Genomic DNA, 144,179 nt, shown 5'->3' on the forward strand with positions numbered 1-144,179 from the left:
ACCCAGGAGGCATGAACCTCCATGTGCTCACCTGAAGGAGGATCTTGTTCCCGGAGCACTGGCAAGACTTGTTCTGCAGCATGGGGTGGCAATGCAATTGCCCTGGCAATTGAGGTGTTCGGGGGAATGATCAATGGTGGATGATGAGGCTTCGCTAAAACTGTCAACTCATCATTGCGATCTGCTGAAATGACAGAAGGGTAAATAATGTGTCCCAAAACACTGCTTCTGTCCTTACCTATAATTAGAAAGTCCTGCCTCTTCCACGAGGATCCAGTGACACCAGTGGGTATCACTGCATATTTGTCATCCAAAAAACATATCACTTTGGAAGTTGCCAAATCGCATTGCGCCCCGGGTGGTAATAACTCTGGATCACTGGGGATCCTACAAATTGTCCTGCTGAGGGCGTCAGAATGCTGTTCCCCGATGATTGTCCCCCTGGCGGAGCTTGCTCTTGAGTCATCGCCATCTCTTGTGTCGTTGCGCGTTGACAATCCGTGCTCCTCCTGGAGTTTCCCAACTGAGTTCCTCCACTTGCATTGTTTCTCGCAGGACGACGCTTCCTTCTCCCGCATGCCGAACAATAATCTGATGAGTCTGCATTGTTTGTAATTTGTGGGCAGTCCTTCTTGAAATGCCCTGGTTTGCCACACTTGTAACACTGTCTTTGTTGAAAATTTGCAAATGCTTCTTTGACAGCTTTTTCCACTTGATCTCCTAAAATTGTTGCAACGTGCTGTGGTGTCCCCACCTTGCTGCATGCCTCTAGAATTTCTGCCATGGTGGGTTGGCCTGGCATTGCACTGATGACTTGCTTGCATTCTGGATTGGCATTTGCAAATGCAAGACACTGGATCATATGTGACTTCACTCCCTCATCAATGACTTGCCTGTCCACTGCTTGAGTGAGACAATCGATGAATGAAGCGAAGGGTTCTGAAGGACCTTGCTTTACATCTGTAAAAAGACTTTCTGTGACTCCTGCTGGTGGAATCTGCACCATTGCCTTTCTGGCTGCATCTTTGATGTCTGTCAGAACATCTCGAGGAAGAAAGCTGGCTTGACGAGCTGCACTGTCAAGTGGTGGATCACCGGCCAATTGTGCCACTGTGAAGCCTGCATTTGCTCCACCTTGGTATTTGATTCTGTAATCATTTAAAATTTTTCTCCATTTTGCTTCCAAGAGAATGAATTGTGAGTCGCTTAGGATCATGGTTGCAAGAGATCGGAGGTCAAATGGTGTTAAATCATAAATATTAAATGTCCCTTTCAAAAGTTGTTTGAAGTATGGAGACCCCAATCCATTATCACGAACGGCTTTCATCAGATCCCTGACGACTTCACGATCCAATCTCTCCCATTTTGGGTTTGCATCATGTGCATCATATGTCACTGGCATAGCTATGCCTTTTGGATCCATTGAAAGTGTATCCCCTTTCAATGCAAATTTATGTCTGTCCAGTCTGTTGGACTAAATTCTGGCTTGGCAGAAGCCTGTGCGGTGCCTGCCTCTGAAATTGCTTCCTTTGTTTTTGCTTTCTCTGCTGCTTCTTCTTTCTCAGGACCCACTTGTTTTGGAGGCTTCACTTCCTTGGGTTTTGTTTCTTTTTCTGTTTCTTTTTCTTTCTCTTTTTCTGTTTCTTTTTCTTTCACTTTCTCTTTTTCTTTCACTCGCTGAACAGGAATCAGAGCTTGCTGAGCATCCTCAAATTTTTTTGAAACTTCCTTCCCTGGAAGAAAAATCTGAGAGAAGGAAGACGTGGGATCATGGCGAAATGCTGTTTCAGTGAACCTTCGAAAAAATTTGTTCATAAAGTCCTCAGATAATAAAAATGACGACGCTTGTCGTGTAAACTCAAGTGCCTTTACTCTCCTGGCAGGAATCCCTTCTGATGCTGTAATTCTGATTATATCTTCTTCTGTGATTGACATCTCGTGGTCCTCATCAATAACATCATCATCTCTCACCACTGGCAAAGGTTCTCTTGGCTTCTGTTTGAATCGCTGTTCTGAAGAAGTTGATTTTTTGTATGAAATTGGAAAAAAACGATGCAATGTGGGCACATCCTCCCATACCGATCCTTCGGTGGATGCAACTGATGATCTCCGTGCTCGCTGCCTCTCTGCCCTGTCTCTCGGTGATGACGGCACGCTGGCAGCTGTCCTCTGTGGGCTCGGAGTTCTCAAGTATCTTTTAAGTTCTGGAAAAGCCTGTAAAATCTGAGAAATTTTCGGACGCGCGCCCATCCGTAACACCTCGGCAGCTGTCCCTGAATCACGGCACGCCGGCGATTCAAGGTCATAGCTGCTTGTGGGCGGAGTCGGGCTCCGCAGCCCCTGCTGCCTGGGGGTGGTGCCTTCGAGACTCTCCCCGCCTCGGCCACGCCCCGTCACCGCCCATTCCGCCCCTGCCAATCCTGGCCCCGCGGAATCCGACAGGATACCCCGTCCTGTTTGGCGTTCAAGGTCCGCCCCGTCATTTTCGTCATTGGAATCAGACTCCCCCCGAATAGAAACGCGCCCTGGGCTTCTACCTGCCCTTGCCGCGCATGCGCCTGGACCAGCCGCTGAGCCTTCTGGGGTTTGTAGTTCTCATCTCGCCACTTCCGCTCTCAGCGCTTCCCTCCCGGCTCTCCGCAACGCGATATTTTGAGCTGTTTCGCTTCCCATAGCTTGCGTCATCAGCGCGCGCCGAGCTGCCTGCTCTGTTCTCATCCCCCCAGCTCCAAAATCTCTGCCCGCGGCCTCCTTTTCCTCGCGACCCGCGTCTATATCTCCCGACGCACCCCGCGATCGCGCCCCGTCGCGTCCCGCCACATTTCGACGCGATAGGTTAGATTTGGTCCCTCGCGCAGTCTCCGTCCCCCGCGCAGCCTTGCCCCCCCGCTGCTCCAACAGCGCCTGACCCGCCTCTTCCCCCCCCCCGTTTTCTTCCCCCGCACCCGGTTTTTCCACGGGAAGGGAAAGGAGCAACGGCGAATGAGGAGAGCATGGCCGCGGTGACCCCGGAGGAGTAAATGGGCTCCTTGGTGGACTTATTCTCCCCTCCCCCTCCCTATACAAATGAGGGGTTTGTTCTGGGACTGCTTCAAAGAAAAGCATGTCAAATTCCTCGTGTTCCCTTGGATGTATTAAAAGTTTGGGTTTTCCTGGCACTAACTTTGTGGTTTCTGACGAGGTTTTTGCTGGACCTTGAAATACCTGTGTTCTTTCCCCTCCCCCTTCCCATTCCCTTGGGGGAGGTACCGACCTTGGAGTTGGCATAGCTCTGTGTCCTGGCTGTGTGCCAAACTCCCTCTGTTTGCCTGGCTGCTGTCCAACCCTGCAGCTCTGTCTATTATATTCTGTTATAACTTCTAACATAATTCTTCCCGCTGATAAAAGCTTTGCGGGTATTTTCTGCTTTCGTGTGGCCTTATCATAAAGATTTCTGTTTACTTCTTGCCAAAAACCTGGCTCAAAAAGAGACTGGGTCTCACATTGTGAATAATTACATTTGACCCATAACATCAGGGCTTCGAGCTCTTTATCTTTCAGCGCTGCATTATATTTTGATATCAATTCTTTTAGATTTTCTAATATTATTGTTCTCTCTTGGGAACTAGTTCCCCCCATCGCGCGGTGTGTTCTGAATTTCAAAGGTCTTACCAAAGTGAAACTTTCCCCAGCTGTGGTCCGATACGTTTCAGAGGTGTCCCGATCTCCGTCCAGCAGATATCAGGGTGACGGGTTCCTGGGCCCAGTGGAAAGCCGTCGTCTGGAACGAACTGGAGTGAGCTGGTGTTGTGGCCAGACAGGTGTTTCTTCTCCGGAGTTGTTGGCTTGGCTGTTTGATGTTTTGGGAGCTTTTTGATGTTTCTGCAGAGGTTGCTGCGACCCTTTTCAGCGTTCCTTTTCAGGGGCGCCAGTCAGGAATGCCAGGTGTTTCTGCACCCTCAGGGATGGCAGATGTTTCCGTCCACTCACAGGGACGCCAGATGTTTCTGCACGGCCAGGGACGCCATTTGTCGGGGGCTTACCCCAACATTGAGGTGGTTTCAGGGTCCTTGCTCCCCTGCGCAGCTCCGAGCCGAGCCGAAGGAAGAGACGGAGTTCTCAGGTTTAGATTTCTCAAGGTTGCATACTTCGTTTATTGTTTCTTATCTTACAATTTTCTCGGAGTCCGACAAGATGTTCGCAGCTGCATGGATTCCTCACGTCTCCCCCCGAGCTGGGCTGTCCTTATCTTTTATACTAATTACTACGTATTTCTTATTTACTATTTCTTACCAATGTCTATCACTATTACTAAAAAGGTCATCTTTACTTTGACCCAATCCTCACTAACTCCTTTGTGCCACGTCAATGCAGCAATGGAGTGAGGGAAGAAGAAGGAGAAGGAGAAGGAGAAGGAGACAACGCCCCAGATTCTCCATTTTGTCCCCATTCACTTCAATGCTAGGAACCTAAAACTATTATTTTCTCATTCTGTGATAAGCTAAACTACCATTTCTCACATTCTTGTGGCATGTAAACCTTCTCTCAGTGCAGGAAGTTTTTCCCATGGACTGAAATCAAAGCCAGTGTCTCTCTGAGCTCTGGGCTGGGGTCCCAGACCCCCCTGCCCAGGTCCCTGACCCTCCAGGGCAACCAAAGGAATGCCCTGGACTCCAACAGAATCTGAAATCAGCAAGAGCTGCTAAAACAAGATATTTCACTGAAAGACTATATAGAAGATTTGCACAGGAAGTCACTCTACATGTTTACAGCTGAGACAGGTGAAGTGGCACATCACATTAAAATTATAAAATCATAGAATCATTTAGGTTGAAAAAGACCTTTAGGATTGTATGGAAAATCTCTATGAAAAGACAGTGTCCATAAGGAGTAGTCCTGCAACTTTATCTGAATAGAGTCTACTGGGGCACATACTCCTGGGGTTTTCTTTCTCGAGGTTTCAGAGGGTGCAGCCTCCTTTCATTCTAAGCTTCTGGCTGCATGTTGCCCTCTTCTTTTCCCCATTGGCTGAGGTACTAGGAAGGTACAGCATTCCTGAAGTGCCTATCACACATTCCCCCTTTGAACCTGTTCAGAAACTCAAGCTTGTGCAGACCGACCTGTCTCTTTCAGGAGCCAAGCTGTCTGGGCTCTGTAACAAACCTGCTGCCCAAAGTGACATTAAGACCCATTTCAAAGATGTTAAAACCCATACCTTCACCCATCAAAATATTTGTAAAGACATTAGTAGACATCTTCCCTCTCAGGGTAATCACGTTCAGCTGTTGACTTAGCACCTCCAAGTTCCGCCACTAAACCATATCTGTAAGTGGCAGATCTACATGGCCTTTAAATACCTCCAGGGATGGTGACTCAAATGCTTCCCTGGGCATCCTGTTCTAGTGCTTGACAATCCTTTTTTGGTGAACTAATACCTAATCTAACCATGCTGGATTTCTTTCATACTTAATACACTTTCCTGCTATAAAGCTGGAAGTGCCAGATATTGTCATGTTGATAAGCTGTGAAGATGGTTTGGCATCTTCATTTCCTCTTCAGTCTCTTTGATTTCACCTATCACCAATACTGCCTTCCATTGTTGGTGGTGAAATGATGACACTTTTAAATGCTATGAGGCTCTTTTTAAATTGCAGAGGCACTTTTTTAATGCAAAAATTCTTGGGGAACATCAACACCTTTCTGTTCACCATTCATGAAAACCAGGAAGGACATTTTATGTTGTCTCTAAGGAACAGTAAAGAAATCATGTTTATGTGCAGCTGGCTATTTCAGTTCTGCTAAATAAACACAATAACCCTGCAGGCATAATTTCATTCTTTTTTAATGTCCCCATTCAGTAATGAGGAGATTCACATCTAAAGAATTGGCTAATTTTCTGTTTTATCACCAACAAAAGAGACCAAAGTCTTTGTGACTTGGACTTTATGGCACACATATCTTAGCCCTGAGTAAGTTGAACTCACAAGACTTTTTAAATTCCAGATTTATAACCGATGTTTGCCCTTTCCCATGCATCCCCATGCATCTTCTCTGAATTCTGATGTACTCATCGCTTGAGCTATCATGAAGCAGAATCTGTAATTCCACACTCTATAATCTCCTTCTTGGCATAATCAAATTAAGTACAATTTTTTACAAAAACCTATAATTTAAATTAGTATTTCATACTCTGTTAATTTTTTTAAAAAAATTTTTTTTGAAGGAAATTGTTTCAGTAACTAGTTTTTGTACAGTGTGTTAAATCAGCTTTAAAGCATTTTCTTGTTGACAAGGAATGGGAATGTGACTTAAAGGAATACAAAATTTTCATAAATTTACTTCCCTAATTCTTCCTAGCATTCAGAGTCTGAAGCAATAAAACTTAAGATCTTTTTTAGAATAAGTGTATATTAGGGAGTTTTTCAACTGTAAAGAGCTCAAAGCTAGTGATGACAAGGCTGACTCCATATAGGTAAGAATCAGGGGAAAGGCAAACAACCTGATGGAAGTCTATTACAGACTACCCAACCAGGATGAAGAGGTAGATGAAATATTCTACAAAAAGCTTGCTGATGTTTCATGACCCCTAGACCTTGTTCTTGCCAAACTTGCCAAATAGCTGTTGGAAACTCAACAAAGCATAGAGAAGGCTTTCTAGGAGTTCCTTGGAGCATGTGGAAGAGAACTTCATGACACAACTGGTAAGCAAGCCTGTCAGGGCCAGTGCCCCTCTAGACGTGCTGTTTACAAACAGAGAAGGGCTTATGGGAAATGTGGTGGTTGTAGGCTGTCTTGGGCACAGTGACCACAAAATGAGTTGAGTTTTCAATTCTTGGTGAAGTAATGAAGGGGGTAAGCAAAACCTCTACCTTGGAATTTCACAGGGCAGACTTTGGCCTGTTCAGGATACTGGTTCAGAGCCACCTGGGAAACAATCATTAACAACAAAGGAGTCCAGGGAGGCTGGACACATTTTCAGAAGGAAATGTTAAAGGAGGAAGAGCAGGCTGTCCCAATATGCTAAAAGATGAGCTGGTGGAGGGAAAAAAAAAAAAAGGCCCAGCTGAACAATTTTCTCAGAAACTCAGGGAAAAAAAGTTTATGACATTTGGAAGAAAGGGCAGGCAACTCAGGAAGAGTACAAGGATGTCATTAGATGTAGAGAGAAAACTAGAAATGTGAAAGCTCAGCTAGAATTCAATTTGGCCACTGCTGTGAAAGATAATAAAAAGTGTTTTTTACAAATACATCAAAAACAAAAGGAAGGCCAAGGCCATTGATCATGGGGGCGAACATTGTAACCAAGGATGAGATAAAGGCTGAAGTACTTAAGGCCTTCCTTGCTTCAGTCTTTAACAGTAAGACCATTTATCCTCAAGGCAACCAGCCCCTTGAGCTGGTAGACAGGAACAGGGAGCAAAATAGCCCCCCCTGTAGTCCAGAAGGAAGCAGTTAGTGACCAGCTGAACCACTTATACACTCATAAGTCTGTGAGTTTGGACAGACTTCATGAAAGGGTACTGAGGGAGCTGGCAGAAAAGCTTGCCAAGCTGCTCTCTATCTTTTATAATCAGACCTGATCAACCAGGGAGGTCCAAGATGACTGGAGGCTGGCTAATGGCCCATCCACAGGAAGTGTTGGAAGGAGGTTCCAGGGAACTACAGGCCTGTCAGCTTGTGCTTGGTGTCCAGGGAGGTTATGAAACAGATCATCTTCAGGTGCAATGACATGGCATATACAGGACAACCAAGGGCTCAGGCCCAGCCAGGATGAGTTTAGGAAAGGCAGCTTTTGCTTGACCAAACTAATCTCCTTTTTTGACCAGATAGCCCACCTAGTGGATAGGGGAAAGGCTGTGGATGTGTCTACCTGGACTTCAGCAAAGCTTTTGATACAGTCTCCCAACAAATTCTCCTGGAGAAGCTGGCGGCCCATAACTTGGACAGGTGCACTCTTTGCTGGGTGAAGAACTGGCTGGATGGCTGGGCCAAGAGAGATGTGGTGAGTGGTGCTACATCCAGCTGGTGGCTGGTCACTAGTTGTTACAGCTTCAGCTGGGCTGTAAGCTGCACAGATAATTTGGCCTAACAGACACCAACTCGACCAGCCTAGCTCGTTAGAGGATAGACGTAAACAAGACCCCGGACACAATAATGATAGGTCAGATTCAAGTTCAAACAGGAGACCTCAGCCAATCCCTTTAAACCATGAATGCACCCATATCATTGGCCAATGAGCTGGGCAGAGTTAAGACCTTAACCAATCACATTTATAAGCATGGGAAATTTGAAGCTCCTATAAAAGGGGGTGCCCAACAATACACCTTGGCTGTTGCTGCATCAACATGGTGTGTTCTTGTCTCATTCTTGTCTCCAACATCAGCAACAACTAGTGGGGTTCCCTGAGGCTCAGTATGGGGCCCAGCCCTATTTAATATCTTTACTGATGATGTGGATGAGGGAATCAACTGCACTGTCAGTTGTCCACTCATGGACAACACTAAGTTGTTGGGCAGGAGTGTATGATCTGCTGGAGAGTGAAAAAGCTCTGCAGAGGGATTTGGACAGGCTGGATTGATGGGCCAAGACCAACTGTATGAGGTTCAACAAGGCAAAATACCAGGTCCAGCATTTGGGTTACAGCAACCCCATGGAGCTCTACAAGCTGTAAGAAGAGTGGCTGGAAAGCTGCCTAGTAAAAAAGGATGTGGGGGTATAAGTCAACAGCTGGCTGTAAATGTATTTATCAATGTGACCAGATGGCCAAGAAGGCCAATGGCATCCTGTCATCTCATGCCTGGTGATAAGGCACTTTGCAGAGGCACAACACAACCCCCAGGGTCCTAGAGTCCTAAGCGGTCACCGCTGGTCAGTGTAAAAAGGAGTGAAATGGGCTTCACATGCAGTCCGAGATTCCTTTATTCACGTCACATAACTCAAATACAGTGCAGAGGTGAAGACTGGGAACAAAGGCTGGACCCTGGGTTTTAAGGGACAGAAGCAGGGTGGAGTTTGGGAGTCAAGGGGCCAATAGGGAGAAGACCAGGGAGGGACACAACGGAAAGTTTACAAAACATAAACCCAAAGGGAAGCAGGTATCAGAGAAGACAGACAATCCAGGCTAAACTACCACCCTGGGGCAGGAAAAGGAATAAACCATAGGGTATTAAAGCACAAAATTACACACAGCTACATCTCCCCCTTTCCTCTTAAGAAAAGAGGGAGGGAGAGTTCAGGGAAATACATGAGAAGAGTAATTGATGCAGGATTACATATAAAGGTTACACTAGATTACAGGAGGATTCTTAAAAATGGGATTTTAAACAGTCAATATGAGCCTGAATTTTAACTAAGCTTAGAAGAATTACCTTCTTATAACTTTGGCCAGTTCCTTTTCCTTCCTTTCTGTGATTTTTTTTTTTTTTTTTTTTTTCTTCTTCTATTTAACTGGATACTGAAGAGCACCTCATTGAGACTTCTCAATCAAAAGATGCAGCACATACAGCAATTGTCAGTTAATAATACATTGACTTAGGTTGTTGCCTCACCTATCTTTGCTGCCTTTCTTTGTAACACAAAACTCAGTTTACAGGTTAAATTACTTTGAGATTTATATGAAATATGATCTGGGTGAATACTACATACAAGAAATTTGTATTGAAATATTTAAGGGATAAAAGGCACAACCAAGCAAGCTAAAATGTAAAACAAACTTGAATTCATAACATATAAGGGATAAGGGAGAGGTATTTCCTTGTCATATCATCAATGCAAAAGCTGTTAAACTGGAGAGAAATTAGTTTCTTTTTGTTGAACACTTAAAGGAAATTTGTCACCAGCAATAGATCTTTAATCAATAGCTCTTTTCTAACTTTAACTTTTTTTTTTCTCTGAGTAGTCACAACTATCTTATTAATGACTGAACAGGAAATACCTTAATTCTAAAGCAAATGATTTCTAGAAATAGACCTTAAAGGTGTGATGCAAAATAGAATGAGAAATATGAATTAATGGAAAACTTTTAGGGGAACAAATAAAAGAGTACTAGCAAGTGATAAAAGGATCCTTAGGACTACCCTCATAAACAGCAACATGTTACCAACATTGTAACAATAATCTTAAAACCATAAACATATCTTGTAACAACAAACAGTTTTAAAAGGAAAGTCTTTCTGCAGAACTAGCTCTCCTGAATCCGGGCAACTCTGCAAATCTGGCAATCTTGTTCCACTTGGATCACTATCTTCTCTTTTTATGCTCATACACCTCTTGAAAATCTTTGCTGAAACTTTTGCACTTGGTGACTGTGACTCAAACAGCTCTGCCTCCTTGCAGTCACACTGATCTCTCCCAGTGGTAGGTTATTCTTTGTCGTTTCTTGCAGTCTCTCTGTAATACAAAGCTTATAAACTAGATTTTTTTTTTTTTTTTTGCACAAATTAAGATCCTTGGTATATGTTCCAAAATTTGCCTTAACTTAAATTAAATACAATGTCTAAATAACGTGAATAACATCCTTCTGTGGGGCCCCTTGCAAAAGGATATTAGCCAAGGCATAAAAGAACATGTTATAAAATCTATTTCTTACTAAATAAGAAAAGAGAATTTTACTCAAATTAAGATATATTAAAAGATTACCCCTTTTTTTGGCCACTATTTTTAAAAGGTCCCCTGCTATCACTGATCATTGAGGTGACAGAGAACTTCTAATGAATGTCTGCCCAGTAAAAGCTGTCCGGAGCTTGGGACACAGACTAAACAATTGCACTGATTTGGGCTAGGGGTAGCAATGTTACCTGCCGTATGTTCATTGCAAGTAATCAGGTGTCTCAAAGAATAGGTAAACAAGGATGGGGTGTGGGGTGCAGATGTCACTTTTGTGGGGGTGTCACACAAAGCAGCGGCGTCTGCAAGGAGACCTCCAATTCTGTCCCCACCCCGGGAGAGGAGAGATTTACTACTGAACAGTTCCCAAGGTGGAACTGGTGGAATCAGAGGTGGGAAAAAGGACAGGATGGAGGGAAAAGCGTGGGAAGACAAGCTCCAAAAGGCTCCGGCCATAGCCAAATTGGAGTGCCAACACACAACCGTTATCTCTCCCGGAGCCCTCACAGCTGGCCAGCGGGGTCCTGGGATGACATGGCCAATGTCTTCCCAGGCAGGAGACTTGGAAGGGTTTGGGGGAGTCTGAGGGAAGGAGGATACGGAAGGCCCCACTGGGCCTACGGGTAGGGAGACCAAACTCTGCAACTCTTGACAGGATGCAGATAGGGTTCCTGATGGAGCTATGGCAGCAGCTGAGCTGCGGCTGCAGTCTGAAAGCCATGTGAGGCAGGGCCACACCAACCGGGTGTGTTGCCTGCACCTTGGCAGCAGTGCGAGCAGAGACCCTCCTGCAGCGCTGGCACTGCTGATGGTCCCTGGGGCACCTGCCACTCCCGGTCCGACCCACGAGGCCCTGGCCCGCGCGCTGCTGCCCGCAGTGAGCTCGGCGTGACTGCATGCTGCCTGCCACTTCACTGGCCCCAGAGCTACACATACCAGCTTCTCACCGCCCATGCCGGTGGCTTTCCACCAGTGGGACAGCCCCTGCCGCCTGCCTCTCCCATATAAACTTAGAAAGAACTTTAAAAACATATAAACACTTCGCTGGCACTTGGTAGATGTTAATCCCATGCCTCTCATTCCCAAGAAGCTCCCTAACACTCACAGGGCAAGGCTTCTGCCTCTTTCTCTGCCTCCAGTTGGTCGGTTCCAAGGCGGGTTAACCCAGGCACTCAAAACCAGCGAGATGGGGCAGCCAAAAGGGAGGAAAGGTCCCCAAGTAGAAGCTGCCTTGACTTATGGGAAGGATCCTGCTCATAGCCACTTGTGCCCTCTCTACTCTGCAGCCAACTCTAGAGCTTCTTGCTTTGCCACCTCCCAGGTACCCAACAAATGGGCTAACACCCCAGGAGGGAGAAGGGCTCCCCACAGGCTGGCCTTACCTTTGGGATTTTTCGAATCCAGATCCTTTTCCTCTCACAGGGAGGGTTGACAGACTCCCTGGTCTACAGGTGGGCTCTCTAGCCCAGGGCTGCATTTATCAACTACGGGTACCTCTGACCATGAGTCAGAGTCATGAGTCATGAGTCTCCACTGCCCTGAAGTTTGACTCTTCCTCTCTGGGGGCCAAATAAAACTCAGACTTCACTTGGAGGTGGCAAGTGCTTAGGGCAACCACTGTTCCTCTCCAACTTTTTTCTCTCATTGCCCTGCTTGGAGACTTCACTCAAGCCTTCTCTAGGTGAGAAATCTCTAATTTCCACTCACAATCCAGGCAACAATGCCGAAAAGTCCACGTGGATTCCCTGTCCTTTGGGTCGACCCATGTGGCTGAGGCTCTACGACCCTGTTGTCTCTCCTCAAGCCCCACACTGGGCGCCAGACGTCGTCTCTTGCCTGGTGATAAGGCACTTTGCAGAGGCACGACACAACCCCCAGGGTCCTAGAGTCCTAAGCGGTCACCGCTGGTCAGTGTAAAAAGGAACAAAGTGGGCTTCACATGCAGTCTGAGATTCCTTTATTCACGTCACATAACTCAAATACAGTGCAGAGGTGAAGACTGGGAACAAAGGCTGGACCCTGGGTTTTAAGGGACAGAAGCAGGGTGGAGTTTGGGAGTCAAGGGGCCAATAGGGAGAAGACCAGGGAGGGACACAACGGAAAGTTTACAAAACATAAACCCAAAGGGAAGCAGGTATCAGAGAAGACAGACAATCCAGGCTAAACTACCACCCTGGGGCAGGAAAAGGAATAAACCATAGGGTATTAAAGCACAAAATTACACACAGCTACGTCATCCTGACCTGTATTAGCAATAGTGTGACCAGCAGGAGTAGGGAAGTGATCACCATCCTGTACTTGGCACTGTTGAGGCTGTATCTTGTGTACTGTGTCCAATTCTGAGCACTTCAATTCAAGAAAGGCATTGAGGTACCGGAGTGCGTCAGGGAAGAGTAACAAAGATGACTAAGAGTTTAGAGCATGAGTCCATGGAGGAGCAGCTGAGGGAGCTGGATTGTTTAGCATGAAGAAAAGGCTTGGGGATACCTTTATTGCTCTCTACAACTGCCTGAAAGGAGATTGTAGCAAGATGGGGGCCAGCCTCTTTTCTCTCAGGCAACTAGTGACAGAACAAGAGGACATAGCCTCGAGCTGTGCCAGGGGAGGATTAGATTGGACATAGGAAGAATTTATTCATGGAAAGTGTTGAAGATTGGAATGGACTGCCTGGGGAGGCAGTAGTGTCACCAATCCTTGGAGGTATTCAAGAAAAGATTGGATGTGGCACTTAATGCCATGGCCTAGTGGCAAGCTGGAGATTGGTAAAAACTGAACTTGATCATCTTGGAGGTCTTTTCTGACTTAAATGATTCTGTGATTCTGTGAAGCCTAAACAACTAGAAAATTTGGACAACTTTAATGTTAAAACAAAATTTTGGAAACATTTTCACTTTAAGCATGAATAGTTACAGGAAACATTGAATCTTTCTGAAAATATCTATTAACTTCTTTCAGATACAGCGTTGTTTCTTTCTGCAGAACCCTATCCTTAAGAAACTCACCTAATATAGTGCCTTACTACCTGACCTGATTACAGACCCAAATTCTCAAATCTAAAATGTGTAGTAGTCGGCTCCATTCCCTTAGAAGGGCACTTCACATGGGAAACTTACTCAGCCCAGAGAGTAAATTCATTCCAGTGACACTGACACTTAAACTCTACTGCTATTCTAAAGGGTATTTTATTATACTTTATATTGTAAGGTGTTGTAATGGATTAATTGTGTTATGTTTATCGGATCTGTAATCTGTATCGTGAGTTGTCCTTACTCAGCTGTAACCTAACTCTTCCCCTCCCACTTCTCCCTGATTCGGTGGTGCCTCTGGGCCCTGCCTCTGGGCCCTGCCCCCTGGGGAAAAAGTCACGACACGGGAGGGGGGAGCGCTCTCTGGCACCGGCGAGTCATCAGGACGGGCTGCAACCAAGGAGGGCACGACTCGAGAATAAAAGCTGTAAAATCCCACCCGAAGCCAGAGAGCAGACTCTTACTTTTGCCATCGGCGGTCATCTAGTCTCATGGGGAAATACTACAGAAAGGCTCTCAAAGTAGAAAGACTGAGAAAGCCTGAAACACTGTGTTTCATCAAAGCACTTATACAAGGAGTTACAAGCTTCAATGTCTTCATCAAGGTCCAGCTGACTGTGTAACTGTACACATTGCTGTTCATCAGAAGGAAGATTTTAACATGGTCTGCAGAACTAGAAATGCATATCGATTCCCCTGAGGAATATGTACAAACTACAAGGAAGATAACAGTGAAAAAGCAACTGAATAAATTGTAAGACAGAGAAAGTTGCAGGTAGACTAGCAGTGTAAGCAGCAGCATTCAGTGAATAAAGTCCAACACCATAAGCTGAATAGAAAAAAAAAATCACGAACTAGTTCACACTATGTGCAACTATCTGTCCTGACTGGTAAATACTGAATGATTGCTATGTACCTCAACCAGTAGTACAGGGTGGCTCAATACAGTAAGCAGTTACTACTTCTGTGCCTCTAAGTGGTGAAAAGCATGGCCTGAAACATAAGCAACCTGGTTTAGCAGCGTGTGTCCCTGCCTATGGCAGGGGCCTTGGTACTACATGACCTTTAAGGTCCCTTTTAAGCCAAATCATTCTGTAATTCTATAAAGTCTTTCCCTAGCTCATTCACTATAGAAAGATGTAGTGTAATGTAGGATCATATTTACAGGAAAATGGACATGTATTAAATGAACCAGCCTAATCTTCTGGAACTAAAGAACAAGGTCATCTTTGTGAATAAAAACTGATGTTACAAGAAGAAAGAAGAAGCAGAAAAGTTGCTGACAGACATAAGGGTGTCAACTTCGAGTAAAATGATGCTTAGTCAACCAATTAGATTAATAAAAAGATGCGTGCTTGGCTTGCCTCATGGACAAGATAGAGCTACCAATCAGATGCGTGGACAAAACAAACCTACCAATCAAATAATGTATGACTGTGTAAACCAAGATAAGAAGTAAATATAAACAATGTTTAGAAGCACAATAAAAGTCTTTTGCTAGATTCACATTGAATTGTGCAGAGTCTTTGTCTTCTCAGTGTAAGTGGTAAATGCAGGCAGTCATGACAAGTGGTGCTAAATGTTCAACCTTAAAAGTCCTTCCAAGTGCTTGAATGAAATAAAAAGCTTGATGTCTTGCCTTGAGTATTATGTTCCCACAAAATGCTGTCTGACTGAGCTGAACAGGTATGCTTCCGTTTAAAAAACTGGGGGCTGGGGGGGGGGGCGGGGGAGATGTTGCCACATTCTGTGAGTTTTGTGAGATATTTACAGTTCTGTAGCTGAGTTCTCACATTTGCACCATAAATAATCGTTGTTTTTACATTAATTTCTGATGAAAGTCAACTGATTGACTTCTAGCTTGGCCAGTGGGATGGAGAGGTGGTAACCTTGTTCTGAAATCCCTGGTCATTGTTCAGAATCTATATAAGCGAGGTCTTGGTAAACAATAAAGTTCTTTTCTTCAGCCTTCTTCTTGGAATCAGATTGTGTGAGTATTCTTTTTCTATTCATGTTCTCTTGTGACAGGCGGGGGGTGGTGGTGTGTCAGGGAATAGCGTCAGCTATGCATGCCCTTGTCCAGGTGGCAGCTCTAGCTTTCCAGCACGGGAGCAGAGAGAAGGTAGCAAGGGTGATTTGCCTCTGAGAGATAACACGGAGGACAGAAATTTTCAGTTCCCCTGAAGCTCCTAGATAGAGCTTAAAAACTAAATAGCAAAAAAAGCACTAACAAACAAAGATGAAAGCATGTAAAAGTATGCACAGGATGATAAATGTGACTGGAACCAGTGGATAAACAGAGAATGAGGAATATAGTGGGATTTTTTGGCAAAGTTATGTAACAAGAAGTAAGAGCACATGTCCAAAAAAATGTTCAAGGAATGGTTATCTGTAATACTGGGACACTCAGTTAGTACTGACTTATTAAGAAAATATGGGTGTTGATCTAGTATTGATACCCAGCTGTGATGGACAAAAACTCTCTAACAGTTTAGTTAGAAAGTGGAAGTTTATTACCGCCAGGCAGCACATGGGATAGCTCCCTCATACGCGCTGCAAAATTCACAAGTAATTACAAAGCCTTTTATTTACAAAAGTGTTGAATACCCAAAATACAAATGCATATTCATACCCCTGTCACCTGCCATTCCCCACTTTGTATACTAATTGGCAAAAAGGCTATTAAGCATGCATAGTTTGTTTCCTAAAATAAGTCTGGGGTCTATTCTGGGGTGGGGTCACCAAAAATGAGGAAGTAAGATGAGTCTTCCTTGTCCTGACCTTTCTACTTTTTCAATGCATTCGTGATAAATGAATCCTTGGTAGAACTCAGTAGTTTCCTGTGTTGAATGGGTTCTTTAAGCAGGACGTCTGCAGTTATCTTATATCTTATTTACCGCATTTTGTTTTTTGTTACAAGCGCAGCTACATAAACACAAAGCTGACAATCAATGAGTTACTAAATCCGGCATAGCTTATCTAAGATTTGGCTTCTGTTAACTGCAAGCAAAGTTTATCGACCTACTTCAGCTAATTCAGCAACTATTACCTTAACTTTCCTAAAATCCCTAATTCTTCAAATTTAACGTCTCAGTACGACCATCAGAGACCCCTTTAGACAACTGTCTAGGACCATAAAAGGACTTCCAACAGGAGGTAGACTAGTGATGTTTATATATTAGCTAGGAAGTAAGTTGTAATGAATATGTATAATCATGATGGAATAAATGCCCTGTTGTACTTTCATGTCACACATTTGATTAGAGGAGATATCTTCCCAAAGTGTCCAATGCTGTTATAAAGAATGCCGGTTTTGTAATACTTCAATTTGTGTTAGTTTATTTTCCGGCCGATTTCGGTATCACGTCAGGCTCGTCGCGGATCACCGAGCCCGATGTTCGGTGATTACAGCTGCACTGGAGCTCGACTATGCCGAGCCCGGCTCCGCAGCCGCAGTCACTGAGCAGCTGCTCTCGTACACGCAGGCCCCACCTTTCACCGCACGCACCGCCCCAGCGGCGGCTCCGTCCCGCCTCTCGGGCCAGGTTAAAGAAGCTCTCCTACCCTGCGCCTGAGCCAGGACCACAGTAGTTCCCGTACCAGAAGTGCCCGCAGATAAAAGAATATAAAATAATAGTACTGCTAGAAGAGCATGGCTGAGGCGGTGTCTTTCAGTGAGCTAAGTCGCTGTTCACTAGTTGCTTTCAACGCTTGGTCTCTGCAGAGAGCAGTTTTTGCTGTCTTTTTGCTGCTACTAGTCAGGCAGCAGCAGTGGACATCATTCTTGAGGAGGTGAAAGCGAACAGGGTCCTTGCTAAGGCGGTGGCGCGGTGTGTGACGCATTGGATCGGCGCACACGCCCCGCACTCGGGGCCGCCGGACGGAGGCGCAGGCACGATGATGCCCGGGGAGACGCCGCTGGCGTCGGCCGGGACTGCGGCCGCCGGCGGGGTCTGCGCCAACTGCAGTGTTCTCCAGCAGGTAGGCACGGATCGCCGTCCTGGTGGTGCTGGAATGGGGTTTTTGCTCACGGACGAGGTAGCGGGTCAGCGCCGGGTCGCAGGCGGATGGGAAGTGTCGGGTACCACAGTCACCACTCACTGTGCCGCCGGGAATGCGGAAACGTGCGTGTAATGGGCGTTGTAAAAGTAGCATCAGTGTCGAGCTTTAGCCCGGCAAATTGTGAAAAGTTCGTGTCTCTGGTGTGCCTAGTGGCATCTGTCAGGGAATTTCTAGTCGTGTCCTTTTGGCTTTGCTTCGGTGCAGTATAAGGACTTAAAATGTACTTCCTTGAAGACTCTTAAGCGGGCGTGTATTTTTATGGTATTACGCTTTGGGTAATTCTTGTTTCTCCTTTAAATGAAGAGACAGTCCTGTTGAGAGTTCACAGGGCACACTTAGAATGAGTATGAATGAGAAACTGGAGAATCTGTAGACTCGAGTGAGCTAATATTTATTGCTGATATTCTGCCAAAGATCAATTGGATTTTGAGGCAAAAAGTTGTAGGGATTTAGTATAGAATCTATTGCAAAGACAAAGATTGAAGAGTTTTTTTAGTAATGCCTCATTTAAAGATGCATAAGACAGTTTATTATATTTTCTATAACTTTAGCAATCAGAATAGAGGTTATTTACAGTACTGATTTTTGGGGTGTAAGTTCTTTACTGACTTGAGACTCTTCTTACAGAATATACATGAATATGTAGCTGCATTACTTGCACTGAAGCAAAAAATGATTGATGGAGAGTAAGTACAATTGCACACATTTTTGTTTGTTGGGATTTTATTCTTAAGTACTTACAACAATGCAGGAAATATGATTTGTGAAATATGGATATTTGTTAAGGCACTACACTAAATACTTCTCAAAATGAAAGTAAGTTCTTCACAAACACGTCCTAAATCTAGACCATAAGACTAATTTTATTCTGTAAAACATCTGTGTATAATGACAGTAAGCAGGGTTATTTTGTGTACCTGTAATATTATTACAGACAGAAGCAGCTCTTTGAAGAGACTTATTTAAGGCAGAAGCAGATCTTTGATATTTATATATCTTTCATTCAATTGTGCTCACTTATTTCATTTTTCTGTAGTGAAGAATATGAGAACTAAAAGTTGAGTACAGGTGTATATGAACTTTTTCAGCAGAATTTAGTCTGATCATTAAGTTCTGAAATTCTGTTGGGATTAAATATCAGAATATAAAAAGTGAAGCTGAACATTGTTCAGAACAGTATGATTATGAAATCTTTCTTACAGTTTGTTTTTTGTGCTTGCTTCCAGTTCTTCTCAAAACCCATCAATATATGATTGTATGGAATAATATATCAAGATACGTTATGTATACCTCCATACTATAGCCTAATACCTGTGCTAAGTCTCCTAATTGTAATGGCTTGTTTCTTATGTACCCTTTCCTGCATATGTGTCAATCTGGCTTTAGTGAATCTAAATGCCAGTCCTGCATTCTATTTCAAGAGAGTATTTCTGCTAGCACACACTGGGTTTCTTAACTAGTACTGTTTTGTCAAAGCTTTTTGGTTCTGTTGAGTTTTTTTTTTTCTGACCTCTAAACTTTGTGTCCCTCTTCTTTCTGCTAGTGGACATATTTCTTGTGGAAATTTCCTCTTCTTTAACTACTTGCAGCTCAGCCTTTCTTTTTTGCTTTACTGGATTATTCTTAACTATTGCAATAGAAGGTAATGCAGCCCTCTTTGTATTGGGGTTACTCCCATGGTATTACTTTTTCTTGTAATTTCTTCTTTCTGTTCTTAAAAAGCATAATGTTTGAGGAAAGAAAAGAGTACCTTTCCTTGGTGCTGTCCCATGGCCCTCTTGCATGAGAGTAAGTGTTACCCATTATGGCTGCTAGGAGAATAATATAAAGATTAAAGCCTTTTAGGGTCTTTCAGACTATTTCTCTGAGATGTGTGTTCTTTTTTAGGAGAACATCCTTTCAAGTTTGGAAATATGTTATATATGTGTTATATATATATATGTTCTAGTATATATATCATGTCCTTTATTTAAGCAAGTTTTTTTTAAAGCTGTAATTAGTTAATGGCTGGTTGTTTGGGGGTTTTTTCCTACTTAAAGCAGTTTGACTTGAGGTTTGAATGGCTTAATGAAATAAAATAGTTATATTGACTACTATCAGAAAATGTAAACCAATCTTAAACTTTTTCTATTTATCAGTAAAGCAAAAGGAAAGATACCCTAACACACAATTGTCAAAATCAGGAGAGAAAATGAGTAATGTCTGGAATTTTTCTTTTCTTACAGTCGTTTGCTGACAGAGTATCAACAGAAATGCACTGATATCCTTTAGTTTTCTATTTGTGTTCTTACAGGATTAGTGTACTTAAAACATTTCTTATATAAGGCCTTGAGGCTTTCTATTTATGAGATGATGTTATGAGATGATGTCTCTAATAAAGAACAAACTGGGTGGGTTTTGTAAAGAAAAGGCCTTTGGAATTAAAACTGTCCATTTAAGATCTTGTTTCCGGTCTATAATTTAAGGTGGTCTATTTGAAATCTGAGTTGCTGGGAATTACTCAATCTGTTTCATGTAACAGACAAAGCTCTTTTTATTCTTCAAATGTATTGAAATGTACATATTAAACACTTGCTTCTGAAAGTCTTCAGGAGATTTTGTGAGGAATTCTTTTCTTTGCAAGTTGCAGTTAAACTGAAATATCCTTAAGGACATTTGACAAACTGTTTTTAATTTCTACCTTAATAAAAGATTACAGCTTCAATTTGCTGAACGGTAAGTTTGATTTATATTGTTTACTAAATATATACTACTGTATCCTCTGTGTTGTAGTTACTTTTAGGAGTCTGAGAGTGTCATAGCAACAGCCATGGGTCTAAGCTGCACTTTTAGTATGGTACTTTTACCATGCTTCCTAGGCCATAGTTAGTAGAGGTATGATGAGGAGAGAAATCTGTCCTTCCTCTTCATTAAATACCTGTGTGGGATTCTTTCCTGGCCCTGGGCTAGTGATAGTCTTAAGTGACCAAGTGGAGATGTGAAGCTCATCTTTTGGTGGTGGTTAAATGTAAGCCACTTTGGGGCGTCTGTATTTGTGTGAAGCATTTTGACTTTAAGAGTTGTTTCTGTGTGCCTTTGCTTACTCCGTGATTATAGAGGAAGAGGCATCATACAATTTTTATGGACTCCAACTTGCCTGCTGAAAAATACTGCAGTTGGACCTCTGCCCTTACTTTATGGCACTGTGTATGTATGCAGAGATACTTACTACTGGCACTTCAGTGTAGACAGGATACTTCTGTGGCACATGCCATATGCTTGCATCTAGCTTTGGGTTCAGTATAATATTTTTAAATCAGATCTTGGATTTTCTTTAAATGGGTAGAAAAATGAGAACACTGAAACTCCTGAAGTTTTTTGGTATCTCTTACAGCATTTTTTTCCATAGGATAAAAGCAAAATACTCAGATGCTTGATTGAAGAATCTGAATACTGAATTTCAAAGCATCTGTGGTTTTGGCAACTTCTTTTTTAATTGCAGATCTCATTTCAGAGAGATCTCTGCTCTTCGTTACCAAGTGGAGAAGTTGTTACAGAAAATTCTGCCTCTGGAAAAGTGCCAGGAAGAGCTGGGTTCCTTGAAGGCAGAGTTGGAAGAAAAAAAGGTGTGCTTGTAAGGTTTAAATAACTCACTTTTTCTGTTGAAGGAAATGTATATATCTAATGCTGGTCTTAATGAAGCTGACGTTAATCAGCTCTGTTCTTATTTCCAGCTCACTGGGACAGGTAGCTGAGGTGAAATTAATTAAATTACTTCAGGTTTCAGAGTGGCAGTAAGTTTAGGGTGTTGTAGTTCTTACGATTTTTGATCGCATTATTTGGTTATTTCCTCATGAAGGAAGGTAGGAAGGAAGGAGAGAGAAAGAGAAACATTCAGCCTCATTTGGTTTTCTGCTCTGATCTTGTCAGATTATTGAATGTAACTTCTACTAGTGAAAAGGTGCCAAGAAAGAGGGTCTGTGCAGAATAGTGTTGTGCTTCTGTTACCTTTTTGAACATGTTTTTACATCATTAGCTTCCTAAGTTTATTCCTAATTTCTCTCCCATTGCTTAGCTGAGATTTAGTCTACAGGAAAGAAGGTTTCGATTGTTCAAGTTACCTACATGTGTGTATTTTCTAGACATTGTTATAATTTCTGAAGAAAATACCCCACCTTCTTTCTTGTAGGTTTTTCATGATGGTATAAGACAAGATACTAACATTTGTCTTGCTGCTGTACCTAGTTAGTGTTATGTGTTAGAATGGTTTATAATTCCTCTTCCCTCAGCAAGTACTAGTAGCTGATGGCCTAATGGCACTTTTTCAGAAAAAATAGGATTATATGTATGGCATATAATAGTTAAGCTCTTGACTATCAAAAGACTATATGTCTATCCAAAGATAGACATATAGAGGTTTATGTGTTGGTTTGCTATAACTTTTGCCTTTAAAGAAGGAGGATAGCTTGACTTTTAAACTTGCTTCTTTTCTTGTTGAATATACTTTTTTGGCCAGGCCCTGTTTTCAGTAGAAGAGGTAAGGTATCTGCCATCTATTTTTTTTTCCCTGCTAAATATGGACATATTTTAATTGTGCTTTCTTTCTTCAGAGTTCTCTCAAGATTTATCAGGAGAGTCAACTGGAATATATTAAAATTAAAGAAGAAATATTAAACAGTGATGCTGTGTGAGTGATGCTTCCTTTTTTTCCCAACCTTTTTTGCTTCTCTTACGTCTTCCAAACTTGATGGTGTACCTTATCTATTCATTCTTTCTGTTTTGCAAAAATTTTTGTACTTATGGGTTTTTAGAACAAGGAGTTGATAGAAGAATGATCTTAAGTTTTGTAGCAATCACTCTTGAGTGCAATGTTACGTTTATTTATTGTCTTGTCATGAAGTGGCTTTATGTGGTTGTTTAATGAAAGTTTTGAAAAACAAGATGAAATTGAAAACTGTAATTTATCCAGTTTGAAGTAGTTCTTGGTCTCAGCTTTTTTTGTTGCCATCCATTTTAGTTTTGCTGTTAAGCCTCTGAGGCCAGTGTAGGAATGATATTGCCAAAGTGGTCTGTACTAAAAACAGTCCTTAAAATAATTGTTTTAATGTAACAGCTCAGCAATTCATAGTGAACTGTCTTCCATGTTTGGAAATGAGCAGGAGGAATTTGGCACCAAAAGCGCAAAAGACATTTTTGCTGCCATAATACAGAATATTCTGAATCTGTGCCTTGATAATTCCCAAAGTTTGTTTTTCCAGTAAGCAGTCACTCAAAGGTTTCCTTGCCTGGAGCATGTGTGTGTTAACTCTTACAGCTCTTGATGGACACTCTAATGAACTTGTCTAATTGCTTTTTAATCTTTTAAATCACCTATATCAAGGAACTGTGACTTCTCAATATTGTGTGGGAAGGTACTCATGCTCTCAAAAGAGAACCAGCTTATATATAGCAAAGTGTTGGTAGTTGTGGCTATTTTTCTTCATGTGCATCACTTTGCATTTATGAAAAGCAATGATTGCTCTCTTGGAATTCTAACACCCTCCTGGTTTTGTAGTCAGCTTTTATTTCTGATGTGTTCTTGCACACATTCCAATGGGACTCCCGCTGGTGACTCCTTGCTTTCATGTAAGCTGGTTATTATTTTTAACTTTGGTGTTTCTAAGCTATTTTGGTCCTACCAGCAGGTCAAGGGAAATGATTGATTCCCTCTGTTTAGTACTAGTGAGGCCATGCCTTGAAGTACTGTGCCCAGTTCTGGGCTTCTCTGTACAGGAGATATGGATATAGTGGAGAGAGTCTAATGAAAGTCCACAGAGATGATCAAGTGACTGAAGCATTTCTCAAATACCCTAATATCTTTACATGACTTGTGAAACATACAGTATTCAGAAGCAGAGCAGCAAGCCATTATTTCCCAAAAGACTGTATGAAGAGACTAGCATTGTTATAATTTCTTCAGCCAGATTACACTTACTTCACATACAGATGTACTCAGTGTACTGTGAGCTTCATGAAATATTCAGCACATTGTCCTAAGAGCAGCAGAGAGCAGCAACCCCATTGCTAATTTGCATCTTAAGAGGGAACTGACCATTCTGATGTGCTGGCAGTTTATTTTGTCAGTATAGATATAATGTTTGTCCCTGTTTGTCACCCGTAACTTCCAAGAAGGAGGAGTCAGGGAACTACAGGCCAGGCAGCCTCACCTTGATCCCTGGGAAGGTGATGGAGCAGGTCATCCTTGAACTCATTTTCAGGTACATGAAGGACAGAAAGGTCAGGAGTAGACAGCATGGCCTCACCAAGGGGAAGTTGTGCTTCCCTGACCTTACAAATGAACATATCTGCTAGATCAGGGGAGAGCAGTGGCTAGGCTAGGGTCTGTCAGGCCTTCAATAAAATCTCTGACGCCATCTCCCATAACAGCCTCATCACAGCCCATTAGGTGCTGTAGGGGCTGGATGGGCACACGGTGGATCAAAAACTGGCTGAATGGCTGGGCTTTGAGTGTGGTGATGAACACCGTGCAAACTGTAGTCAGAGACCAGTAGGTAATACTACCCTGGGAGGGGACAGTGAGGGATGCTTAGCAGGTCTAGTCCAGTTTAACATCTTTAGTGATCTGCATGATGGGGTGGAGCCAATTTCAGCAAGCTTGCCAATGACACAAGTGTGCCTAATGGGCTATCCAGCACAAGCTTGATAGGCTGAAGAAATGAGCTGACAGAAACCTTGGGAAGTTCAGCTAGGTGAAGTGTGAAGCCCAACACCTGGTGAGGAGCAATCACATACAACAGTACACGCTGGGAGACACTTAGGTGGACAGCAGCTAGGGGTTGCTTCGATGACCTGAGCCAATGATACACACTTGTGGCAAAGAAGACTACCAGTGTCTTGGTTTTCAATAAGCAAAGTTTTGCTATCGGGCTGAGGGAGGTGCTACTTCTCTTCTGCGTAGTACTGCTGATGTCACCCCTGAAGTACTGTTTTAGTTCTGGACTCCTCAATACAAAAGATATATGGGAGTGAGTTCAGTGAAGGATCATGAAGATGGTTAAGGAATAGGAACAGCTCTCCGTTGACAGAAGGCTGAGAGAACTGGGACTTTTAAGTCTGGAGAAAAAAAAACAACTTGTGGGTGATATCAATGTCTACAAATACCTGAAGGGCGTGTGTAAAGAAGACAGAGCCAGGCTCAGTTCCTTGGACCCCAGTGACAGAACAAGAGGCAATGGACACAAGCTAAGACAAAGAAGGTCAAGTTTCCTGTGAACATCAGGAAACACTTTTTGCTGTGAAAATGACTGAGTAGTTCCATAGATTGCCCTGGGAGCTTGTGGCCTCTCCATCCTTGGAAATATTCAGAAGCTGTCTGGAAATGATCTTGGGCAGTGAGCTGTAGGTGACCCTTCTTGAGCAGTGTGGGTTGGACAAGATAACTTTCAGAGGATTCTTGCAACCTCAGCCTCAATTCTGTGATGCTGTAGCTGTTTTGTATACCTCTGATACTGAGGCCATTTTAAGCAGTAGGTCATATGAGTTCAGTAATTTGAAACCTGGATTTTTTTCAGAAGCAGAGTAATAGTGAATTGTTCAGAAAATTACTGTTAATCTACAGTTACTGTTAAAAAACTTAGGTCAGAAATTATCACTCATGTCCTTTGGTCCAACTGCCATTCAGAGCCAGTGTTAAAGTTAGCTTGCTCAGAACTATCTAGTTGAGATCTGAACATTCTACAAGGATGGCAATTCCCACAGAATACAACTTCTCTTAGCATGTGTTGTATTACTCCACAAGACTAGATGACCGCCAATGGCAAAAAGAAAGAGCCTGCTCTTTGTCCGGGGAGAAAATACTTCTTTATTCTCCAGTCCTGCCCTGCTTTGGCTGGAGATCTTCCCCGATTGCTTTCCTGTGCCAGAGTGATCAGCCCCGCCCATGCTCAGACCTTTTCCCCAGGGGGCAGGGCCCAGAGGCAGGGACAAGACACTACCCAAATAAGGGAGAGGTGGGAGTGGAGGAGTTAGGTTACAGCTGAATAAGGACAAGCCATTTGATACAGATTTCAAACCTGATAAAACACAATATAAACCCAATTAATGCATTACAACATTTCCCCTTTTCTTATTAAATTAAGAAGGAGGAAGGCTCGGTTCGTGGGAGATGCTTGGAGTTCAGACCTTGAGTACCTTTAAAGTTGCAGAAGAAAAATGACCTTTAGTGCAAACAAACTGTCCAGAAAAACACTGTTAAGGAATAATGATAAGGAGAAGGTTCAGCGCTTTCTCCTCCTCTCGGCAGCACTGGCCATTTGTGGGGCCTCTGCAGGTGGTTTTGCAGTTTTAGGGATGAAAGGTTTCACCCACTTGGCTGGCACCCACTTGGGACCTGAGGGAGTGGACATGCAGGCATACCCACGACCCCAGGTGATCAGATCATGAGGACCCTCTGTTTCCTTGGTTGCTGGATCGTTTACCATTACCGGAGGCTTTGCTTTCAGCTGCAGTTGGCTGTTCTCTCTGAAATGGCGCATAGTTGGTGGGTTAAGATTTTCAAACGTGCAATTTAAAAAGTTCAGAGTGAACAAGGCTTTGGACAACTGGATTTGGGGTGTTTCTAATTTTAGAGACTGATGTTGTTGGCTGAGGACCCTTTTGAGATTTTGGTGGGTTCTTTCTACGATGGCCTGACCTGTTGGGGAGTAGGGGATGCCTGTTTTGTGCCCTACTCCCCACTGCTGCAGGAAGCTTCTGAACTCCTTGGATGTGTAAGTGGGTCCATTATCAGTTTTTATTGATTTGGGGATGCCCACGAAGGAGAAAGCCTGTATTGGGTGTTTCATGGCATCACTAGACTTCTCCCCTGCGTGGGCAGAGGCATAGACAGCTCCAGAAAAGATGTCTACAGATACATGGACATACCTTTGCCTATCAATGGACATGATGCGTGTCACGTCTGTCTGCCGTACCTCACAGCTCTTCAATCCCCTGGGGTTTGCTCTCCTGCACTTAGGGCTGGGAGCGGGCGTTGCTGGCACGAGGGACACATTGACACAATTGCCCAAGCCTGTTCCCGAGTTAGGTGGAACTGGCGGACTAGGCCTAGTGCATTCTGGTGAAAAAGCTGATGGCTGATTTTGGCTTGTCCAAAGATGTCTGGGAGTGGAGCCATCTCCGCAGGCGCAGCAAGAGCATCAGCCCTTCTGTTGCCCTCGGCTATGAATCCTGGTAAATCGGTGTGTGATCTGATGTACGTCACATAAAATTGTTGCTCTCAGTGGGAGATCAGATTTGCTAGTTTTGAGAGCAAATTGAAAAGTGCAGAATTGGAGACCTCACTCAGTACAGCTTGTTCAGCTCTGGATACTGCAACTGCTACATAGGCCGAATCTGTGACCAAATGGAATGGTTCAGGAAACTTCAAAAGCTCTAACAACTGCAGCCAACTGCAGCTACCTGAGGTGGTCCTTCCACCTCGACAATATTTTTTTCCCACTGCTGAGTTTGAGGATTTTTCCATGTTATTACTGATTTATGAGAGGTTCCAGATGCATCTGTAAAAACGGTTAAAGCCTTTAAAGGCCTCCTGCTCTGAACACTTTTTAATGACAATTTGAACTGAATTTGTTCTCTAAATAATTTGTGAGCAGGCCGATGAATTGAAATTTGACCTGTGTAGCTATCCAGAGCAAACTGCAAAGCTTCATTTTCATGAATCAGGTGCTCCAACATTGCTTTTGTGATCTGGCCCGAGTTTATCTCAATTGGGATGTGAATACACGCCAAATCCCATCCTGCCAACTCCCTGATCCGGGTCCTGGCTTTCCAGATCAGTTCTGCTACCAATTCCTGTGGCCTGGTCATTCTTTTGGACCAGTGGTGACTGAGGAAAACCCCTCTGTGATTAAGAGGGGAGCCCTACAGTCTTTGTCCTTTTTTGATTTTTCCACTCTTTCCCACCGAAAAATCATCCCGTGTAAGTGTGGCAATTTGCCTAAAATGATGAACTTGAATGGCAAGTCTGATTTGCACCTGTTGGCCTGTCTGGTGGCCATACAGTCCTGTACCTTTTCTAGGGCTGCTCTTGCCTCTTGGGTGAGGGTCCTAGGAGAACTTAGCTCCTCTCCCCCTTTTAAAAGATTAAAGAGGGGGTCTAGATTTTCAGTGGTCAGACCTAGCCAAGTCTTGCCCAATTTAAGGACCCACACAACTGCTGGACATCTGCTAAGGTCTTGATGTTATTTTTTACAACCAATTTTTGCGGCAAAATGGTCCGCTTACCAATCTCCAGACCCAGGTACTTCCAAGGCGGCATCCTTTGAATCTTTTCCTCCTGAAGCTCGAACCCTGCAGCAACCAAAGAATCGATTGTCCGGTCAGGCATGTGGGAGAGTAAATCATCATTGGGGGCACACACAAGCACATCATCCATGTAGTGCAGGATGATGGCTTCTCCTGCAGCTGTGCGCACTGGGTACAGTAGGGAAGAGAGGTACCACTGACAAATAGATGGCGAGTTTTTAATCCCTTGGGGAAGAAATTTCCAGTGGTATCTTTTCCTCGGGGCTTCTCGGTTGAGGGTAGGGACCGAGAAGGCAAAACATGGGGCATCGTCAGGGTGCAGAGGGATCTGGAAAAAACAATCTTTGATATCAATAGTTGCCAAATTCCAGTTTTGGGGGAGCATCGCTGGGGATGGCATCCCTGGTTGGAGAGAACCTGTGTCCTCAATGACATTATTAATTTGATGGAGATTGTGGAGGAGCCGCCACTTGCCTTTGTTTGCCTTTTTTATAACAAAGACTGGTGAATTCCACAGGGACGTGGTTTCCAGAATGTGGCCTTTAGCTAGCTGTTGATCCACTAGCTCCTGAAGCGCCTTCAATTTTTCACTACTGAGCGGCCACTGGTCTACCCAGATTGGTGAATCAGTTTTCCAATTGAGTTTCTGGGTAGGGCGCTCTTCAGTGGCCACAGCCTGAAAAACTGGGAGGGCATCTGGAATGCCAAGTGTGACCCCCCCACTGAGCCATCAGGTCTCTCCCCCACAAGGGCTCTGAATAATCTAAAACAAATGGACACAGCGTAGCTACTTGTCCATTTGGCCCCTTAATTTGCACAACACTTTTTGATTGTTTTGCCCATTTCATTCCCCTTATACCTTCTACGTGCCCGGCCACGTTTTGCAGTTTGCAATGTGAGGGCCACATCCTTTCAGGTACAATTGTTATGTCCACGCCTGTGTCCAAAACTCCTTTATTACTTCCCCACTTTGACGGACCTCACACCCTATTATGAGTTTGTCCCTCCCAATAACTTGTGTGGGGCAAACATCAAGGTGTTTGTTCCTTTGTGCTGTTTTTTTCACGGAACGGGTCAGGTGCTGGAATTGCCTGAGCTATTATCTGCCCCTTAGGCAGAAACAAAGGTGGGCAGACACAGAGCAGCCAGAGAACTAGCTGTTTAGGGTTTGATGAGGCAAGACCTGGAAGGATCTCGATATCTCTCAGTGTGTACTTGGTGTCCCCAAGGATGACATACTTACTGCCAACATGTTGCCAGGAGCCTAGCACTTGTAGATCCAAGGAACCTAAATGCCAGTCTGTGTCACTTAGGTGCAAGGATTCTGTCAGTTGTAACCTAAAAGGCTTTTGGAGACATTCAGTGGTTAGACAGGGTCTGCTTACGTCATGATCTGAAAGGGTCATATCTGGTGACTTCTGCTGAAAGGTAGAACTGGATTATTTAATTTGACATTTGCATTTTCTAGTTTTCTCTCTGCCCTCCTCAGATTTGCCCTATTTATGTCGGCACGCTGGGCAAGTAAGCGCAGTCATTTTGGTTTTTTGAAAATTTGCCTTTGAACTCTTGAGACCTCCCACCCCCATTGTACCGAAAGTCCAGAAATTGCTTCTTTTAAGGGCATTGAGATGCCCAGTGTCCAGCCTGATCACACAGGAGACACGTCGTTCTTCTCTTGGGCAGTGGTTGTGGCACAGGCGCAGGAGGCATGGCTGCGGCAGCTCATTGCGGTGGTCTGAATACATCTCTGGAACTGTGATTAAGGTGTGCTGTCATGAAGGGAACTTTCTGAGTACACACCTGGATCATGTCATCTAAGGTTGGCACTGGTTCCAAGGGCAGGCTGAGGATGGCTGCTTTGCATTGTTCGTTTGCATTGGTCAGTGCCATCTCCTCCAGGACTTGTTCTTGGGCTCCTTCATTCGTAACCTGTAACTTGATAGCTCAGGCTAATCGCTCAATAAACGGTGCAAAAGGTTCTGATGGAAGCTGCTTTATTTTATTGTGAGGTTGGAAGGACTCATTGGGCTGGATTGAAAAGAATTCTTTGAAAGCAGTCTCTTTAATGCATTCTAAAACAGCTAAAGGAATTTCTTGAGCTTGCTTGAGTGCTGCGACCCATTCACCATCACCACATAGATGTTCTAATCGAGTTGGCAAATTATTATTATCAACAGCCTTTTCAGGATTTTGCCAAAGCTCCGGGAGTAAATCTCTTAATCTTTTTTCCATGTGTGGTTCCAAAGCCTAAACTGTGTGGATGAAAGGAGGGAAGAAAAAAGCTGCCGGAGGTCAAAGGGAAAAATAGGATTCCCTGCTAAATTTGCTTTTAAAAGGCTGCGAAAGTATTCACTTTCGCGTCCAAATTTGGCTTGTGCTTTGCATAACTCCTGAATCGCTTGTTGGGGGAAGGGGTCCCAATTATTGCGGACAGCACCCCCTCTTTTTTACTGTCGGTATGTGACAGGGGTGGCAGAAAAGCTGGGATCACTTCCTGCTTCCAGGTTCCCGGCTCCCCCACCCTGGGGCATGGGAACTGGGACTGTGGGTGGGGAAACCGTGGGAACCAGGGGAAGGGAGGGGCTGGAGGCTTGAGTCACATGGGGCAGAGTTGGAGGGCAGAGGTTTGAGGGTAGGGAGCGGAGTCAGAGGAGAGGGCAAGTGCCAGGGGCAGCACCGAAGAGAGGGAGGTGTCTAGGGAGAGAAAGGGATTGTGAAAGGGATTGCAGGAAGGAGGGACAAACAAAGAGATGCTCCTCGTGGCTCAAGAGAGAGGCTCCTCGTGACACATGGCTTTGGCCATTTTGGGGAACAAAGGAATCCTCTCCATCTTGTGACTCCCCTTCTGAATTAAGACTAGTTTGGGATTCACTAAGATGGGGGTTTTGTGTACTCGAACTGCCTGCAAAAGCAAACCGAACCCAGGGTTTACAAACTGGGGAAGAAGGGAGTTTTGGGGAAAGTGTAGGGGTTTCTCAAGGAAGATTTGATTTTGGGTCAGCTTGAATTCTAATTGAGCTTTGACTGCACAAGTCTTCTTACCTACAATGGTAAACAGCATCTCTGTGGTCTTCCTGTGTCAACTGATCTTGCTTCCAATGTCCATTCATTGTAGATGTAGTACTTCTGTGTATTCACTTGAAGATAATCTACAGAGAAACAGAAGTTTCTTACCTCCTGTTTAGGAAGTAAAGGGCAACACCCCCTGCCCTCCTTTTTTCTTTTCTGTAAAGATGTTTTATAAGGAATTTTGCTGAAATTCTCCCCTGTGGCTTGACTGTCAAAGCCATCATATAGAAAAGTAAGTATGAACCTCTTCAGGCTGAGAAGACACAGAATCCTTAGTCTATTACTTCATAGTAGAAATACTTTGACTAGTGAATACGCAAAAAGTGGTCAATCGTACCATTTATGAATGGGTTTTTGAATGTATTCTGGCTAATGTCTGAAGTAGTAATGAAAGCCTGAACATCCAGAAAGGCTTAGATGGTAAATCTCAATCTATTACACAGGTTTTAATATGGGTATAGATGAACTGTGTTCTGCTTCATGAAAGTGACCAGTGATCACTGGTAGAATTGTCTACTTACCACAACAGTTTAAAAACAATTTCTGAGATACTGGAATTTAACAGAAGAAAATAATAGAAATGCTTACTTTTATAATTTTTTTCCAGTTCTGTGTGTATTACATAAAAAGTAGAGTTGGAAATGCTGAAGTCAAAATTGTTCAGGATGCTTAATGTTTTTTCCTTTGGTTTGACTTAAAGTCTAAAGCATCTGGATGTTCTGAACAAAAAGCTGTGGGACATAAGACATCCTGAAGGCTATTCCTGATTATCTCATTGCTTAGATATTATTCATTGTAAGTAAAGCCTGATTGTTTTTAAGGAGTAAAACTAACCTGTCTGCATTACATCACAGAAATCAAGAAACAGAAGCCAGTTTTCTGGGGTTGTGTTTCTAATTCCAAGTTGTAGCTAAAGGTATATTTAGTGGATTGACTCTCTTAAAAGCATATTTTGCCTCTGTAACTGATACATCTGTTTGTGTGAGAATGTCAGCAACATGCCACCAATTTAATTTTTCACCTTCAGAGGCTTATTGGTCTCACAGGTCCTGGGTATGGGAGGTGTTTTCTTTGAATGGCTAGACTTATTTTTTTCTGGCTTTTCATGCAACATAATTCTGTTTTTTTTTTTAAATGATCTATTAATGTGTTCTTTTTAACAGGAGAAGGAAACTGGAAACAAAAGTGAAAAAACTTGAAGGTAACTTTCTACATTGAGTTGGACAACAGTACAGTAACATAATCTCTTTTTTCTTTTTCTGTCCAGAGGAATTGTGACTAACTTTGATGCCCAAGGAGCAAGGCAGGCCAGTACTATGTGGGGTGCTTAGTCTGATTTACATCAGCCCTCCTGCAGAATGTTTTCTGCTGAGTGTTTTAGGCACATGATATAGATGAAGTTAGAAGGGAACTTCTGGTCATGAAAACTTCAAAGGATGGAATCTTACCAGCCTCTCTAGGCAATTTGTTTCAGTAACATGTTTTTCCTTATAACTAGTTGTAAACTCCCATGTTTCAGTTTATACCTAATATCTACCATACAGCAGTGAACAGTCTCATTCCATCTTTTTGATACCTCCTTGTACAGGAAAGCTGTTCTTGGATTCTTTCTGTGATTTTCCACATGGCTAATTAAGTCTAGTTCAACATGCTTGTTTTCCCGGGCATGGTCCTCCATTGTTCTAATAATCCTGGCAGGATTCTTCATTTTTATGTTCATATTTAAGTATAAGGTGTTGCTGATGCATGTTTTCTCATTTTAAAATATTCTGGCACTTGTATTTTAGTTAGTTAGTTAGTTTGCTTTGTTTTTACATGGAGAGAAAGCATTGGCTTCATGGCATTGGTTTTTCTTGTTTTGCTGGTAGAGGATGGATATACATAAGACTTTTTGAGACTCCATTTGCTGTATCAATTTGCAGGACATATATTTGCATTTATATCACACATATTTTAGCTGTGCTTACCATAGTTTAAAGTACAGTGAACTGAGTGACATATCTAAGTGTTAGAAACCCCTTGAATCTTAGTGTAAAGTACAGGTACGAGGTGTTTATTTTGATGAGAATTTTGGAGTTTCATTGCAGGACAACCAGGTTTTTTACACACTTGCCTCCAAAATCTCAAATTCTGGCAGAACTAGAACAAAATATTGAGAGAGAGTATGTGTCAGGTCCAATTTCGGTGACTATTTTCTCTGTTTTGTTTTTTTCTGTGTTCATTAAATATCTCAAACCTTGTGTCTTTTGTCAGTATGAAATTTTGCCATGTTTGGGGGTTTTTTGTTAACCTACCACTCAAGGTTCTTTTTTAACACCTTTTATTTTAATAGGCTTTCTTCTGATTTGATCAGCCAGAAGATTCCATTTCTTTTCTTCCCTATCCATGTATAAGTCATCAAGCTGAACTCTCAGGAAGTTCTCTCAGCTGACTCTGTCACCTGAGAGTTTTCCTAGGCACCTCACATTTAGTTCTCACCTATCCTGTATCCTCTATTTCCACTCATCTGCACTCTTCCCTGGTGTTTGTTAAACATTAGGAGATAAGGTCCTCTTCTCTATTAATCTTGAGTGCTGTCTGTATCTTTCTAATGCAGCTGGCTGTTTTAATCTTTGAACCAGAGCTCTTATTCAAATAAGAGAAGAAAATGTGTAAAAATACCCTTGCACCTCAATTTTATGTCCTTTTTTCACTTGGTGTATATTGTTCTACAGTACAGTATCATTGCACGATGACCCACTCTTCATTCTTGCATATAATTGAGAAAACTAATAAATATTGCCGTGGTTCAAAACAGTAATTATGCAGTAGAAGGCAACATATTTGTATGGATGAGTTGCTTGAATGAAATATAACTTCAATAGATTTGTATTTCACACTGTCTGTTTCTTTTTTCTGGTAATTTGATTTGCAAACTAGTGACCAGCACCGCTTAAATTAGTGGCCTCTTACAGTGTAGTTTCTAAACTGAATTTGGTTCTTTTTGAAGAGGCTGCAACAAAACATACACAGGACTTCAGACAACTGAAAACTGAAAAGAAAAGGCTTGAAAAGGAGTTAAAAAAAGCACAAGTAAGGCTTTCCTTGTTTTTAGGTGAAACTTCTTTTAGTATTTTTTGGGGAAAGAAAGAAGCTATTAGTGTCATAGATGCTGAAACAGTAAAATTACATTTTTGTGGGGATATTGATTAAGTAAACATAGCAATTCACTGTAAGAGAAATTTTTCAGCTGAAGAATGACCTTTGAAATGTTGATATAGATTTCATGGTCTTTAAGAGTTGATGCTCTAAAAAATATGGATGGCATAAAAATTGTACTTCTTAATTTTAACAGGGAAAACTTGATGGTGTAATTAAAGAGAAGTACAGAAAATGTAAGTGTTTACCTTTGAATGCTTTCAAATTTGTACGTGGTATTGCTCCATTTGAACATTTTCTTCCCACTTCTCTTTTTAATAGTTAAACATGCAGAAACTCAGAGTTCAAGTGAAAATCTTGCAACATATATAGACAAAGGTAAGACTTTTTGCAAGTCCATTCTCTGTGTGGAACCAATTGTTATCAATTGTTATGAATTTATTGCAGCTCAACTGGAGTTGCATTTTTGGAAACCCAAGATACTGCCAAAGTGCTGTAAGAGCAGATTGGTTGATACAAGTAGGTTACACGGATGAATGACCAATGTAATAGATTACTGTTTTCAATTTTTCAGTAAGGTAAACTCTTGACTCATAAAAATGACTAGTCTACCCTGTGCATGGATGAAATCAGGTGATATGCAATTATAAAACAATGCAAACACTGAAAAAAATAAATCCCTCTGAAGCTCACTGAAATCATAAAGCACCAAATAGGAGAGTAATCTGCTAAAATTTCTATGTGAGACTTGGAAAATCAAGTGGAAATACAGAAAGTATAGCTGTATTTTATCTTACTGACTTTTTTCCCTCTAATGACCTAAAATATATGCTACAAATTACCTGAATCTAATTGTAATGGAGCAAACTCCTTCAAAAGTTCCTCTAATGTACCAAGGCCAAGCTTTAGGCACATTTTTTTTTTTTTTTTTTTGTATTTTTTGCAGTCTTATAAAGTGCTGGTATTGCTTTTGAGCTGTTCAGATATTCTGGAGGCTGTTTTGAGGCAAAAGAATTTCACTGTTCTATTTCTTGCTTTGCAATAAGTTTGTTTGCCAGAAATTAATATTTTGAAAAAAACCACAACTTGTCAATTTCTATGTGTCTTGGCATATTTTTACTTTTGGAATTGTACTGATTTGGTACCCAATTTAATCCTTTGATTTTTAATTAATGGCAAAATAGGAAAATTAATACCTGAACATTAATTTGAGCTTCAAATAGCAGCAAGGATTTAGTAGCAGTGAGTAAATGTTAGTGGTTTTACTAGCTGTTTAGCAAAATTTGTCAGGTTTTCCTCTTGCATGCTGATTTTTTTTAATATGCCTCTTCATAAAATAATAGCAGTTTGCTATGGCCTTTGACTTACGGAATTTGCACAAAAACAGTCTCAGTTCCTGATTGTTGGATCTGATAATAGTTTTGGCATAAGCAGATGAAGTGCTTCTGCATTTTACTGAGTTTTTGGGTTGTTCTTCCCTTTCCACCTGCCCTTCTGTCTCTGAAATTAGGTTGTTTGACATCACCTAGCAATGTTGCTGTTAGGACTGTAGACAGAGTCTCCTAGTGTTGTGGCCTGGTAATTAATTTTGATAGATGGTGCTATTGCATGATAAAACCAGATGAATTATTACTGAGTGAGCATAAATGGGATACATCTCTTTCTAGAAGATTTTCTCCTAAGTTCATGTAACTTGATTTGTTTTACAGAGCAGTTTAATTTCACTAATGCTACATTTGAATCTGCTTTACATTTTATTCTGGGGGCTCCTATAAATTTTTGCAGTACTCCCTATGGAAAGGAAAAGCTAAAGCATTCTTCAGCTGTTCCTTTAGTCTGCTATGTAGACATGGCCAGTACAGGATCCATTCTTTAAATAGCATCTAGGATTTCTCTTTCATTGAAGCTTGTGCCTTGTCTTAATGTTTTTGTGGGTGTCTTGTATTTAGTTGTAGGCATGTCTGTGTTCTGGGTAAAATAAACTTAATTTTTTAGTTCAATTTTATCAATTTATTTTAAAAAATAAATATTTATATTTGTTTATATTACCAGGAAGAGTGAAGCTCTTATTAGAAGAACTTTGGATGTGCATTGACGGTGCAACAGGAAAAAGAGAGAATGAGAAAAATGATCCTGTCTTAGGTACAGTGGCATGCAAAGTCTTGAAATATTCTTGATGCTCTCTCCTTTTCCAACCAAAAGGCAATATTGGTATTTTCTTTCAGCTTCTATTTGGGGTAAGGAATGCTCTGACAAAAGAAGACTAACTGTTACAGAAGGTAGGTTCCAGTTGAGTAGTGACTGCATAGCACTCTTTTGAAAGACTTAAATACTTGCCTTTGTGTTTGTCTGGTCAAGTACATGTATGATTAGAATATCTGAAAATAATTCAGATATTAATTTGCATGGGTAAGTAAACTTGAACCATCTTCTGATAAAAAGCTGTTGTAATTTGCTGTTGCAGTCGAGAAATCAAATTCTTTTACTGCTTGCAAGTAGTCAAAACTCATCTCATGTTTAAAATTATTATATCATTATAAACTCTGTAATATATAATGTGAATGATGCATATGGGCTCTTTTTAGTCTGAAACAAATATGCGGTAACATAGTTGAATTATAAAGTTTAAGATGCTGTTACTTCCATTTTCTTTATTGTAATATGATATTCAGATAATAATAGAAAATAATCTGAGTAGTTATCCACTTGTATATTCACAACAAATTTGAACTGCTTTAACTTTACACAGCAGATATTTTCTTTCTGCACTCAAGAGTAATAGGTGTCTTGAAACTGCATTAATTTCTGTGTTGTGTCTCTGGAATGTTTTTATTAAGCTTTATTGTTTTTTTCAGTTTCTCTACTACTTTGATTTTTCTGTAATAAAGGTGTAGAGATATTGCCTGTGATAGATACCCAGCTGCATTAAGAGCTTTGAAGATTAACTTTTCAAAGACCCTGTTAAGTCTGAAAATTTGCTTCTAGTGTAGATCCCAATGAGCCTGGCTCCAGATGTGTTCCAATGGAATCCACTTAAGAGGGGCCAGAATATGAGGACCAGCTCATAAACCTGTTAGTCAGCTTTACTTCCATGAGTTTAATGCAGCATATACATGGCTTCAGGTCCAAAACTGAGCTAGACACTTGTCCCCTGCAATTCTGATTGTAATGTCTTGATCAAGGGTCAATCAAATGACAAGAACAAGCACGAGAAACTGAAGAGTTTGAAATATAGTTATTTTAGGGGTATCAGGTTCCAGAGTAATCCCTTTGCCATCCACCAAAAGAGGAACTTTAGATTCCTGAAGTCCTGTCCCATCTTTCCTATTCATATCTTCTCAAGGAAACCACAGTACTTTCATAAAAGGAAGCAATTATCTGTAACAGTCTCTTCTAGCTAGAGTGGGCTCTTTCTGCCCACTTCAATGTGGAGAAAATTTTAACCTTAAAACATGCTTTTGTTGGAATGAAGAAATACATATTTTGTTCTGTTATTGGTTTGGGTTTTTTTCCCCCTCTTCAAGCCTAGAACAGTCATCTTGTTATTCAGCGTCTTATGAAACTGGCTGTTACCTTGAATTCATAATAACAAAGTGCTTATGTTTACAGGTGCAATCTTCTAGGAAGAAAAGGATCTTAATGAGTTTGCTCTGTCTTCTTGTCCTGTATTATAATAGTTTCAAATTAGAGAGCAGATGAGCTTGATGGTAGTATCTTTTCCAGAGAATGTCAGTTCATCTGCTGCCTGGATCTAGCCTTTCAGCCTTATGACAGTTATCCAGCCTTATGACAGATTTCTTACTATATTCAAATGTGCTGTAAAATACCCAAAGCTTTGCATTATGATCAGTGTCTTCTCTGTTCTGCTAAGGTTGATACTACTTTGAATGGCTTTCTTGAAGAATATGTTCATATATGAAAATTGGAAGACTCAGGAGGCTTTCCAAATGTGCTGTTGTGAAAGCCTTGTAGGATAATGGAGGTTCGCCAACTTAATTTAAAAGCATTTGGTAATATTGGTACAAATCTGCCAGTAATAAAGTTGACGATATACATGTGTCTGATCATCAGACCAGTAATCTTAGTCCATAATCTAAGGTTAATAAGACATTGATGGTTTTTAAGTCTTTGGAAAACTTTATCTCATAGAGTTGGGGCATAAAATCGCCTACATTGTGAATAAACATTTAATGAAGCATTTGAAGAATCTTGCAGCTGAGTGCTGAATATTTTTGTAATTTAGGTTTTCTAGCATGCTCTGTTTATATGTTATGGTGAGATGAACTGAAGGAATATGCTACAACCCTGCCTGTGAGAAGCCAAGCCTCTTTAAGAGGTATTCTGTAACTGGGTTCTGAACTAAAGATGGCTTATTACTGAGCTATACCCATCTTATCTGCTCATCTTTTTTCTTTGGGGATACAGGATAAGGGGACAAGCTGCATGTACATCTTAAATGTGGAGATGGAAAGGAGTACACTCTAGTTGTCTGCTTTAATATCAGATAAAAGGAGATAAACACAGTGGTATCATATGTAAAACACAAAGATGAGACTGAATCCCCAGGGATATGTGTATTTTATGGTCCTGAGATTAAAGTCCATAGCACATGAGTGCTTTCAGAAGCAGACCTCTTTTCTGTTTTGAAAAACATAAAAATCTCTCAAGATAACACCTTGAGATGTAACATAATGTAGCATTGCATATTTCGTTTTGGGTATGCAGTGTTCACCATAGTTCTTTGTTTCATTTCATGGAATATGTGGATTTACTGTCTCAGAAAACAGAATACTGTCTGTAGCTTCAAAGAATACTTAGTGTATGAAGCATCCTGAAATTAACATAATTGGAAACAGGTTGAAAAATTCCGCCTCATTGTCAGGGCATTAAAAAAATTTCTGTGGAGGAATTTTTTTCTCAGAGAAGCACCACTGTTTGTTCTTGACAAGTGTGCAGTTGCTACTGCCAGGCATCTGCAATCACTGTGCTAATGAGGTTTTGCTGTAAATCAGATGAGATTCTATGACTAGGTATTTATTTTTATAAAAAATCACATCTTAATCTGGTCCTTCTTGAGAGGAAAAAACCACAAGACTTGTTTCAAAAAGTTGCTTTATTGCTTGGAGTGAGGAGAGGACAACTTGCAACAGTGAATTGCCTTGCAATGTGCCCAATCAAGAGTAAGGTTTTAAGTGTGTGAAGTTGTTTAAGTTTAGTACCAAACAACCAATGTTAGCATGGGTCACTTATTTCATCTCTCCTTCTTTTTCTACTCGGCATCAAGAAGGCATTTCAAGTACTACATGATAGATTTTGATGGTGTTTCCAGATCAGTGTAATCTTAATCTTCTCTCAGAAATGAGAGAAGGAGAAGGCAGCAGTGTAAGAGTTTGAAGCTACATGAATTAGATTCCAGGTTGTAGATTTCAGGAGAAAACGTAATCATTTCACTGAGTCACATGAAGACCAAGAGTGCAATTCCCTGGAAAAAGTAAAATTTGTTTGTGAAATGCAATCTTTGAGAGGATCCTTCCAATGAGATGGGTTCAATATTAGTGAGGCTTTTCTGGGACCTCAGGTTCAGGCCGAGGTGCCAGAGAGTTGACCCTTCGAATGAGGAAACTTACTTATGCTGAATCTTTAAAAGTTGCTATAACAACACTTACAGATAAATGTGTTAACTCTTAGAAAAGTATCTCATTCCTAAAGAAATGTGGTTATCAGAGACTGGGTTGGAAAGGGATGAGTAGAGAAGTTTGGAGAATCTCTTAGTTATTCAGAAATTATATCTTTGATCCATTTTACAGGGGAAACTTTTAAATGGATGATATGTATCAATATTCTTGGAGATGAAGTAGATGCATAACTGATTTTGAGAGTATAGATAGGATGTAAAGTTCCTAATAACTCACTACTATTGTGTAGTTCACTGTGAAAAGTAAGCTTACTAATTGACTATGTGGAGTTCTTATAGGGGCAAAATATGTAACTGTGTTGCTGCCCACTTCAGTGCAGGGAAAATGTTGACCTTTGAAATGGCTGGCACAAAACAGCGTGAAAAAAAATGTAAGAGACAACCAACTTCTGGATTTTCCTTATTTTCTTTGTTTCTGCTTGTCAAAGATCTCTTTTTCCCTTGAATCATCTAATGGAACTCAAATTGTAAAAAGAACGTAGGTTTAACCTGAGAAAATTTAGAACATCCTGGAAGCTCTATGTGACTGTGGCTTGTAAATGGTTTTATAAAACAATGTATTATCATTATACTTTTAAAATGGAAAAGGAGATGGCAGAGCTTACTTGTCTTTGGTGAAAATTATGTGTTAGGGCCCATCAGACTGATCAGTTTCTCCCTCCTGGTGTCCAGTGCAGCAATTGAGATTTTTACACGGAGTTGCTACATAAGGTGACTGAGAAACAGGGTTGTTAATCTTTGAAACAGGGTTATTGATCAATTTTTCTAATTTACTCCTTTAGTGGTGCTGACGTATCAAGTTTTACAGGGTATGTGCTTAAAAGTTTTTGAAAGCTGAGGAGGTTATGTTGACCTATCAAGTTAAATTAATATTTTTTAATATGATACTACCATTGATGTTGCTTTGGGAATACCTGTGCAAATTCTAGTAGTGGATTAACACAGAGAGCAGTAATGAAACACACGATTTCTTTTCCCCCAACAGAATGCCAATTAAATCAGTACGTCTCTACTCAAACCCATTTTATGCATGTACTGTTCTTTCTACTGTAGGATGATGTTGTGAGTTGTCTCTGAGGCAGGGCAACCAGGTTTGTTGCTAAAGGATCCCTTGGGGTGGATTAAAATAGAAAAATGCTAAATAATTGATACAAAACCAAATTTTATTAGAACTGCCTTGAAACCATAAGTGGAAAACACTGTAATGGATTGGAAATGGGTGTATAGCTGTTCTGGTGGTGAGAGTGTTTCAGGGGCTGGACAAGTTTCTGAACATAGGTTCTGCTAAACTTTCAGAGTTTTGCAGCTTACGGTGCGGTGAGAGAAATTGGCATTTAAAAAACCTTACCCTACCTCTGCAGTTAGATTCTTAGCAGTGGTTTCTCTTTTAAATCTAAACTAGCTTGTTCAAAGCAAAATTTAGTCCCCAAAATCCAAATGGTTCATTACAGACAGTACTCGTGTACACAAAATAGGCTTGATATCTTGCTTGAATATTGCTGATTTTGTGTTCAGTAGTGTTTGTGAACACTATAACAAGATCACACATACAATATCATATAAGAATTGCAAATATTAAAGGAGTAGATTTTAGTTCTGTATGACACAATGGGGTCTGGGAGTTGTTGATTTTCTATTGTCTTATTGGAGGTAGTGTTTTCATTTTATAAAATTGTAGAATTTAAACTTCAGGAAACATCTTTTCCCTTTTTTGAAGTATTTAGCACAATTATAATAAATTTAAATTATTTGTCTTTAGACTTTCCTGGATGAATGTGTCTTATCTGCATAAAAATGACTTACTGTGTAATAGCTAAAACTGTGATTTGAAAACTAACAGAAGTACAGTGCAAAGAATCACTCAGAGCATTTGGACACACTTTCTTGTTGTTAGAATAACTGTAAAACTGTATAGTTGACATATTGGAAGGGTTGTCAACTGCTCTCTATGTTTATCTTAGTTGTTCCGACTTCTTTGTGCATAGGATACATTGTAGTGCTTTTTTATTAAGGGTTCAGCTCTGACTAAATAATATTAAAGACAAAATCTTGTGTAATTAGACTCAATATTTAAGTTTAAAGAACAAACAATTTAAAAGCATATGCATATGAAATCATAAACTAGAAATGTAGCTAAGAGCTCCCTTGTTGTATTTATGGCAGGGTGTAATTGTAATTTCCTTGGAAGTACAGGTGCTGGCTCAAACCTGCAAGTTGCTTTAAGCTGAGAATTACAGCCTGAATGGGGAATGTCTGTGCATGGTTGTCCTGCTTTTACTGACTGTGAGTTACTAGACATACTCTGAAATAAAACATATGGATCTTCAATCCTACCAAGAATGACCCTTCTTGATAGGAAAAATTTGGAATACTTTAATGATCCAAGTCAGAAAGTGTTTGGGGAGAAGCTCTTTGCACACACATACGCCTTTTTCAGGAAAAAATAATTCTGAATAACAGCATCACATCTCTATACAGAAAGCATTTCTGAAAGTGACTAAGATCTTCTTTGGAAACATTACTTGAAAATATGGTATTACATTTTTATTACTATCATATATTATCTCTGTAAACAAAAATGGGAGGGGAAGAACTCTTAACAATATTTTTCTGTCTTAGACACTGTACAAATCCACCAAAAGATCAGGAAGTGTGATGGCAAAACACTACCTTGGTGTTCTTCAGTGGAAAGTGCTGTAAAGCAAAATTCTGTAACAGCAATGATTATTCAAACAAATACTGAGCCTTTTGGAGATTGTGCTGAGAACAGGACTACTGAAGAACATCTGCACAGTGGTGAGGATAAAACTGATGTGATAATACAGACAGGCAGGGAGCACAGCACTTCAGGCTTCGCCAGTCAGCAGCAGAGAGACCCTGGTGGAAATGTGATGGATATACTGAACTGGGCCAAACCTCTCCCTGCTCTACTTTCTCCAGTACAGCTTTCACCACTGACTACACAGGTGAGTTTCAGGATGTGTCTGACTTGGCACTTAACTTGGTTTTAAAATTACTGAAGAAATTGCATAACGGTGATTTGGGAAGATTAATGTCATCACTCCAAATGTCCCACCCTTCCTTCTTTCCCTTTCTTTATATGCTTAGCATGATGCCATAACAGTGTGGGATGTCTCTTTGTCCATTGGAGTCAGCTGTCCCAACTGTGTCTCCTCCCAACTTCCTATGCACCCCCAGCACCCTCAACAGTGTGGCAGTAGGAGAAGCAGAAAAGCTCTTAATGCTGTGCAAGCACCACTCAGCAGTAATGAAAATATCTCTATATTATTAACACCGTTTTCAGCACAAATCCAAAATATTCCCCCACAGTAGCTACTGTGAAGAAAATTAACTATCCTAGCCAAAACCAGTACACCGTCACTTATGTCTCAACTTGCTGTTAAAATTTCCCAGTGGTGCAGTGGTCTCGCAATTTGTGTTCAATATAAGCATGGCTTTCATAGCAAAATTCCAGAGCTTGAAAGTTAAATGCTACTCAAATACTCTTTCCCAATCATTTTAGAATGCAAGTAGGTAGATAAAGAAGTCTCCTACTTTTTACAGATGTTCTTTCTTTTACTGTGAAGAGCAATGATAGAGAAGGTTGTAATTTTGTTGACCAGACTTAATCTCTCAAAACCACTGCATGTCAGGGCCTTAAGCATACTTGTTTAGAAAAGTACGTCTTAAAACTGATACTAGGGCTTAGATTATTAACTTTGTTTTTTTAATTGAAGGATATGTTGTTGGGAGATTCCAGTGATGAAGATGATTGCAGTACTTCTGCAGTGGAGTGTATTTTACAAGACCAAGTTCAGCCTCCGAGTTATAATGAAATCAGACCTGGTGATGAGTGCAACAGAAAGTCCAAATCACATGAGCCTGGTTTTGATACAGAAATCTCACTTAATCTGAGTTGGAATGAAAAGAAGGTTCATATCAGTCCAAAGATGTCAAGCAAGGAGGGGAGAGATGCTGAAAGAAAGCAAGCTGAAGGTGCTACTCTAATTACAAACATGGAAACTTACAATGATTGTTTGGAGGAGAATTCTGAGGATATGGAAACTGAGAACAGAGAACTAACTGGACCACATGAATCAGAAGACATGGAAGAACAGAAAGGAGATGGTGAGGACATGGACATTGAAGAGGGAGATTCTTCAGCAGATTTTATGTTACAAAGTTTCAAGCCTCAGAATCAGATAGAAAAATGTAGTGTGGTAGAGCAAACAGAGGAGAATGTAACCTTAATTAGAGCTGTTGATAATGCGGGTACACATGAAAAATGTGGTGAGTTAGTGGATGCAGAGAGAGAGAAATTAGTAGCGCAGAGAGAAACTCCCAGAGAAGCATCTGTTCGGCAAAGTGTTACTCATTGCCTTTCTGAGCAATGCATTGTGCTTCAGAGAGAAGATGCTGAGGAAGAATCTGATGTGTTGATAGAAAAAGAAGTGGTTGAAAATAAATCAAAAAATGTAATCAAATTAACTAATATGGCTGGAGCTATTGAGATCTCTGCACACTCTCAGTGCTCTGAAATAAAATATGACAGTGAAGAGATTCTGGAGAAACAATATATGCAAACAAAAGACAAAGCAAACAGAGAATGTGAACCAGAGATTGTTAAAGTCTCTAGGCATTACTTACCTGTATCTGCTACTGAAGGAATCAGAACTTTATGGTCAATCTTTCCAAAAGATGAACTGCTCAAAATTGAAGACATTAATGTAACCAGAGCTCCAACTGTTGAACTAGCTATGAAATTTAACAGAGGAAGTGTTCTAGAAGTAGCTGAATTGTCAGAGCTACTTCATAGTGCAGAAAATGTAAAATTAGTAGATATAAATGAAGGGGTATATTTACAAAGCAAACCACATCACAAGGAAGATGATAGTAATTTATCTCAAAGGAAGTCAAACATGGAAAATATACTTGCCCTACCAAAGATAGCACATATTATTGGTGCAGAAAGCAGTGTAGCTAAGTGTGAATCCTCTGTGTTAGATTTTACAGAAGTGAAAGGTGAAATAAAACAGTCTGAAAACTTAGGTAATACATTGGAATGTGGGCAGTCCAAATCTCAAAATTTTAGAGTGTTTGAATCTCTAAAGACTGAAGTCAAAGTTAATCTGGAAGATTGCAGAGGGGAAAGCAGTGAGTTGCTAACAAGAGGGGGTACTATTGAATCTGTCTTAGTAGAAAATAATCCTACTTCTCTGGAACAGTTTGCAAAACCTCTGACTCAGATCTTGATAACTGAAAATGTTAAATGTGATGAAATAGAAGGGAAATTAAATAAACAAAGCAAGGAATTGGTGACTGAGACTTGTTCTAGTTCACTGAAGCAGGAAAAGAATGTTGTGAAGAAAAATAATACTTCGGAGATCATTTGCCGACCTACTTCAGAAATGGATTATGGAAATAGTTTCGCTTTTTCTACTCAAAAAGACTTAGAGAAATGCTGTATAAATAATGAGGAAACCAATTCTCCTGTACAAGTGGGAATTGGCTTGGAATCCACAAGACCTCCAGATCTAAATTTCAGTCTTCAGAAAGTTGTTGGTTTCCTTGAAACTAATTTCAGAGGAAAGACTGCTTTTTCCTGTACATGGGAAAATAAGGGACATACAAATTCTGTCATGAGTAGTACATTTAACTGTTCTTCTGAAAACTTAGAAGAGGGTGCTGAGATTCTGTCTACTGAAAAATTGAACATGGGCAAAGAACTGGGCTGCCCTGAGAGAGAATATGTACACAAAAATGAAGTGAAAACTTCAGATAAGGAACAGCCAGTAGATGAAGATCCTCAGGCATCTGTTAAATCACAGATCATGTATGCAAACTCTTACAAGAAGAATGCTTTTCTCCAAAAGTTTGATTGCCAAAAATCAGGATGCAGGACTTCTACATGGAAGATTAGAACAGATCCTTCTACAACTGATTCACTAACAGATGGGGGAGAAAGTAAAGAACTGAATAGTTTTGAGGGTTCTGGGAAGAATGCCATAATGAGGTGTAAAAGTGATTTTGATATGCCAGAGCAGAGCAATGACTGTGAAAAGAAATACTCTTCTATACAAAAAGTTAGGTATGTGAAGTGTTCTGAATGTGTTCCAATGTTCAGAAACAAACTGAGAGCTTCCAGGAGAATTGCAGTGGGTGCTCTGGAAACTGGTGCAGTTTTTGATGCTGATTACCAAGTATGTGAGCTTCATTCAGTGATGCACCCAGGAAATACTTTCACAGTTAGTCACCTAAAAGCGGGCACTGTAGTGGATATGAATACACACTGTGAACCAAACAACTCTGGAGATGCTGTAAATGAATGGTCAAGTGTGACTGGGGAGGGTTATCCTGAAGACTCAGCCTCTTGGAAAAAGGAATGTATATTAGTAACTTCTGAAAATAGTGAGAGTGCTAATGAACTCATGGTGGAGTCTAACACAGCTGGATGCATTTGTCACCATGAGAAAGGTCTATTAAAATCTGGAACGTCAAAAGAAAGCCCTGTGATGCCAAATGCTTCAAAAAATAGGCTACCACTATGCAAGATGTTAAACAGATTCTCAGAAAATTGCAGGCTCACTGTAAAAGCCAGTAAATTAAACACAAGAATGTTATCACTTGGCAGTTTCTTAGAAGAAAATGATTCTGCAAAACTTCAGTCTAATGGGGAACAAAGTCTATTACACAGCATTGATATGGGGGTCTCAGGGTTTGAAGAATATAATAGTAATAATCAAACTTACACTGCTTGCAGCACAGGAGAAAGCAGAACTGATGTTATCATAGATAATGGTAGAAAAAAAATTTTACTCAAGTATCTTCCAAATCCAACCCTCTATGACATAAGATGCAGTTGTCAAACAGTTGGGCAGCTTTCTGAACCACAAAAGACAGTATTTGAGAAGTTACATACGGCGGAAGAACCATCTGAAATCTTGACTCTTTCTACCAAGACAGCTGCTCAAGTAAGGCATACCAAGCTATCAAAGAGACTGTTTCAAGGTAAAAGAAAAACAAAGACTCTTAAAGTTACTCAGCCAGTTCTTGCAAATGCTAATACTTCTGTGGCAACAAAATGCTCATCTGAGATGATAAATAAAATCAGGGAAGAGATAGGTCCTCCTCTGCCCCCCTTGTTACTGCCTCTGATTGCTACTCCTCCAAAAACTGCCTGTACTGTGTCCCCAGTAATGTCTTCTACAAGTCAATCCTCTTTGCTTTCCCCTCTTGATGACCTGATATCTCCACTATGCAAAACTCCTATTCTTCCTCTCACATCTCCATTAACAGATATGCCAGCAGTAAAATCTGGTCTTTTATTTTCTCCTCCCTCCCCCTCAGAAATGGCAGTAGGTAGAAGGATTCGCTCCTCACCTTTGAAATTTTGTACTTCCATTCCAAAGCATGCACTTCCTGTTCCAGGAAGATTTCCTCTCTTTGCAGCAGTTAGTGCTGGTCCAGGTGCCCCTCCGGAGAACTCTGTGAAAATATTGGACACTATGTATCCAGAGCTGTCTGCAAGGGCAAGGACACTAAACATTCTGAAAGGCAATATTCAGCTTAACCGATGTGCTTTTCCAGGCAGCCAAAGTTTGCCAGGACCTGTGTCTCAAACAGGTGGATTCAAAGCAATTGCATCTACATCAACTGCTTTTGTTAAAGCTGGGAGCAATTTGAAATCTGATTGTAGCAAAGATGAAGACAAAGATGTGCAAAATCAGCAATTGTTTTCAAGATCATCAAATCATCTTGAAAAAAGGACACTATTGCAGGTATCTATGCCGAGAAGTGCCAAAAGACTGAGGCTGGACAGTGAACCACTAATGATGGAGCCCAGTGATATTACTGCTGTCAGAAATACTAAAAATACCATCTCTGAAATGCAGGAGGCCTTCCATAGTAAAAGCTATGAAATCAGTGATTCATCACAGAGTTCTAATTTAGAAGAATCACTACCAGTAAAGAAGGATCCTGACTGCCATAAAGTTTCTTTGGCATTAAAGAAAGTTGCTGAATCCTGTTTTGACTTGTTACCAGTTATTAAAGGTCATGTGTATGTTGGTAATATCTCAAAGATTCCAGTAATGAGAGATGAAGAGAGAGAAGTTGTCTATGAATTTGGTATAAAAAACAAGGTAAGTAGCATAATTTTAAATTTTATGGTTTAATAAGCACTTCTGTGCAGATGGAAGGGAGTATAAGCTTGTAGTATTTGAATTCTCAATTGTTCTGGAAATCTCCCGGGCCAAACTGTAGTCTTGAAAGGTTATGAGAAATCTGAATTTGTATAACGTAAGAAAACACAGAACTGCGCAAGAAACTACTGTTCAGTCATGTCCAAGATGCAAAACGGCATTTATAAATACATATGCTTTTCTGATGTATGCATAAACCACTTAATTTTTTCAGCACATTTTGAAGTGGATAATATTAATAGTTGTAAGAGTTCCTCCAAAATTTCTCTATTATTTTTAACTAAAAAAGATAAACTTCATTGTATATGCTGGTATATAATTTTGTTCTATGTTTACCTTTACTGTTCTACATCGGGTTATTAAATTTAACAGAAAATTCTTCCCTTATTTTATTTCTCAGAACTTCCTTAGCATCAGTGTTCAAAAATTTCACTTCAGTTGCCATCTTTCTCATAGATAATTTGTAGTCTACAGCAAAGAAATTCACCAACTGATACATGACAGCATTTTGTCCTGTTACAGTCCTTGAACGTAATTAAGTTCTCCTGAGAAGTTGCTACCAAGATCTCAGGTCATCTTTGTTAGGAGTTGTCAAATCTGGTAACTTCACAGAAGCAAAGCTTGTAGCTTCATATTTTCAGGTCCAGCCAGTAGCATGGCTAAGTATGTACTACTAGAGAGACATGCACACAGTACACACCTACTCTTATTCCCTTGTCTGGCTAATCAGATTGAAATCCTGGTAGAGGAAAATACAATCATATATGTACAGGCAATATGGATTGCCCCAGCAGCTAACTGGGCATCCAGTAGATGACTGATATTCTTCCCACCTGTCTCACATGCACTGACAAACTTACAGGCACAGAAGTGTACACACATTCCTCCAGCAGCTGGTCCAAACTTGTGTCTGGCACTCAAGTCCCATGGTGTTTCAGGAAGCTGGCTTAGACCTTCTGGTTCCTCCCAAAGCTAACACTCAAAATCCCTGTTGTCCACAGGTACCCAGTCTGAACTGTGTACTCTCCAGCACCTGGCTTCTAAACCCCTCATTCTACTCTCCACTTTTAGGTCTCCCTCTAAGCATCCCCTAGTAAGTCATGCACAATGTGTACAATCCCAGTATTCTTTTTCCTTGCATTTCATATTGAGTCCCATGTTACTATAGGCAGCAATATCTCCTTCCCTAGCTCCTGCAGTGTGCACAGTGATCTGGGGAAAGACTGCTGTTACCTTACCTAGTAAATCTCACACCTGGACAATGTTTGTCCTTCTGTGGCATCTTTGGAAGCAGCTAAGTCAGGGTGCTTACATTTGTTCTGATTAGGTTATTTGGGTTACTCTGTCATTATTTCTCTCCTCATTCCTTGTACTTGTCATTATTCTTGTTCTTTGAGAAAGGTTGTTAATAACTAACCTATTTACATTCAAACAATAGTAGCCCTATTCTTCATTTGTCTATGGCATGTTTATTCTGGGAAGTTGCCCACTCTGCCCTCTTTTTTTCTTTCACTGGTTGCCTCTGATTTACTTTCCGCATTTTTAAATGTAGGCAGACAGTATTCTGGCAAATAAGATAGTAGTTCTTTTTACTTATACTACTATAATGTTGTCAAGTATTCTGAAGTATGTAACAGTCTAACAATATATTTTGTGTCTTACAGCATTTAGCAGAGTCCTTGCTGCATGTTATTCTCAATAAGCTGAAGGCTCAGAAGAATGCCACAAATGACAATTTCAGTCAGGCTCTGTGTCGAGTCTATGTAGGAATTTGTCGACAGTTGGGAGATTTGGAACGAGCCCGCCTTTTCTGCTATAGCCTACTTAAAGAAGGTATAGTGTGGCTTAGTGGCCTTATATCTTAAATATGCTGTGTGTCTTTTTGCTGTAGTGTGTTAGAATTATTATGTTTGTAAAAACAAACAAATCCTGTTAAAGGGTTGTTTTCCTTAGAACTTTTTTCTGTAATGCAGAAGTATAGACTCTTTTAGAATAAACTCCCCTTCTCATAGTTCTGCCACATATATGCTGTAGTTTTGTGGTCACCTGGGCTCTTAGTAATCTACTTATTTTTCCAAGGAAGTATTTTATTTAGGATACTCTATACTTTCATTTCCTCACCATCTCCAAAATGGTAACATGATTTCTGGGAATTTTGTCCTTTCAGCCTATTAGTATTTTCTTATTTTAATTAAGTAGGTACTGATTCATAAAGTAAATGTGAATTAAAACCAGGTATTTAAAATAGTGTCAGGAGTTGGCCATACCTTGACCAAAACCAGTGTATTTTATATGTCCCCCCTTAAAATGTTTTTATTTCCTGTTATCTAAATTGTTGCTTGGTTGAGAAGTTTTTTTCCATTTTGGTTCCTTTCCTTTACCCCCCCTGCCTTTTGGTCACAGGAACAAAGGTAACACACACATACTATTGCTAAGTTAAGAATCTTAGTTTTAGAAGTTTAAAACTCACTAAGTTTGAAAATAATATATTGGTATCTGTGTTTCACGTTAAAGTAAAATTCAAGAGTACTGACAAGCAAAGTGCTACAGTGCTACAAGTGCTTGAAATTCTTTCAATTACTTACTAGCTTTCATATAACATTCCTGTCTTTTTTTTTTTTTTTTTTAATCTTAAAAAGTTTTGTGATTTCATTTTGTTCTTAATTATCATTTTTGAGGGGGTGTAATGGTTTTGATTCTTTTTGGAATTTCTGTTATCTCCTCTGTTTTTCTATCCTTCAGTCCATTATAACTCTACTTTTACTTCTTTCATGTTAATCGTTTTAATACTGCACCATGTTAGAAACTATTATTTGTCAGATATATTTTCTTAATCTAAAATAATAATTAAGCCTTTTGTTTTGCAGTATCTTTCTGCTTTTTCTTTTTGTGGACTCTTGTAAATATTAAACATTCCCCCTTTTTTCCTTTCTTTTTCTGTCTAATAGCCAAACTTTAATAGTTAAATGCAGACTTTTATTAGATTATTTTCTCTCCTCTACATTGAATTGCATAAGTTTCTATTGTCATTGTTCTGTGGGTTTATAGTTACTTTTCGAATGGGAACAGCTGTAAACACATCTTACATGCTGTTTAGGCTTTTTAAAATTTGTTTGGTTTTATTTGATTACTATCCATTATTTTTAGGCTTTCCTCTTTCATGTAGTTTCACATATTCCTATCAGAATTATGACAACACAAGCTACACAATTAGCAAATTCAAATTCACTATAAACAGTCAGTATTACTACTTTAGACTACCATTACCTATTGTCTTGATGACTTGTCCATTGTTTTTGTTCTGTTCTCCTTTCAAGTATTCTGCCTTAAGTGACTACAAATAAAATGGTTAAGGGTTTTTTGGGGTTTTTTTTGGTTTTTTTTTTAATTTTTGGTTAATTTTTCTTTTACCACCTCCCCTCCCCTCCCTTCCCCTCCCCCCCCCCCCCTTTTTTTTTTTTTTTTTCCCCTGCTGCCCCTTGAACTCTTACTCATCAGAGAGTAAATTTTATAAGTGTTTAAAGTTCCTGGGTAGGCAGTTCAAGTTGTCAGTAATTCTTCACATGATGAGCTGCTTCGGGTAGAAGGTCCATCCAGGACACTTCATTGCAGTCTAAATTCTTCATGCTCATTAAAGCTCTTGATTTGATGTATTTCTGGTTCTTAAGATCTTTCCAAAAATGTAGAAGTTATGCTGAAGTGAAGACGGAAGGTACATTTAGCTTTTCAGATTTCATTGGTTTTTGTAGTGTCCCAGGCATATGTATTCCAGTATAGCATTTCATGCATGAAAGTAATACCTACTTTTTTACTTCTTCCAATGCATTTGTTATTGCTTATAGTCTACAGGGCTCATGTTTGATCTTAGTATTTTCCCTTGAAGCTCTCAGCTTTAGTATTCAGAAGGGTCTTTTGGCTTCCCATTGATGGCCCGGAACTCTGTCCTCTCTAACTGATAGTTGTCAGATACTTGCTCTGAATTACTTTAGTGAATGAATATTCTTCAATTACAAATTTTTACATCTATGGAAGTACAAATAGTAGCATGCAACATTCATATATGCTCACATACAACTTGCATAATATGTAATTTCTTTGCTACAGTCTGAGAAAACTGCTGAGCAATATCGGATTTTAATTGTGTGGAGGTTCTTTGCAGGCTTTATATATATATATATATTATATATATATATATATTTCACAGGTGCAAGATATTAGCAAGTACTGTAGATTAATTTTTTCTTTGGACTAATTTTAGTTTGGTCCAGTGATCAGAGTGCTTATTTGTGACTGAAACGTATTAAGTAGGTTGTTGGAGTGCATCTTCCAGTCTAATTTAATCCTAAAAGAATCCAGTTTCCATGCTCTAAGATCACTCTCCTTAGGGAACTAAAGTGCAGTAAGAAAGATGAAGGGGGAGGAAGTGATACTACAATGGAGGAGGTGGCTTAAGGTTTGTTGGGGTTCTACTGGTGTCTCCTGTTTGGTTTTTCTTTTGGATCTTTTCTTCTCATTTAGTCTCAGGACTGAGATGTGCTAGTATCACTCCCTTTCCTTAGGCTGCAGTCGTGATGTAACTTCTGTGCCTTTTTTCCTTCTGTGCCTTTCTGAATGTACGAGCTTTTAATGCCTTAAGATATATTTTTATGTTTTAAAGTGTTAAAAATTTACTTTGTTATTTCTTTTTTTCCTTAGACTTTCCAAACTCAGAAAAGTTGATTTTATTTATCACCAGTGTATGGTCTGACGTATTTCTCTTCCAATGTGCAATTAACAAAGCTATGCAATTAGTTGTCAGGCAAAGTGCAAGCAATGAGATGCTGGCCTGTTTAAGTGCTTATCTCAACTGGGAACAGGTAATGTCTGATTTCGTTGTCAGTATCAGCTTTTGTCTGCATTGGTCGCTTGGCTGGCTGAATCAAATCAAGGAACTTACTTTTCTAATGAAGGGTGTGAATATCCCATGGAGGCTGTACAATTGTGCACTATATTGCTTCAGGCCTTTTCCCCTAGTTGATCTAGACCATAATAGAATACAAACTTTTCTTGTTTTCCCCTGTTAAATACTAATCCATCTACTGAACATTAAAAAGTAAAGGTTGTTTTAAAACTTTAACTAGAACGTTGTAGGACTAGGGAATTCTTTTCCATCTCTGGAACTGTTCTTTGATATGGTTTTTGCTTTTGCTTGTATTGTTGCTTTTAAAAATGTGTTGGGTTTATCTTTCATAGTTCTCTGTGTAACAGGTAATACATTACTAACAGTTAATTTCAAGATGAGCCTGTCTCTTTTTTACTTTGACCGTTTTGCAAGGTAGACTGTAAATACCTGTTTATCACAAAAAAACCCCTTAAGTTAATTTCATAAGCAGTTGATGTGATCAATACAAAACCAGTGATATCAGAAGAAAGATGATCAGTGACAGCTGATTTCAAGTCTTTGAGCTGTTAGGCAAATCATTTAATTTCTATCAGTTTTCAGCAGGCACATATTTCCATCCTGAAAAGAATGTTGCAAGGAGGAAAAATTGAAATCATTGGGAGCAATTTGGTATCATGCTGATGGAAAGCCAGATGTGCTTTGCTTCTAAAGGAGTTTGTGTAACAGGTTTGTGTGTCTGTTTAAAGGCTAGGACCCCAGATTTTTGAAAACTGCAAATTAATGCCGGGCTTGCTTCATGGAAATAAAATAATTTTGTAAATATCAAGTGAACAAAATCATATTGATTATTCGTTGTCCTGGTCAGGACAGAGTTAATTTTTGCAGTAGCCAAAAGCGGGCATGGCTAGGACCTGGAGTTTTATTCTGTACCACCTCACATCATTACCAGGGATGTAGGGAAAGGAGTCTCTTCCAGGGAGAATGAGTCCCTTCCAGGTCAGCATAGTGTGGTGGAGGGAGAGGTTGGGTATTGTTGTTTCAACATCATGAATTGTTGGTCTCTCTTTTGTACCCTCCATAATTTATTGCTATTACCGTTCGTTTTCTTATCTCATTGCTGTTTCCAGTAAATTGTTCTTATCTCAGCCTGTGATCTTTACATTTTGTGCCTCCAATTCTCCTTTCCATCGTGCCACAGAGAAGAGGAAGGAAGGGAAGGGAGGAAGCAAGCAGTGCTTGGTTTCAATGAGAGAGAGAATACCATTCCTAAACCATGACAATAGCTCATCTATTCCCTATTTTAACATGCTGCTCTACAACTGCCTTGAGGAATGCAGTAGTCTCACTGCTGTCATCATAGCCTTTCTGTGCTGTATTTTTTTTTCTTTAACCTCTGAAGCCAGCCCTGAATTCAATATGGAATCACTGAAATTACAGCCCCCTAAACCTCCTGCTTTTGTGCGTGAGTGAGTTAATTTGGCCTGGTTTTGTATCAAGATTTTACTGTTAAATCACAGTTGTGGTGTAGCATTAAGCTCTAGTATTCAGAGTTATGCTTTACTGCATATGCTTTACTGCAGTCTCTGTTTAGCAATGAATTTGCATTCTCCATTCTATTAGGTTACAGCTTTTAGTGTCATGCCATTTGAGATGCACATAAGAATGTCCTAGTAAATGTTCCTGGAAATAATTCTTTGCACTCACACTACCTACTTTATTAATGGATCTCTGAAATAAGAGACTGTTGCAGCTGGGGAGAGAGACCTCAGAATTTTCTGTGTTGAAGACAGGAGATGACATCATTCTGTCTGTAAGCTCTGTTTTACTTGGGTAGAAATACAGGTAAAAGTTTCACGTAGATTGTGATTAACAGTCTGTTATGCATATAATTTTAGGAGAAGATTACTTCTGAAAGTGAAACTCACATGGAATGGGTATTTATTTCTTGGTCAAAGCATGTAATTTTAGTGACTTGTACCATGGCAGAACTTGCCAATTATATGAGGGTTTGTATTGGGAAGATCTGCCAAGTACCCACTCTTTTTATGTGATAAGCCTAGACTTTTTTTCTTAATATGTTAGTTATTAAAAAAAAAAAAAAAAAAATTCCTTTCTTCCCCTAGCTACTTAATTAGTAGAATAGTTTCACATGGCATGTTTGTTTCCCTCAACTATTGAAAATATTTGCTTGCAAATTTGCCCCCAATGAAGAATAAAGAGTAACGAATTTTAAAATTATTTAGAAAGTGAACAGTATTAGACTAATCTTCTTGCACTGGAAGAACACTCCTCTTACCTTAATGCTGCATTGAGAGAACAAAAATCCCCAAATTTTAGAATGAGATGAGAGAGTGGGTGTGAGATCTGTGTTTTTTCTTGTTTGGGTATTTTTTCCCAAAACTCTCCTTTTAGTAAAGGCATCAGGAAAAATACTAGTACTTGATGGTTTTGGTTTATGTACTCTATTTGTTTGTGTTAATTCAACCCAAAAGTTGGATTTATGGTGTAAGATGCTGTACACAGTCAGTATACAATATTTGTAAAGAGTTTGATTCTGGGCTGCTAACTTTTCATCCATTAAAATAATTACCTTCTAAAATTCCAGAGTTCATCTTTAGATGCTGGTATTATGGTCTCAAACCTGCTTTTAGAAATGCAGTCATGTACAAAAGTAGAATTTCACTTGAGTGAGCAGTATGGAGAAGATCTGAGTGAAGATGCTTGGCAGTATATATTTGCTGTTGATCTACTCTGCTCTCACATGAAGTGGGATTGGACACATGATAATGTTATAAGGTATTGTGGCAATCACTTCTTTCAGATATTTTCCTTTGTGTTTTTTTGTTTTCCAAATTCATTATGACTTCACTTTTAACATAATAAAATATTGCATAGGTATTTAGAAATGAGGATGTTTCAACCTGATGAGACCTAGACTAGTATGTATGTGTGCATTTTTTTAAGATAGAAGGAATGATCAGTGAGGAAATGAAGGATTTTATGGTATTGTCCTAAGAAATTAACCCTGTTACAACTGTTCTAGTAAAGAATTGTTTTCAAAATAGCTATAAGATTTTGAGATGAATTGTCTGTCATTGAAGCAAAGTGATTATCTTCTGAACTTACTTGTTGAATTCCCCTCCCCTCACAGTAGAAAATGAGGGTGGTATTCATGATAGGAAAATAACACTGCTTCAGTGCCAAAAGTGAAATATATCCATACTTATCTTTAATGCATTAGTTATCTTTAATGGATACTTATCTTTTATGTATTATCTTTATTTCAGTCTGATTTTATATTATACTTAGATTCAATGTCTTAAATTTTCTTTGAAGCTATAATCCAGGAAATGGACTGCTACCATACTTAACCTTGTTTGAAAGACTGCATTTTGGTTACATGACACTCATCTGACAGCCTTGATTTTCTATATAGAGGTTACATGACTTAGTAGACATTTGATTATCTGTGATATAACATAATAAGTAATACTTAGAGTCATCATTGTCTTCTATACAAGTTCCATAATTTCAGAAAGTAAAGAAGTAATTTTTGGAGAAATACTTTTAAAATTAATTCATAATAGCTTCAGTGAAACATGTAGTTTTAATTAAAGCCATACCAAGGTGATTGTGAGTTGTGCTGGTAATAGGTAACTACGTCCATTAGCGTAATTTTAAGGATTATAAAAGTTATACTTTGGGTCCTTTTAGGTTTAAAAACAAGCATCACGTCCTACGTAACATACAAACTGATTTTTCAGTCATATAAGAAACTTACAGAATATATCAGCATGACATTTGAAAGCAACATGATTTCATATACATCTGTGAAGTCAGTCTACCTAAAGTTAGTAATAAACAATAGAGTCATTTGCCTTCATTATTGTATGAATACTATAATCACCACTTCATGCAGTATGAGATTTTCAAATTCATTTTTCTTTCACAGCAAAGTGCTTTGGCCTTCTATGGATAACTGGATAAAGAAGAGAAAGGGGCGTGAGACTGCTCAATCCACTCGTGATAGTGTTATTGCATTGACACTCAGACTAATTGGTAAGTAATCTAAATTCTTGGTTGAACTTCTACTTTGTATAAGTATGTCCTTATGAAAGTGTCAGGCCTGTCTGGAAAGGGAGTAGAAATATTTTTGAATTTTACTGGATCTTTATGCAGATATTTTCAGCCTGTGGAAAGCAGGTACTTCAGTTTTAAAAGATGTTATATTGATTCATGATATCAAATACCAACATGTTTTATGTATTTAAAAGGAAGTCACCTGTAGCCACATATAGAATCATAGAAATACTGAGTTGGAAGGGACCCTCTAGGATCATTGAAGTACAACTTCTACCCTGAACAGGCCTGCCCCAGGAATCACACCATGTGCCTAATGCATCTTGAACTCAGAGAGTATTGGTGCGGTGACCAGATCCCTGAGGACCCTGTTCCAGTGCCTAATCACCCTTTGCATGAAGAACCTTTTCTAATAGCTAACCTAAACCTCCTATGACACAGCTTCATGCCATATGGTTTCCAGCAGTATAAAATACGGGGTTTTATGCAACTTAATACCATAATAAATTTAAGGTAGATTAATTTTTTTTAGGACCTAGGTAGCATTTGATATAAATAGAGAATAGTTTGAGTTTCAATAAATATTTTCAGTATGTAGACTATATGATATTGTTTATTAAACAAAAATTGCATTCTTTCCGAGTTTTACACTTAAAAATTGTAAACCTATGGGAGGTTGAATCAATCTGATGAAAAATGCCTTGGGGTCTTTAGTTACACAATAAATAGGACAACTATTGTTCCCAAGACAACATGGTAACAAAAATTACTTTTTTGTAGGTAAAATTTGCATTTTATGTTGATGCTTCAACAGACAATGTTGTTGGGAAGTATAAAAGCTGGGAAATTGACTGTCTAAATAGTCAGATATATAGTAATTTTTTTTTCTTTCAGGTCGATTAGGACAAATAGGTTTGAAGGAAGGCTATCTTGCTGCAGTGAAAAATATTAGTTCAGTAATTGGACTGTTTGTACAGCATGCAAAAGAGGAAGGTAATGTTTTTTTAGAGAAACTTGAGTGTAATGTCCACAATGTGAAGTTTTGCGATGCCAGAATATAAATTAAGGCACATATGGCAAAACAGCCTGCTTTTGCAGTTTATGTTAGTGCATAACAGATCAAACAGTTTTCAGTTTGAGTCCCTTTCTCTTACAAAGTTAATGAGTTATTAACAGTATTACCTTCTGCTTGAGAGAGAAAAATTCTGAGATGGTTTAAGACATCTTGGAATTGGACTGTTTAATGTAAGAGCCTATCAATTGCATTAGAGATAATTTAAGGGTGATCAAGTTAAGGTCACTTGAAGGGTGATTGTAACTTGAGCAGTAATAGCTATTTTTTTTTACCTTAGCAACTTATGCTGAAGCTTACTACTAACAAAATTGTTGTATTGGGATAAAGTTCAAGATATTGATGAGACAAAACAAGGCAGCAGCAGAGATCTATATTGCTAAGTTACTCTGGAGGTTAAGTACTTTTTGCAGTGAAGCATTTGTTAATGTTAATTTGTTAATTCACAAATTAATGTTAATATGTTAATGTTAGGGAGCTGTTTTGAACTACCTGTATAACTTCTCTTCCTTGCAATCTCAAGTTCTTCTAACTCAGTGATGTATGGTGTACAGTGTATGTCTGTGTTTGTTTCAAACTCAGTGTAAACCTTACTGTTTTCTGAAGTCTGATTATGCTTAACTAAAGTCACTAGATTCTCATCCCTTGTATGCCCTTTGAATACTGAAAAGTTGCTAAATTGAGAAAATTGGAAAGTGCTAGTATAAAATGAGATGTTACAGAATTTGTGTGCAGATTGTCATCTTTCTATGTTACAGTGTTAGGCATCACAACTGTTGATGCATTTTATTTTCAGTTCTTGAATAATAGTTTCTATAAATTCAGCATTCCCCAAAACATTCTTGCTTATCAAAGTTTCTATAAGCTGATTTTCTTTAACTTTTTGCAGGTGTTCCCTGGGGTGTACAGCTGGCAGCTGTATATTCACTATGTGACTTGGGTTCAAGCAATCCAGAAGGTATTGCTGAGGCCATCCATGCTTGGAAAGCAAAAGTTCTTAACAACATCCCTTCTGCTATCACAGACTGCATAGCTGAAATCACTTCTCTGTGTGAAATGGAGCTAAACTAGAATGTAGGGAAGTAGACTGATCTAAAGGAAGAAGTGCCTTACCAATTAAGCAGTAGTTGGTTCCAGTTAAAAACCATACAAAGTGGTGTGTCTTCTTGTATTTCATGTTTTTAATAAGAATGTCTGATCATGCAAAGCAAGGTCAAGTATTTTATTTGGCTTTTCGGATTGAAGGAAAAGTTTAAAAAAAACCCCAAAAATACTTGCTTTTCCTAGTAGCTGATTAGTGATCTGAAAACAAGTGCATCTTGAACTCCTGAGATATTTCTGGTTTGATGACAATAAAAATCAGTAAGAGTTTTTGTTCTTTTACCTACATCAGTTTGGAGTATGGACTATTTGACAGAATACTCAGCATGACTTGAAAACCTGGCTCTATTATTTTGTACTATTTTTATAAAGTAACCATTCAGATAGTAGAACATTCCCCAGATTCTGCTTTATTTTGTTTGGATTGTCTCATAAACTTAATTTAAAATACTTGTGGAAAACAGGTAGGAATTGAGTTTTTGTGTAGCCATCATGTATGGAGTAACAGAGATACTAAATCTCTGAACTCATATATATTGTCTATTCTGATGTGTCTCACATTTGGTATTGTTCCACTTGGGGAATTTTGTGTATGTAAATAGAGAGTTGGTTCAAAAAAAGTTCATGTTTCTAATGATAGCTTCACTACACTCTGTTTTTGTATCTTTCATAATAAAAGAGACAAACACCATTGTGTTCTTGTTGACCTTTTTAAATAACACAGTTAACTGTGTTTCTACTTTTTTAAATACTATTTTGGGGGGTAGCAGGAAATTACCTGTTGAGGTAATTTCACTGAATGAATTGCCCATAACACTGCAGTTCTGGACATCTCTCCAAAAGTTTTTGGTATGCTTTGGGGGCTTGGGAAGTAGCTTCAAAAAAATATTGACATTTTCTGTTTTCATTCCGTGGTTGTGCTCATATGAAGCAGTGAGCTTTGCTAATGCAGATTCTTATTGTAACTACTGACAGAGGTTTGTGGTGCTAAAATGCATTGTGATTTTTGTGCCTCTTCCAAGTGTGACTACCAGTGCAGTTTCCTAGCCCTCTGAGAGTTTCTTTCTTCTGAGGTGAAAGTGTGTAGAGTAGAGTGGCCATTGATTTCAGCTGCAGCTTTAGCTTCTAGCACTCTGGACATTAAATTGACCTCAGTGAGTTTACCACAGATAACTCAGTCAATGAAAAACAATCTAGTAGTATTGGTGATACCTGTGCACAACAGGCACTGCTACAGGTATTTATCAGGAAGGCTTCCAGTAAGGATTAATATAAATTAATTTGCCTCGGGTTGAAGCTGTATGATGTCTGGGACTCTGAGCATTTTGGTGATTGTGAAGGCTTTGGGGATTTTATGTGTAACCTTCATTCACCCTTCTTGCACTAAAATGAGAACAAAATATCTGAAGTGAAAGAAGGACAAAAGAAAGCACAAGTTGACAATAAAAGTATTGATCATAAATCTGAAAACTAAAGGAAATGGGAAACAGAACAAATAAAAGGACAAAGTGAGTAGAGGATCATAGATGTTTCGGTGCAAAAATATTGCAACCAAAAATCTTCACAGCAAATAAAAAAACCTATTTCCTTTGGAATTTTTATAATACACTGGAATTTGTAGTAGATGAGACTCAGGGAGTGTGAGAATTTTCCGGGACAAAAAAAATCTACAGCTATAATAATTTGGAACCACATATTAAAAAAAGGAAAAAAAAAAAAATTAACATACCCTCAAACCATTTTCATGAAAAATATTCTGCTTATGTAACTGTAAGAAAATTTCACATGTGTACAAGAAACATGAAATTTATTTTAATTCTGTGTTCCTCTCTACTGCCCAATTAAACTGCATTGGAATAAGTAAAATTAGAATAATTAATACCATGAAGGTGTTTGCTTCTGTTAAATACTAATCACTCATCACTCATAAAAAAATACATGGAACTCCCACACACAGTGTCAAATTTACCATATTTTAAAAGCTGTAAAATGTTGATATCCGTAAGGGATAGTGATTCTCAGTATATGGAATGCTTTATCCATCTTGCTGTCTGTTAATACTAAAGTTCTATTTTGTGCAAAACAATGTGTTACAACAGGGATTTTCAGGTTTCTATCATCATTTGCAGATTTTTGCACTTTTTTCATTCTTACATGAATATTGAGCATGTGGCTTGTCCAAAACTACGTGTATGAGGAAATGTTCAAGTTTTCAATTTCTCCATGCCTTCTCATATTCCTGAACTAGAACATAAAAAGCTGTCTCAACTGCTAAGACATTAATGTCAACAATCTAAGGCTAGGCAAAATGCTAATAGTCAAAATTCACGTCAGAATAAAAAGCTCAGCTCTAGCAGTTCTCCTAACTCAAATACAGAAGACAGTAAACATGTATAATAGTTTATTTAGAAGGGTAATTCTGACTATAGGCTTCTGACTTCATAACCATATTATTTGATATTTGAAAAATCCCTGATATATATTTACTCCAGGAAAAGAAACTTGTCATAAATATGAGAGAGCATTGTAACTTTGTGTGTAGATAAACAGGATGCTGGAGTAAGTTGTTCGAGGGAAAATTTTATTTATCTATTTTTCTTGTTTAGTTGTTGTGCTGGCTTGAAGGCAAAACTAGCGAGAGACTCCAAGTCAGAATAAAACCATTTAATAGGAGAGAAAAAAAAAAAGGTAAAATAAAATAAAACACATGCAATACTACAAAACATCACTGACAGAGTCAGAATACAACCTGAAACCGTGGTGGTAGCAGTCCAGATGAAGTGGTCTTGTTGAAGCAGTGTTCCCGCAGAAAGGTCTGGTAGCTCTTGTCCTCTGGGAATCCAGTGGGTAAGGCTGCCTGTGCTGTCCCAAATCCCAGATTATATCCAGGTGGGAATGCTTTGCTCCTCCCCCTGGGCAGAGCATCTCACAATGGGCTGATATCATTCTATGAGTCATGCAATGGGTTCTCTATTGCCCATTAAACAGAGATAGCTTCTGAAGGGAGTTACCTATGAGTCAGGCAGCAGGGCATTGATGGGCCGTTAACAGAAGATAATCTGGAGGTAGGGGGCAAGGAGAACACTGCCCAACCTAGTTTCAACATCTCATGTAGATGGTGACAGAATACATACTTTGGGCACATCTTACATTGTAACCTAGGACAGTTGTCTTCATACTAGAAGTTATTTTTAGAGTGTCTGTATCCTAACATGTCATATTCACAGAATTATTTGATTGTTTACTCACTCATCCCTTGCTGGAATACAAATTTTGGACATACATACCTTTTATTTAACTTCGTTTCTACAAAAAGCATTTTTGAGCTAGGCTACCTGTTACACCATTAGGGTATTTTCCAGGATGATTTTGCCTCCCTAGGTACAGCAGAAAATATTTCTCAGTGTGAATTTTTTCTTTGACTTCATAGAAGAAAAAAGGTTGTACTCTAGAGTGCTTAAAATTAAGCTCCAGTTATTTTATCAAACTCTCTGAAACTGATGTATGGTCTTCCATAGCTTCTGCTTTCACCTGCCTGTTTCGAACAAAAATGATTTTTGAACTGTACACTAGAATAAGACCAAAGCAGTTGCAAGTTTTCCAGTTTGAAATGACTAATGAAATTACATCCTGTACTCTGTTTTAATTGATGAAACTGCATTTATGAGTGGAAACCAATCAAGAAAATCTGAAGATTTGTTATAAAGAAGCTGAAATTAGGTGGTTAAAACACTTTGGATTATCATTTAGCTTACATTCTTCCCATTATACCTAATTTTTCGCTTCAAGAAAAGTCAGAGACTACTCTCGAAGGACTGACAAATTAGGAAGAAGGATTTCTTCAGAGACGGACTTTGTAATGATACTGTTACTGGGCTGGATAGGCTGAAGTCTTGATTTGCAAAATTCTGAACCTTGTTTTACTGTTCTGGGGTTTATAAATCCATGAAATGTTAATGATTTTGGGTGCTCTGAGCCCATCTATTACACTCAATTTAATGCAACTCATGCTATGAAATAACTTTTTGGACCTAATTGAGTTGAAATTTTGAAAAAAACCCCTACATTCTGAAGCTTAATGAAACACATAGGTAGGCAATGGGAAGTAGAGAGAAAATAAGGGAGATATTTATGCAAATGCCCTGAGTTTTGATTATTTTGAATTTTAATCTCAGATGGCTCAAATTCCTTCAGCTGCCACATAACCCTAGAAATGTCTAAATGTTTGCTACTGAAAATGGCCTGTGTTTTCAAAATAAAATCTGCATCTTGTTGCCATGCTTTGACTAGAACAGAATGAATTCCAACATGGTTTAAACATCAAGCAGGAGAAAGCTCAGTACTTGGCGCAACCCATCTCTTTGAGCTTCACATACAGTCACAAGCCTGTCTCCAAAGAGCTTTTGGTGACCACAGCTTCACAGAATGATCTAGGTTGGAAAAGACCTTTAAAATCACCTAGTCCTACCTATGACTTAACATCTCATCAGCCACTAAGTGCCATATCCAGTCTTTTTTTAAACACATCCAAGAACAGTGATTCCACCACCTCCCTAGGAAGATGATTCCAGTGTGCAACCACTCTTTCAGTGAGGAATTTCTTTGTAATATCTAATCTAAACTTCCCTTGGGAGCTTAAGACTGTCCACTCGTTCTGTCAGTTGTCGCCTGGGAGAAGAGACTAACCCCCACCTGACTACAATCACCTTTCAGGAAGTTGTAGAGAGTGATAAGGTCACCTCTGAGTCTCCTTTTCTCAAGGCTAAACCACCCCAGCTCCCTCAGTTGTTCCTCACAAGGCTTCTGTTTGCAAGCTGTTCACCAGCCTTATTACCCTCCTCTGGCCGCATTCAAGATTCTCAACATCCTTCCTAAACTGAAGGGCCCAGAACTGGTCACAGTACTCAAAGTGTGGCCTCACCAGTGCCAAGTACAGGGGAAGAATGACCTCCCTGGTCCTGCTGGCCACACTGTTCCTGATACAGGCCAGGATGCCATTGGCCTTTTTGGCCACATGGGCACACTGCTGGCTCCTGTTCAGTCAGCTGTCGACCCGTACCCCCAGGTCCCTTTCTACCTGAGCACTGTCCAGCCACTCTGTCCCCAGCCTGTAGCACTGCAGGGGGTTGCTGTTGCTAAAGTGCAGCACTCAGCACTTGGACTTGTTAAATTTCATGTTATTGGACTCGGCCCATCTATCCAGCCTGTCCAGGTCCCTTTGCAGAGTCCTCCTATCCACCAACAGATTGACACATACTCCCAGCTTGGTGTCATCTGCAAATTTACTGATAGTGGACTCAATCCCCTCATCCAGATCATCAGTGAAGACATCAAACAGGACTGGGCCCAGCACTGACCCCACTAGTGACTGGCTGCCAGCTGGATGCAGCACTACTCACCACCACTCTCAGGGCCCAGCCATCCAGTTAGTTTATAACCCTGTGAAAGGTGCACCTGTCCAAGCCATGGGCTGCCAGCTTTTCCAGGAATATGCTGTGGGAGACAGTATCAAAGGCTTTGCTGAAGTCCAGGTAGACAATGTGCACAGCCTTACCTGCATCCACCAGCTGGGTCACCTGGTCATAAAAGGAGACCAGGCTGGTCAAGCATGACCCACCCCTCCTAAACCTATGCTGGCTGGGTCTGATTCCCCAGCCATCTTGTAGGTGCTGTGTGATGGCACTCAAGATGATCTGCTTCATAACCCTGACAGGTACTGAGGTCACGCTGTAGTTTCCTGGATCCTCCTTTCAGCGCTTCTTGTGGGTGGGCCAGCTTTCAATCATCTGGGACCTCCCCACTGAGCCAGGACTGATGGTAAATGATGGAGAGCAGCTTTCCAAGCTCATCTGCCAGCTCTCTCATCACCCAAGGATGGATCCCATCTGGTCCTATAGATTTATGAGCATCTAAGTGGCTCAGCAGGTCTCTGACTGCTTCCTGCTGAATAATGGGCTATTCAGCTCCCTGACACCATAGGAGGGCAGTTGTCCTAAGGACAACCTGTCTTTTTGTTGAAAATTGAGGCAAAGAAGGTGTTCAGTACCTCTGCCTTTTCTTCATCTTTCATTACTAAATTCCCTCCCACATCTAATAGAGAATGGAGGTTTTCCTTACCCTTCCTTTTGCCATTAATGTATTTATAAAAATATTTTTACTGCCCTTCACAGAAGTTGCCAGTTTGAGTTCTAACTGGGCTTTTGCCTCTCTAATTTGGTGGATAATGATGGATTCATTGTTGAATGCACAGGCAGTAACTTGTTTGGGTTTTGTTTGGGGTTGTTTTTTTAATCACAGTATTTTAGGGACATATTGCTCATGCCTTCTATGCTTCAGTATTAGTAGTCAGCTTCGTAACTGCTGGAATATTGGCCCAAAAGCAAGTCTCAGCTGAAAACATGATCCCTACATATGCTAAAAAATTATGAGTCCTTTTTGACCTCCATATACCTTTTTTCAATAAATATGAGAAAAAATAAAGACAGGTGCTTCACAGACAATCAGCCTGTCTGTAATTCTAGCATATTGTTTTTCTCATTTGGTATGTTTTGTCTGCAAGCTGGCAGGTTTCCCACTAGAGGTTTTATGTGATGTGCTCACTTTAACATTACACCCAAATAGCAAAACAGCATGTAGGCAGCATATAAACAAGGTCCAATAATTGAAAATGAATGTGAATTACTTTGCCATGAAGGTACAAAGAGGGGCAAGCATCTCCTCCCTAAGAACGGTGAAGGAAATTTTGTTTAAATAAAACACACACAACTTGTTTTTAGTAAAATTATTTAACTCAAAACAATTTCTCATTATTGTCCCTATAGTCAGAACAACTTCAGTTCCAGTTTTGTGTAGATGATGATAGAAAATAATTCTTGAAATTCTCATTGCAGGTCATGTTTTATTCTTAATTTCATTTTCACTTTTCATGGTTTTTCATATCTAAATTACTATATTTTTAATTTGTGATGCACCACAGTGGATCCATTAACCATATCATTACAGAAGGATGTTAAAGACTGTATTTTGAAACTGATCATTGTTTTGTGGCTTGTTGTACTATACTTTTCTTGCTCAAAGCACCATTTAACATAGGGGTTTACACTAACAACTTTGAAACAGTGTATGAGAAAGGTGTGTTTTATTAAGTGTTAATTGAAAACACTGATTAACCCTAACATCTAGATATACATTATGGTCAGAGTCAATGCATTTACGTAAAATTACAGAAATTTTCCAAAACAGCCAAAAAATCCCCTTAATGCTATTTTACTACCTCTTCAGTCCAGTGATATAGACCTCTTCAGAGCTGAGTTTCAGCATACTGGGATCAAATCACATAGACTTTTCAAGCCAAATGATCAGTTGCAATAATACCCACTCATAGATCAAATTAATGTGGAAAGGACTTAATAGTACAGTTAAAACTGTTTTACAGAGAAAGAGCCCTTTCTAGTACCTATTCATTTTCTGTGGTGATATGTTCAGTGTCCCTCTGGTTCTCAGAGTTTATATTCTCAGATTTTTATTTCACTTTCTTTGTCTCTCCATCAAGCAACCTAAGCAGTATGAATGCCTTCTTCCCTAAATAATTATAAAGTTATTTAGATGGGCTTAAAAACATAGAACTCGTGGTTTCAAATGCATGTATAATCCATTTATTATGTAAATAACTAATAGAAAATTTGAAAAAAATACATCAACCAAGCAAACACAGCAGAAGAAATCGGCTTTGATCACAACAAGTAATTGTGTGGCAGCAGTACTCACTAGGTCTGAAGGCTGACGAATTTTCACATATATTCCAGGGGATCCCAAAGCATTTTCGAGCTAAGCTTTTCAGCTCGGATTGCGACCTCTAGCGCAGCGGAAGGAAGTCTGGCCCGCCTGTGCCAGACCCTGTCCAATTCCGCCGCACATCCGGTGAGCGGCTACAATGGCTGCTGCCCGCGCAGAACTCTTCCGTGTGAGGCCTCTCTCTCCCTGACCGCCTACTGTAGCAGCGGACGAGGGGGCGGGGGGGGCTGTGCCGCCATGCGATTTCGGGCTAAGATCGTGGATCTCGCTTGCCTCAACCACTTCAGCCGTGAGTATGACGGGGCAGACTGAAAGGCAGCAATGCCTCGCTTAGTGGCTGGGACCGGCTTTCTCGGGCAAAGGAAAGAGGAAGGGAGGTGAGAATTGTAGTCCTTTCCTGGGAGGAGGTGGCATGAGGCGCTTTCCTTCGCTCGGAGGTGTTAAAGATGTTTGCGCAGCAGCACGAGCTGCGTTTGTAAAAGCAGAAGGTTTTTCTGTCCCGCAGAGACTGTTTGCGCAGCAGCACGAGCTGCGTTTGTAAAAGCAGAAGGTTTTTCTGTCCCGCAGAGACCGGGTTGCATGGAGCCATCACCGCTGTAACGTCCTCCTTCCCTCCCTCCGGCAGGTATAATTAACACAATCGCCAAGTTAGCCAAGACCTGTATCCTGCGCCTTACTGTCTGCAAGCTGTATTTCATCCTCTCCGATAAAGTAGCAAATGGAGGCGCCAGTATGTGGTGTGAGCTGAACCAGGTAAGCCCAGGGAAGTTCACTAACCACATGTTGAAAATGAGAGCGTGCAATTTGGTTTGATGTACGAGGTGTTTTTTTGTAGCCTTGACCTTCGATGTGCCACGTCTCAAGGTCTGTCTGGCTGCACAGGTGTTTCAGGTTGGATATTCCCTTTACCTTGATTGTCACTTCAGTGTAAAGCTTCATTGTATGCTGGCCCACATGGACCTGCCCAAAACTGGAAACAGGAAAGCTTAACTCACTGTCTAATGGACTGATTAGGTGTTAAGGGGGGACATTAATTGGTTTAGGCTGAAGCAACAAGTCTTCATGGTTGTGCAGCCTGTTGTGATTCCTCAGGTGATGCCAGGCAGAGGGGAGTTTCTGCTGTACACATGCAGTTCTAAGCTTAAGGTCTGATAAATAAAACTTGCCCCTCTTGTTTATTTCTCAACTTTCAAAAATTGTAGGGGAATTTCTTCGATGAATTTCAGATGGAAGGAGTAGCTGCAGAGCACAATGAAATCTATTTAGAGCTGGTGCCTGAAAACCTGTCGAGAGCATTAAAAACTTCCCAGAGTGCTAAGGCAGTGAAGATCAAGTTGACTAATAAACACTGCCCTTGTCTCAGAGTTGCTGTGGAGCTAGTAAGTGCAACCATGCTTTCACATTCGTTCTTAAGAAAAAGTTCTTTTAAAATTTAGTGCCTTTCCTAAGATCAAAGGGTAATATTGCTGTAATTTTGGAAACTAAAGAAACATTGTGCCATTTTCCATTTCACTAGCCTTTCTTGCCATCATGGTTGGTAGCATACAGAACTGGCTTTGTATTTTCCAAAAGGCAAGGAGGAGGTGGAGTAAGAAAGAAAGCTATGTTATTGAAAGAACTTTTAAAAATGTTTGCTTTTCTCCATTCCTTTATCCTCTATATCTTCTGTGGATTATTGCCTTTTCATTGAAGCCAGTAGGTGAAGGAGGTTTCAGTGTTTGGCTCCATGTTTTGCCTTTGGTTTTCCTGATATTATATGCTGACTTCTGGTTCTTTTGTTGTTGCTAACTCTGCTGATTCACCTCTTCAGCTCTAAGGATAGCTTATAGATACACTAATGACTGATACATCACAAACTCTAGTCTTTCAAAAGGGAAGCCCACTTTAAGGCATATTGATAGGAACCTAGGGAAAACTGGAACTGGGTGTCAGGGCATGTAGTTATAGCATTTTCCAGAGTGGGTCTGAAAAATTTAAATTGAGAATTCCAGTCTTGTGTTTAACTGCAAGAGCATCCTCTTTTTTCCCTCAAGCCATCCTTGTCAAGCAGCAGTAGGATTGTGACACATGACATTCCTGTGGGAGTTATTCCCAGAAGAATGTGGAACGACTTCAGAGAGCCCAGTGTGCCGGACTTTGATGTAAGCCTCTTTTTTTATATTCCCTACTGAAAGGGGAGTTTGCAAGTGGAATGGTATTGCTACAGAGTATAATACTGGTGGGGTTTGGAAAGGAGTTGAAAGGAAAGAGGGAAGACTGGAGACTACAGTTTTAGAGGGGTATGGAGCATGGCTTCTACCCTGACAAGAGAGCCCAGAACCTATGGAAAGGTGGGTGATTGCCAATTGCTCCTGTGATGTTCATGGCAAAGGAAGGGAGGAGAAAAGGACTTGCATGACTTTAGTCTGGAGCACCTCTAAACCACACAAATTTAGATTGTTTCAGCTGTTCAAGTGCCAAGTGGCCCAAATAATCGGTTCTTTCTGAAATTTATGGCCTATCTAGCAGAGTTAAAGATATGCGTTTCCTCCTGCTTTTAATATATTTTCTCAATATTCTTTTTGACTTTTAGCAGAGTTGCAAGGAAAAGTCCTTGTACAAATGTGCTCCTGTTTGAGGTTATGGATGCCTGTTACCTCTATAGCTAAGAGTATTTAGATTCTGAAGACATACAAGAAGAAACTTGAAGTATTTTGTTCTTTTATTTCAGATTTACACTGCTGCAGTTCCAGAAATTACTGCAGTGTCATGGGAATCTTGTTATTTCCTTTTTTGCTATTGTAATTGACTATTTAGTAACACAGGTGTTCATGTGAGAGTCTGATATGCAAAAAACATGCCTTTATTTTGAACACAGGCTTGGAATATTATGTCTGGAACGACTGCTAGAATGATTTCTTGTTGGAATAATGGGAAGGAGTTCCTCTGTTCCTGAGACATTTGCTGATTTCAGATATTGTGCATCCTGAAAGCCATAGATAACTCAGTCCAAACTAAAATAGAATTGAAAGTAGAAATAAATGTGTTGCAATCACATCTGAAATACTTGTGTAAATGCAGTTCTTATATATTCCTAGGTCAGTATTTACCTTCCAGTGCTTAAAACAATGAAGAGTGTTGTGGAAAGAATGAAGAATCTCAGCAATTTTATTGTAAGTTAAGGCACTTAAAGCACATATACTACAAATGTTTTTTCATGAGGGACATAACATGTTGCCTAAACTGGTGCTGCCACATTATTTTATTTTGAGATGAGTTAGACATTGAAATCAAGGCATCTGAAGCCTGTGTAAAGATTAAAAAGAATGACGGGATTTATTTTAGGATTTACATTTAAGAGCTTTTCCTGGGCTTCTCAGTAAATGATGGTCTTTGTACTAGATCCATGAAAGAACATGGCACTGTGTTGCTACTAGCCACTCTTTATAGCTGGTAAGAAATGACAGTCCTTCAGGAAGCTAGCTGGAGACTTTCTAGGTTATTTCACTAGGGAAATGCCTATTAAGTGAGTGTTGTGTTAGGTGTCTGGGAATGAACTTTAGGTAACTTTGATGTATGATTTAAAGGAAATTCTACTAATGGCCCCAGGATGTCACACTGTGCTTTAGACTGACATACTGGGTTTGCAATCTAGCCTGTATTTCTAGAGTGCTGGTGGGCTTTTTAATTGAAAGAAGCCCTCTGGAGTTGGATAGGAAAGGGCTTTGGTTTTTTATTTAGTTGTTTTTGCTCACAGTCACTATAATTGACTGCCGTGAAAGTTAGTAAGTGTAGAGCTTTGGAATAGTTTGAGTTTGATGCTGTTCATACTAATTATGATAAACAGGAAATTTTGTTAACTGAGAATCCTGAAATTGGAACAGTTTCCATTTTTCAAGACTTGGAAGAGTTGAGAGATTACCCTGGGTTACTGGCAGTTTGGCAAATGTCAGTCATCTTGCAAATACACATGAAACTCTTTTATTTTGTGAGATATTTTGGGGGCTTAGTTTTTACTTTCTTTCCAGCCCCTATGCCCTTGATGGACATTGAGCACAGTGAGCACAAAGTTGAGCACAGTGCTTTTGTTTCTAGAGCTGAGGCTCTTTTCTCACAGGATAGTTGTATGATGGGATTGAACTTATACTAAATGCCTTGCTTTTATGCTGTTGGAGAGCAAAAATATTAAGTGTGACAATTAATTATTTTTGCAAGATGCATCCTGGTGATAAAACTGCTCAAGATCAGTGCTTCAAAATGGGCTTAGAAGCAATTTCTGATAGTACTTGTCCACTGTTTGGGAGCTTGGCATCTCCATTCTGTACAAGATTCTGGTTGCAGTATGCGTCTTTTTGGTTTTTGTGTTTTTTGTGATTTTTTTTTTAATTACTGAGAATTCATCTAATCACGGAAACAAAGTGCTTAGTTGTGCTTTAGGAATCCTCTGATCTGCATGGGATTTGTGTAAGACCCAAATCTTACATAAATCTTGTATAGTCTCCTTCAAATTCTTCCTTCAGCTTTCAGGATGGAATTTGAAAGCTTTTAGCACTTTCCCAGGATTTCTGTTAGTTCAGATTTCTTCTTGGAGTTACTGATCTCATCCAGCTGTTGTCTATTTTAAATTCTTGAAAGCACTGTCAGCTCCTGGTGCATCCCATTTACTGTGTGTGTCATATAGACTGTCTTGGTGTCTTTCTATTTGTTGAATAACTGAATGGAAATTCAGGAATCTCTGCATTTCTTCAGCCTGAGTCTCTTATTTTTGAAGCCTTTTCCTCAACATGGACTTCCCAAAGCCAATGCTTGCTCTAAAAGTACTGGAGATTAATTAAATTTCCTTTTTTTTCATAACTTCTGAAAGTTTGGCCTAGAGTAATTCACATGGGAATGATGGGAAATGCATTTTATAGTTGAACATTCAAATGTTCAAACTGTTTTCAGGAATTATGCTTGACTTGCACTGAAGTACTCCTGGAAGCTTGTATTTGAACAAAACCAAACTGTATTCTTCTGTAATTCTGCAGTGTGAAAGTGGGTTGCCTAAAACTGAGATTGATTGCAGGTAATTGAAGCAAACTTGAGTGGTGAAATGAACTTGAAAATAGAAACTGACTTAGTATCTGTGACAACACATTTTAAAGACTTGGGAAATCCTCCCTGGGGTAAGTTTCCCTGTTACCTCTTGTATCTGTCTAATCTCTTAAGTGTATTGCTTATAACAGTAATTACCTTTTAGTATTTAGAAAATAGTATCAAGTACTATGAAGTCTTCAAATGAAATCTTAAAAGAAGAAGTGGTCTATTTCATGTTTGGGGTGGTGGTGGGGAATCTCTTCCATTATTCCTTACAGTTTGGTAGGAAAACTGGGATTTCTTTTCTTTGCACTGTTCTGAAAAAGAAGTCATTTGAGTTCCAGCACTTCAGCAGTTTTCAGGCGTGTCGTTATGGGTGTTGAAACTGTTTTTTATGTTTGGACTAAGTGTTGTGTCCTTTTAGCATCAGAGGATGGATGTCAAAGCTCTACTCAAGGCAGAGATCTGGAAAGTATGGCTGAAGCATGCATAGACATCAAGAAGCTGCAGCAGCTGCTTGCTGGACAGCAGGTCAATCCTACAAAAGCACTGTGCAGTAAGTTCAACATCTCTACTTGTGAGCTGCAGTTAACTTTGCCATACTTAGTTTCAGCAGAATACCATATCTTCTGTTTTATCTGTTTGAAAGCTATTTTACGGTACCAAGAACTTCTAATATTTATTTTTTTAGGCAACAAGATTCAGGTGCTAGGCATTTGGGGAAGAAAAAATAAATCAGGCCCTTTTAAAAGTCTCAAGCTGAATACTCACTTATTAATAACGTGTGTTATCTTGTTGTCTTTGTTTTGAAGTTGTTATTAATTTTTATTATTATTTTGAGATATTATTTTTGAAAGTCTTAAAGCCTCTAGTGTCTAGCAGAGAAACTGGAATTTACTGGCATGGCTTTTTGGTTGGTGGGTTTTTTTCCTTTAGGTGCTTTCTTACACCGAGTCTAATACCAAAATGCTTTTTATACAGCTAGTGTTTCTAGACGTTACTAGAAACGTTACTTCCTGCAGAAGTTATGCAGGGCTTTATATCCTATTTTTATAACTGTGTGATTTTCCTAAGAACATCTGTTTGTTGTGGTTTAGTGCAGATGCTAAGAATTTCCCAAGGTGGATTTAAATAATGGGTGTAGCATTATAGTGTATATATATACACACACTATATATTTACTTTTTGGTGCCATCTTTCATAAACTGTTAATGCTTCACAGACCCTCAGGGATTTAAATTGTTTAGTTACTTTTCTGTCAGAAGTTGTGGAAGCATTGTTCTTACGGTGGCACCTTTAAAAGATGTAATTTTTAAGTATTTTTCCTGCTTTAAGGTGGATTTTTGTTTTAATTTTTTTTCCCTTTTTACAGATATTGTACGTAAAAGAATTGTCCACTTCATCTTGCTCCATGAGGAGGTTTCACTTCAGTATTTTATTCCAGCAATTGCCTGAGTCTTTTGGAATCTTGGTCGTTTTCCAACCTGAGGCCTCTTTCATGAAGTCTAAAATCTTTAATGAGCTGCTGGAATATTTGACATGAGACACTGTTAGACATAGCCATCAGATGGACATTATTTCAATATTTATGAAAGTATTCAAAATACCTCCTCATCCAGACAGCAATTTTTGTGAAGAGTTATAGGCTGTGAAAGACAATGCTGGGGAGTGTTGGTATATCTTAGTCTTAGGAGGAGCAAAACTGAAATTTGCCTTACCGCCACCTCAAAGCATCCCAAAAGCACACTCAGTTAAATACTTAAGTCTCCTCAAAAAACTAAAGATAGAATTCACCTCTAGAGTTGCTGCTGTGTGTATTCAGTATTGAGCAATGCAATCTGAGTTGAAGGATCTCTGAGCAAGCTATAATACTTCTATGAAACAGAAGAGCCTTCTGGAGGGTTGCCAGATTGGTATTTGCCTAGACAAGTATGCACAGCCCTCCTGAAGTGGTATGGAACTGAATTCTGTTCCAGTAGAAATCTTTTGATTAGACTTGCTGCAACCTATCTCCAGTAGCTCTCTTTGTGCTTACTCTTTGTTTAACTCTTGGTCTGAGAGGATGAGCAAATCAATCTAGATTAGTTTGTTAATGTGGACAGTGAAAATCCCTACGTACAGAATGAATATCATATGAGGATATGCGTGAACACAGCAATTGGTGTGAAATAAAGAACAAGTTATCTGTGGTTCACATTCTTTCCCTTTCCAGACAGAAAACATTGTACAACCTGGGACATCATGGTGTCAGACATGGTGAGATTGCATCTAGGCTTTCATGCCAAGCAGCCAAGAGCATGACTAAATTTCTCTCATGGGAGTACTGCCCCTGCTTCTACCTCCTGATTATTTTCTGAGGTCTTTTCCTCCTTATTCCATGTGTGATTTGTTATCCTGGCATGTTCCATATAGCTTCTGTTTTAGTGATTGAGTCTATGCTGCCAAATGAGTCTGAGAGTTTCTTCTAGAAGGTAACTTGTCATGGTCAGAAGTGCTGGGTTTTTGATTGTTGTTTTTTCAAGGGGCATTGATGTTAAGGGAGCAGTGAGTGAATCTTTTGTTCATGGAGGTGCAAATGCTCAAGAGAAGGCTGAAGGAGAGGCAGTGAGAAGACAGAATAGACTTGCAGTGATGAGTGTGTTGACTGTTTATAGGCCTTTCTGCCTACTCCCTCTTTGTTCCTCCCTGCTCTCCCTTGCCCTACACATTGCCTCATCAGTTGTCACCAGATATTTTCACCTACTGCCTGGAACATGCTGAGGTTTGCATCTTTACCATTTGCAAAGTCCCAATTTTGCCTATGTTGTGAGTTGACCTTAGTAAGCAGCCAGTCACTGGAGGGATGGGGGAGAGAATTGGAAGGGTAAAAGTGAAAAAATTCATGGGTTGAGATAAGGACGGCTTAATAGGCAAAGCAAAATATAGAATTCATTCGCTACTTCCCATCATTCCCAGGAAAGCAGGGCTCCATTGTGCTTAAGACTTGGTAACAGAGACTGCATAACTCCAAATGCCCTTTTCTTCTTTCTTCTTTTCCCTGAGATGAACATGATATTTTATGATACGGATATCCCTCTGGTCAGTTGGGGTCAGCTGTCCCAGCTGTGTCCCTATCAATTTCTTGTGCAGTCCCAGCATATTTGCTAGTGGGGCAGTGTGAGAGTAATGCCTTGGCGCTGTGTAAGTGCTGCTCAGCAATAACAAAACCATTACTGTGTTATCAACACTGTTTTGGTCATAAATCCAGAACATAGCACCATATGAGCTACTATGGAGAAAACTAATTCTATCACAGTCAGAACCAACATAGCCTGCTGTTTCTTTATAGCCCAACAATTAGTGCAAACAGATTTTTTTTTTTTTTAACTGTCTTTGTTAATGCTAATCATTCAGGGTTATATCTGTGTTTGCCTCCTTAGTTTTATTTTTATCATCCAGTATAGGATGTGATCCATCAGATAACGATGGAATAAATATTCCAACACTCATACAGATGCCTCCTAAAATATTTGCATCACTTTTTTGTCCCTTGGTGTCCCTTCATGTTTTTGGTTTCTTCCTCTTAACCCTTTTTTGTCATGGTATGGAAACTTATAACTTTCTCTTGTTTTGCTTGCTTTTTGGTTACATACTACATTACTGATCCTTACATTTATGCTGTATTGGAAAAAACCTTTGCATATAGTCTGATTTTCTTAATGTCTCAGCAATTAAAAAAGAATGACAATTTGATTAGAAAAATAAAACAAGAGAGGATGATAAAGAGCTGTGGAGAAATGTATTACTCTGCATTCCTAAGAAAAAGCTGGGAACAAGTAATGGACTGCAGTTAACCCTTGTGAGAGGGTGCGGTTATTTTTCATAAATCACGATTCTCAAATGGGCAAGTTGCCAGTGACTAAATGTAAGCCTGAAATTATGTCAACACTGTATGCAATGGAAAAAATACTGTTTTCAGAGCAAGCATCATGATTGACCCAGTTCAAATCATTCAGGCATAGACTGAGGTATGTTGCACACAGATTATGTGGCTAAATAGCTTATGTGATCTGGATTTAAATACCTCTGCTTCAGTTCTTCATATGTAAAACAGGAACCTTTCATGCATTTTATGGCTGTTTGCAATATGTGGTGGATAAATGCATGAAGGGTTTCCAATGAGCTTGGCTTGTCTGATAGAAGCTTAAATTTAAAATCCAGCCTTCTTATTAATGCAGGGACATGTTTATGTCAAGGGAACAGACTACCTTAGTATGTGTGGGCTAGTACCATAAGTGTTTGTCTCTTTGTTTGGACTGGTAAGATGCATGTGTTCAACTGTTAGTTTTGTAATAATTAATCTTCCACATTGTGATGTACTATTCATGACAATCTGAAGCACAATTTATTGCAGTTCACTAAAGGAATACTGGACCTCCCCACTTTTCATACCAGATCATTGGCTAATTAGTTGGCTTTTCTTAACACTTAACAGATTTATATTTTATGAACTTTAATGGTTTACTGTCATGTCATAGCTATCAAAAGAGATTCAAATATGCAGAGTTGATTGCAAGCAAAACAATTTAGTGTCATGTCTTTGGGTGGTTCCAGAACAAATTTGGGAAAATACAAAAAAGGAATGGGCTAAGAGATTTGCTTGGAAATTAAGAATGAAAAAGAAAAACACTCAAATAAAAAATTAACCAAAGGACAAAAAACAAACAAACAAACAAATGAAGCTGTCGTGTTCATATCTTGGGGTTTTTGCCTTCACCAATGCAACCTTACCTGTCAATCAACCAGAGACCAAAGTTTGCGGATCAATAATATTGTAGAGTTCCTTAATTAGATGACAGTTTAAGGGAAATATGCAGTTCAATCAAATGCTATACTTACGCTTTTTTGTTTGCTTTCTTTTAGTAATGTGCTTGCTAGTCAAAGCAGTCTTCATGGTTAAAACAGGAGGGGGAGATGTTGGAATCCTAGAAACTTAGAATTTGGCATTTTGATGTATGGTGGTACATGTGAGTCAAGATGGAGGATTTTGGGTGTTGTCTAAGTCCTTCTTCACCACCTTCTTCCTTCTTCTTCATGGGTTTGGGTGGTTTTCTGTAACTGGGTGAAAAAGGTCCACATTGCAGGCCTTGGATGGTCATTATTGGGTCAAAAGTATAAATAATATAGGTGTCATCTCGTTATTGGGGGGTTATCGCTTAAATAACCTTGGAAAGAGTTAGAAGCGCTCCATTTTACCTTCATTTTCTAAGCGCTCACTGGGTGTGAGCCTGTAAATACTGTATATAGATAAGATATAATAAACATTCCAAGTCTGAACTCAAGCTTGGTGGTTCCTGAGTATTATTCATCCTGACCTTGGCAGAGAAGAAAAGAAGCCAAAACCTTTACAATTCAGATTTCCTGAAAACAGGAGGTAGCTGAAGGATGCATACTATGCTAATGTCTCGGTTTGAAAAGACAGGTGTCTGCTAAGGAAGGCAGGAGCCTCCCTTGAAATGGAAAATGTAAACCCCCTCCCTCTGAATTATTATCATTTTGAATTTAAGAGGCTCTCAGGCAAAGATATGGGAATAGGAGTAACAGTTCTTTACTAGGAAAATTAAAATAAAAATGCAGTAGGACAAAAAAACATTGACAGAGTCAGAATACAACCTGACACCTTGTTGGTCAGGGTGTTGGTAGCAGCCTGATTAAATCATGACTGCAGTTCTCCTGGAGTGACACATGTGGTTCTGTTGAAGCAATGATCCTGTAGAAGGGTGTAGTTTCCTTCTGAAGCAAAGTCCAGTGGTGGTGTAGATGGGTCCAGTCTTCCTCTGGGAATCCAGTGAAAACAGGCTGCTGTTTTCTTCATTACTAGAAGATACCCCCCAGGAGCTATGAGGGATGGCTTATGGAAAAGATAAAGAACACTGACCCACCTGGTTTTAATAGATGGTAATAGAATACATTTGGTTACATCTTGCATTGCAACCTAAGACAGCTAGTGTCTCCTGAGAGGGACCAATCTGATTTTTATTTATGCCTCAACATATGTTATACATGAGTTAAAGGATTCCTATAAAGGCTGTGCACATGCTGGCTGCCCTGTCCCAGGGGGGACTTCACTTGTCAGTTAATTGGGAGAGAAGCTTCCATGGCTGGGCTGCAAGCAACCCCCCACTGTCCAGTGGGGCAGATGCCTGGATGCCTGTCTTGGGTTGAAATGCAAGATGTATTCTATTCCCATCTGTTGAAACTGGTTGGGGTAGTGTTTTTCTTTATCTCTTCTATGACCCATTCCTCATAACTCCAGGGGGGGTGAGGGCGGTTGTCTTCTGTTAATGGTCCAGCTGTTGAAACCAGGTAGAGCAGTAATCTTTATGTCTTCCATGACCCATCCTCCCTCCAGGGGGATATCTGCTTATGATGGGCCATTTAGTCTCACTTCATGACTGATAAAATTACATCATCCCATTTTGAGATGTTCCACGCAGTGGGAGGAGCCAAGCATTCCTACCTGGATAAAACCTGAGATGCAAAACAGCAGGATAGCCTGTTTCCACTGGATTTCCCAGAGAAAGACCAGATCCATCTCATCACCCCTGCACCTTCAGAAGGAAACTACACCCTTCTGCAGGATCGTCTTTGCTCCAAGACAATCACATCTGTCACACCAGGAGGACTTAATTACATTGCTACCAACACCCTGACCAACAGGGCATCAGGTTGTAGTCTGACTCTTGTCAGTGGTTTTTTTTGTTTTGTTTTGTTTCATTTTCTTTTTGTACTACTGCTTTTTTATTTTTTAATATTCCTCGTAAAGAACTGTTATTCCCATATCTTTGCCTGAAAGCCCCTTAATTTCAAAATTATAATAATTTGGAGGGAGGGAGTTTACATTCTCTATTCCAAGGAAGGCTCCAGCTTTCCCTGGCAGACACCTGTCTTTCCAAACCAAGACAATGCCCAGGGTAAAATGCCTGGGAAAAAAATGCCTGAAAAAGCAGGCTGTGGGAGCATATGTTGGAACATAAAAGTTGTTAAGTACAACACAACTGTGGGCCCTTTTCTTTGGTTTTCTTGGAGGGATCAGGGGCTTGCTCAGCAGGTCAGCTTGGCCCTCCTCCCCCTCTCCCCATTTCCTACCTGTGACCCTGCCCTACTTTGCCACTTCCGTGAGGCAGCTCGTCGCCACAAAAACCAGGCACTCCACTGCTTCCCCAACAGAGCAGACGCCACCTGTACCCAGCCACATAGGCCACAGATGGCACGGTGTTTCCAGTGTTGCCCACCGCACCAGCCTGTTGCAGTACCAGCCTGTGGTGGCCAACCCAGCAGCCGCTCAAAAGAGCTATGCAGACTCATCATGGTTTGCCGCCGACACTTGAGACGCTGCTGCAGCCGCTTGGAAATTGCGCCCAACTGCTCAAGAGAGCTGCATGGGCTCACCATGGCTTACAGCGCACACACTCCATCTGCCAAGCTGACACCGACAGTGCACAGGGGGTTCTTACATCAACTCTATTCCTGTCTTCTGTTTCTCTCTCTCTCTCTTTCCCTCTCTGCTCTGTTTTCTGTCCCCCTTCGGTAAGAACACTTGACCCATCTTTATCAATAAACAGTTCTCAGATATAATTTTGTTGTATTTGCACTTCATTTGAGTTCAAGAAATCTATCAAAAAGAATCCTTCCAACTCCCCCTTTTACAGTACTTTTATCAGTACAGTCCTGAGAGCACATCCTTGTACATCGAGTCCACTCGAGATTGACCTCAAGACACTAAAGCTCAGGAAAACAGATCTAGTTAACTTCGCTGTTTATCTTTGTTTTAAATGCACTTACTTATTTTTCCTCCTTTCCCAAACCAAAGGGCATACACTTAATTGACTCTCCACAGTCCAAACCACAGTAAAGAAACACAAGCTTCAGCATCTGGAGTACAAAAGAGAAAACAGTGTTTGCCACATCTGAATTCAACATTAATTTTGTCCTTAGGCAATAAGAGGGACAGGTATCAACAAAACAGTCCTTTCTTTCACAAACCTGCCATATATTTGGCCTCTGCCTTCCTTTTATCAGCTGCCCTTTAATCACCCCATTCCTGGTGAATTCTCCCTCACTACCTCTCCCTCTTGGAGGCATGATGATAAACTGGGTGAAAACCTGGGACAGTATCTTTAGGATAGCTGAAGTCCTCTTAGTGAATCCTGCATTAGTGAAAGTTATCCCATTCTCTTTTTCTTCATATTCTAAGCAGGAGTTACTATTAAGCAACAGCTTCTGAAGGAAATCTTCACAACCTATGTTTGTCTGTTGTGTGGACCAAGGGCAGCATCAAATTACAAGCATTCTTGAGGAAAAAATAAGTTTTTCTGTCTCTCATTCATTTCATTTAGATAACAAAAATACTGTAACATTTGAGACGAGATCCTCTCTATCAGTGATGAACATGCACCTCTCTGCACATTTTCTAGTGTCAGGGGAATCAAAAACCAGTCTAACTCATTCAGATACAAAATGTAGGGATGTACAGAAACCAGCAGATAGAGACTAACTTGTTTAGGGTTAAGCAATGGCCATAGTAGCCCAAGGAGATGGATTAGAAGGAGCCCTGGGATTATTCACAGTGTGCAACTCTTCAGACCGCAGAGTCAAAGCTTAGAAATGTCACTATATATAACAAAGTCAGGTTGTCAGATTACACATTTTATGGAAGTAGCTTGCTTAAAAGTTAAAAATTAGTAGGAATATCAGTATGGAAGGAGGAATAAAGGAGGCATGTCATGCTGAATAGCTCTGTGCTTGCAAACCATTCAGACTTTCACCTATGCCATTTTAAATGGCTCCAAGTTTGAAAAAAATCAGTCAGACTCTTTGGCATGATGCATTTAATCCAGGGAGATGTCTCTGGTGCAGACAGCTTTTAGCACATGTAAAGAAAAGAACATTCAGTATAACCAAAAGTGGAGTGTATTACAAGAGTGATAATTATCACAAAAATAAGTTTTTTTCAGGTTGCGGTCTAATAGATTCCAGACTTTCTCTTCTCAGCATTTCCATTTTCACCAGAGACATCTTCAAGTTAAACAGATATTTACTTTTCAGATTACAGATTTATTTAGGCATTACAGATGCCTAACTACAGATTACAAAAGAGTTATTTGTAGGCCTAAAAAAAAATATTTGCATCTGTTCTTGGTGGTGAGTTTGGTTTGGTTTTGCTTTCCTTTGGGTTCTTCACATGGGCATTCTTACTATTGCATGTTCTTGACTTACATAAATATTATCTATAAGTTGTTTGTATAGGGTTGTGTTACGGTTTTACTCTTCTATTTTGGTTACAATAAATAAAATAATACACGGTCACCCTGAAAAATAAAGATAAAGGGGAGAGTAAAAGTATACACAGAGAAACAAGAAGCATTGATAGTTTACTAGGGGGAGTGAAAGGGATAGAGTAATAGTGAAAGATGATCAAGCAACAAACTGTTCTTGGTAACTGCTATGAAACCTTGTAAACATGTACATGCTGGAATAAAATTAAAATGAGAGGTTACTTTATTAGTTCTAAAATGAGGAGATAGCTTTTTGATGTTTAAAAAACAACAACAAAAGTAAAAATGTCAAGCTTCTTCCTGAAACTTTAAAATATTTCCCAGAAATGTCGCCCTGCCTCAGGAGTGCTGATGCAGCAAGAGAATTGCAGTTTCCTTCCATGGCGGCAAGCACCCACTCGCCGCCGCCTTGCAGCCAGGGACAACCCTTCTGCGGCGTTTCTTCCCTGCAATAGCAGATGACAGATGGTACACTAACCCTGAAAAAACCATGTGCTCTCCTCTTAACATGCATGTTAGACAGAGTTCCTAATAATTAATAACTAATTAGAATGATTAGTGTTTTATATAACTAAATATAAATGACTGATTATTAACTACTATAAATTTTTATTCCCTCCTAAATATAAATAACTGATTATTAACTACTATAAATTTTTATTCCCTCCAGGATTAGGTCAGTGCATTGGCACCTGACATATGTTCATATAAAATCTGATGCTATTCTGAGCAATAGAAAACACTGCCACAGCTTCAGTCAGCACGAGGATGCTGGCTGTGCAAGCAGGATGTACATAACAAGAGTACTGGAGCATGCTGCAGCAGTGTACAGAGAAATGGTTACATAAAGCTTCAGTTTGGAGGATGAAGCCCAAATTCACACATTGCACTTTTTACAGACTTCATAATAAAAATCTCTTAGCACAGCTGTGGAGTCATGCAGAAAACAGAAATGGCTTTTGGCTATGTGTATCAGGATTTACTGTGCTAATTTAATTTGCTCATTTCAGACTTCAGAGATGTAGGGAGGAGGACAAAACTTTTAATCCCAAGGGCATCTATTTCAGTGAGTAGTTCTTTCAATTTGAAACTTTGCTTGCCTACTTAATCCATTCATTTCCTATGGAAATATTCTACATGCTTCTTCTTTTTCATGTGTTTTAATCTTTCACATATGCAAAATAACCACATTGCTTTTTTTGCCTTCGCTCAGCTGGGGCAAACATTACCATATACTTCTGATTTTGCAAGTACGAAGATACATAACTGGACCTAAATCCTGTGATGGTCTGAAGTGCCCAAGACTATTTGCCACATTTTAGCATAATTATTTATGTTAATTTTCTAGTGGGTCTCTACTCAAGACTTTTTCAAGGATGCAAAAAGAAAAGTTCATAATACTCCACTTTGAAACAAGAGGACTGAGAAACACTTGCCCTTTGTAATAGTTTTAATTTCGAAACCGGGCGGAAACACCAATAAATGTAGTGGTTTCACGTTTACTAAATTCTGGTCTTAGTACTCACTCTTTTTCTGTGGGAGAGAGACTAGGAGAAGAACAAAGCAGGCCCAACTTTAAAAATTAACAAATAGGTTTAGTAACACACACTTAAAGAATAGAAAAAGAAAGTTGGAAAAAAAAAAACAGAATGAAACTTCAAAAACACTCTTCCCTCCCCTTACAAACTGTTCACTTTCTTACGTAAAGAGACAAACCTGTAATTTTAAGTCAGTTTCACTACCTGACAACAGTGTTTCATCAATTCTTTAGGGGAAGAGTCTCACTTAGAGTCATGGATCCCACTGACAACCTAGAACAATTCTCTTGTGCGTTTTAAACTGCCACAAAAACAACCGCCCGGAGAAACCTGCCTTTGTAACTCCTCCCATTAGCAGGTCCCCAAGCTGCTTATGGGTCATGGGTCTTAGACTTTTGCATACTGGGGTGTCACCTTTTAAAGATGAATAACTCCAAAACAAAGGATTTTTCATCTCAAGGTACAGAAATATCTTCTCACTTCTTCACTGGTGCAGAGAGCTTCTCATCTTTATCTCTGTTCAAGCATCTTATAGGATTAATATTACTTGGTCTATCACAAACACCTTTGCTCAAATCCACACACAAATCTAAACAATCATCTCCCCAAATGCTTATCTTTCCCATGATTAAAGTAATGACCTAAATATAAAGTTCATTTCCATGGCTCAAGCAAGAATGGAACAACCAACTCTTCAACCCTCTGTCCTAAAAGTCTTTTCACTTTTGCTCTACAGACTTCATGCTGTTTTTTTATTTATGTTCACTCTGTCCTTTCTTACTCTCTTAGAGAAGTGCCAAGCTCTGGAAGCTTCATGTTGCCAGGAAAGGGTTAAATCTGCCCAGAGTCTTTATCTCTCCTTCTGTAGCTCAATGTGTTAGATGTTCAAGGCCGCAATGGTGAGGGAGGAAGCAATCACACAGAAACATCAGAGATCAGAGCACCCGGGTAGTCCGGAATCACAAAAACAACCCCAGGCAGGATCATAAATGCCTTTTTGGCCCACCCCTCAGTGTAAATCGGGGCAGCCTCAGCCTAAATGGTGCTCATAGCTCTTCTCAGGGGCCCTGCAGAGATCTGTCCTTGCTCCAGGGAAGTTTGGAGAAAGTAGTTGTTGTAAAGCAGCAACCTCTCCTTCTCCCAACCCCCCCGGCAGCCGATAGAATCCAGACAGGCCTCAGGCCAGCTGCCCCCAAAAAAGGGGGGAGCAGCAGGCCCAACTCGCTGTTACCTGTCTCTCTCTGGCCAAAGGAAAGAAGGAAAAAAGGCCCACCAACAGGAAATCAAGGGGTTTTATATGGTACTTCCCAAAGTCATAGCCAACAATTATCAGTGGTCAAAACAGATGTCAATATTCCAACTAACCTTCTGATAGGTCCCTGTCCTTTCTAAAGCAATTCCCAGGTCCTGACCTGGAGAATTATTCTACATTCCTCTATAACTAAAAAACCAAACTGTACTAACCCATGATACCCTTACAGACAAACATTTAAACATGGGAAAAGCATGTGCATGTGAAAAGTTCTTCATTTCTCCTCTCAAAAACAATTAGTGGGGTTTTTTCCACAAGTATTCAGATAAAGACAACTGAATTCTCAACAATATTTCCCCCTTCTCAATGGAAAGACAAGCCCATAGCTTTCAGTGCTGCTAGATAAGAAATGAGAAGACAAAGAAACATATTTAGATCCTTTAATTCACATTGAATAAGAGTAATTCAGGTTTTTATTCTCGTTTATGGCAAGTGAAATTTTTAGGAGATCCTAATTACAAGGGTGAAGACTGGGACAATTTATTAACAGAATTAAGTTTTTTATATAGACACAAATTTTCTTTCTCCATTCCAAGGTGCTGTGCTCAGACACTTTTCCTGTACTTATATTTACACCCTCACAATTTGGCAAGATCTCTAAAATGCTAATAGAGTTCATTCGGTAGTGATACACAAAGTAAAACACAAACCAAACACTGTTATAGTCCTTACACATGGGTGAAGAAAAAAAAAAGTGTCAAATTAAATTATTTTGATGTAAACAGTTTTTCTTCCCCACCAAGTAAGTTTCCTGACTTACAGTTCCATCCTGATCCTATAAGAATACCAAGTTGTTTCTAAGAAAGCCACATCTTTTACTCTTAAAAAAAAATCCAGCTCTAATACACTAAATAGAAAAAAATTGCCAAATATGAGCCAACTAAAAGCTAGTCTTTCAGGTTTAAACTGAGCTCTGTCTGAAGTCAGCAAACAGCAGTCACCAATTATAAAATGGGTTGAATACATTATCTTCTGGAATACTTAAATAGGAAGCCTAGATGCATAGCTTCTGGATAAACATAAATTTAAGCCAATACATACATATTACAGAAATTTATGCAGCTTGTGGTAAGTTATCTTTTCTTGGGTTTTCATCTTCTGCTCAATCTCCCTCCTTCTCACCACATCTTTAATTTCCTCAGCTATTTTTATTTCACTTCTCTGACACTTTTCTTTGCAGCTCTTACCTTCATATCCAACTTTTGGTCCTTCCTGTTCAAGATCTCCATTGCTCTCTGCCTTCCTCTTTGAATCTCCACATATAAACATACCTCCTACTTCTGAGTCCTCAGTACTCTATGCTCTCTCATTACTTTCTCACAGTCACTGAAGGTTTAAAGTCAAGAGAGTAATCAAGAAGTTTCATCACACACAGGGGTAGGAAGAAAAGAGAGGGAACAGTAATATCTGCTAAAGATCAGTTCTCCTTCTGTTAAGAGCTGAAAAGAGAATCAGGACTGAGCCTGCTTGCACAGCTACCAATGAGTAATTTACTCAGTAAAATTCCCTGCTTGACAAAAGGATGATTCTTAACCAAGTCTAATAAAGGTATAATTTTAAAAGGTATGTGGCTTTGGATGTGTTCTCTAGTGCCTGACAACAAAAGACATCAGTAAACATAAAACATCTGCTTCTCTGGCATCTTTAGATATATAAAACTTGTTTATATAAATTAAGTATGGCTGGGTGGACCAGCAACCAAAATTGTGCCTCTCAGGAGGGCACCAGATTACACCAGATCTGCTTGTAGGCTGTTGAGGAAGTCAGAAATAAAATACCCTTCCTGAAGTAAATCAGAGAGTACAGTTACAAAAACTGAAAAGGAAGGAAATTAGTAAAAGGTAAGTAAAAGTTTTTACAAAAAATTCAAGTCTGCTGCAACAGGATGTAATTTTAAAGAAAGAAATAGTTATAATAAAAATTAGTTAGAAACAGAACAACTTATTTATTCCTCCTGGTTTATTAATACATGGTGGGTTTTGTTCTCCTCCCCTCTCTTAATACAGCAACAGGTAACATATTCATAAATTATCACAGTTTCAGTGAAACTTTTCTCATGATTCCAAAATCAGTTTCACAGGGATATCTTTTAACTTCCCGTAACAACTCATTTGTCCATCACAACCAGGTGTCCCATAATAAAAATGCACGCATTCCAAGGGACGGGAGAAAGGCTGAACTGTAGGAGGAAGGCACCAATGGGACTAGTTTTCCTTTGTTCTTCACTGACCAAACTGTCATGGCCATGTATTAGAGGTAATTAAAACTCTAGAAGACTTTCATATTTGTTTGTATGGTTATTTCCCTTCACCTACCATTTCCATAGGGTTTGGTTAGAGCAGATTTCATCCCCCAAAAGCTGGGGAAACGGCACAGTCTTCAGTGGACCTATATAACCATAAATCTGCTGTTCACTTTTCTTATTTTGATACTGTTCTAGGTTTGTTCACAACTGTTGGGAGCAAATCCCCAAAATAAATTGTTCCAAAAGTTACAGTTAAAATGTTACACAAATCAATGTTAAGTTAAAGTTCTAATTACCTGTTAATAATTCTATTGTTAAAATTCTAGTGTTAAAATCCCTATCTTTGTCGAGGAGTGCCTCTGCTGCTTCCTAGGAAATGGCGCCTGGAACCACAAGGAGGAGTGACATCAGAGCTTGTATGCAAATGAGAGGGCCTCTTGCCCAGCTCAACAAAGAAAACACCCTAAACATCGAGCCACCACAGAATCAAAGGATTTAAAGGACACTTATGGGTGAGGAACAAATACAGTTATCTTCCTAGACCTTTTTAACCTCTTGCCCTAAACAATATAGACACTGACTGGAAAGGGAACCCTGGACTTCGAAGTGAAGTCAGGCCTCCTGGTGCACCTGCGAGGACAGAAGCTCCGGCTCTGCCTGTATACCAGCGGACAAAGCTGCATACCTCCTCCTCTGTGTCACTCCTGGGAGCAGCAACGGCATGCGCGCAGACCGTTGGACCCCCTCCCATCTCAGAGCTGATTCTAAATAAATGCATTAAAAAGCAGTGGGTCTCCTTGCCCTGTTCATTACAGCAACCAGGCTGAAACACCAATTTATGTAGTGGTCTTAGTGTTTACTCTCTTTTTTCCTTCTGTGAGATAGGATCAGGAGAAGCAAAGCAGGCCCAAGCTTAAAGATAAATAGTTTTATTTACACACACCAAAAAGAGAAAATAAGAATCAAACGAAGCTTTCAAAGCACTCCTCCTTCCCCTGACAAACTGTTAACTGCCCCACAAACAATGCAAAGAGGCAAAACTCAGAACTCCAGATCAGTACCACCTATAAAACAGTCTTTTATTCAGTCTTTTGAGAGAGAGAAGTCTCTCCTGATTTGTTCTGGTAACTTTCCACAAGAGAAACAATCTGCTTGTGGCTTCCACTTCTCACAAAAGCAGCCTGCCCGGGAACTTCTGCAGCTGTGGACCTCCCATATCACGTAGCCTTTCCCATGACTGCATATAGGCCATGGACTCACACATATTGGGGTGTCACCTTTTAAAGATGTACAACTCCACAGGCAATGAATCCTTCATCTTAAGGAACAGAGATATTTTCTCACTTCTTCAAGGGCAGAGGGATTCTTGTCATTCCTCTCTGTTCAAACATCTCATGGGATCACTAGATCATAGTTTCTAATTCAATATTTACTCAATAAATCACAAATACCATTGCTCAAAAATCCACAAATCTAAATAATCATCTCCAATTATCATCCTCTCCCCAGTTCATATTTATCCATGATTTAAAAGAATACTCTGTCATATTCGCATTACAGTCTGTTACACAATTCATGGGAGATTTTCCAGCCTAGGACCAAGGCAACATGTCATCTCTTCTACTTAAGGGGTCACTCTCCCTTTACTGACTTTGAGATCTTCATATTGTCCCTTTACATATCTCCAATATGCCTTTTTTTTTTTCTCTCTCTGAAAAAGGTTAGAGTTTTAAAAAAGTCTCAATCTGTGTCAGGAAAAAGTTAACATTCTTGCCCAGGCTTGCAGATGGTCATGCGATCTCTGCTGGCCAGCAGCGTCTAAGATTTTCAAAAGCCACGGGGATGAGGAAGAGAACGCAGGCAGAGAGATCTCGAAGCAGCCTGGCTGATGGATGCCTCCTGCCTTCACCCCTCGGTCTCATCCAGGATGGCCCAGCTCGGAGCTGCTCTCAGAGGCTGCAGGCTCCCCTCCCCCGCTGCCAGCTAGCACCAGGCTGGGCCATGGCCTAGCCCCCTCCATTACAGCCCCAGACACACGGCCAGCACTGCCAAGCTGCAGCCTCCCCTCTCCGCTACTGTCAGCTGGGGAGAAAGGGGGCTCAGCCAGCCTGGGCCACTCCCTGAGTGGGCAGCACCTCCTGGAGGCCCAGCTGGGCCCAGCCCAGCCGCCCAGGGAGCAGTGGGGCCTGAGCCAGGCCCCCTTGCTGCCCACAATGTTACCTGGTGGCAGGCCTGGAAGGAAGAGACCCTCCCCGGGCTTCCTGGGCTGATTTTATGCTTGTGTGACCCACAGGTGTATACCTATATTTAATTGGCCAATCCAGCCATCCATCTTGGAAGTCAGTCACTAATTGCTTTTTACCATCCATGCTAAACCAACACAGATACTTTGTCTTAATTATTATGTCTTAATTGTAATCAATACGATAGACCAAATTCTATAAATCAAAATTTTAGAATTTTATTGAGAGACAAAATAACAGTCTCTGATAGCCACAATTAAAAGGACAGCGTCAAGCCCGGGATCGGCGCTGGGTGAACGCGGTAACACACTCAGTCAGTATGTCACCCCCCAAGTTCACATTTCTGGCTTGGAGCTGTCTCTTTTTATACACTGGATTGCTGAGAGAAAATCGGGACTCCAAGGTTCCCTCTTCCGAGGCAGCCTCATTAGATATTCATGTTCAGGTTCTGATGTTTTGAATGGATTCGCCCGGGAAGACAACGTCTTTGATCGTTATGTCCAGGTGCTGTGTAGAGATGTTAATGTCGGGAGGAGATGGATGAGATATCAATCTGATGTAATCATTTGGTTCTCCGGATTCTCCATCTCCCTTTTCCGTTGTCTTTGTTCTCCTTTTAATGATTCCCGACAGAGGTACCCTCGTGTCCCTTTTCATGTAATTTTTAGCATAGTTTCTCGTGTCCCTCCTGTGTAATCTCTGGCAAAAGAAATTCCTTGTACCCCTCTCCATGTAGCTTCCGTCTCAGTTAACCCGTAGTATATTTGGTTAGAAGTAAAACTTATATTTACAGGGGGTGAATTACATCTTATATCTTTTAACACGAATTAACTTTAGGACATATATCACATTAATCGTGAGCTGAAATGTTGGAAAATGTGTTCTTGTTAGGATTTACTTGCTTTCATCCACTTGTAAGGAACAGGTCTTTCTCAGAATTAATTTGCTGTTTTCACCTGGTGCTTTCTAGTACCATGTGCTTCTAGATGGATTGGTCATGGAATTGGCTTTTAACCCACCAACTCCCTGCTACATCTGTCTGGAATCTAAGGGAGAAATGAGACCAAATACATTAAAAATATAATTTCTCCATCATGTACTAAGAGGCCATAGCGAATATAAAAGTGTCCCAGATGCAAGTGTGCACGGCAATTCCAAACAACTCCATGTGGCCATATTTGGTTGTGGGGCTTCTGACTTTGGCCCTAATGCTGGACCCATGCTGGTTAGAATTGCTGGCTGCTGCAAATACCACACCTCTCTGGCTTCACAAGGAAAACAGCTTTCTCAATCCATATCCCCTTCCTAGCAATGCGAAACTTTCACTACCAACAATGCATGTTGCAAATAGAAACCACAACTGTTGAGGGATATCCAGACCAGTAACAGTGGTAGCAATCAGAAGGGAGAGGACAAATTACAGGGTTTTTTTTCCCTAATGAGAGGTCTGGGGTTGATGTTCTGGGTCTAGCAACCCAAGCAGAGATGTGCAATTCTGGGGATGAGTCGGGATTTCCTGCCCTTGATCTTTGTATTTGTCTTCTAGCTACTTTTGGCAGAGGCTAAAAAATAAAAATAAAAAATTGTCACCTCTTTGAAAATTATTTTTTGTACACCTATCCTTTCAGATGGTCGCAACACTAGGAGAATGTATGCAACATGCACTGAGGCGGGAAAAGTCAGAGGAGAAAAGCCAGAACATTTCTTTGCTGGTATTGATTATTTAGCTCCCAAGGGCAGTGTTTCAAGAATATACAATAAATACAATAAACACTAAATTGCTGCACCAAATTTTGTCTTCAGTCTGTCTGAAAGCAAGACGTGATGCTACCTTTTGCGGTTTTTGCATTTGACAGCACCATATAATCTTGAAAGCCTGAACTCTACTCCTGATTAGTACTGCAACTAGAACAGTTAGCCTCATGTTATATGCACAGAATGAAAAAATGTCCCTGTGAACTTACTTTTGGGTGCACTCTGTAATTGCACACAATTACATTTGCAGCCTATGATTTCTGCTATGTCCTGAGAGCTGTATCATCCACTGACACTGTAATCACCAACTCTTTCCTCTTCTTGTACATTATTTTGGTATCTCAGATGTTATCCATTTGGCTCAGGAGAGGCCTCTCTCTATAGCAAAGTTTCTGGTTTTCCCACACTCTGCATGGTATTCAGCTGTGAGAACTAGGTTCATATATATTCCACAGTTCATGGTGCTATGTCCCAGTTAAACATTTATGTGTGATTAAAAACAAAAGTTATAATCCCATATGTTGTTCTGTACCTTGTCCTAAAGTTATTTGTTTCTCTTGTGTAGGTCTCTGCATGACATATTTCCAGTTGATAAAAAGTCAGAATAAGTGTGCCTCAAAATATAGTCCAGCTGCTCATGAGATGGTATTATAATCAATACTAGGAGGTGAGGTGCTTTTCCAGTCATCATAATATCAGGAAGCAGTTACACTGGGTATAATATTTTTTTCTCAATCCCCCCAATCTCCGAGTGCCTTTGAAGAATATACAGCCAAAGGGAAAATTCTGTGTCTTAGGCAAAAAGTCCTGTACAAATTTCTTACCCATGTAAGCAAAAACTGTCTCCCAGAGTCGTTCCAGTAATGATATGGACAGTAGCAGATCTATTTGATCTAGCCCTGATAAGACTGGATATACTGCAAAAACTTTGAAGGAAGCACTCAGTGAGTCCAGCCCTCTTCAGCTGTAAAGTAGCCTTTTAGCACGATTTTTTGGGAACATGTATGTTGACATCCTAGCTCCTTAAGCTGTAATACCTGAAGTTTGAAAATTATTTGAAAAGTTTCTCCTAAAGAGTAGGCTGTAAGCCAAGCAAGATGGACAGAAAAGTAATAACTGTTGTGGCAACTAGCGTTTTAATCTGCAGGTCACACATATAGATAAAAGTTTTTCTTACCTGGCTGGACCAGAAGATGGATTTCAGAATTATTGGTATTATCAAGCATAGCAGCAAGAACAACTTACCAGGCAAAATATACTTAGATTTGTAAACCATTATGTCTTCAACACCAAAACACAGAGAAAGAGTCAGAGTAGCATTTTCATGTATATCTAGTTTCATTGAAGAATAAGATACAAAGTCCAACATCATGAAGATGGCTGTTGATGCTGAGGTTTTTGATTTGTAAGTCTGATATTCTGGTGTATAGATATTATACACCCTGCTATTTGTAATATACTCTAGAAAACAAAAAGCTAAACTAAAATTAGGTCATATGTAGGGAAACATATGAGCTCAATGTAAAGATCTTCCTTCAACACTGAGTGATACATCCCTTTTTTGTCACTAGCTATCACATCAAAAGCTACAATCACTATGCTGCATTAGTCAATCTCTGCCTGTTTTCATGCAAAGAACAGATAAAGCACAAAAAAGGGACCACAGTAAGGGACAAAATCAGACATCTATAAAGAGTCTGTTATCCTTGAATTGTCCTTTCCTGAAGACCATAAATATTTCTGCAGCTTGTACACTGTTAGCTCAATATATAGTCTACAAGAAAGAGCACACATGAAAAATATCTTACACAGAGCAGACAAAAGTAATGTGGAGGGTAAAAATGCAGATACTTAAAATGTATTAGAATTATTTATACTTAAAATGTATTAGAATTATTTTTATATTGAATTTTTTTGCATATTGATTTTTCAATGTTTTCTTTTTAAAATGTAGCTTACATCAAATTGTCGCCCTTCAAATAAGAAAACAGTATTACCCTTCAAGTAAGAATCACTGAATGAACTAGGAAAAGATGTTTAAGATCATCTAATCCAACCTATGACCTAACACCTCCTCATCAACTAGACACATAGACTCAGGTTAGAGCTGAGAAGGTTTGTAGATGACAATCTTCTCAGGGCAGAACATATCAAAGAGCCAAAGCCAACTAGCTGTGAGGACTGGAATTATCACTTTAATACATCACTATTAATTGTCCCACAGTCAGTCATGAACAGCCTTCATCCTGAAATCCATATGGGAACCAAAAAGATACATCTTGCTCTATATATGACAACTCCTGAAAAAATTACTGACTTCAGTCCGTATGTAAGGCAGTATATCTAACAGTATAATTGAATTCTTAAATATCATGACCTAAGGAAAAGAACAGATCTGTGGTATGCCCTAGATCCACCATTATCATGATTTAATGCTTAATGCTGCATTATTTAAAATTTTTACACCACAAGTTTAACCATGTGTTAAAATACATTCTGGGATTCAGAAGTAACTTGAGATATGAGTAACAATCACTGTAAATACATTCATACATGTACTCTCAAATATAGATTATGTGCTGCATTTTGTGAAAACATATGCATTATTTTTTTTCAAAACATAAACTCTTGCTACTGAAACTGCTTATATTCCTACCCAGGCAGTAAAGGTATAATTAAGATTACTATTATAACATAAGTGTCCAAGAAGTAACAGAGAAATCCTAGCTTTGGTGACTTTGAAAGGGATCTAGGACATAAGTACCTTTTCTTAAAGACCACAGGGTCGAAAAGTGGTTCAGAAAACAAAGTTATCTCAAGATCACTTTTATATAATCACCTCTCCAGATGGCTGCAGTTGGAATCTAGAAAAGTGTGGTCAAACAAGTGTTAGCCCTTCCTCAGGAAGGGGATCCATGACCAGCTGGATGAGGGTTAATGGAAAAATCTACAAACCAAGTACAGCAGCACAAAAAATACTTGGAATAGCAGCATTCTCAGGGAGCAAGCCAAACTCAAAGCTGGTCATCACACAGGGTTTGGCAATGAACTCTGCTTTCAAAAGCCAGCTCAGACATACCAGACAACCATGTCCTGACCATCATGATGTAAGGTGGTCATCCTTGTCATAGCAAATTCCTAAGATCTGAAGGAGTCCTGTCTTGGTTTGCAATATGTAACCAAAAATATGTATTCTATTTTCCATCTGTTGAAACTGGTTGGGTAAAGATTTTTTCTCTATCTCTTGTATAAGCCATTCCTCATAACTCTGGAGGGGAGGGTGTCTGTTTTGGTTTTGAAAGACAGTTGCCTGCCAGGGAAAGCTAGATCTTCCCTTGGAATGGAGAATGTAAACTTCCTTCCTTCTAAATTCTTATAATTTTGCAATTAGGGGCTTTCAGGCAAAAATATAGGAATAGGAGTAAGAGTTCTTTATTAGGAATGTTAAAAAACAACAACAACAACAAAAAAACACCTCACACCACCAAATGTAGTAGTACAAAAACAAACAAGCAAACAAACAAACAAACAAAAAACCAAAAACCCACCAAGCAAGCAAGCAAACAAAAATCTAGAAAAAAACCCTGACAGAGTCAGGGATATGACCTGATGTCCTGTGGTCAGGGTGTCGGAAGTAGTCCAAATAAATCTGTATCAAAGACAAACATGCTTATCTAATGCAGAAAAAGAGCCAGAAGCTTCCCCTTCTTCAACTCTCTCTGCTTTTTGTCCCTGCTTTTGTAGAAAAACTATCACTGAGTATCTTGGTTTTGAAAGACAGTTGTCTGCCAAGGAAAGCTAGAGCCTCCCTTGGAATGGAGAATGTAAACCCCCTTCCCTCCAGATTATTATAATTTTGTAATTGGTTGGTCAGAGTTTTGGAAGCAATCCAAATAAGTCCTCCTGGAGTAACAGATGTGGTTCTGTGGAGTAGAGATTGTCCTGTAAAAAGTCCAGGGGTGATGAGATAGGTCCAGTGTTCCTCTGGGAATCCAGTGGAAAAACTGGATACCTTGTTTCCTTCAGTCCCAGTTTTTATCTAGCTAGGAACAGTTGGTTCTGCCCCTACTGGGTGGAGCATCTCACAATGGGATTATGTAATGTGTTATGCCACTGGTGAGCCTTAATGGCCCATTATCAGAAGATGTCCCCCTGTAGGATGGAGGGGTGGTGAAAGAGATAAGAAACACTGCCCCACGTGGTTGTAATGGCTGGGCCATTATCAGAAGGCATCTTCTCCCCTCTCCCCTGGAGTTACAAGAGATAAGGAAGAAACATTTCCCCAACAGCTTTCAACAGATGAAATAGAATACACATCCTTTTGCTTACATAAACTAAGACAGTGTCTTCTGTTAATGGGCCAGCTGTTAAAACCAGCTGGAGCAATATTCCTTATCTCTTCCACAGCCCACCCTCCCTTTAGGGGGAGATCTTTGGTTAGTGGGCCATTAGGGCTCACCACATGACTGACACAATTTCATCATCGCATTGTGAGCTGCTCCACTCAGTGGGAGGAGACAAGCATTCCTACCTAGATAAAAACTGGGAGTCACAAACATCAAAGTAGCCTGTTTTCCACTGGATCCCAGAGGAAGACCAGACCCCTCTAACCACCACTGGACCCTTTCTACAGGATCATCTCTACTCCAACAGAACCATATCTATTGCTCCAGGTGGATTTATTTGGACTGCTTCCAACACCCTGACGAATAAGGCGTCAGGTCATATTTCTGACTCTTGTCAGGGTTTCTAGGATTTTTTGTTTGCTTGCTTGCTTGTTTTCATGGAGTGAGGGGGTTTACATTCTCCACTCCAAGGGGAACTCCAGCTTTCCCTAGCAGACACCTGGCTTTCCAAACCAAGACAAGTCCTTACAAGAAAATGTATTTGTTGGCTAAGAATAAGTAGACATCTCAAAGACTTTGAGATAAACTTCACGGTACCCTATCACCATAAAGATTTCTTTGCTTAGTTTTATGTATATGCTAGGAAATGAAACAAACCAGGAATGAAAGAGACTACCTCTTCACTTCAGTTAGCTAAATTTAGCTAGCTCTGGCATTGTCCAGCTTTTTCTCCCCAGATTTTAAACAGCTCTGAGAAAACATAGTAGCAATTACTCCCTAAAGCATTTCACTGAGGAAACACAACTGACACCAAGAGTTGTTCCAAGCATCAGCACTTTATTATTCCCCAGTAAAACCTTTTATATACTCTGTTTCTCACACACATAACACATGCGTGTCCTTTTACTCTTTTGTGATTGGTCAATACACATCAGCATTCCATGCTTCTCCTTCAATGCTGTTCACCTGTCTTATACAGTTGCAACTTATCATGGGCAAAATTGCCTGCAGCACTACCTCTGTTCTTTCACAATCCCTTCTCCCTTCTTTTAATTTCAAAGTTGCAGCATCTCCAGAAAGACATATTCAAGTAAATTGACATTATGACACATTTGAATATTTCACGTAGGACTAACAGTTATACAAATGTTGAGGCAACACGTCACAGTAAGAATATCATAGAGCTCTCTTAAATTAATTGGAGCCATGAGTTTTATTTCACTACTTACGTTTTTCCTCACATATGAAACTATTCTGTATGTTAAAACTCTCTTGTTGCCATGTACTCCTTATCTTCCTTCAGATGAGCTAACTGTGTTATTCAAAATATAGACTCAGAGGGAAAGTTTACAGTGGCATAGCAACCTTTTCCAATTCATTCTGCATTCCTTTCTCATTAATTGTTAACCCTCTCTTTTTGTTTGCTTTGGTTTAATTTTCCTTTTAACAGTATAGAACATCAACCATAGGCCTTTCATAAACCGTTCCAAATAATGTGGCTGGTATCTGTTCAGGCAAGATATCTTCTTCCCACACCTCTCTAAATGCCATGTATGCCATTCTCTGCAGGGCCCTTTGCAGAAGATAGTAAACACGGTAGAAGCATCTCTTGTGTAGCCTTGATTTACTTCCCAAATTCACACAGCACATACCATCCCAATCTTCACATTTACGCCTATGAGATATTAAACACTTATCATCAGTCTTTACACTTACGCCCATGGAATATTAACCTTTGTACCTATGGAATATTAACAAAGCTTAATAGCTGCAATTCATGAATACAATATATATCTTTCACCAGCAAATAAACACACTGTACTGAATAACAGAGCTATTCTCTCTCCAGGTCCCACTGCTGCTTTAATAAATTCTCTTGTTCCTTTTGTCTTCTGCAATTTCAGTTCTTCTGTCTGGTGAAGCAATGTCTCTGCTTGCTGCTTCTCTCCCTCTTGTCTTGTTCTTTTCAACGCTTCCCCTTGTGAAAAGTGCATATTATATGTCTCTACACAAGATATTTACTATATGTACTATGTTGTATTGATTAGTAATGCTGTACTAATATTTTGATAGTATGGTGTAGTGGTTTCATGTTTACTAAATTCTGGTCTTAGTACTTACTATTTTTCTGTGGGAGAGAGACTAGGAGAAAAATAAAGCAGGCTTAAACTTAAAAATGAACAAATAATTTAATTAACACACACTAAAATAATGGAAAAAGAAAGTTGGGAAAAAAAAACTAAAACAAAACAATGAAACTCCAAAACCACTCTTCCTTCCCTTTATAAACTGTTACCTGTCCTACAAAACAACATAAAGAGACAAAACTTGTAAATTTTAGTCAGTTTTACCATTTGAAAATAGTGTTTTATTAATTCTTTAGGAGAAGAGTCTCTCTTAGAGTCGTGGATCTCACTGACAACTTAGAACAGTTCTCTTGTGGGTTTTTTAAACTGTCACAAAAACAGCTGCCTGGGGAAACTTGCTTTTGTGACCCCTCTCATTAGCAGGTTCCCAAGCTGCTCATGGGTTATGGGTCTTAGACTTTTGCACACTGGGGTGTTACCTTTTAAAGATGAATAACTCTAAAAGCAAAGGATTCTTTATCTTAAGGTACAGAGATATCTTCTCACTTCTGTATTGGCGCAGACGGCTTCTCATTTCTATCTCTGTTTAAGCATCTTATAGGATTATGTCCTAGGGTGACTGTGTATCCCTCAATCATCTATTGGGTGCAAAGGGGAGGGGAAGCGTGGTTTGTTTTTCCCCAGGAAAACTCTGCTCCTCGGAGTGATCTTGAAGCAGGGGAGTAGGAACACTGCGAGACGAAAGAAGCTCTGTTGTTTTTTCCCCAGCAGTTAGTTAGTTTAGTTAGACGCTGTAGAATAGTTGAAGCTTTTTGCTTTTCTTTTTGCTTTTCTTTTTTCCTTTTTTTTCCTTCCTTTTTTTCTTTTTTGCCCTCTCCTCAGAACTGTTCCAACCTCTCCGAACTAAGGACCTGGGGGAAGCACCGGGGGCTTCCAGAGGGGACCCACCCCACCAAGACCAGCCCTGCACATCTCCTTTTCTCCCAACGCCAGCAGAGATGGAGCGGCGGAGCACAGTGACTATCTTCAGGAGGAGACTTCCTTTAAGTTTGTTATCCCTCCGTAAGCGGCACGAAGCTCTTGTCATCGGGTATTGTGCTGGGAGTGCTTTGCCTGTTTAATAAACAGGTTTTTTCCACTTCTTTCGGAGGAAGTCTTTTCCCGAACTGGTTGGGGGAGGGGAGGGGGGCCCCATGGGAGGGTTTCTCCCAAAATCTGCCTGAAACCACCACAGATTAATATTACTTAGTCCATTACAAACACCTTTGCTTAAATCTGCACACAAATTTAAACAATCATCTCCCTAAATGCTTATCTTTTCTATGATTTAAAGGAATGATTTAAATACAGAGTTTATTTCTATGGCTCAAATAAGAATGGAACTACTAACTTTTTAACCCTCTGTCCTAATAGTTTTAGCACTCTTGCTTTACTGACTTTATGCTGTTTCTTCTTTATGTTTATTCTGTCTTTTTCTTTCTCAGAGAAGGGCTAAGCTCTGGGAGCTTCATGTTGCTAGGAAAGGGTTAAATCTGCCTAGAGTCTTTTTCTGTCTTGTGGTAGCTCATTGTATTAGATGTTTAAGGCCGCGCTAGTGAGGGAGGAAGCAATCACACAGAAACATCAGAGATTAAAGCAGCCAGGCAGTCTGGAATCACAAAAAAACCAGGAAGGATCATAAATGCCTTTTCAGCCCACCCCTCGGTGTAAATTGGGGCAGCCTCAGCCTAAATGGTGTCCATAGCTTTTATCAGGGCCCCGGCAGAGATCTCTCCTTACTCCAGGGAAGTTTGGAGAAAGTAGTTGTTATAAAGCAGCAGCCTCTCCTTGCCTCCCCACCCGGGAGCCAATAGAATCTGCTAGGCCTCAGATCAGCTCCCCCCCAAAAAGGAGGGGAAACAGCAGGCCCAACTCGATGTTACCTGTCTCTTTCTGGCCAAAGGAAAAAGGCCCACCTACTGGAAATTAAGGGGTTTTATATGGTACTTCCCAAAGTCATAGCCAACAATTTTCAGTGGTTAAAACGGATGCCAATATTCTAACTAACCTTCTGATAGGTCCCTGTCCTTTCTAAAGCAATTCCCAGGTCTCGACCCGGAGAATCACTCTACATTCCTCTATAACTAAAAAACCAAACTATACTAACCCATGACATATGGTAAATGTAGTTTTGTAGTTAAAATGTAGGTTTTGTAGTTAAAATAGAAATTATCAATTTTTTTAAGAGAGGAAGGAGAATACTTGCAAAGAGAGAGCAGCCACAAGAAAACGTAAATCTTTCAAAGAAAAAGAATTTATTACTTCCTTATCAGAAGAGACCAACTTCTCCTGCCTCGCTCAGCCCTGAAGATGCCATAAGAAAAAATGACACTGACCAGAGAGAATTCTTTGTTTGAATGGAATTTATGCATCATGTATGAGATGTATAAATATTCAACAGGCTATTGCTTTTAAGAGACAATCCTCTGTTAACAGGGTCCTTTTTTGGAGCTTTTTGCCTGGAAAAGCACCCAGATATCTGTTACTTTGTTTTTGTTGTCTCTTATTGTCCGAACCCTAACTGTTCAATTTTTTTATTACCCTAATTCTATTTTATAACCATTTTATTATTGTTAAACCTTTAAAATTTTAAAACAGGTGATTGGCATTTTTCACACCTATTGTGTTCCTTTACAAGACCAGACGACTGCCGATTGCAAAAGGAAAGAGCCTGTTCTTTGTCCGGGAGGGAAAATATTGCTTTATTTGTCCAGGAGTTAGTTTTAGTTCCTTTCCCATCCACGCGAGAGCCAGATCTCTTGAGGCCCCACCCATGCCAGGGCTTTTTCCCCAGGGGGCAGAGCCCAGAGGCAGGGAGAAGCCGCTGTCCAATCAGGGATAAAGTGGGAATGGAACAGAATTGGGTTACATTCCAGTGTGGGGGATGGGCACGGCCAACAGTTAAAGGGGAACATTACAAATCCGATGAAACACGATATAAACCCAATTAATGCATTACAACACACCCCCTCATGCAGTTTCCTACTCATTTTCATAATGTTCCTGCTCTTCGAGTTCAGTCACCTCTTTTTTGTCTTGTTGCATTAGTTGGTCATTCCAAGCTTCTCTTACGTGCCTTTTGTGCAGCTCCAACTCTGCCTCTTGGAGCTCTGCATTGCTTTTGTTCCAGTGCTTGTGCAGCACTGACTCAGTGTGAAAAACGCCAATCACTTGTTTTAAATTTTTAAAAGTTTAATAGTAATAAAATGGTTATAAAGTAGAATTAGAGTAATAAAAAAATTGAACAGTTAGGGTTAGGACAAGACAAAACAACAAAAACAAAGTAACAGACGTCTGTGTGCTTTTCCGGGCAAAAAGCTCCAAAAAAGGACACCTGTTAATAAAGGATAATCTCTTAAAAGCAATATCTTGTTGAATACTCATACATTTTCATACATGATGCATAAATTCCATTCAAACAAAGAATTCTGATTGGTTAGAGTCACTTTTTTTCCCTTAATCTCTATGGCATCTTCAGGGCTGAGCGAGGCAGGAGAAGTTGGTCTTTTCTGATAAGGAGGTAGTAAATTCTTTTTCTCTGAAAGATTCCCATTTTCCTGTGGTTGGTATATCTTTGCGAGTATTCTCTCCCTCTCTTAAAAAAATACATAATTTCTGTTGGAGTCCAGGGCATTCCTTTGGCTGCCCTGGAGGGTTAGAGACCTGGACAGGGGGGTCTGGGACCCTGGCACAGAGCCCACAGGGACATTAGCTTTGATCCCAGTCCATGAGAAAGGCTTCCTGCACTGCGGGATGGATTGCAGTCCACAAGAGTGTGAAAGATAGTTTAGCTTATCACAGGGTGAAAAAACAGTAGGTTTGGGGTTTTCAGTATGGAAGTGGATGGGAGCAAGATGGAGGATTTTGGGCGTTGTCTCTTGCTTCTTCTTTCTTCTTCCCTCACTCCATTTTCTGCAGTGAAGGTGGCACAAAGTAGTTTAAGGAGATTGGGTCAAAGTAGGGATGGCCTGTTTAGTATAAGTGATAGGTATTGGCAAATAATGATAAATAACGAACACGTAACAATTAGTATAAAAGATAATGCCACAGCCCAGTGGGGAAGAGTCACCAGGTGTCTGAGCAGCTGCACAGACCTTAGTTGGGAACTGAGAAAATTGTACGATAAGAAACAATAAACAAAGCATGCAACCTTGAAAAATCAGAACCTGAAGGCTCCATCTCTTTGTTGCGTCTGGCTCAGAGCTTTGCAGAAGGCAAAAGACTCTAAAACCACCTGAATCTCGGAACAAAAACCGAGAAATTTCTATTTTAACTACAAGACTACATTTACCATAATATCAAAATATTAATACAACATTACTAATCAATACAACATAATACATATAGTAAATATCTTGTGTAGAGCCATATAATATGCACTTTTCACAATCCTCCCTCTTTCTTTTTATAATTAATTTGGCTCGAGTAATATTAATTGTTTTCTAGCCTTCATTATTCGCTCTTTTTTCTTTCACAAATCAATCTCGCTTCTTTGAAGTGGTCTTCTATATTATTTTGTTTCTTTAACACCATAATCCTTTGTGCTGTTTTTCTCGTAGGCAACTTTGGTCAATGTTCACTAATTGCATGTCTTGGACCACAAATTTCCTTTTTTTGCCTTTTTCTGGGTCCAATACATGGTTGGTGCTTCTGGGACCCACCATACAGAAGTTCTGTTACTAACCTTATATCTTTTACAGGGTGTTTTTCCCACTTCATGAAGGAACTTTTTCCCAGTGCGCCAGAGACATTCTTCCCCTATCACTATTGAGCTTAAAATCCACCTTTCTCATCGGTTTTCTCCACTTGTACTTGCTTGGTTCCACTGAAGGAGCTCAATTGGACCTAAGCTGCTGCCTTTCCATGGCCAATCTTCTGACATCAAAGCCCCTCCACAGACCCAACAATTGGTTAAGTCCCCTACTTATTCTTTCCCCCAGTTCTGCAAACTGATTTTTACCTATCCTTGAGATATCTATTTCTTTTTCTAATTGCTGCTCAAGTTTTGTATACAAATGGTCAATTGAAATTGGCACGGGTTTGAGTGGTTGAACTGACTTAGCCTTTTTGTTTATCAACTGCTCTTTTACTAAGTCTTGTGCTTTGTGCCCAATAATATAGGTAAAACACATCCATCTCTCCTCTTTTGGGCATTGACTTCCCATCCTGATACCACTTGTTCCTAAGTTCTCTGCAATCCAGTACTTTTTCCCATTATGCATGCAACTGCCTAATTTGGATGGGTTATAACAGTGACTGTTGACATGAGTGTGAGAAATAAAAAAGAACCTTGGTGTCTTTTCATATACAGCTTTCGGTAACATCTGTGGCATGGCCTCGTTGATATCCCAAAAGGGAAAGGACAAAAATTGAGTGACAGAAAAAGGAATAACAGAGGTCCAGTATGGCTTATACTCCCACCTCCCATGCCTATGGGATTGCAACTCACAGCAGGTGTATTTGATCTTTTTGGTGGCAAATAAAGAGGCCAATCTGGTCTTGCCCTCTATTTCCTTGTGTCCTAAGTTACAATGTAAGATGTGCCCAAAGTATGTATTCTATCACCATCTACATGAGATGTTGAAACTAAATTGGGCAGTGTTTCCCTTGCCCCCTCCCTCCAGACTATCTTCTGTTAATGGCCCATCAATGCCTTCCTGCATGACTCATAGATAACTCCCTCCAGGAGCTATCTCTGTTTAATGGACAATCGAGGACCCATTACAAGACTGATAAAATGAGATCAGCCCATTGTGAGATGCTCTGCCCAGGGGGAGGAGCAAAGCATTCCCACCTGGATATAATCTGGCATTTGGGACAGCACAGACAGCCTTACCCACTGGATTCCCAGCGGACAAGAGCTACCAGACCTTTCTGCGGGAACACTGTTTCAACAAGACCACTTCATCTGGACTGCTACCACCATGGTTTCAGGTTGTATTCTGACTCTGTCAGTGATCTTTTGTACTATTGCATGTGTTTTATTTTATTTCATTTTACCTTTTTTTCTCTCCAATTAAATTGTTTATTCTGACTTGGAGTCTCTCGCTGGTTTTGCCTTAAGGCCAGCACACCTTGTCACTTCCTCTTAGCTATTTTCCAGGCAAATAGTTTCTGACACTCCTTAACTGTCGTTTCCCACCGTTCTTCAGGTATCTCCCATTCAACAGGCACTAATAATTCCCATCCAAAAAATAAAGTTGTTACTTCAGTTTCTTTGAGTTCTGCCTGGATAGGAGATCGGTTTGGCCCTTGACACTTCCTGCAACGGGAGTTGATTGTGTGAACTACAATACTAATTCTTCCCACAATCTAAACATTTACATTTAACCCAGCTAGCATGTCTGGTATTTAGGTGGATCAAACAGGGTATTTGGTCTGGCACTGATGGAAGTTGCAACTCCTCTTCCTCTTTGTATAAATCACAGGCTAAGGTGTGAATACAAGAGTTCTCTGTCCAAAACAGTCTGGATCCTCCTGCTTGGAGTGGAAGTATTCCTCCCTAAGGAGGATATCGGAAGTGTCTCAAAACTTGTCCAGGTGGTACTTGAAACCACTGATATAAGCTTGGCCTTATCTCCCAATTAGGTGTGAACCTGTGTATGTTTCTTGGATTATTTGGGTCTTCCCAGTTCATTACCACCCGTCCTCTGTTTAAGAGTCAATTTTGTATCACCCGGTTCAGATGTTGTCGTCCACTCCTAAGGTTCTTCCATGGGTCCTTTGATTCTGTGGTGTGGATCTACCCTCATTCCTTGATCCGGATCACAGCCTCGGTCATCAGCAATACCTGAAAAGGACCTTCCCATTGTGGAGTTAAAGATTATTCTTTCTAGGTTTTTACTAGCACCCATTCTCCTGGATGAATATTATGGATTTTAAAGTCTAAAGGTGTGGTTTGAGGGATTATTCCTTTTAACCTTAAGGGGTTTTTTAAGAGTTTTTTGCAATGGTGTTAATGTATCCTTCAACACTCATTTCCCCTACCTCATAGGTAGCATTTTCATGTTGGGTGGTCAAAAAAGGTAACCCAAACACCATTTCATAGGGTGACACTCCCAGGTCTGACTTGGGTTGTGTTTGGATCGTCAATAAAGCTAAAGGTAGGCATTGTACCCATGACATTCGGGTTTCAACTATTAACTTGGTCAAAGTTCTCTTTAAAGTCTGATTCACCCTCTCTACATGACCGGAACTCTGTGGATGCCATGGGGTGTGTAACTCCCATTTTATCCCCAAAGACTGAATTATTTGTTAGAACACTTTTGATGTAAAATGCATTCCTCTGTTCGAGTCTATTCTATTAACCATTCTGTATCTGGGAATAATCTGTTCCAAAAGGGTTTTACTTACCATGTTGGCTGAGGCCTTGGTAGTGGGAACTGCTTCCACACAATGAGTTAGATGGTCTGTCATTACTAATAAATACTTCCATCTTTGTACTTGAGGAAGTTCAGTAAAATCTACTTGGATACTTTGAAATGGTCGAAGAGCTAACTTACGACTTCCTAATGTTGTTTTTCTCATAATCTTTTTATTGATCCTTTGGCAAGTTATACATTTTTCAGTTACTTGCTTTACTACTCTAAAACCCCAATGTACCCATAGTTCCTTAAAAAAATGATCACACAAAGCCTGAGTACCCCAGTGGGTTTCCTGATGCATGTCTTCTAATATTTTTCTGGTATTTTATTAAGTAATTGTCTTCCATAAGGAAGTTTCCATTTCCCTGATTCATCCTGTTCTCCTCCTATATTGTTTAATTATTTTTTCTCTGCTTCACTAAACTTTGGAATTTCCAATTTTTCCTCATTTGGAGTTAATATTAACATAACTCTTTCAGCTCCATTTTCTGCTGCATCCATAGCTTCTTGATCTGCCAAATTATTTCCTTTTATTTCTGGGGTCACTCCTTTTTGGTGTCCCTTAATGTGTACTATAGCTATTTCTTCAGGTAGTTTTAATGCCTCTAAAAATCTCTAAAATGAACCCCTCATGTACTAATCCTTTTCCTCTTGAATTGAGTAATCCTCTTTCTTCCCAAATTTTTCCAAAGGTATGTTTTACTCCAAAGGGATACCTCGAATCAGTATATATAGTTCCTTTCTAGTGTGCTAAATATTCCAGTGCCTTTTTTAGAGCATAGAATTCACAGGTTTGAGCTGACTAGTTTGAAGGTAATTTTCCTTTTTCAATAGTTGGCATGTTTTTTCTGTCATCTACTGCATACCCTGACATTCTTTTTCCTTGTAGAAGATTCAAAAGTTTTTTCGTAGCTTCTCTAATTTCAACTTCATCTTCTCCAGATAGTAAAAGATCATCTACATATTGGATAATTTGTATTCCAGGAGGAGTGGAGAAACCTTGTAGTATTGTTTCTGAAGTTTGCCTAAATAAGTTCAGAGACTCTGTGAACTCTTGTTCTAATTCCATCCATCTTAATTGCTGCTTTCTTCTAGGTTTTAGATCCTCCCATTCAAAGGCAAAGATATCTTGGCTTTCCTTGGCTAGTGGACCGGCCCAAAAAAGCACCTTTAAGATCTACTACACTAAACCACTGATGCTGGGGTGGAACTTTAGAAATGTATAGGGATTGGGTACCACTAGGTAACAAGACTGAGTTCTTTTGTTAACCTCCCTTAAATCTTGTACTAGTCTATAACTCCCATCAGGCTTCTTTACTGGGAGAATGGGGTTATTATGAGGTGACATACAAGGTTCTAATGTCCCATCCTTGATTAGTCTTTCTATTGCTGGCTTTAAGCCTTTCCATCCTTCTAAAGATATGGGGTACTGATGTACACGTATGGGACAATCTTCTCTCTCTACTGTAACACTTATAGGGTCAATATTTAGTCCTCCCCTATTTCCTTCCCCAGCCCAAACTTTCTCGTTAATTTTTTTCTTCATTCTCTTGGCCTAATTTCAAAACTCTAGCTGTCAATTTTCCATCTTCTGGTATAACCACTATTCCTAATTTCACTTAAATAAAGACTAAAGTCCCTCCCCAGTCAGTTGCTACCTGCCTTTGGGACCAATAAGATATCTTCCATCCAAATTTTAGTTTCCCCCTCAATTACTACATCTTTAATGACTGGAACTGTAAAAGTTTCTCTCTTTGCCCCTGTCCTTTTCCAGTATCCTTACTCACACTATAACCTTTTGGTATATTTAGCAGGCAGGTTCTTTCTGCCCCTGTATCTACCACAAATTCTAATTCTTCTTCTGGGGGATCCACTTTTAGAGTTATCACAGGCTCTAGATGGTATTTGTCCCCTAAAAAATAGTCTTTGACCTCCCTATTCCTCCTCTGTGCCCATCTCTTTGAAGATTTTCAGATCTACTACCTGCTTAGGACAATTTCTCCTATAATGTCCTTCACCCTCACAGTAAAAACAGGCATTCCTGGAATGCTCCTGAGATTTGGCTTGTATTGGGGTTCTATTATTTTCCTTTCCCCTGTCTCTACGACCTTCATATCTAGAAGTAGTGCCTGTGTGTTTTTGATTTTTCTGGAAATTGTTTTCTCGCATGGTGACTGCCATAAGTTTTGCTTTCAGTTTAGCTATTTCTTCACCTCTTCAGACATAAACTTTCTGAGCCTCCTTTAATAAGTCATCTAATGATTTATTATGCCAATCCTCAATTTTTTCTGATTTTTCTTTTTCCTAATCTGGCCAGGCATTAGTAACAAAGTTAATCCTTAACAAAGTTTTTCCCACATTAGTTTCTGGGTCTGTTCCAGAATATGGTTTCATATTTCTCCTAAGTCTGTCTAACCATTCAGTTGGAGATTCTTCTTTTTCTTGCTGTGCCTCAAAAGCTTTTTTAGTGTTTTGCCTTCAGGGTGCTGCCTCTTTTATTCCCTTGATTATTAAATTACGATATCCATTCATGTGTTTCCTCCCCTCCTCATTATTTTGACCCCACTCAGGAGGTGCAGTTGGCATTTTGTCTTCTCTGGGGGACCCCTGTGTGTTTTTTTTCCTTAAACTTTTATTCCAGCTGCTCTGATTAATTGCCTTTCTTCCTGAGAAAATATTATTTTCATATAGACTGCATCTCTTCCCAAGTATAAATATTCAGACCTAAAAATTGGTCTAATTGTTCAGCTGTGCCTATGGGAACATCTAAAGTTCCTTTGGTGGTTTTTTTTTGGTTTTTTTTTTTTTTTTTTTTTAAATTTCTGACCTCAGAAGTCAAAGGGGCATTTACAAACCCTGTTCCACCCCCTCCCATTGGGACTTCTCTTAATGGAAATAGACTAATTTCTTTATCCCATTTTTGGTTTTTATCCTCTATAGTCTTTTTCCCGTGTTTTGAGGAAGAATCAGGAGAGGGCTGTCTTTTAACTGAACTTCTAGCGTTTCGATAAGGTGCTTCACTAGGGAGAAATCATTTCTCTGAGCCGGAGCTGTGGTTACCGAGGGAACGGAGCTCAGGGCAGGAAGAGGGGTGAGGGCAGGGAATAGCCCCGAGACTTGGTCCTCCAAGGGCAGAGCGTAGGCGGAGTTTGCTGCCGGGACTGCCAGAGGAGGGGGCAGTTCTGGGGGATACCAGAGGGGAGTGTGGGCAGCCTGCATGGGGTTAATGGCAGCTGAGTCAGCAGTTCCCGGCAGAGACAAAGCAGCAGCGGCAGCGCCCAGCGCAGCCGGCATGGGCAGGGCAGCCGGGGATCAGGCAGTGGGGGAAGCGATTGGAGATGGGATGTCTGGGACCGACGGGACCCCCGCCACTATTGGGGCGGTGGTCTTAGACCACGCGTCAGGAGGGATCCTCAGCATGGCTGTTAGGGCGGCTGCGGACCAGGTGGCTGTTGCAGACAAATTCACCGGCGGGGCCGAGGCTGGGGTGTGTGCGGGGACAAGTGCAGCTGCCGCGGGCTGCGAGCCGGCACTCAGGACGGGAACCGGGGCAGGCGGAGCTGAAGAAGGACCCGGGACAAGGGGTTCGGCCGCGAACGGCGGGAGCGCGAGCGGGAACAGAGGGGGCAAGACCTGCAAAGGATCCCACTCTCTCTTTTTTTTTTTTTTTTTTTTTTTTTTTTTTTTTTTTTTTTCTTGTTCCCCTCCCTTTTCTTTCCCTTTTTTCTTTGCTCGTTTTATCTTGGGTGTTTCTGATACTTTATAAAGATTTTTATTCACCTAAAATCTCTTGTCTAAGGTGGCATATTCTCTTTCTTCTGGATTAAATGGTTGCTTTGAATTTACAAATACATTTAGAGCCTAACACATCCAATTTTCAAAAGAGCCATATCTGAGTCAATAAACGTGGTCAGATCTTATTTCCTTCTTTGCCCATTCTATCATGCAAAATTTTATCATCTTTACCTTCTCCCTTCTTCTTGTACAAGGGTTTTTATCCCAGTTAGCTAACCTAACTCCCAGAGGGCTGTCTTGAGGTATTTCCATTGGTAATTTTTTACTCCCTTTTTTTTCCCCTGTATCCAGTTTACTGCTTTTCTGTCCCATGTTTCAAGATCTTATCTATTCATCCCTTGCCTGTTTTTCACTTTCTCTTACAACTGAAATACCACTTACTTCTAACTATGCACTCAAAAAAATCCCCTTTTTTCTCACAAAACTGTTCCATACAGTAGTGAATTTTAAAATAAACAATCTACACTACATATACTTTCATTCATCTACTCTTACTCACTTTATTTCTCATTCACTTTCACACGTTCTTTCACACCCTTAGGACATGAAGCGGATCCCTGTCGCCAGAGATTCGCAGCTCCGTGTGGCCCCCTCCTCGCCTTGGGATTGGCCTCTGGGTTCTAGTATATCTAGGCCTCCAGGGAGGGCCCAGAATCTGGTCACCTCTGGTGCCCGTCCACCTATGATGCTGATTTGCGTGTCACACTTTTAACATGACCCCCCCCCTCCACACCCCTGGAGGGAAAATGCCCTGTTTGCAGGTCACATACAGATTTTTGCCCTGGCTCCCACCCGCCTGGGCGAACAATGGCCTGTTTGTGGGTCACTTATACCTCCTGCCACTGTCTCACCTGCCCAGGAAGCAGAGGCAGATTTTGTGTTTGACTCTGTGATATATGACCTAAAGTTAATTCGTGTTAAGAAATGCAATATGTAATTAATTCACGATGAAATGTAGTGATATGCAATATAAAATTGATCTGCGTTCAGTCTGATTTAAGAGCTGTAAACCTAAAGTGTGTTTAGGGTTAACTGAGACAAAAACTGCACAAAAGGGACATGGGGGTTGGGGAACGAAAGAATTTCTGCAGGGAAAACCTCAAGACAGCCAATACCCAGAGATGGGCGTGCTAACGATCGAACGATTTGGAAAAGATTGGTATCTTATCTGTTCTGGCCCAATTTAACATTTCCAAACCTTCTCCGGACCCAGCAATCATAGCATTGTTCCACTCCGAGAATCTATTCAACTGACCCCAGACCTGAACATGAATACTTAATGAAGCTACCACGAAGAAAGAGCTCTACGGCTGCCGTCCACTCTCAGCGAAAGGCTGTATAAAAAACCAGCAGTGCTGGACACAATTGGTGAACAGAGAGGGTGGCGGATTGACAGAGTCCGTTACCACATTCACCCAGTGCCGAAACCCCGGGGTTTGACACTGTTCCTTTTAATTGTGGCTGTAGGAGACTAAATTTAAGTCTCAAAATAAAATTCTAAATTTTGATTTACTGAATTTAGCTTGTCGATTTATTACAACTCACTCTCACATGCAAGACAACAATAAGGTACCTTTTACTTTCAAATCGCCTATTACAATTTTAGGTGTTATTGGCCAGTCCTGTAATAGACTATGAACACGAATAAAAGTTCCAATAGGAATTTATTACATTACAGCAGGCAAAGCAAAGGCAAATACAGCGCTGGATGGCAGGGGAGTCTCGCTCCACCAACTGCCGTGCCTTGGCAGGTTTTTCAGTCTTGCTTTTATCTTGCTTCTTTCCTTCGATGATGTTTGTGTGACGTGTTGCTAGGAGGGTCTCTTTCTGTCCCTCGGTGGTCGCAGAGATGAAGGCTGTAGTTGTAAGCTGGAATTCCTGAAACTTAAAGCTGATTAAGCAAGTAGAGAGAGAAAACAGAAATGGGCGAAGGTATGTTTGCCTATAAGCTTAGATAGTAACATAGTAACTTCCTGTTATCTTGAGTTATTTGATCTCCAGTGAACAAAAAATAGTTAATGTTTATCACAATTCCCCCATTTCTCTTGTTTTTACTTATTTTTGTTCACTGTATTTTTGCAGTTCTTGTCTAGCTAACTCTAAAGTTTTTAAATTTTCTTCTTTAGGTATCTGATCATACTTAGTCCTAAGAAGTATAAGATGTGCCGCTTCCAGCCGGCTTTTCACTATAGTAATCAGTTTATTAAATATACATGGTCTAAAGTCTGCTTGCAAATATTTATCATGCCCTCCCCTGAGTGTCTAGTTAGAGGCGATTGTTTCACAGCCCCAATATCCACAAAAATATTCCCCAGGATAATTACAATATCTTTTACTGTGATTTGAGCTTGGGCACATGTAAAATCCCATTAGGTTCAGTACTTTTTTACAATGATTTATGTTGGTCAGATCACACAATCCTTCTCTGAAACTGGGTGCTCTTACAGTAGTTACAGTTTGCAAAATCTCATTGTCATCTCATCGCCATAGTGACCATTTAAAGGGTTGGTGTGGTAGATTGTCTAAGGCATTAATCCCTCTTAAGTATAACATCAGCAAAAGAAAAGTAATCGGCTGGGTCACGTGGTGAGCATCATTGGGGGCATAGGAATGGGAGTATATCTGAGGATTGTTCCATTTTATAGACCACAACCTGTCTCTCTGCTCAGGGTCCTTGCTCTAATTCTTATTCTTGAGGCAATTCCTCAAATATTGTTTTGTTGTCCTACCCTGGGGTTTCTTTCCTCCACAGCTTTTTACCCCTCTGCCTTTCCCGTCGACTCGGTTGCCTCGAGCCACGGGGGGTACCATCTTCTCGGCAGCAGGGATATTCTTCAGGAGGTCCCCGGGGGCGACTCTGTTGCCTCTTGACATAGGAATCCCAGTTCCGATACTTAACCGGGGGTGTATCACACCGGATTCCCTTTAGGCGTGTGCGGCAGGTGCAGTCAACAATTTCAGCTATGAACGGGATGGGTTCATTAGGGTGATAATAATAATATTTTGGTTTAATTCCTAATGCAAAAATCCTCCACTACTCTTCTGATTCTCCTACTAATCCCTCATATTTCACTTTATATTCTAGAATCCAATCAGTTATGTTCTGCTGCAATACCTAACAGGGGCTGCAAATTCCTCTAGGAGGGGTTCCTCGCCTACAATGACTTTACCACCTGTCCCCGCAGATTTTACAAATATAACAAACAAAGGGATAACAATTGCACTCTGGGTCTCTACACTTTATCTTAACATCAGAGTTACAAATTAATCTTTCCTCTGTGTAGTGTGGTTCTGGTGCATATTTTACACGGTGTCCATTCATTGATGATCTTTCCTCTGGATCCGTAACTTCAGGTCTCCAGGATTGCTTGTTACTTGCCACTCAGGAGTCAGTTTGCTCACTGACCCTTTAATTCTGCTAGCATGGGTCCATCCTTTCTCTGCTGTTCTGACTGCAGTATCTGTAGTAAGCAATACAAGGTAAGGGCCCTCCCATTGTGGGGCCAAGGTTGCTTCTTTCCAGGACTTTATCATTACTCAATCTCCTGGTTGCACCTGGTGCAGTTTCAAATCTAGTGGGGGTCTCTGAGCTAACCTTCCTTTATTCTATAGATTTTTCCTATATTTCATTAGGCTGGTAATGTATACATTCATATTTTGATCCCTCAACTTTGGATGATCTTGCGGTTCCTCTATATTGTAGGGCATTCTATACAACATTTCAAATGGAGATATTCCCATATCTGATTTAGGTTCTGTCTGGATATTAGCAATGCTAATGGTAGGCATTTTACTCATGACAGTTTGGTCTCAATCACGAGTTTGGTCAATTGTTTTTTTTTTAATTTCTCCATTCATTCTTTTTACTCTTCCTGAACTTTGGGGGTGCCAGGGGGTGTGATAATCCCATTGTATTCCCATTATTGCCATGGTTTCCTTAATTATTTTGGATGTAAAGTGGGGGCCTCTGTCTGAGTCAATGGTTTCCGTGACCCCATATCTGGGAATAATCTGCTCTAATAGGGTCTTGATCACTGTTTGTGCCGTTGCCTTTGCCGTAGGGAATGCCTCTACATAATGGGTTAGGTGATCCACTATTACTAATAGATATTTATACTTCCCAGTCTTTGGTAACTCAGTAAAGTCTAGTTGGATGTTAGCAAATGGCCGGTATGCTGTAGGTCGTCCCCCCCCATTAAGTTTTTTCTTAAATTGGCCTTATTTACTTTTAGGCAGGTAATGCACCCCCTTACTACCTGCTTTGCCAAGTTATCTGCCCCAATACACATATGTTTGGTGGCGAATTGATCTACTAATGCTTGTGCCCCCCAATGTGTTTTGCTATGTATTCTCTTCATAATACCCATAGCTATGGATTTAGGCAGTACAGTTCTATTATCCTCTGGAAGTCACCATTCCCCTTCTGGGTCTTCTCTCAACCCCATTCTTTTCATCTTTTCTTCTTTCTGCATAGTAAAACTATATATCTTTTGCAAATTCCCTCTGCTAATCTCACGCTCTTTTCTTTTAGCCTTCGGATCTTTCTGGGGGGTAGATTGTGACGTCTGCAAAGCAGCCCTTCTTGCTTCCTGATCTGCTGCATTATTTCCCCTGCTTTTAAAATCCAATCCCTTTTGATGCCCTTTCAGGTGAACAACAGCAATTTTCCTAGGTCCCCTCAAGGCCTTCAGCAGTTTCCTGATTAGATCCTGGTGAACCAGGTTTTTTCCCTGGGAGTTTATCAACCCCCGTTCTTCCTATATTTCCCCAAAAGTGTGTATAATCCCATAGCCATATTTTGAGTCAGTATAGATGGTACTTGATTTATCCTTCAACAACTGCAATGCCCACAGTACAGCATAAAGTTCACAGGCCTGCGCCGACCAAGATCCACTTAGAGGGCCTGATTCGATAACTGCAAGTCCTTCTCCCTCAACTATTGCATAGCCAGAGACCTTTTTTCCATTAATTACTCGCGATGAGCCATCTACAAACAACCTACCCCCCTCTGGGGAGATGGGGTACTGTTTAACCCTTATCGGTGTCTCTGGATCTTTAATGATTACCGAGAAGGGGGGTATATTCAACTTTCCTACACTATCAGGAGTGTACCATACTTCTGAGTTAATTTTTTCTTCATCCTCTACCCTTAAGGGACAGAGTTTTATTTTGATTTCCTCATTTACTACTTCTATATTAATACCCATTTCTATAATTAAGTCTCTCCCTAACAAATTATAATCTGCTTCTGGTACTAGTAGAAGGTTCCTTATTCCCATTTTGGACCTTGATTCCACCAGTACATTCTTAATAACAGGGACTTTAAAGGGCTCCCCCTTCGCCCCTACCACTTGAGCAGTTTCCTTTGATATCTTACATCCCTTCGGTAGTACCTGGACTGTCGATCGCTCAGCTCCAGTATCTACTAAAAACTCAAATTCCTGCTGCTGAGGACCTATTTTTAATTTTATCAAGGGCTCCTGATGTTTCCGTGTCCCTAGCAAATGAAGCCCCTGACTCCATCAGTCCTCTTTGAAGACTCTCTCATCCCTGAGCCCCTTCCTGCAGTTTCTCCGAAAGTGTCCTTTATTTCCACAGTAGAAACATACGCCTCCATCCTTTTTCTCTACCCGGAGAACCTCTCCCCCATTTCTCTGGGCCACTTGACTTGTTTTGGGAGGGGCATCAATTCTCCTAGTCTCCCTTACTGCTGCCACCATCATTCTTACTTGTCTCTTGTGACTCTCTTCATCTCTTCTCACACATACCTTCTGTGCTTCCTTCAATAGCTCATCTAGGTCTCTATCTTGCCAATTATCTAATTTTTCTAACTTCTTTCTGATATCTTCTCACGATTTAGCCACAAATTGTGTTTTTAGTAGTGCTTGCTCTAACGGTGTCTCAGGATCTAAGCCCGAGTACATTTGCAGGTTTTTTTTCTCAAGCGTTCTAGCTAATCCGTAGGTGTCTCCACCTTTTTCTGTCTCTCATTAAATGCTTTGTTGATGTTCTGCCCCCTAGGCACCGCTTCCTGGATCTTCTGTACTATTATCCCTTTCAGATCTTGCATATTGATTCTGTGATCTTGCTGCTGATGATTCCAATTGGGATCCTGCAAAGGCCACTTGGTGTCTGCTAAGGGTCCTTGTGCATGTTGTGAATCTCATATCTGCATCCTAGCTCGTCTAATCATATTTCTTTCCTCGGCCGTGAAGAGAATATTTAATATGGCTTGCAACTCGCCCCAAGTATAAATACTGGGTCCCAAAAATTGGTCCAGTCTCTCGGCCACCCCCAAAGGATCTTCTAGGAGGCTCCCCATCTCCCTCTTAAATTCTCGAACATCCCCAGAACTCAAAGGTACTAAAACAAACCCTATCGCTGGGTGAGGTCCCTGGCCCCCCCCACAGGCATTTCTCTTAGGGGATATAGGTTATGCTGCCCAGCCCGACCTCGGGTTATGGGTCCCTGCACTTCCTCAGGGGGCTCGGGATTACTCCCTGCTTCATGAGGCTCTATTGGAGGTGCATCCGGAATCTGGGGGTTCTGAGGGGGTATGTAAGGAGGTGGGATTAGTAAGGCTTCTTCCTCTTTACTCCTATCTTTCTTTTGTCCTCCCTCTTTGAGGGGAAACAGGAGCACTTCACCCCCAGGTCTTGTAACCCATACATTAGCATATTCACTTTCTTCTTGTCTAAAAGGAATTTTAGTGTTTACTCACAAGTTGAGTTTTTGCCTCACCCAATCTTCTGATGATCCAAAAATAGGCTAAAAAATATTCCAGGAAATCTCCTTTCCACTCCATACTACTACACAATAATAGATCATTTTAGCTTTACTTTTACCCCCTGTGTTAGGGTAATGTTTCCAATTGTCTAATATGAACCCCAGTGGGCTATCTGTTTTATGGGAGTAGAGGGCCTGCTCTTCCCCTGTCCCATCTTCTGGAGTGCCCTCACACAAGCGTGGTGGGGAAATCACTCGCTTCCCCTTGTTCGTGGCTCACGCCCTCTCGGGCAATGAGAACCGCACTACTGAGGGTCCACAATCACTTGGAAAATCTGAGCTGCCGGTTCTCCTCTCACTCACACACACACTCGCAGCACTCCAGGATACCCGACCCAGACCGAACGGAATCTTCCACACAGATACTCACGCGTCTTGCGTCTTCGTCCGGACCTTTGTGCACAAAGTTTATAGGGTCTGCCGGCCTCCTTTGCCTAATGCTTTGAATTTAGGTTCGTCGGTCCAACCGAGACAGGAATCGGGTCTACCAGGGCCACCGACTGATCGGCGGGGCGCCCCCCAGGCAGAACCAAAAGTCCTATCTCACAGGTGGATCCGAGTCACGGCAACAAATTGTAATAGACTATGAACACGAATAAAAGTTCCAATAGGAATTTATTACATTACAGCAGGCAAAGCAAAGGCAAATACAGCGCTGGACGGCAGGGGAGTCTCGCTCCACCAACTGCCGTGCCTTGGCAGGTTTTTCAGTCTTGCTTTTATCTTGCTTCTTTCCTTCGATGATGTTTGTGTGACGTGTTGCTAGGAGGGTCTCTTTCTGTCCCTCGGTGGTCGCAGAGATGAAGGCTGTAGTTGTAAGCTGGATTTCCTGAAACTTAAAGCTGATTAAGCAAGTAGAGAGAGAAAACAGAAATGGGCGAAGGTATGTTTGCCTATAAGCTTAGATAGTAACATAGTAACTTCCTGTTATCTTGAGTTATTTGATCTCCAGTGAACAAAAAATAGTTAATGTTTATCACAGTCCTGTTGCTCTTAGATGTCCCCTCAATCCAGCTGTGTTGTCTAACCCTAGATGCTCTTGGGCATAACCTCAGTCCGGCAGAACCCTGGGTGCTCTTGGAACATTAATCCCTCAACCCAGCAGGTTTCAGTCCTTGATGCTCTTGGACACCCATTCCTCAACCCAGCAAAGTTTTTAGGGGGCTTTTTTTTTTTTTTTTTTCTTTTCCCAATGGATTATGCTAGGAAAACCCTTGGCTTCCTCTCTCCCAGGGTCCCACCCTTCCCTAAGACTCAGTCCCAGTTTCCCCTGGGGGGTTCTCTCACTCTTCTTATCACCTGCTTCATCTCTTTACTGGCTGTCTTTCTTGCAAAAGAATGGAAATGCAGCATAGGAGACTCCGCACTCACTTAGCAGGTCTGGGATAACCAGCTGCTTCTCATTCACACACATTCATCCCCCCCCTTATCTGCCCCGTCCAAACCAGTACTTACCTATCTTTTGTCTTTGAGTTGTCTTCATGTACACTTTAGTCTTAGGGGCTAATTACCGTGGTTTTAGGGAATCATTTCCATTTTCTTTGTTTTATTGCCTCCTTTTGTCCATCAATCTAACCTTCATCTGTTGGTCACACCAGAGGAACACAGAGTGAGGCTGCCAGCTGGGCAGGGTGCGCTGTCCTCACCCTGTCCCCTAAGGCACCGGCAGTGAGGTGTTACCTGCTACCATATTTGTGAAAAACATCAATCACTTATTTTAAAATTTTAAAATTTTAATAGTAATAAAATGGTTGTAAAAATAGAATTAGTGTAATAAAAAATTTGAACAATTAGGGTTAGGACAATACAAGACAATAAAAACAAAGTTACAGACGTCTGGGTGCCTTTCCGGGCAAAAAGCTCTGAAAAGGGACACCCGGTAACAAAGGATTATCTCTTAAAAGCAATAGCTTGTTGAATACTCATACATTTTCATACACGATGCATAAATTCCATTCAAACAAAGAATTCTCTCTGGTTAGTGTCACTTTTTTTCCCCCCTTAATCTCTATGGCGTCTTCAGGGCTGAGCAAGGCAGGAGAAGTTGGTCTCTTCTGATAAGGAAGAAATAAATTCTTTTTCTCTGAAAGATGTACATTTTCCTGTGGCTGGTATATCTTTGTGAGTATTCTCTCCCTCCCTTAAAAAAAATTCTATTTTAATTTCTATTTCTAACATAAATTCTATTTTAACTACAAGACTACATTTACCATACTATCAAAATATTAATACATTACTAATCAATACAACATAATACATATAGTAAATATCTTGCGTAGAGCCATATAATATGCACTTTTCACACTCAGCAAACTTCCTCCCGCACTCTCCGTGGGCCGTGCTGCACCATGAAGGCTCTTCCGGCCCCCTGAGCTGCTCACACAGCTCTGCTGCCAGTGTCTTGCTCCTCACCTAGCAGCCTCTCCATCTGCACTGCTGCTGCTCTGTCCACGCCAGCCGCCTCTTCCATGTCTTGCCATGCCACCGCTGCACACATTGACAGTCCAGGGGAACCTGGCACCACCCCCAGACCCCACTGGACTGTGAGTGTACCTGGGCAGGAGGTTGCATGGCTCACTCTACCGTGCCTGCAGGGAGCAGCAGGCAGCAGCATGAGTGAAAGCGCAGTCAGCACTCGCACATTAAAATAAAAAAGGCACTGACTTATTAAAGAAATATGGGTATTGATCTAGTATCGATACCCAACTGTGACAGACAAAACCTCTCTAACAGTTTAAAGTTGGAAAGTGTATGTTTATTACGGCCGGGCAGCATGCAGGATATTTCCCTAATTCACACTGCAAAATTCAAAGGTAATTACAAAGCCTTTTATTTACAGAAGTGTTGAATACCCAAAATACAAATACATATTCATACCCCTGTCACCTCCCATTTCTCGCTTCGTGTGCTAATTGGCAAAAAGGCGATTAAGCATGCGTACTTTGTCTCCTAAAATGAGTCGGGGGTCTGTTCTGGGGAGGGGTCACCCAAAATGAGGAAGTATGATGAGTCTTCCTCGTCCTGACCTTTCTACCTTTTCAATGCATTCGTGAAAAATGAATCCTTGGTAGAACTTATAGTTTCCTGTGTTGAATGGGTCCTTTAAGCAGGAAATCTGCAGCTATCTTATGTCCTATTTACCACATTTTGTTTTTCATTACAAGCACAGCTACATAAACATAAAGCTGACAAGCAATGAGTTACTAAATCCAGGATATCTTATCTAAGATCCGGCTTCTGTTAACTGTGAACAAAGCTTACCAATCTACTTCAGCTATTTCAGCAACTTAATATCTTAACTTTCCTAAAAATCCCTAATTCTTCAAATTTAATGTCTCATTCCCCACTTCTTCTTTGAAATGAGTAAATTCTTTTACTCAGTATACAGTCTTCCTCATCTATCCAAGCTGTGCAGCTAGTGTCTCTCAAGACCAAGCCATACAGCTTTGACAGTGATGTTAAAGCTGCTACTTGTCACAGCATCCTCTAAGTCTAAACAAGTATTACAACAGATAACACTAAACTTATGCTGACTAAAATAAGCGACACAACTATAGGGTGGATTAAGGCATTCAGTATACCGGTTGCAGTCAGTGACCACCCAAAAAGCACGTCCCACCAATGATGAGACAAATGTTCTTCAAGCCTTTTAAAAACCCCTTTGATGGTCTCTGTGTCATGGTGTATCATAATTAATGTCTTTTTCCCTCCATCTCTAATTTCTCCTAAGATTTCTCTCAATTTGTGATGTTTCAACAATTGAGCAACTAAAGTTAAATGCATTCCTATGGGCACAGGCAGTATCTTATTACAGGTGCCCGATAGGAAAAATCACATCCCTTAATTCTAACAAAATTGTAAACACACGAATTGAATTGAGTCTCATTCATAATTTGGTTGTCTATCTTTATGATGGGGCATGCTGTCCTAAGACAGACACAACCTTGTCCTATATACACAAGTGAAGTTGTCTGTTTGCCTGGATGGATTTACTACAATAGTTACAACTTTCCACATAATGTCCATAATAACTATTAGTCTATTTATTTGTTGTTACAGGTGAGCTTCAGCTTCAGTTCGTTATCACCTGGCGTGATATCACCTTCCAAATTCCCTCTGGGGCTTTCTTCATTCGGGAGTGATGGATCCAGACCTTCTGTTCTTTGATCTTGATTGCAGTGAAGGTAGTGAGGAACACTCGGAATGGCCCTTCCCACTGTGGTTCTAAGTTTTTTTCTGCAAAAGACTTAACATACACATAATCCCCAGGTTGTACATCATGTACTGGCCCATCTAGTTCTCTGGTTTGAGTTCTAGCCACATATTTGCAACAGTGCTTTGGCCACCTCTCGGGACTCAGCTGTCCTGGCAGGAAAGGCTTCTGACCATCCTGAAAAGGTATCAGTTAACACCAATAGGTAACGATACCCTCCCTTCCTGGGAAGTTCTGTAAAATCAATTTGCCATTGTTGCCCAGGTCCACAACCTTTCCCAATTTGTCCCACTTTAGGATTTGGGGTATTTTTAGGGTTAGTAGGGAGGCAAAGACTACACTGATGAGTTACTTGTATCACTGCGCCCTGCAATTTCCTGGCCATGATTCTTTCTTTCAAATGGTTATACAGGGCATCTATTCCCCAGTGTGTTTTCTCATGTTCCCTCTGTACTAATGACCACAACAAATAGGAGGGTACTACAAGTTTCCCTTCTTCTGTTACAGCCCATCCCTCCTGGTTATAACTTACCTTTTCTACCTTGATAAGTTTCTTATCTTTCTTATTGTACACTGGCTTACCTTCAATAGAAATTTTTCCATTTTTGAATATTATTCTTGCTTCCAGCTGCACTAGCAAATCTCTGCCCAAAAGTGCAGATGGAGCATTAGGCATGTATAAAAATCAATGGACGCGCCACTGTTTTCCCAATTTATACTTCAATGGTTTACAAAAATAAGCTCTTTCAGATTGGCCAGTTGCCCCTTTTACCGTAACATAGTAATTGGTTACAGGTATTAGGGCCTTATTCAACACTGAAAATATTGCCCCTGTATCTATCAAAAATTTCACTTCTTTTTCTTTGTTCCCCAGTTTGACTATAACCGGAGGGTCCCCTAGGGTAGGGCCCTCCGGTCCTCCTCAGTCCTCCTTTACATGAGCAACTACTTTTTTCTTTTTCTGATCACCTTTTCTTTATGTTCATCACTCTTTCTTAATTCTGGGCACTATTTTTTTTTTCTAGTGACCAAATTTCTTACAAAATGCACATTGATCTTTCCTCAGTCGGGGTGGTCCTTGTTTTGGTGGACCTTGCCCATGTTTTCTCTTTTCTCCTTTTTTTACTACTGCTACTAATTTCTTCATCCCTGTTTACGTCCCTCTTTCTGGTTACTAAAAACTTTTTATGCTTTATTTAGTAAAGTTTCTAAATTCTGGCTGTTTGGACCCCGGATCTTTTGGAGTTTCCGCCTGATGTCTCCTGTGGATTGTCCTAAAAATAAATTCATTAATTGCTGTGTTCCTTCATCAGATCCAGGATCAAGGGTGGTGTGTTGGCGCATTGCGTCTCGCAGGTGATCTAGAAATTCAGAAGGTGTTTGAGAGGGGCCCTGTTTGATAGCATATAAAGCTGACCAGTTTATGATTTTGGGGATTGCTCTTTCTAGCCCTTTTACTATCAGTTCTTAGTGTTATAAATAAGTTCTATTCGAATAATCTATGTTTTAGTTACTTAATTGTTAAGTAATTTCATTAAGATTGTTAATGCTAGTTCTGTATAAAGAATTTGCCTTATTCCTGTTTTAATATTGATTTATCACCTTATTTACTTGTTTGTTAATTAAGAATTCACCTTATTACCTGTATCTCTGCTCCCATTCGCCGGATAGTGTCTGAATATGCAAATAAAAAGAACACTGGAATTCTGGGAACAACTCAAGAACAAGAGACTCTAAAAAGCAGAAAACTAAAGTAAAATCCAGGACTGAAGTCGCACTTTAGACTAGTGCAAAAGGTACGGGGGTCCACCGAAGCAGTTTTATTTAGTCGCCGTGACCTGAGAAGGAGTCCCCCATCACTGGATGACCCCTGATCAGCAACGCGAAACGGACTCCCCGGCAAGGGGAAAAAGCCCGTGAGGGGGGGTAGGAGTCCCCAGCTTTGCTGTGAAGCGAAGCTGTGTGTACCTCCTCCTCCGCGTTGCCAAGAGAGCAAGCAAGCTCTCCCCCAAGGCCAAGCTTGATAATAAAGCAACATACAAAAAGAGCAAGTCTCTGACTCTCTCTCTTTTTTTCCAGAACAATTTTGGGGGAATCGTCCACGGGATCTGGCCACGCCTGAAGAGGGACCGAAGACGGGACGGCCGCTCGCTCTTCGGACCTCCGGGACAGCTGGCCAAGCGGGAGCAGCCTGGGACCGGCAACGAGGAGGAGCGCCGGAGGGTGAGCATTCCGGCGGCGGGTAAAGGAGACGTGCGAGTGGCAGTGTGAGAGAGTCAGCGGCCGGCAGCTCGGACCCCCGGAACTGAGTGTGGACCCCTCGGTACTGCGGTTTCGGACCCCCGCGAGGGGGCCGGCCAGGAAAAGGGGGAAGCGAAAGAAACTGGTGAGTGAGGCGTCTCCTTAGGGGCAGAAAGACCCCCCCCCGGGCGTGCAGGGGAAAACAGAGTGTGAGTGGCACGCATTAGGGGCAGGTCCCCCCATAAATGCTAGAGTAGCCTAGGAGAGTTTGGAATCCTTGGAGGGGCGGGAAAACTGTACCAGGGTTGACGGGGTGTCCCCAGACACTGCGGGTGCTGAGAGCTCATGAGAGTCCCTGCTTCCCAGGACTGAGCCAGACGCACCGGAGAGGGTGTGCTGCCGCGGTCTCAGGGAGGAGGCCGTAAACCCATAGCCCGAGGACACCGGGGTGGGGAGTCAGCTTGGAGGCAAGGCGGGCATCCTGCACACACACACTCATCCCGCTTGCCGAGGCTGCTTCGCTGGGGAGAAGTAGCCAAGCCAGTCCTGGTGGAAGGCAAAGGGGTTGGGCCCTGCTCGGGTTGATCCTTGGAAGCAAGGAAGGAATACCCCCCCAGGTAACCCGTGCGGAGTCTTGACCTCTCACCTCCGTTTTAAAAAGTGAAGAGGGGAACGGTACTAGTGACAGGGCAGTCTAGTCCGGGGTTCGGACTGAAGGTGTCCGGCCCGGCGGGGGCTAAGGCGTGGGAAGGCCCTGAGGCCCGGAAGGGGATGCTGGTACTAGGGACCCTGTCGTGCGCCGCCAAGCGTGTCCAGAGTCTCAGGGGTGAGGCAAGGTGCGGGGGTACATAGGAGGTGAGGTCATTAGGACTCACCTCAAAGGGGTCAGAAGAGAGTCTGAGCCCCTGGTGTGAGTAAAGTGTGAGCGTCCAAGAAAGTGAAGAAGGTTAGAGAAAGTGAGTAGAAAGAGAGAGTTTGTTCCCTAAATGAAAGCAAAAGTGTAGGAAAAAGTAGAAAAGCATAAAGTTTAGAAGTTTTTTTTTTGTTGAAGTGTTCAAGAATTAAGGCAGGAGATTTGAAGCAGAGTGAGAAAAGCCAAAGAATTTTTTTTGCTTAAAAACCTGTGTTGCCCATCAGTAGAGGGCACCTTTGAATATATTTTTTTTTTTTTTTTTTTTTTTCCAGTTTAAAGAAAATGGGACAGTGTACTAGTAAGAAAAAGAAATCTGAAAAGGAAAATAACAAAGTGAAGAGTATTCCACCTGGTAGTCCCTTAGAACAACTTTTAGCTAAATGGGATTCTTTAGAAGCCACAAAAGGACTAGATCAGGTTAAAATGGTGTTTTATTGCACAGAAGTCTGGCCAAAATTAAAATTACCAGGAGAGTGGCCATGGTTTGGAACACATGATGAGTGGATGTGCTATCAGTTAAATCAGTACCTAAGAACTCAGGAAGATCCAGACGTAAATCAGTTAGCCTATGCTGCTTGTTGGCAAAAGAGAGCCACAAGTAAAGAGAATATAAAAGTCTGCAAATTAAAAGAAAAAGAAAAGTGTGAAAGAAAGGAAGAGAAAGAGGAAAGGAAAACTAATCAAAAATGGGACCCTCTAGACCATTTACCCCCTCCAATTTACCCAGAAGTGCCTCAAGTCCCTCAAAATCCTGTCCCAGTTCGCCTACTAACTTCCCCGAGTCAAACTCAAACTCCTTCAGAACCCTCTCTTCCTCTTCCCCCAGTGGTTCCATCATCACCCCTCCTTAACACCCCTCCTCCTCAATCCTTAGTACCTTCTCCCCCTTCTCTCCCAACAGCCCCTTTGCCACCTCCTTCCAATAGTCAAAGTTCTTTAGCCCCAGTTATAACCCCTTCAGTTTCCCAAAACACAACCTCTTCCCTAGTCCCGCTTCCTCCCACAGTACAATCCTCTGCTTCTCCTCCTACAAATTTTACTACCTCCCCCTCACCTACAGTAATTCCTCTGCCACCCCCTAATTGGGAGTTAACCAAAACCCCTACAGACTCCCATGAGTCATCCCGTTCTCCTGGAAATCCCCAGGCATTCCTAACCCAGACCGTGTTATCAGTTGATAATGTAAGTGAAGGACCCTATTGTAACACCAGGTCAAAAGCCTTAAAGCCAGAAAGACTTTTTCCCCTCAGAGAAGTGCCTATGGGAGGAGTGATTGGAGGGGTAGGATTTGTAAATGCCCCATTAACAGCCTCTGAAGTAAGAGGATTTAAGAAAGAGTTAGGAAATTTAGTTGAAGATCCCATAGGTATTGCCACACAGGTAGACCAATTCCTTGGACCCAATGTTTATACCTGGGGAGAGTTAAATTCTATGTTAAACATCTTGTTCTCCCCTGAGGAAATACGAATGATCAGAACAGCAAGTATCAGAATCTGGGAAAGGGAAAATAGGTTAGGGCCACCTGGAGATCATAAATTACCAATAGCTGACCCGGGGTGGGACCCAAATCGAGAAGAAGAAAGACAAAATATGAGAGACTATAGGTCCTTGATAGTAAGAGGCATAAGGGAATCTGTCCCCAGAGGGAATAATACTAAATTAGCTTTTGATGGGTCCCAAGAAAAAGATGAGACTCCTGCCACTTGGCTAAACCGATTAAAAAGAAATTTTCAATTATATTCAAGCATAGACCCTGATAGTCCTGAAGGACAAGTAATTCTAAAAGTGCAGTTTGTAACAAAGTCATGGCCAGATATACAGAGAAAATTAGAAAAAATTGAAGATTGGCAGGAGAAAAGTATTAATGAATTATTAAAGGAAGCCTTAAAAGTTTACTTGAGGAGAGAAGAAGAAAAAGCTAGAGCCAAGGCTCGCATTATAGTAGCTGTAGCAAGGGAAAGTACTGGAGTAGCAGAAAACCAGAGAAACTCCTCTTTGAAATCTAGTGAGGGAGGACCAAGACCCTCATTTAAAGAACCAAAGTCACCCATAGTACCACCATGGGTAAATTTAAAAAGAAGTAACCCAGGAGAGAATAGAACTTGTTATTACTGTGGTGAAATAGGGCATTTAAAAAGGGACTGTAAGAAATTATCCCTTGATGAAGCTATTGCAAGGGAGCAAGATGCCCTGGAAAGGGTGCTGAAAGGGGAAGATTAGGGGTGTCAGAGGCTCTATAAAATAGGGGACCCAATGGAACAACAAGATGAGCCTCTAGTAAACTTTGATGTGGGGCCCCAAAGTGAAGAATATGAATTCTTAGTAGACACAGGAGCTGATAGGTCAAGTTTAAGGAAATTACCAACAGGAGTAACAATCGGGACAAAAACTTGTGAAGTGTTAGGGGCTGAAGGGAGGCCCTTTCGAGCATTAATAATTGAAGGAGTAGAGATAAAAGGGAACTCAAAGTATTGTGTAGCTGATTTTCTTTATTTACCACATACAGAAACCAATTTACTAGGCAGAGACTTACAAGTGCAGCTCGGAGTAGGAGTTATCCCAAAAGATGGAAAAATGGTTGTGCATATCATGAAACTGACCCAAGGGGATATACAAGAGATAAATCCAGAAGTGTGGGCTACAGAGGGAAAGTATGGGTGTTTAGATATCCCTCCCATTAAGATAGAAATGCAAAAAGATACCCCTGCCATCAGAGTCAAGCAATACCCAATGTCACCTGAAGGAAAGAAAGGGCTAGCTTCAGTAATTGAGCATCTTTTAAAAGAGAATATCCTAGAACCCTGTATGTCCCCTCATAACACCCCTATATTGGCCATAAAGAAAGATGAAGGAAAGTTTAGATTAGTCCAAGATTTGAGAGAAATTAATAAAAGAACTATTGCTCGACACCCAGTAGTACCTAACCCCTATACCTTGCTGAGTAAAATTCCAAGAGAGCATACCTGGTTCACAGTGATAGACTTAAAGGATGCCTTTTGGGCATGTCCCCTAGCAGAAGAGTGTAGGGATCGGTTCGCCTTTGAATGGGAACATCCAGACAGGGGAAGAAAACAACAGCTAAGGTGGACACGGTTACCGCAGGGATATACGGAATCGCCAAATATCTTCGGACAGGCCCTAGAGACATTATTAGAACAGTTTAGTCCCACAGAAGGAGTTCAAATTTTGCAATATGTAGATGATTTATTAATATCAGGGGAGACAGAAAAAGAAGTTAAAAATGTAAGTATTCAACTTCTAAACTTTTTTGGAGAAAAGGGGTTAAAAGTATCTCAAAGTAAACTACAGTTTGTAGAAACTGAAGTCACTTATTTAGGACACATAATTGGAAAGGGGAGTAAAAGGTTAAGCCCTGCAAGAATTTCAGGAATAGTATCTATATCACCTCCAAAAACTAAGAGAGACGTAAGGAAACTTCTAGGCCTGTTTGGATACTGCAAGCACTGGATAGATAAGTACACTCAAGGGGTCAAATTTCTTTATGATAAATTAATAGACCAGGAACCAATGAATTGGACAGAGAGTGATGAGAAGCAGCTACAAGATCTAAAAGAGAAATTATCCTCAGCACCAGTTTTAAGCTTACCAGATCTTAAAAAGGAGTTTGATTTGTTTGTAAACACCGAGAAAGGAATAGCATATGGAGTTTTAACCCAAGAATGGGGAGGATACCGAAAGCCTGTAGCATTTTTATCAAAACTGTTAGATCCAGTTGCCAGGGGATGGCCGGCTTGCCTCCAAGCAGTCGCAGCTGCAGCTATTCTGATAGAAGAAGCTCAAAAGTTAACATTACAGGGAAAGATAAAGATACATGCTCCACATGATTTGAAAACAATCTTAAGCCAGAGAGCTCAAAAGTGGCTCACAGATTCTAGAATCCTAAAATATGAAATTGTACTAATAAATACAGATAACCTAGAACTAACAACATCAAAAAGCTTAAATCCAGCCCAGTTTCTCTCTGGCGAGCCCACTGAAGAGATAGAACACCATTGCCTAGAACTCATTGATATGCAGACAAAAGTGAGAGAAGATTTAGAAGACACACCCCTCCCATATGGGAGAGTATTGTTCACAGATGGGTCATCCCGAGTGGTGGAAGGGAAAAGAACATCCGGATACTCTGTGATTGAGGGAGAGAAAATGGAAGTCTTAGAAAAGGGAAAGTTACCAAGTAATTGGTCAGCGCAGTGCTGTGAAATATATGCACTAAAGAGAGGGCTGGACTTACTTAAAGATGACCGAGGGACCATTTACACAGACTCTAGATATGCCTTTGGTATTGTGCACACATTTGGGTAAATTTGGGAAGGACGGGGATACTTGAATTCAAAAGGGAAAGACTTAATACACACAGAATTAATAAAGTCAGTGTTAAAATCTTTACAAAAACCAGTAGAAATTGCAGTAGTTCACATAAAAGGGCATCAAAAGGGAAACATGCCCGAGATAAGGGGAAACCAGTTAGCTGATAAAACAGCCAGAGAGGCAGCTTTAGAACCAGGAGAACCAGTAAAAATCCTCAAATTAGAGAAAATACCAAGAAAAGAAGAAGAAGGGATAGAGCAGGTGTTTAGTGAAAAAGAGCAGAAAGCAATAAAAGAATTAGGATTACACCAGGGGGAACACGGAGTATGGTTAACAGCTGACGGACGGAAATTCTTGAATAAAGCCCTAGCCCGAAAAATACTTACAGAAATACATAATTTAACCCACTGGGGAACCCAGGGGTTATGTGACCATTTCCGAAGGGAAAACCTATGTATTGGAGTACACAAATTAGCAAAAGCAGTTACTCAAGGATGTATAATATGTCAGAAAATAAATCAAAAAGTTATGAGGAAGACTGAGCCTGGAGGGAGGGAGTTAGCCTTAAGGCCCTTCCAGAATGTGCAAATTGATTTTACTGAGATGCCCCCTGTTCAAGGTTACAAACACTTGTTAGTGATCATAGATCACCTTACCCACTGGGTAGAAGCATTCCCTACAAAAAGAGAAACAGCAGAAGTAGTAACAAAAATAATATTAGAAGATATCCTTCCTCGGTATGGGCTGATAAATAATACTGATTCAGATAGAGGGCCACATTTCACAGCACAAATTCTACAGCAAGTAACACAAGCCTTAGGGATAAAATGGAGGTTACACACCCCATGGCATCCCCAAAGCTCAGGCAGAGTAGAAAGAATGAACAAGACCATTAAAAATGTACTAACTAAACTAATAGCAGAAACTCAACTAAATTGGCTTAAATGCTTACCCCTAGCATTATTACAAATCAGAACACAGCCACGAGCAGATCTAGGAGTGTCACCATATGAAATGTTATTCGGGCTTCCCTTTTTGTTATCTCCTTATAGTTCTAAAGACTACCTGGAAGGAGAAGAAGTCACTAGAAAATATCTAAAAACCATTGGACAAACCCTAGAAAATCTCAGAAAGAAAGGCTATCTTCCTCAAACTTCCCCTTTGGATGCAAACGTGCATAATATCAATCCTGGAGATTGGGTATTGATCAAAACATGGACTAATACCCCGCTAACCCCGAAGTTTGAAGGTCCCTACCAAGTACTGTTAACAACTCACACAGCAGTGCGCACTGAAGAAAAAGGATGGACCCACATCACCAGAGTTAAAGGGCCAGTACCCCCCTCCTGGAGAGAACCCGAGTTCAGCACCCTCACCGGATGAAACCGAGTGGACAGTAACACCACACCCGAAAGACTTGAAATTAACCTTTAAAAAGAAATAAGAGATAACAGAGACTGTGAAAACCTTTTTTTTTCAGTTGCTTCTCCCCAAATCAGTAGACTCAAAAAAAAAAGGGGGGGGGGGGGCACAATAAGAATTAATTTATGTAAACCTAAATTAGTTTTTTTGTAATTAGCAATTTAGATAAGTTTAAGTAATAGATATATTAAAAAAAAAGTATAAAGTTTTTTTTGTATTAATTTTAAATATTGTTTAAGTTTTAAGTTTAAGGTTTCTTTTTATATGATAATTTTTAGATTGTAAGTTTTCTAAGTAGCAATTTAAATAAGTTTAAGTAATAGATATATTAAAAAGGAGTTAAGGTTTTTTTGTATTAATTTTAAATATTGTTTAAGTTTTATAAAAAGTGTTTTAAATAAGTTTAAGTTTTCTTATATGTTAATTTTAAAAATTGTTAAGTTTTATAAGTAGCAGTTTGAACAAAATTCAAGTAATAGATAAATTAAAAGAGTATAAGGTTTTTTTTTCTTTGAAAACAAAAGTAAATCTCCTACAGAACATTCTCTAAGGGCAACTAAATTAATAGGGAAGGGAAGTGGAAGCCTGTAGGTGGGTTCTTTAGGAGACCTCTCCACTCCAAGAGGCAAGGCTGGGTGGAGCAAGAGATCCAGGAAGGATGGCCCATACCGGACTCTTGGGAGGGATCGTACTGATGATGGTCATAAAGCACACCTATGAAACAAAAGCCTGTACTAACTGCTACCATCCAGTGTACGATGGAGAGGATCTCAGATCCTTATTCAGGGTCCATACTAACGTGAACCCAAACTGCTTTAACCACTCCCAGTTGAATACTTGCCAAGAGGATGGAAAAGTTTATTGGACCACAAAAAACACAGCTAGTTATGCACAGCGCCTATTTGGAGAATGTCCTATAGGAGACACTTGGTTATGCTTTGAAGCAGATCAAAAAGGATTAAGAGATATAATCAAAGAAAAAGTGTTGACAACAAAATTTGAAAAAAGCCTAGACATCCCATCAGGAAAAAACCTGTTCATTGACTTAGTAGAAAGAATCAGTCGAGAATTAAATTTAACCGAGTGCTGGATATGTGGAGGTACACAAATGTCTGAAATATGGCCTTGGGAGGGAATTAGTTTAAGCCCTCTAGAAATTCTAAAATGGAAGCAAACTGAGCAGAATACACGAAGTCTAAGAACAAGAGGAAGAGAGAAGTGAGATCTCAAATCTAAAATCATTGGGGAAGAATGTATCATAAGGACAGGAACCAAGTATCAAACCCGTGTAGGAAAATTAATGTGTAAAAGGTATATAATAGTGATAAACTTAAGTGCTAAATGGGTTCCCAAAGGGCCTAACAAGTATTAGTCAACTGAGAACACAGAAAAATGTATCTTTAATGAGAGGTATGAATTATATGAATGTATTGACAAAGCTATAAATCCTTTTTGGGGAATAAAAGAACTGTCTCGGTTTTGGCAACAGCCTTTTGAAACTAGGGAAGATTACTGGGAAGCTCCAAATCACCTGTTCTGGATCTGTGGGGATACTGCTTATACAAAATTACCTGGGGATTGGTCGGGAAGCTGTACAATAGGGATCATAAAGCCAGCTTTCTTCCTATTACCCAAGAGATTAGGAGCACACCTAGGAGTCCCGGTATATGACAATCTGGGAAAAGTCGAACGAAAGAAAAGAGATACTCTAACAATTGGTGGAGACCAAAAATGGAAAGGAAAAATATGGACCCCAGAAGAAATCATTAAAACCTATGGACCAGCCACATGGGCACAGGACGGGTCCTGGGGGTATCGCACTCCAATCTACATGTTAAATAGAATCATTAAGCTCCAAGCTGTCCTAGAAATGGTATCTAACCGAACAGCTCTAGCATTAGACCACATCAGTGACCAACTAACACAAATAAGAGCTGTAATATACCAAATACGTCTGGCTGTAGACTACCTTTTAGCAGATGAAGGAGGAATCTGTGGTAAATTTAATTCGTCTGAATGTTGTTTAGAAATTAATGATAAAAGTGCAGTAATTAAAAACATCTCAAAAGAAATCAGAAAGCTAGCCTATGTGGGAAATCAAGAGTGGACTCCTTTAATGGACACCAACTGGTGGAATAGTTTTTGGTCATTCAAAGGGGATTGGTGGAAGAAAGCTGGGTTTATGATAATTTGCTCAATCACCGGGTTAATGTTTTTACCTTGTCTAATCCCATATCTAATTCGAACTATTACCTCCACAGTCCAAGCCAGTATCCAGATCCCTAAAGCAACCAGTCAAAAACAAACCAAAATGATGGTGATAGAGAGTCAAGGACCTGAACATGAAAATGCCAAAGAAATATATGAAAAGTTCCAAAAATGTAGAAAAATTTATTTTCAAGAAGAAGAGGTAACAAATTGATGCGAGCTAAAGCTCGATCAAAGAAATAGAGGGGGGAGTTGTTATAAATAAGTTCTATTCGAATAATCTATGTTTTAGTTACTTAATTGTTAAGTAATTTCATTAAGATTGTTAATGCTAGTTCTGTATAAAGAATTTGCCTTATTCCTGTTTTAATATTGATTTATCACCTTATTTACTTGTTTGTTAATTAAGAATTCACCTTATTACCTGTATCTCTGCTCCCATTCGCTGGATAGTGTCTGAATATGCAAATAAAAAGAACACTGGAATTCTGGGAACAACTCAAGAACAAGAGACTCTAAAAAGCAGAAAACTAAAGTAAAATCCAGGACTGAAGTCGCACTTTAGACTAGTGCAAAAGGTACGGGGGTCCACCGAAGCAGTTTTATTTAGTCGCCGTGACCTGAGAAGGAGTCCCCCATCGCTGGATGACCCCTGATCAGCAACGCGAAACGGACTCCCCGGCAAGGGGAAAAAGCCCGTGAGGGGGGGTAGGAGTCCCCAGCTTTGCTGTGAAGCGAAGCTGTGTGTACCTCCTCCTCCGCGTTGCCAAGAGAGCAAGCAAGCTCTCCCCCAAGGCCAAGCTTGATAATAAAGCAACATACAAAAAGAGCAAGTCTCTGACTCTCTCTCTTTTTTTCCAGAACACTTAGTATCTCTTTAACCATCCTAACCCCTCATCATCATTAGGATCCCAGCCTGGGTATTGAAGGGGAAATACATCTTTAACATCTTCCTCTGTTGTCCTACAATCATCCCCAGCCAGATCCCCAGCCACTTTTAAAACTAATTGCTTCTCAGTTTCTGTTAAGGCATCAAGTAGCAGTTGCAGATCTGCCCAATCAGGTGAATGCTGCTTAATCATATCTCAGCACCAAAAATTTCTTGGCTATTTCTGCCAGCTCTGGGCATAGGTTCTGGGCTCTCTGCTTTCTGCACACAATCAAAGCCTTTTCTCAGAGACCTCCAAACACCAACTGTTTTGGGCTCGCAAAGAAAATAGCCAGGGGTCCCTCACGACCCCAAACACAATCCCCCAGAAGTTTCAACAAGGTCTCGCCGAAAAATCCTGCGGATTTCGGTCGGGACACCACACACAAATCCCTCAGTGAGAAGGAGGTTGGGGGGTAACCCTGATCTCACGCTGCCTCTCCACTCCTCTGTAGTTAGAGACTACACTACCAGGACTTTAAAATGTTACCACACACTCTAGCAACTGCAAGCCTCACAAACAAGCAAAAACTTTTTTTTTTTTTTTTTTTTTTTTTTTTTTTGTGTGTGTTTTGGTTTGGGGTTTTTTGGTTTTTTCTTTAACTAAAACATTCACTCGCCAAAAAACCTTCTTAGGGTTTTACAGGGAGTTTAGAGACGCGGCCCGAGGCTGCAGAGCCTGGTTTCCCCAGCGGTTACCAGGGAAACAAAACACCCACCCACGATTGCTGGGGCTGGATCAGGTTTCAAACCTCCATACGCCGCTCTCTCCTTTTAGCTCAAAAAAGAAACAATTTAAACTTACACAAATGCTTTTTTCACCTAACAAAACGTCAGCAAAATCTTGTTGCCAAAAGCACGCGCTGTTCAAGCTCACACACAGTCTAATTCCCCTGCAGCACACAATCTGGATACAATACAAACACTTTAAATCCTTCAGCCCTTGAGAACAGAGGTATCCCTCCGCTGATTAGGCGGGGAATTTAAAAGGCTTTTACAACTTCAAGCTTGCAAAACTCCTAAAAACACACAGGTTACTAACACACTCCAAAATAACACAAATCAAAACGCTTACAACACAAACTCTCACACACCACGATACATACAATGCACCAATAATTCTTCCACACCTGAACACACAAACACACAACACCACGAGACCACAGAACACGGATCCGTTCCCACCACACACACCCGGTGCGCTCGGGGCCGCAATCAGGATTTTCCGCGACCCACAACGGGACCCTTCGCGTCCCAGAATAGGCTCGCCACGCGGATTATGGATTGTCAAGGTACCTTTAAACCACAAAGTGTAACCGGAGCCACCACTGCTCCTAATAAACAATAACAAAACCGGTTATTTCACTGCCGCCCCTGCCCCCTCGCGGGACACGAACTACCAAGTCATCTTTAAACTGCAAGATGACACAACAAAAACCAGCTGCCACTGTCCCCACTACGGGACACGGACTACCAAGTCACCTTTAAACTGCAAGATGACACAACAAAGACAGGTTGCCGCTGTCCCCACTACGGGACACGGACTACCAAACCACTGACACCAGGCTCCACAGAGCTGTCTCAACTTTTACAAACAAACCCAAGAGGCGTGTTGTGCATGAGACGTCTCTCAGTGTCTTACCAACCGCCTATACCAAGGTACCTCTTTTCAAATATAAACATACCTTTTGTCCATAAGTCCAGCAGGTTCTGGTCTCTCCCCGGGTAGTCAGCAGGACCGCAGGAGCCATCTTCCCAGAAAATTCCGGGTGGGCGCCCAGAGAGGTCCTGGACCCCGCTGGCCCCACGGCCAGAGAGAGCAGTCTCCTACCTGGCTCGCCAAAATGATTTATTAAAGAAATATGGGTATTGATCTAGTATTGATACCCAACTGTGACAGACAAAAACTCTCTAACAGTTTAAAGTTAGAAACTGGATGTTTATTATGGCTGGGCAGCACGTGGGATATTTCCCTAATTTGCACTGCAAAATTCAAAGGTAATTACAAAGCCTTTTATTTACAAAAGCGTTGAATACCCAAAATACAAATGCATATTCATACCCCTGTCACCTCCCATTTCTCGCTTCGTATCCTAATTGGCAAAAAGGCGATTAAGCATGCGTACTTTGTCTCCTAAAATGAGTCGGGGGTCTATTCTGGGGAGGGGTCACCCAAAATGAGGAAGTAAGATGAGTCTTCCTCGTCCTGACCTTTCTACCTTTTCAATGTATTCGTGACAAATGATTCCTTGGTAGAACTTATAGTTTCCTGTGTTGAATGGGTCCTTTAAGCAGGAAATCTGCAGCTATCTTATGTCCTATTTACCACATTTTGTTTTTCATTACAAGCACAGCTACATAAACATAAAGCTGACAAGCAATGAGTTACTAAATCCAGGATATCTTATCTAAGATCCGGCTTCTGTTAACTGTGAACAAAGCTTACCTATCTACTTCAGCTATTTCAGCAACTTAATATCTTAACTTTCCTAAAAATCCCTGATTCTTCAAAATTTAATGTCTCAGCAGCAGGTATGCTTGCTCCCAAGTCACCTCCTTTATACCAATAAGCAAAATGTGCAGCTTCACCCCATCTCCTTATACTAAATAAGCAGAGTGCATAGCCTCACTCTGCTTATTTGGAATAAAAGAAATAAAGTGCACAGCCTTCCATTCCCTGGCACTGAAGAGCCCCAAGGCTGGTCAGGGCAACCACCCCTGAAATGCCTTCCCTGACTGTAATAGACTATGAACACGAAGAAAAGTTCCAATAGGAATTTATTACATTGCAGCAGGCAAAGCAAAGGCAAATACAGCGCTGGACGGCAGGGGAGTCTCGCTCCACCAACTGCCGTGCCTTGGCAGGTTTTTCAGTCTTGCTTTTATCTTGCTTCTTTCCTCCGATGATGTATGTGTGACGTGTTGCTAGGAGGGTCTCTTTCTGTCCCTCGGTGGTCGCAGAGATGAAGGCTGTAGTTGTAAGCTGGAATTCCTGAAACTTAAAGCTGATTAAGCAAGTAGAGAAGGAATGGGCAAGGGTCTGTTTGCCTATAAGCTTAGATAGTGACATAGTAACTTCCTGTTATCTTGAGTTATTTGATCTCCAGTGAACAAAAAATAGTTAATGTTTATCACAATTCCCCCATTTCTCTTGTTCTTACTTATTTTTGTTCACTGTATCTTTGCAGTTCTTGTCTAGCTAACTCTAAAGTTTCTAAATTTTCTTCTTCAGGTATCTGATCATACTTAGTCCTAAGAAGCATAAGATGTGCCGCTTCCAGCCGGCTTTTCACTATAGTAATCAGTTTATTAAATATACATGGTCTAAAGTCTGCTTGCAAATATTTATCATGCAAGTGTCCAGTCAGAGGCGATTGTTTTACAGCCCCAATATCCACAAAAATATTCCCCAGGATAATTACAATATCCTTTACTGTGATTTGAGCTTGGGCACATGTAAAATCCCGTTAGGTTCAGTACTTTTCCACAATGATTTATGTTGGTCAGATCACACAATCCTACTCTGAAACTGGGTGCTCCTACAGTAGTTACAGTTTGCAAAATCTCATTGTCATCCCATCGCCATAGTGACCATTTAAAGGGTTGGTGTGGTAGATTGTCTAAGGCATTAATCCCTCTTAAGTATAACATCAGCAAAAGAAAAGTAATCGGCTGGGTCACGTGGTGAGCATCATTGGGGGCATAGAAATGGGAGTATATTTGAGAATTGTTCTATTTCATAGACCGCAACCTGTCTCTCTGCCCAGGGTCCTTGCTCTAATTCCTATTCCTGAGGCAATTCCTCAAATATTGTTTTGTTGTCCCACCCCTGGGGTTTCTTTCCTCCACAGCTTTTTACCCCTCTGCTTTTCTCGTCGACTCGGTTGCCTCGAGCCACGGGGGGTACCATCTTCTCAGCAGCAGGGATATTCTTCAGGAGGTCCCCGGGGGCGACTCTGTTGCCTCTTGACATAGGAATCTCAGTTCTGATACTTAACTGGGAGTGTATCACACCGGATTCCCTTTAGGCGTGTGCGGCAGGTGCAGTCAACAATTTCAGCTATGAACGGGATGGGTTCATTAGGGTGATAACAATAATATTTTGGTTTAATCCCTAATGCAAAAATCTTCCACCACTCTTCTGATTCTCCTACTAATCCTTCATATTTAACTTTATATTCTAGAATCCAATCAGTTATGTTCTGCTGCAATACCCAACAGGGGCTGCAAATTCCTCTAGGGGGGGTCCTCGCCTACAATGACTCCACCACTTGTCCCCGCAGATTTTACAAATATAACAAACAAAGGGATAACAATTGCACTCTGGGTCTTTACACTTTATCTTAACATCAGAGTTACAAATTAATCTTTCCTCTGTGTAGTGTGGTTCTGGTGCATATTTTACACGGTGTCTATTCATTGATGATCTCTCCTCTGGATCTGTAACTTCAGGTCTCTAGGATTGCTTGTTACCTGCTACTCAGGAGTCAGTTTGCTCACTGGCCCTTTAATTCTGCTAGCATGGGTCCCTCTCTTTTCTGCTGTTCTGACTGCAGTATCTGTAGTAAGCAATACAAGGTAAGGGCCCTCCCATTGTGGGGCCAAGGTTGCTTCTTTCCAGGACTTTATCATTACTCAATCTCCTGGTTGCACCTGGTGCAGTTTCAAATTTAGTGGGGGTCTCTGAGCTAACCTTCCCTTATTTTATAGATTTTCCCTATATTTCATTAGGCTGGTAATGTATACATTCATATTTTGATCCCTCAACTTTGGATGATCTTGCGGTTCCTCTATATTGTAGGGCATTCCATACAACATTTCAAATGGAGATACTCCCATATCCGATCTAGGTTGTGTCCGGATATTAGCAATGCTAATGGTAGGCATTTTACTCATGACAGTTTGGTCTCAATCACGAGTTTGGTCAATTGTTTTTTAATTTTTCCATTTATTCTTTTTACTTTTCTTGAACTTTGGGGGTGCTAGGGGGTGTGATAATCCTATTGTATTCTTATTATTGCTATGGTTTCCTTAATTATTTTGGATGTAAAGTGGGGGCCTCTGTCCGAGTCAATGGTTTCTGTGACCCCATATCTGGGAATAATTTGCTCTAATAGGGTCTTGATCACTGTTTGTGCCGTTGCTTTTGCCGTAGGGAATGCCTCTACATAATGGGTTAGGTGATCCACTATTACCAATAGATATTTATACCTCCCAGTCTTTGGCAACTCAGTAAAGTCTAGTTGGATGTTAGCAAATGGCCGGTATGCTGTAGGTCGTCCCCCCTATTAAGGTTTTTCTTAAATTGCCTTTATTTACTTTTAGGCAGGTAACGCAGCCCCTCACTACTTGCTTTGCCAAGTTATCTGCCCCAATACACATATGTTTGGTGGCGAATTGATCTACCAATGCTTGTGCCCCCCAATGTGTTTTGCTATGTATTCTCCTCATAATATCCATAGCTATGGATTTAGGCAGTACAGTTCTATTATCCTCTGGAAGTCGCCATTCCCCTTCTGGGTCTTCTCTCAACTCCATTCCTTTCATCTTTTCTTCTTCCTGCATAGTAAAACTATATATCTTTTGCAAATTCCCTCTGCTAGTCTCACGCTCTTTTCTTTCAGCTTTCGGATCTTCCTGGGGGGTAGATTGTGACGTCTGCAAAGCAGCCCTTCTTGCTTACTGATCTGCTGCATTATTTCCCCTGCTTTTAAAATCTAATCCCTTTTGATGCCCTTTCAGGTGAACAACAGCAATTTTCCTAGGTCCCCTCAAGGCCTTCAGCAGTTTCCTGATTAGATCCTGGTGAACCAGGTTTTTTCCCTGGGAGTTTATCAACCCCCGTTCTTCCCATATTTTCCTAAAAGTGTGTATAATCCCATAGGCATATTTTGAGTCAGTATAGATGGTACCTGATTTATCCTTCAACAACTGCAATGCCCGCAGTACAGCATAAAGTTCACAGGCCTGCGCCGACTAAGATCCACTTAGAGGGCCTGATTCGATAACTGCAAGTCCTTCTCCCCTAACTATTGCATAGCCAGAGACCTTTTTTCCATTAATTACTCGCGATGAGCTATCTACAAACAACCTATCCCCCTCTGGGGAGATGGGGTACTGTTTAACCCTTATCGGTGTCTCTGGATCTTTAATGACTACCGAGAAGGGGGGTATATTCAACCTTCCTACACTATCAGGAGTGTACCATACTTCTGAGTTAATTTTTTCCTCATCCTCTACCCTCAAGGGACAGAGTTTTATTTTGATTTCCTCATTTACTACTTCTATATTAATACCCATTTCTATAATTAAGTCTCTCCCTAACAAATTATAATCTGCTTCTGGTACTAGCAGAAGGTTCCCTATTCCCATTTTGGACCTTGATTCCACCAGTACATTCTTAATAACAGGGACTTCAAAGGGCTCCCCCTTCGCCCCTACCACTTGAGCAGTTTCCTTTGATATCTTACATCCCTCCGGTAGTACCTGGACTGTTGATCGCTCAGCTCCAGTATCTACTAAAAACTCAAATTCCTGCTGCTGAGGACCTATTTTTAATTTTATCAAGGGCTCCTGATGTTTCTGTGTCCCCAGCAAATGAAGCCCTTGACTCCTTCAGTCCTCTTTGAAGACTCTCATCTCTCAGCTGCTTCCTGCAGTTTCTCCGAAAGTGTCCTTCATTCCCACAGTAGAAACATACGCCTCCATCCTTTTTCTCTACCTGGAGAACCCCTCCCCCATTTCTCTGGGCCACTTGACTTGTTTTGGGAGGGGCATCAATTCTCCTAGTCTCCCTTACTGCTGCCACCATCATTCTTACTTGTCTCTTGTGACTCTCTTCATCTCTCCTCACACATACCTTCTGTGCTTCCCTCAATAGCTCATCTAGGTCTCTATCTTGCCAATTATCTAATTTTTCTAACTTCTTTCTGATATCTTCCCACGATTTAGCTACAATTTGTGTTTTTAGTAGTGCTTGCTCTAACGGTGTCTCAGGATCTAAGCCCGAGTACATCTACAGGTTTTTTTTTTTTTTTTTTTTCATGCGTTCTAGCTAATCCGTAGGTGTCTCCTCCTTTTTCTGTCTCTCATTAAATGCTTTGTTGATGTTCTGCCCCCTAGGCACCGCTTCCCGGATCCCCTGTACTATTATCTCCTTTAGATCCTGCATATTGATTCTGTGATCCTGCTGCTGATGATTCCAATTGGGATCCTGCAAAGGCCACTTGGTGTCTGCTAAACGTCCTTGTGCATGTTGTGAATCTCATATCTGCATCCTCGCTCGTCTAATCATATTTCTTTCTTCGGCCGTGATGAGAATATTTAATATGGCTTGCAACTCGCCCCAAGTATAAATACTGGGTCCCAAAAATTGGTCCAGTCTCTCGGCTACCCCCAAAGGATCTTCCAGGAGGCTCCCCATCTCTCTCTTAAATTCCTGAACATCCCCAGAACTCAAAGGTACTGAAACAAACCCTATCGCTGGGTGAGGTCCCTGCCCCCCCCCCACAGGCATTTCTCTTAGGGGATATAGGTTATGCTGTCTAGCCCGACCTCGGGTTATGGGTCCCTGCACTTCCTCGGGGGGCTCGGGATTACTTCCTGCTTCCTGAGGCTCCATTGGAGGTGCATCCGGAATCTGGGGGTTCTGAGGGGGTATGTAAGGAGGTGGGATTAGTAAGGCTTCTTCCTCTTTACTCCTGTCTTTCTTTCGTCCTCCCTCTTTGAGGGGAAACAGGAGCACTTCACCCCTAGGTCTTGTAACTCATACATTAGCATATTCACTTTCTTCCAGACTAAAAGGAATTTTAGTGTTTACCCACAAGTTGAGTTTTTGCCTCACCCAATCTTCTGATGATCCAAAAATAGGCTAAAAAATATTCCAGGAAATCTCCTTTCCACTCCATACTACTACACAATAATAGATCATTTTAGCTTTACTTTTACCCCCTGTGTTAGGGTAATGTTTCCAATTGTCTAATATGAACCTCAGTGGGCTATCTGTTTTATGGGAGTAGAGGGCCTGCTCTTCCCCTGTCCCATCTTCTGGAGTGCCCTCACACAAGTGTGGTGCAGAAGTCACTCGCTTCCCCTTGTTCGTGCCTCACGCCCTCTCGGACAATGAGAACCACACTACTGAGGGTCCACACTCGCTTGGAAAATCCGAGCTGCCGGTTCTCCTCTCACACACACACACACTCGCAGCACTCCAGGATACCCGACCCAGACCGAACGGAATCTTCCACACAGATACTCACGCGTCTTGCGTCTTCGTCCGGACCTTTGTGCACAAAGTTTATAGGGTCTGCCGGCTTCTTTTGCCTAATGCTTTGAATTTAGGTTTGTCAGTCCAACCGAGACAGGAATCGGGTCTACCAGGGCCGCCGACTGATCGGCGGGGCACCCCCCAGGCAGAACCAAAAGTCCTATCTTGCAGGTGGATCCGAGTCACGGCACCAAATTGTAATAGACTATGAACACGAAGAAAAGTTCCAATAGGAATTTATTACATTGCAGCAGGCAAAGCAAAGGCAAATACAGCGCTGGACGGCAGGGGAGTCTCGCTCCACCAACTGCCGTGCCTTGGCAGGTTTTTCAGTCTTGCTTTTATCTTGCTTCTTTCCTCCGATGATGTATGTGTGACGTGTTGCTAGGAGGGTCTTTTTCTGTCCCTCGGTGGTCGCAGAGATGAAGGCTGTAGTTGTAAGCTGGAATTCCTGAAACTTAAAGCTGATTAAGCAAGTAGAAAAGAATGGGCAAGGGTCTGTTTGCCTATAAGCTTAGATAGTGACATAGTAACTTCCTGTTATCTTGAGTTATTTGATCTCCAGTGAACAAAAAATAGTTAATGTTTATCACACTGACCACACTGGAAACAACTCTCAGAAACCTGCACAAGTTCAGCAACCTGCCCCACAAGCTGCTCTATCTGATATTGTGTCAAAAGAAGCTCACTGGATGAGATTCGCCAGTGGCTTCTGACTGTGGGGAGACTGCTTATTCATCAGTAGACTGCGCAGCTTTCACCAGAGTGGCCTTCAGGGTGCAGGGCACAGCCAAGGGCTGCTTGATGATGCTGGCGCAGTCCCGACAAGTCTTCCTGGGGCCTGGCAGCTCCAGCTCTATCTGCAGCAGCAGCACCTGGAAACAACCCTCGGTTAGCCCCACACCACCCCCACAGAGGAAGAGGTGGCTGCCTCCCAAGGGAAGCTGCAGCAGCTGGCAGCACCTCCCCATCAACCTGAGCAGGCTCCCGGCCGCCACCTCAAACCTCTGTGGGTCATTATGCTCGCACAGGCAGAGGAGTCACAGCAGCTCTGGGCCAGCGCCACTTCCCGACACCTTGGAATTTCGTCATCGGCGTCCAGAGGAAGAGAGCAGTTCTTGGGCGATACCATCAGGATAGGACCCTTCACAGAAGGAGCAGTCATGGAGGGAGGAGGAGACAAAGGGAACATGGCCACAGCGGGGGGTCGGCTGCTGGAACGGTGGCTGTGGCCGGGACTGGGGAAGAGGCAGCAGCAGTGCCTGCAGTTGCCACTTCTCTATCAGCTTGTATCAGTAGCAATGAGTCCCAAACTAAGCGTCACATCATAAGCAACCCTATTGCTATTTCGTCCCCCTCATAGCTGCCTCCTACAACACATGCCCTGCTTCTTCTCACGTTTCAACAAAAAAAGGCAGCCTCTGCGTTCGCTCTCATGCCATTCTTTTTACACCAAATAAGCAAGGCACATAGTGCCTGTTCCTTAAACTTAACACCTTTCCTCTGTGAAATTCGCACCAGAATATCCAAAATAGATTCCTCTTCTGCTGACATTTGGGCTCCCATTATTATGTTTCCCAGCACTCACCCAGGGCTGGTGTCTCTATTTTCATAAGTCAGAAGACATTCAGGCTCTCTGGTCCACCTCCTTTGCTAGACCTGGCTCCTATGCCAGCTGCTCTCTGGTCTGCAGTTCTCTACCTAAATCACAATGGGCTCACCACTTGATGGAGGACACACAACTGACACCAAGAATGGTTTCAAGCATCAGCATTTTATTATTCCCCAGTACAGCCTTTTATACCTTTGTTCTTACATACATAATACCCACATGCCCTTTTACTCTTTTGTGCTTGGTCAATATACATCAGCATTCCATGTTTCTTCTCCTTCAATGCTGTTCACCTGTCTTATACAGCTGCAATTTATCAGGGCGAGATTTCCTGCGGCACTATCTCTATTCTTTTACAATCTCTTCTCCCACATTTCACATGTACTTTATTTCAGATAACTGAAGAAAGGAAGACCCACAAGGAATAGGTATTTTTCTTTAATTGCAAAGAACTCTTAAGAATAAAAAATAATTTTTAAAAAGCCAGGAATCCTTTAGTGCAGAAAGCAATATTGACTGATAGTTGAAGCACAGATAAAGTGAACTCATAAGGTCTATTACAGGCAGTGCTAGCAAAATCATGTGATCTATGTACACACATTAGGGGAAAAAGAAGGGCAGTGGGCAAGAAAGCTGATTTTGTCAGCCTATCTGAGAGGGCACGACAAGGCAAAAGGAAATATCAGGTAGTTATTTCTTTGGAGGAAGAGAGAGCATTATGATAAGTGTTGTTATGTTTGGGTAGAAAGGAGACATTTATCATGACCAGCACCATACATACGTCACTAGGGGATTAAACACTTCTAAATTTAATTCATCTAAGTTATCTTTAAAATTAATTTTCATTTTCTAGAGATGTCAGGATCACATGAGCCTGTGTTTTATTGTTTAGGAACAGGCTTAAGAAATTGTTTAATGTTCAAGTGTTTTGTTGAATTAAGAACCCAGTGCTGCTGGATCAAAGTAAACATCCAACCATGGCAGATTCATTATTACCTTTTACGTAAATGGAGCTGAATTAAGGAGGAAGGGAAATGCTGTGAACATTTTATTTATTAATGAAAGAAGCCAGCACTGCACAGGCACCAGTTTTACTCAATCAGCAGGAACTCTTTCTGCATTTGAAGGGTCAAGGGATTTGCATCAACCTTAAGGTCAGGAAGAAGGACCAGCTAAAATTAAGGAGATACAGGAAAAGGACTCTCATCCCACATATCATAAAACCTCACATGTTTTTACTAACATTTATGATAATTTATTAATTGGTTTGGATGATTAAACAGTGTGTATCAGTGATCAATCTGCATTCTGAACCATTGATTCAAAGAAACAGCTTTATAAAATGGTGGGGTCACCAAAACTAACCTCCTTGCTTTTAAGCAGATAGATTTGAAGCAGATTGCACATACTCATATTCTCAGATTCAATACATTACTTTCTTCCTCACTGTTCTCCAAGATCTTTATTCTATCAGTTTTCTGTATAACCAAAGACTGTCAAAGATTCAGGAAACACCCATATTTAGACTTAAAAAAATAAAATAGAGAGAACTGACAATGCACCATTTTTTAGAATAATACAATTTATTGAGCAGAAGTAAAGGTCATGGAAAGAAAAAAATCTGGGCTCAAAGTAAACCACAATTTCTAAAACAAAAAACTATTTTATATGTAAGTTTCATAGGAAAGTTATTCATCTTACCAAATGTCTTTTGCTAGCAGTAACCCAGCAATTGGGGGAAATTTATTTTCCCTACTTGTATTAGTTTGAAAGCAAACCAGTGGGTGATCCCAAGTCAGAAAAACAATTTAATAGAAAAATCAAAATAACTGCAATAATACAGAAATACTGACAGAATCAGAATACAACCTGACATCTTATTGGTCAGGCTGTTGGTAGCCGTCCACTTAAATGGTGGCTGAAGTCCTCTTGGAGTGACAGATGTGGTTCTGTTGAAGCAGTGATCCTGTGGAAGGGTTTGATCTTCCTCTGAAGGTCCAGTGGTGGTTATGGGCCTCTTTTCCTCTGGGAATTCAGTGGATAAGGCTGCTTGTGGTGTTCCAAACCTCAGATTATATATCCAGGTAAGAATGCTTGGTTCCTCCCCCTGGGTGAAGGGTCTCACAATTGGATTATATAATTTTATCAGTCATTCAACCAGTGGCCCATTAACAGAAGATATCCCTCAGAGGGAGGCTGAGTCATGGAAGAGATAAAGAACACTGCCTCACCCGGTTTTAACAGATGGTAATAGAATACATACTTTTGGTTACATTTTACACTGTAACCTAAGACAGTACTGTTCACTTAATATTCTTCTGGAAGGAAAGTCTTTTAAATTCTTCTTCACTTATCAGTCCCTCTAAGAATTTTTTTCCAAGTTTTGAGGCTGCATTTATTTTCATAAAATAAAATGTTTCCCTCTTGCTGAAAATCACTATTAAACTGGATTATAATGATTGAAAACTATCTAGGCTATTTTCCACAGGACATATTGAAGCTATCAGACAGAAGGATGGATAGTGAAGATACGTGTAATTCTTTCAAATAATAGCCATCACATGTTTCATTGTACTTCATCTGTCTGAGACCACCTGGAAACTTAACAGAAAGCAGCTAAAATTGCTTGAAGTTTTAAAAATATTTTTCCCCTTCTTGATCATTAAAAATATGATAGACAATTTGCATTTAAGGAACCAGACATTATGCTGAGGACGTTGAAAAGAATTCCAGTCACATACTGCTTTGTAATCTGTATTAGTCTAACTCCCCATTTTCCCCAAGATTGTCATGTACTCAATAACATTAGTAACTGGGACACCATTACTTGGATTAAGTTGGCTTGTTAAATAATAATAAAGAGGGAACAAAATACAGGCTTGGGCAATTTCTGTCTACATAAAATAACAAAACTTATGCCACTTTCCTGCAGAATGTGTTCATTAGATGAAGGAACATATTTAATAAAAAAATGGTAATTGGCCCACAGGATTCATCAACATCTTGAATAGAATATGACTAAAAATGAATGACCCCACTGGCTCAGTCCTCTACAGTTGTCATTTTGGCCTGCAATCTGCAAAGATGAGGGGGGGGAAAAAACAAACAAACAAACAAACAAACAAAACCCAAAAAAACCCCCTTGCTGTTTTATTCTGACTTTTCTGTTGCAAAACACCA

General features: G+C 40.6%; 2 protein-coding genes and 1 long non-coding RNA gene across 4 annotated transcripts; 2 read left to right on the forward strand and 1 right to left on the reverse strand.

The window, feature by feature from the left end:
• The first annotated feature begins 17,467 nt into the window (after window positions 1–17,467).
• Window positions 17,468–59,885, forward strand: ICE1 (interactor of little elongation complex ELL subunit 1). Of its 2 annotated transcripts, none has more exons than XM_040059221.1 (20): window positions 17,468–17,591; window positions 18,300–18,358; window positions 19,898–19,932; window positions 20,369–20,387; window positions 21,154–21,277; window positions 22,262–22,338; window positions 32,186–32,223; window positions 34,012–34,094; window positions 34,357–34,396; window positions 34,482–34,538; window positions 36,213–36,302; window positions 36,386–36,439; window positions 42,475–42,821; window positions 43,593–47,996; window positions 49,721–49,889; window positions 52,752–52,912; window positions 55,544–55,734; window positions 56,891–56,997; window positions 57,913–58,011; window positions 58,980–59,885. In XM_040059221.1, exons 1-20 carry the CDS (start codon window positions 17,508–17,510, stop codon window positions 59,159–59,161), a joined length of 6,420 nt encoding a protein of 2,139 aa, XP_039915155.1. In that variant the 5' UTR covers window positions 17,468–17,507; the 3' UTR covers window positions 59,162–59,885. The 2 variants fall into 2 exon arrangements, with proteins under 2 accessions (XP_039915155.1, XP_039915163.1); XM_040059229.1 differs by having other exon boundaries at window positions 21,166–21,277.
• Window positions 30,822–67,054, reverse strand: LOC120750487 (uncharacterized). The gene is made up of 3 exons (XR_005700016.2): window positions 66,959–67,054; window positions 47,236–47,340; window positions 30,822–31,102 (listed from the first exon to the last, which is right to left on the reverse strand). It is a non-coding gene; the product is annotated as an uncharacterized LOC120750487 (long non-coding RNA).
• HUS1 (HUS1 checkpoint clamp component) lies at window positions 67,022–77,361 on the forward strand. Its single transcript, XM_040059242.1, has 8 exons — window positions 67,022–67,274; window positions 67,611–67,738; window positions 68,188–68,364; window positions 69,019–69,126; window positions 70,063–70,137; window positions 72,030–72,129; window positions 72,465–72,596; window positions 73,413–77,361. The coding sequence occupies exons 1-8, from the start codon at window positions 67,223–67,225 to the stop codon at window positions 73,493–73,495; spliced, it is 855 nt and encodes a 284-aa protein (XP_039915176.1). The 5' UTR covers window positions 67,022–67,222; the 3' UTR covers window positions 73,496–77,361.
• Window positions 77,362–144,179: the final 66,818 nt, after the last annotated feature.

The sequence above is a fragment of the Hirundo rustica genome, chromosome 1 (genome assembly GCF_015227805.2).
Source record: "Hirundo rustica isolate bHirRus1 chromosome 1, bHirRus1.pri.v3, whole genome shotgun sequence".
In the NCBI taxonomy this organism is placed as follows: domain Eukaryota; kingdom Metazoa; phylum Chordata; class Aves; order Passeriformes; family Hirundinidae; genus Hirundo; species Hirundo rustica.

What these genes read in the sequence shown, in the direction of transcription:
- ICE1 (XM_040059221.1), top strand. Translation starts at nt 17,508, where the DNA reads ATGATGCCCGGGGAGACGCCGCTGGCGTCGGCCGGGACTGCGGCCGCC. An exon ending in AGGAGTTAAAAAAAGCACAA is followed by an intron (nt 34,095 to 34,356) that starts GTAAGGCTTTCC and finishes TAATTTTAACAG; the next exon opens with GGAAAACTTGATGGTGTAAT. An exon ending in TGCAACATATATAGACAAAG is followed by an intron (nt 34,539 to 36,212) that starts GTAAGACTTTTT and finishes TTATATTACCAG; the next exon opens with GAAGAGTGAAGCTCTTATTA.
- HUS1 (XM_040059242.1), top strand. Translation starts at nt 67,223, where the DNA reads ATGCGATTTCGGGCTAAGATCGTGGATCTCGCTTGCCTCAACCACTTC. An exon ending in TCAGAGTTGCTGTGGAGCTA is followed by an intron (nt 68,365 to 69,018) that starts GTAAGTGCAACC and finishes TTTTCCCTCAAG; the next exon opens with CCATCCTTGTCAAGCAGCAG. An exon ending in AGAATCTCAGCAATTTTATT is followed by an intron (nt 70,138 to 72,029) that starts GTAAGTTAAGGC and finishes GATTGATTGCAG; the next exon opens with GTAATTGAAGCAAACTTGAG.